Raw genomic sequence first — 144,179 nt, 5'->3', positions numbered from 1 at the left:
TGTGTTATTTTGTCATGGAAATTCAATGCAATTATTACATGAAAAAAAAAACTGAAAAATGGCTAAAGCCTGTTTTTGCTTTTATATCTATATCTAAAACCATTAATGAGCTCTTTAGCATGTTCTTGCGGCCAAGAGCACCAACAAAAGTCTTGCTCCTTGCAGAGTCTGTAGCAAGTTTTACTCTCCTCTAACAAGGTTTGTGGCCTTCACACACACACACACACACATTTCAAACTGTGTACCGTTGCTGTTGGTGAAGCAGAAATGTCTCCACTCATCACTGCATGTCAGACTGATCACTGAGCAGTGAATGAACGGCGCTGCTGCGACTCCACACTGCGTCTTGTTTGACATATGCCCATGGAAGGCAGAAGAATAAGTAGTTCTTACCTATTCTGAAAGTTTAGTTATATAAATTTTGGCATAGGAGGAGTAGATATTTCAGTATTGATCCGCACGTCACTACTATTTATTCTTCTCAGATACTTAAATCAAACCATTGGCCCGTTTTTACCCACTTATTCATTTGTTTATTTGTTTGTATCACCGGCCCAAGAGTAATGCGGACCACTGGGAATCCTCCCAAACCTTCCAATTAGCCGCCGTTGCTGTTGATGTGTATTACAGTGTGAGAAATCTGAGGTGTGGCAGCCCTGGCAAAGTATTAAAGGTGTCTGTGATTCCCTTGTCTTTTATGATGCATCTAAGAAGATGGAAAACTAGTGCTAAAATGTTACAAAATCCAATGGAAAATTAAATGCCCACTCTCCCTTAACGAAATGCATTTCTTCGACAGGCTGTGGTGCACGGAGAACTGACTGACTGCTTCCTAAATGTCTTTGAGTCTCTGATCTGTCCTTCAGCCTCTGCCATCTGAAAGATGGTCTGACATGATACTTTTACATGCTCAAAGTTACTGGGGCTTTTCACCAAACATAGTGGAAATTTGTAGGCTGTATACTATATACACTACCAGTCAAAAATTTTAGAACACCACAATTTTTCCAGTTATTCATTGAAAATGATGCAGTTAATGTCTCATTGCACTCTGAAATGAAAGCATAGTACAAATAGTTAAATAAATAGTTAGTTTGGACTCTTCAACATAGCCACCTTTGGGAGATATAACAGCTGAACACAATCGTGGCATTCTTTCTAAGATAGAAATCATATATTCTTCAGAAAGTTCTTCCCAAATCTGTTGCAGAAGTTCCCACAAATATGTGGCAATTGTAGGCTGCTTTGTTTTCAATCTTCTGTCCAGTTCTCCCAAACCAGCTTGATGGGTTTAAGTCTGAAGACTGTGCTGGCCACTTAATGTTTTCAAGCTTACCATCTTGTTCTTTTTTCCTGAGATAGTTCTGGCAGAGCTTAAAATTGTGTTTTCGGTCATTATCTTGCTGTAGGATCAACCCCTGACCAACTAGACACATACCAGAGGGAATTGCATGGCACTGCAGAATGCTGTGGTGGCCATTTTGGTTCAGGGTGCCTCTCACTCTGTACAAGTCACCGACCCTGAATCTTGCAAAACAGCCCCAGCCCATCATACTTCCTCCTCCATGTCTGATAGTTGATGCTGCACACTGGGGAACCATCCTTTCGCCTACTCGATGCCGTACAAAGATCCAGTGTGAACTGAAGATTTCAAATTTTGATTCATCAATCCATAATTCCTTCTTTCAGTCCGTAGTGGTCCAATGGCAGTGTTTCTGGCCCAGGCAAGCCTTTTTATCTTATTCTAACACTGCCTTTTGATAGTGAAGGAAACTGGGCTCACTGACACCTTGGTTCTCTTTGCAATTTCTTTGTAGGAAATACTTACATTTTAAGTGTTATGGTGGTCTGTCTCTCCTTCATTGTTAATTGCCTTTTTCTTGCCATGTCTGTAGCAACACACTACTTTCTACTTTTCAACTGATGCTCACGAGGGTATGGTACCACAGTGTGTTTAAACACTGCATTTATGCAGTCAGATTGTTGAGGGTTGTAAGTAATCAACAAAGTTGAAACACCTGTAGGAGTTAGTAGCACCAGCTTTCAAGGCTTGATCACCCTCCATTGATGCAGGACAACTTTAAATTGTTAACCCATTTGTGTTCCCTGAAAAAGGCCTTTTTGTATAATTCTGAAATGTACATTTGGGTAACCTTACCTTTTTTAAATCTGGCAGCTCACCACTAACCTTTGTTAACCTATGTTATTCATTGGACTTGAATGACTTGAATTGCAATAAATAACTGGAAAAATTGGGGTGTTCTAAAACTTTTGACCGGTAGTATAGATTCTTCATAGAAACTGCCTGAGATAGTCATGAAATGCTAACAGTTTGATCATATGAAACCACATGGTTACGTAGAGTACATGCTGCTATAAGTGTATGCGTTGTAAAGCATACTGTAAGTTAAGAGACAGTGGCTATGAAAGAACTGCACAAATATCTCAAATCCAATTTTAAGGATGACAGTGGCAATTGCTTTCTCTGCTTTTATCAAGTGGTTCAGGCTTACTTAGATACACAGAACTCAAAACTGTGCAAATTGTCAAGAGAAACCAAATCCCACCCCACAGCAAATAAAGCATCTACCATTTCCCTCCGAGTCAGGCTCATAAAGACAGTGAACAGCCTTAACAAATCTTTTTCTTCTTCTGCTTTTATTGCCTCAAAGCAACTGTCAACACATTCTGGAGAATTTCAATTTTATATAATTTGTGGTAAAGGGATCCAAAGCCCAGACGCCGTTTAGAAAATGCGCTGATATCCACAGAGATGCTGAGAACATTTCCACACAGCCAAAACCTTGCAATTGGATATTTCAGAAAAAAGGTAACGGTCTCAGACAAAGCTCAAAGGCATGGTTACTGGGCTGTTCAATACTAAACGAAGACCCTTTTCTCTGGAGACCACTGAAGCATTCGAGAAGCTGAGTGCTGCAGACTTCTCCTCTGTGGCAGACTTCAAGGTGCAGAAGATAAGAAAAATAAAAAGTGACACTGAGGATGCTGAAGATTCTGGGTTAAAAAAAAGTCAACATGTTCTCTCCTAAGCATTAGCTGCTTTTGTGGCCACAAATTGTGTTTTTTGTACTCTCAAGGACTTTCCAGCTTTAACATTTTTCATAAAAAAAAAAAGTGCAGGAAAATGTAATAGTGCTTTTCTTTGACTTGGGGGAAGTCTCATATTCTTTAGGCCACAAAAATGTTGGAATTTTAGTGATGAGTTAATCTAAACACTCGTTAGTTGCGTCATATAAGTCATTCGATCTTCATTCCTAATTTTAGACAATATTTACACTTTTGTGTATGTCAGCTAAGGTACGATATAGAATATATTCTGAATTTGGTTCATATGGTATCATTAAGAGTTGTTGATCTGATTTGTATGACAAACTGAGAATACTTATTTATTGCACGTATGTGACTGGATGTAAACTACAGTGACCTGCATAAAAATTAAATATGATTTTCATCCATCCATCAAGGACTCTTCTCTCTTAATCCATACATGTACACTACCGTTCAAAAGTTTGGGGTCACTTCCTTATTGAATCCCATGGCAAAGTGACCCCAAACTTTTGAACAGTAGTGTAAATGGATATCAAACATAACTAAAAAGGTTTTATAATTAGGTAAATGAGTTTCTGAAAATTCCCTCAGTGCATATATTCTGTTACAGTAGAACTATAGCATTGCTTTCTTAGCATCAACAAATTTGGCACTTAAAGCGAATCAAGCAGGTAGGCCAAGCCTGGCGTTGTTGAGCTTATGTTAAAACATGTGATCATGTCCACGAAAAATCACAGACATGATGCTGTAATTAAGGTCTGGGAGGTTTCAGGCTAGATTAACAACTTGATACAAGTTAGAAATGGTACATTTGTGATGAAAAGAAAATCAATGTTGGTGTGTAGGGGATGAAAAACAACTATATGCTATTTGTAACTATGAGCAAATTCACACTGGTGCTGTTTGGTCAACTTCCACAGATAATAGTCTGTTTGGGGTTATGTGAACATTCACTGACACTCTGGTCTGGACCAAAGAAGTGAACCATGGTCCATTTGAAAACCAGGGGTTTTCATTGAACCAAGTAGATGAAGTGACAAAGAGCCCATTTGTTTCATGTACAGAGCAACAAGCTGGATAACTTGCTGCCTTTCCTGCTGGTCATACTGGACAGATTCCTATGAAAACCATATTAGTTTAACACATCAAAGGGAAACAAGAAACCCCAAGACTATATAAATTGATGGTTGCTCCATGGTTTACTAGGGAGCCATAGGGAACTCTTCTGTCATGGTCGGAAAAACGTATATGTAACCGCATGGACCCCTTGGAGACAAAAGCAGGTTAATAGATCTTTATTTAGAAGAACACAGATAACGGATCTTACTGGAGCTGACCACAGTGGAGCAGACGTGGGACACCAGGGAGCCTGGAATGGAGAGGGAGAGCGTCCATATGGTGCGTAGGTTAATGTCCGACGGGGAATGACTGTGGTGCTGGGGTAGGTAAGGGCTGGTGAGACAATGGGAGACAGGTGTGACAAGTTGGGCTTGATTGGAGTGAGAGGATCAGGAGTGCTGACGGAGGATAGGCAGGACAGGCTGTGACAGTATGTATGTATGTATGTATGTATCTATTCATTCATTCATTTATTTATTTACTTATGACTGTGGATTGCGATGTGGAACATAATGTAGCCAACAAGGAAAGTGAGCTGACTGGGGAACAAGGAAGCAGGCAAAAATAAAGAAGCACGGCCGAGATGAAACAAAGTGTGGTGGACCATAAAGTCTGTGTTCACGCTGTCTCCAGGCTTTTCTTCCAGTATTTTCTTTCTTTTTTTATCTTGGGAATAGTCCAAAGACCACCATCATTCCCTGGTCTTGTATGTCCTCTTCCATGCTGGGTGTTGTGTTTTTCGGTTATTGCGATCTTTCTTCGTTTTTGTTACATCACGTTTGATCACGCCAGATTTCTGGCTCGAGGACTAGATTCTAGATCATCTGTGGGACAGAATCGTTATGTGTGTGGTGTGCTGTGCTGAGCTTATCAGAGCAGACCACACACACTACCATCAAAACTGTTCACTGATTTTTGTGTGGGGTCTCTTACAAATAAAAATTTCTTCAGATTTAGCCAGCTTTACCAAACAAACAAAACAAAGATTTCAAAAAAGGTTTTTTCAAACACAGAAACCAAGGTAGGCTACTAGTCAAATGTTGGGTACATTTTCCCATCAATTCTAACGGGAAAGTGTGTCCACTCCAATAGGAGACGTAATTTAGGAGGGTCGCTGGGAGGCCGTGCCTACAGGAGAGTGAGATCTGGAGGACGGCCCCAGAGCCGGGCTGTTAAGGGCCGGCAAGGGAAGGATCTCACTGGTGGACAGCCACAGACCAGGCGACAGAAGAGCAGGGACAACTTCGACAAGCCGCCGATCCGTGTGATTATTTACAATAAATACAATGTAAATACTTTTACATAATTATAAATAAATAATAGTTATAAAAATCAGGTTTCATTGCACATTTTAAATATTATTTTTTGTTTTCATTCATCCTTTTAAAGATTCAATCCAAGATTCAAGATCTTTATTGTCATAATGCAAGCACAACAAGTCTTTCGGCTTGTCATTATGTTTGTAATTTTTCCATGTCTGTCTCACCTGTCTGCATAGAGCGTGGAAATCTTGACCTTTAATGGTCATTTTTTTGGGCATTTACCAGTGCGATGTAGGACCAGCTGATCCATCCTTTCATCTTGCAAGAGGTTGGTGTTCACCAATCTAAGAGAAAGATACAAACAATCCCACACGCCACGAACACATTCATGAAACTGACAGAGTTTTGTAAAAAAAAACTCAACTACATCTTAAGAATAAATTTATAGGTGAATGAGGCCAACTGAATCTTGAATCTTTAGGAGCACCAGGAAGATGCTCTTAGTTTGGTATTTGGATGTTAAGTAGTAACTTAAAGGCTTAAATTCTGCTTAAAATAACTTGTGATTACTTAGAGTGTAATGTCAGTCTCCAAGAGCTACAAGTGGTTCAACCCATCATGTCATTACCTAACATGTTGTAGGTGTGTGTAAAATTCAGGTTGTCAGTCACCTAACAAGCACTTCTGATTAACAAAGGACTGGTGAATGGATTGTGTTAATAGATGACACTTATTAATCTTGTTGACTACTGAAAAGACTTTGCAGTATAAGCTGTTAATGTATTCATATAACACTTCTCAGTCTATACATGCAGCATTTTATCATATATACTCACAAAAAGATTAAATATAGGATTAAGTATATTCAATACGTGGGGGAAGGCAATGATTCAACCATGACTTTCGACATGGTGGCTGACTGGATCATTTCCTGAACTAAGCCACAATAACAGCTGCAACGTTAGCTATAGCATCATTAGCTTGTCTGTTTTATGGAGTGCAAGATTTATTTATGTTTAAAAAGAATTTATGAAAAATAAAGAATTCATCTTTAAACTTTAAACATTAAAAAATAAATGAAAATCTACTCACTGGCAATAAGGAAATGCTTTAATTAACCATTGGCTGCCTACACAGTTCAGCAATGCTGCACTCCTGATAAATCCATTCTAGCAAATAAAAAAGACTAAAAAATTTTATTATCACAAACTTGCAAGCCACCTCTGAAGTTCAGTTATTATATTGTTTCCATCCTCAAGTCGCCTTCTAATTAACCTCATTTTATTCAACCTGCAGGCAGTGGTTATGTGGTAAACACACCCACTGAACAGCATTCTATGTAAGTATTATTTTTCATTGCCTTGTGTTCAGACAGTGATGCAGTTATGCTCTTTATTACATGATATTGTTGCAGAGATATTTTGTACTGGTCACTTTGATTAATTTAGGTATGTTTGATACAATACAGCTGCTTCCTGCTTTAAAACATGGTGGGACTGAGAGAAAAGTTGGGAAACCTATAGGAAGTTTTGGTGTGCAAAGATCAGGTCATTTCCCTTCATCATGCAGGAACCTGAGCTGGAATCACAGCTCTTCATTGTGAAATTGGCTTCACAGAGGGTTTGGTGCTCTCTGTGTTGGCGACCGTGTTGAAGCGAACAGACAGCGTCTGTGCCACCAGCCGAGTTGACTTGAGGCTCCTGGCATGGGTTTGATTTGGAGAGTGACTTCTGGCAGGAACAAAGCACTTCCCCACATTTCTGGGTTTGTTTTTGAATTACACGGTTTGTTTCAGTCAGATTTGTGTCTGTCTGTTTCTTTTGTGCAAGGCAGACAATGGTGGCGTATTTGGAAACCTGTTGCTTAGCAACAATGACTGGTCTGCTTTATTTGTAGTTAGTCAGTTTGGCTTCTATAGGAAATACAACACAGAAAAAGCGATTACAGAATCCAATCAGAGGGCAAAAATGTTACCATGCACTTCTTTCTGAGCCATTTTGCTATTTGGCAGCTTTGTTAAATTAGTCAGCTGTCTCTGGCTTTGTTTAATGGCCTACATAGCTTGTTTTTCTCTCAAGTGGGTCAGCGATAATGGGAATAGCATCATTGCATGTGGCACTGCACACATGTATACACATTAAGTGACAAAATGGAAAAAAATGTGATCATTTAAAATGAAAGAAATTATGAGTGCCCACCTGCCTAAACAAAAATTATGTGCATCTTAAGTTCAGAGTTTATCTTTTAATGATATGAGCACATTGATTATTAAAGAGTCACGTTTAGTGACACCCCATGGGGACCCTGAATCAACGAGTGCCGAGTCCCATTAAGAATAGCAAAACCTGAACGGCAGATTGCCTCAGGGGACTGGCTTTACCCTCCATCCATCCAAGATTCACACAGAATTGTTCATTTGTGCAGTTAAACTAAAGGCTACAGCAAGTGACACATTTAAAGACTGAAATAGACCCTTGTTATGTTTGACAAGGACGATACTGCCTTGACAGGGATGTGAGCGGCATTTCAATATCACAAATGAATTTAATTCACTTCAATAGAAATGTGTTGAACTTCGCTAAATTACAAGTTACGCTCCCTGCTTCATATCTCATATTAAAATTCTCCAGCTTACTGAATATTCATTTTAAAGGTATATTTTAATAAATATGGAAATAAATAAATAAAACTAAGAAACAAATAGTATCCAAAGCAACATGCACAAAACCAGGAAAAGCAGATCAAATGACAAAAGGAAAAAAAAAAAAAAACACATATGAATGTACTGTTACTGTTAGATCCGCTGAATTTGCTAGATTCTGTGTTTGAGAGTGAAACTACGCTTAATGGACTGGAGCAAGGATGTGCTAAAGGAATTCTGACAGCTGGGGTCCGGAAAGGGAACATTTGTAGGTCTAAAGTGACCACCTCTGCCTCAATAGGAAAAGCAAAGGACAAACAAATCTGGCATTAATGATCAAAATTTGGCATGTAAATAAAACATTAAGTGGTTGGAAATTATCTGTAACTTACAGCTCACATGGTAAATTAATCATAATGTACAAAATTTTACACAATGAATTCCATCAGTAAAAATGGAAAAAATGTAAACTATATAACTATATAACAGTTTCTTATATAAGAAGTTTTCCGCAAAAAAGGCTGTCCAGAGCTACTGTATAATGCAACACAAGTAAAATGAACTTCAACATTATTTTTTTTAAATGCTTCCAAGAGCTTTCGTAGTTAAATGGAAGGTAATAAGTCACTAATATTTTCTTAAGTTACATATTTCAGGTCTTGTGTGGCTTCCAGTCCAGAGCTTAATAGCTTGTCAATCAGTGCCTTTCTCAATTGTTGGCAAAGCTCCGAGGATCATACCCCTCAGGTCTTCAGTCAAATGCTCATTGCACTACAATGAGGGAAAAGAATGGTGAAGAACTATTAGTGCCATGTCACAAACTACACACTCAGGTAGAGGGCAATAATCAAGTAGATCCTCCTGATTAACACAGTAATAAGTGCTCTTGATTGGTGTGATGCAATGAACACCTACAAAGCCTTGTACTTTTCAGTGATGAAATACACTGCTGAATTATTGTGGATACGTATCATAATAATCGTACCAACTTCGAGTCCAGCCTCATCCTTACTGATATCAACCCACATGTTTTTTCTGTATTTTCTACCTTTTACAGTTGCTTCATAAGCAATCCATGTATTTGCACATCAAAAGTCATAATTTGCATCTGAATCCCTGATGCCATCATTGTAGTCACTTAAAAAAAACTCATTTGCCTTTTCTACTACAATTTCTGGTGGGAAGAAATTGCCAGCACTAAGATATGCTTGCAGAAGCTGATGTCTCTCTGCAAGGCTTGAGCACACATTTTTTTAAGTTATGCAATTTTCTTGCACACTGTTTGAAGTATGTGTGCTTACTTTCAAATCTCAAAGTCCACAAACGAATGAGTGGCCTAAACTTAATGATTAGCTCCAGATAATGGCTCATGTAATGATGCTTAGGTTTAAGCCTATGATGGGGAAAGGCTTGTTTTCTGGAATGCAAGTATTCATCAATAAGGACTCTTAAATACCTTATCTGGCCAATGGAAATGGCAGGTGCACAAATCAATGTCACAATTTCTCTTAGTTGTAAAACCAGTTGCCATATCTCATTTTCAGCAGGAGATGTAATTTTCTCTCCAGTCAACACTGGTAACAGTCTCAGTAAACACCAGTTCTGAACAGCATGGCCACCCAATCTGTCACTTCCTGGGTTTACCTCACAAGATTTGTTATTTGCATTGTTATCAAGACATCAGAACTGATTGATTCTTCGATTAATTTCAGTACAAGTAAACTGTTTGTCAACAGTGACAAGATGGTTGATAAACAAAGAGATCAATGGCAACCACACCTTCAAACAAATCAAGACAAGGAGGCAACCCAGACTGGCACACATGACAGGGTGTTAAATAGAGAGTCTAATTTGATGCCTCCACTATGAACTGAATGTTCCTCACGGTTCTGAACATGCTCTTTGTATGACTCTGGTGTGCGAATGTTGGCTCTGGAAAGAGGATCCACCTGAAAGGCATCTCTGTCAATTTCACAGTACCAACAAAAGTACTTACTGCCACTGAAATTTTCAACAAAACCTCCAATGTTGTGTGAGCCAAGGTTGTCTCCAGCAATGGCTTGCACAATTCCTTTGCATACCTGTCCATCAGGTAACACTATGCCACTGGTCACAAGGTCTTTCAGGTCTTTCACCAAGCACCCCATGACCAAATCCTGACCAGAATACTTGAAATCTTGTTCTCTACAAAGAAGAACAAGTTGCATCTGGTCAATACTGGACTAGTTGTGTGGCAATAGGTCAGCAAGCGTGAGATAGCCAGTATTTTGTGTTCTTTCTTTTCTGACTCCAGTGGGTTTACACTGCAAACAAATCTTGATAAAGTATGAAGCCTAAAGAGGACCCATCTATTTGGGCCAAGTTTTCTGTGATGTTTCACCATCCCACACATCTACAAAAATATCCTTAAACTGGATACGCTGTGTACTTCACTGTTGTGAAATACCTTGATATTATTATGAAATATTAATATTAGACATTAATATTAAATTAATAAAACTTTATTAATTTAGTTTGCTTCGATTGGGGGCACCACCCTTCTGTTGTTAGACTAATTCCATGGCCCAGAAGGGAAACCGTGAGTGGATATTTTAATAAAGAAAATATTTAAATGATTATCTCATTTCTAAAGACGTAAGTTCCTCATCTGAAAAGACCATGACTCTTTCCAAAATTACCACAGAAACACGGTCGAATTACAATAATGCAAACAATTTATTAACCACCAATAATCAAATTAGCAGCAAACAGCAGGAAATAGGAATAATATGAAATTATCAATATTGATTTAGGACCTCTTGACGGCACTTCTGGAGGGGCTGGAACGGTACATCAGCTTAAAAGGCAGTAGAAATAGAGCAGAATAATGGTGAAATAAAGTAAAAAAAAATAAAAAAATAAACCAAAGTTAACATTATATGAGAGATGATTTAATTAGATCAGATGGGACTTTAAGAATCAGGAAAGGGGGATTTAATTCAGAGTTTTTAAAGACACCAGCTAAATTAGGTGGAGATTATGGTTTGGTTTTACTTTCAGCGCAGGATGATCAGAAGGCAGTTGCTGGTAATCGAGCAGAGGTATTCAGGTGGATCTTCCTGAAGTCTTCCTGTTAACCAGAAGAAGACAGCCCGTCTGGTGCCAGTCTTGGTTCGGCGTCCAAAGTGAACCGTGGCCTTCACTCTCCTCCTGGCACGGAGAGATGGTAGCTGGTGTAGGAAAACGGAGGATTCCAGCTGTCTTAGGAATCCAAATCACAGCCTTCTTATTGAGAGAGTTTGTTCATAACCAAGCGTTATTGGTCAAAACGCTCCTGGTTGTAAATGGCTCTGAAGACTTGAACTTTGGACTGCTTTCCAAAAGGTCACTCAACAATAAAAGTGATAAAAATCAGCAAAGTTAAATAAAGTCTCGCGCTGGAGGATAAAAAGCTTTTCTGGTTTCCTGGCAACGCTTCCAGGTTAAACGTGAGCAAAAACTATTAACTTACATACAGCCTCCTGAGCGGCTGTAGCCTAAGGAGGAAGAGCAGTCGTCTTTCGACCGGAAGGTAGGCGGATCGATTCCAGGCTTCCACTGACTACATGCCGAAGTGTCTTTGGGCAAGACACTTAACCCCACGCTGCCTCACAATGTGCCTATCGGGGTGTGAATGTGTGTGTGAATGGGTGAATGTGATAAGTAGTGTAAAGCACTTTGAGTGGTCAAACTGACTGGAAAAGCGCTGTAAGTACAAGTCCATTTACCATTTACAAAACGCAGATGAATAAACAAAGACAAAAAATATACATATATATGTTTGTTAATTCATGGATTTCTTTTCTTTCTCTTTCAGAACTGTTTCTTTTCTTCTTAATCTCTTGACTCTATTTTCTCTGACTGAAAAACTTCTAAGTTCAGATATGACGTAATGTTGGTGTTTCATAGTAAAACATGATCCAGTCTGCACAGGGTTGTATTTTTAAAATGGACAGAATCCTCTTTGCTTTTCATCGACTGACTTCCTGAATGATCAGCTCTGCTCTAGAAGAAGGTTTCCACGTGACAAAAATACAACAGCCACATATTGTTAGATTAGTGGAGCGCCGTGGCGCTTCAGAAACGCTGGTGGAACAACCATTGACTAGATTTGCAGTGATCTGCAAAACAGCCGATTCTGCATAAGCTGGAACATAGTGGTTAGCCCTTTAGAAACACTGTGCATGGGATGGCCTTCAAAGTGCAGTACTGCTTTTAGTTTTGACCATAATCTCCAACATGAACCCCAGTGATCCAGGAGTGAAAAACTTCAGTACATGCATATTATTCCCCATGCATCTGAAATATGTGTGTGTGTTAGTCTGTCTTTCAGAGCTTTGATTTTGTACAGTTTCTTTTGACAAATTAACAAACAGTTTAAAAGTTCTGTATTGGTCTGTCTATTACAATAGTTAGTTTTTATAAAGCTGTGGCATACAACAAAGCTATCTGCATCATATCTTGGAGATGATTAAAGGGATGTGGAGGAGGTGTAGCCACACACACAAACAGCTCAGAAATATCTCGTATGAAAGATAATATGACTGTATTGATGTGAGGCAGGAGGCTGCTGTTCATGAAGGCCATGTTTCAAAAAGGAGACCAAAATGAGAAGAGGTGTGTCTTCCAGTGGACAGTATGAACTATTATACATTCCTCACTGTGAGTTCTCTACAGTGTCACGTAACCATGAGGGAGATGAATGAGGGTGAGCTGGGATGTGGGAACTGGTGGTAGCTCTGGCTCTGTTTACTGTGTCTGTAGTCACCAGGCCCACAGTTATTTGTCACACTCTTGGTGCATTGGTTTACAGTAGAACACACAGCCCAAGCTGCTTTTCTCATTCATCAAATTGAACGCTGATGAAAGACTTTTGGCTCAAATTAGCCAAAACACAATAGAGCCGTTGTGTTATCTCAGCTTGAGCATCCTTTATCTTTTAAATGACTAACTTCAAATAGGAGTCATTACTGTCCCAACTGCCTGTCGACACATAAAGAAGATAATTATTGGCAGCCAATTATGATTTGAATTTGACAAAGTATTATTTGTAACACACATAAACAATAGGAATCCAATTTACTAAGTTGTTATGAAAAAGCCTAGGTATCTAGGTATTGCTTCAAAAGATTATCAGCCAACTGGTGGTGGGAATGAATGAATGAATGAATGAATGAATGAATGAATGAATGAATGAATGAATGAATGAATGAATGAATGAATGAACTGCATTGTCATTGCAACAGGTGCAATTACTTTTTTTTCCAGTACAACCCATCCAGCATCACATAAACATAAACAGGATCATCGCCATCCGGCTGCCTGATAGTTTGCAATGCTTTTGTAGTTAGCATCCTTAAAGGGGTCAGTAGGCAGAAATAAATCATTTATAGATTGAAAAAATAAAAAAAAATGCTATGTAAAGAACTAGAGGTGTAATTTTATCTAGAGTGTAGCATGACATCACTCGCCATCTCTCTGTGTTGATTTCCTGCCCTTCGTTTACCAGTCTGATTATGTGGTTTTGTACATTCATGTGAATAACCGCCTCCTCTCGCTTCTCCGAGCCCTCAACTCTCCCTTCCTATAAAAGGCTACAGACAGCGAGCAATGACAACTCATATTTTCTATACAAAATGGCAGATTGCAGAATAAAACGTTCACCTGCAGACTTCCTGGATCTGACATCTATTCTAAAAAAACAAGGGCGAGACATGAGGAACAGAGGCAAGACTGGAATGTGGCGGGAAAAAGACGATGATGGAAGAGCCCCGCTGACAATTTAAATTAAATCTAATTAAACAATCAGAATATAGACTTAATTATGTCTACTTTGTGGCTGAAACCCATGGACTTAAAAGTATTTACTGATCAATGCTACTATGGACAGGAGAAAATGGATAACACATCGGATACACCTTTAAATGTTTTTTTAAAAGAAATTTAAAAACAACATGTTACAACACTTTGAAGTTAAAAGTTCTGACATGTTGTTGCAAACTGATTAAAAGGCAAGCTACACTTAATAAAGCTAAACTAAAAAACAAAAACAAAAAAATTTGACCAAATTATTATTTATTATTATAAATTTATTATTTCATTATTATCATTCTTTTTTTCTGGTCTAAACATTTTTATATAGCTTTGTTTAGCCTTTGCCACTTCTACCTTCACCTTACACTGCATTTCCCTGTACTCCCATCTACTCTCTTCAGTCCTCCCAGTGTCCCACTTCTTCTTAGAGAACCTCTTCTCCTGTATGCACTCCTGCACTTCCTCATCCCACCACCAGGTCTCCTGATCAACGTTCCTTCCAGAATACACACCCAATACTCTCCTACCTGTCTCCCTGATCACATTAGCTGTAGTTGTCCAGTCATCTAGAAGCACCTCTTGACCACCCAGAGCCTATAGATACATACATATAGACACACACACACACACACATATATATATATATGTGTGTGTGTGTGTGTGTATAGGGCTGGGTTAGTTGGCATGGAGTCTGAGCACCACTCGGGCTGTGCCACCTTCAGACTTCCACCTAGAACCAACAATGTCTCACGTCACACCTATTTTTATTGCAACACATTAGACTAGGACAATTTACACATAAGCTTGGTGAGGGTGGGCATTCTGGTGATGCCATGCCTGGATGGATGGGATGAGTGACCGGGGCGCTTGGGGTGTTGGGCAGCAATTTTCCCATGCCGATGGACGGCCTGTTTTGGGGATGTCCACTAAGCTGTGGTGAGCAGGGCGGAGAACACAACAACAAATTCTTTATGTGTTAATTTATTATAATCATTGTGGAGATAACTATGATGTTTTTTTTTCAGATCATGGCTCTGCTCAACAAACCAGGCTTCCCTGACTAAAAAGAAGAAAAAGTGATGCTGTCGAAGTGCAAAATAGCAGGCTTAAAAAACCATAGAAATGTAATTTGAAAAAAAAAAACATCAAACACAACATAGTATGAAGAGAAGAATTTGAAAAAATGGTTTTCTGTTGAGCTTATTTCAAGATATCTGACCTATTGCTAATCCAAATTATTCATTAATGTAGATAAAAGTTGGCAGTATCGTTTACTCCTTCAGCTGTGTTGAAGTGCCTTGACCTGTTCTCCACCTTTGGCTCTTTGGAATAGTTTAAACAAAATAATAATCATTTCTTAGATTATAGGAAAGCGTTTTCCCTAATTAAACCTGACAGAACATGACAGCATTTCAAATGTGTATAATTTTGGCATTCAATACACAAAACAATGCTGCTCTTACCAGGAGACAGTAGCAGGTTCAAAGGAGTTGTACACAGTAAATTGTATTTACCGCAGTATCTACGGAGTTGTTTGAGGGGTCTTTTTTTTTTTTTTTTTTTGCAGTAATGAATCGTGTTGACATTGTTTATCGGAATCCCAGTTTTAACGAAAAGCAAGATTTGCTGACCTGCACTCTCAGGACCCTGAAGAAAGAAACATTTTGTCTGAATACCAGGAATTTTTAAAGATGAGGTTCCTCAATAATGCCAATATTTTCCCCTGTTGTAGGTATTGATAGTGTTCACTATGGTTACTGTATTATAAAATGCATCCAGTTAGTCAGATTACATGTATGTTAGCTTTTCAGAAGTATGTGGCATGTTCAAATCCACCTATTCAAAGCACTTATGTGCACATCAACATTTATATTAAAAATCCAATGGCAAGCTGGCATAATGTTAAAGCATTATTGCCTCTTAATTTCTGTCTGATCAAGGACCCTCAAAAGCGCCTTCAGAACCTGCCTTTCCTCCCCTGATCACTCCCCTGATTGCTCACACCTGTCCAGATCAGCCAAACCTGTCTCCCTTTCACTCGTCAGTCCTTATATACTCCAGATCCACAGTCATTCCTTGTCGGGCCTAACCTATGCACCTTTCTCTATTCCTGGCTCCATGGTTCCAGTCCCTCCAGCTGACTCCTGCAGTGTCTATTTCAGTAAGACTATTTCCTTGTGTTCATGGTGATAAATAAAGAGTGGTTAACCTGCTTCTGTCTTTAAAGGGGTCCCTGCATAACAGCTGCATCACTTGAGCGAGTTCAACATTGTGGATGGTGCACAAACCACCAAACAAAGGAATAAACCTGTTTAGAACTGGACAAAACCCAATATTAAGCAAAAAAGGTGGGCTTCATTTACAGCTGAGTCGGGCCTACATCAGTCAAAAAAGTTTCTTTCCTCATGCTTGAACACTGGACAAGGATCGTCTCCAGATAAATGGTCTTCTATGAAATGGCTGGAAGTGGCTTGCTTCTCAAATCGGGTACAAATATAACTCCAAAGAAACTGGAATTACATGGCTACTTACAAATTCAAACTAATTGACTTCAGTGATAAAACCTCAGTGATAAAAATGTTTATCATGAGACTAATTAAGTACTTGATTGGCTAATATCCAGGTTTGAATTTCATGACATTCATGTCGTTGGCGTAAGAGGGAAAGCTGAGAACATGACAGTGGATGTTCTGTTTCTCAAATGGGTGTACAGCATACCCCTTGGTGTAAGTAGAAACACTCCAGGGGTGTGTGAGAAAATAAAAAAATAAAATAGTGTTCATGTAAAATTTAATAGTGTAATAAGTGTTTAAATAAAATGTAATTGTAAGCTTATCAAACTAAAATTTTTATTCAATATTCAGTTTAATTCATTGTAATAAAATCCAGGTCACCTACATTTATTTATTTATTTATTTATTTTTAACATCTTCTGGCTCATACCAAAGACATCATCTTCAATCACTTGTCAGTACGAAAACTTGAAACTGGTTGAATCGTTCCAGCGATGTTGCTGGTGTAAGGGAAAATTACATATGGTCTAAATTCATATGTTTTATTTTTATTTTATAAGAATATATGTTTTGAGGAAAAGCTTGTGAATGCATTTATGAAATATTGGGTGTTGTATAGCTTTCCATCTTGTCCAGTTTCATTGTCACTGCAAGCTTAATATTGCAAAAGTATGCAACATCTTATAATAGACCTGTTTTTGCAACGTCTCGTATGTGGGTTTTTATGCACCATATGCAGATGTCTGAGTGAACTCAGTTTGAACCGGACTGAGATCTCTTCACTTCTGCGAATAGCATCCTCACTCACCTTTACTTGATCAGAAGTGATAAAGGTTCAACTTCTGTTATTCAGAAGAGTCGTTGATATCGAAACCAGACTTTCCTGTTTTGCTAACCACAGCCTCATTGCTTGTGCATGGTCAGAGGTACAACTGCCTTGTGCTTTTTAGAGTCTGACTCAGACTCATACAGCTGAGTTGTCGACTGGGACTCCCATTTATTCTGAGCTCATAAATATTTAATTTGATTCTCAACCGATTTGCGTGATCCATGATAAAAATTCCTCAACAGTGGGAACACAGTTGAGGCCAAAGAAAGTGAAAAGTAGAGCCAGTAAAATTCTATTGGTAAGTAGGTGACAATGATTTTATTAGGATTTATACGTCAATTAGCTGAAGCTCACCCAATGCATCGCCAACCACATCCCACTAGAAAGCACACGTTATGTCGGTAAGCCGCCTGGACTTGTTAGAAAGAAATTTTTAAATTCTAGTCAGTACAAGACACAATGTGAAGCCTCAACATCAAAAGCCCTGGCAGGTTTCTTTCTGTGGTGCCTGGCCCATAACTCAAGCTAAAGAAATCTTCACCATCGCTTCACCACCTTCCCCCTGCCCGTTGCTGAGTGAATCATAAATATGCTGGACAAAAAAAAAATGCAGCAGAAAATCTCAAATCAATGCCACAGTTGGTGCTAGAAGAGACAAAATGGAAACAATGTGAGAAAACTTGGAGACTTATTTTCATACCAACAGGATAAATCCACAGATGTGAGTGGAAAATGCACAACTTCTTCTTTTGTAATTTACAATAATATCGGGGCTGTAGAGCCGACGCTGTGCTAAAAAGCTAAGCTGCTAGCAAAGAAGTGGAGATTCAAGCCTCTATCTTTGATGATCATGGGAAACGTGAACTCACTAACTGGAATAAGAACGCCAAACTGGTTGTACTGACAAAGAACCTAAAGACCTTCAGGGAGTTCAGTTTTACTGTGCCATACTGAAATGTGTTCAGTGTTAGGGATGGAATAAGACCAAACTAGCCTGCACACGATGACCAAATGGTTGGAGTAACACAGAAGTTATATGTCCATCTTTACAATCAGCCATCTGCATAAATGGTTTAGAGTAATCTGGTAGTGCCAGGGTTACTGTGCTCAGACAAAAACGTCTTAGCCTGAACAAAAGCCTTATCAGCTTCCTCAATCCATGCAATGCTATCATAAACGGCCATTGGGTTTAAGTTTTGGATCAGGAAATGAGAGGGTGCCATCTTTTTTGTATGTAGCATTACCTCTGTCAAGTTTCAGCTCTGAATCATAAGAAAACTGGGGCACAGGAAAATTGACTGGCCACAATGTTCTTGAGCTTGAAGAATCCGAAGAGGACAGAATATCTGTGTAAATAGACCCAGAAGACACTGACACTGAACTGGGTGAAAGAGGAGCCTGAACTACAGAATGACTGAGAGAAGCCTCATCACACTGGGAACTCTCAATCTGGATTATTTTAATTGTCCCCTTATCCTTGAGTTCCTCCACTCTTGCTAGGTTTGTAAACACATTTCCAAAATGCTCATCCATAAACTGAAGTCTGAAGGTATAGTTGAGGTTGCACTGTTTCTTTACCTCCTGAACCACTTCATCAACTGATCTTGGGAAACCATCTTCAAACAGCAGTCTTTGAGAATTTTCAGCATCCAAGATAACCCTTAGCACTTTGAAAGCAGCATGATGATCTCTTAATCTGAGGGGGAAAAACAGAAGACATAAGATTTAGTGATTACTTTCACCATTATGGACAGTGTGCAAATCAAAACATGTGTAACAGGTTCAAACAACTCCAATTTTTGGTTATAATAACATCTGCGTTGATATGAAGTACTTAAAAGGTCCACCCGTTTCTAGAGCCTTTAGCACAGGGGTAGCTGAGCAAACTGCTGTGGCAATATCTGCTATAATGGATTCGTCAACTTGTTGCTCTGAAGTATGTCACTGACCAACCTTTTAGATACTGTGCTAGTTGGAGAGCTGATTAATGGTGTAGCTCTTGTAAAAACTCGTCAATGGCTGTTCCAGGGACATGGACCAAATATTCTATTTTAATAGAGCAGCTCCATTTGTTGTTCTATTAAACCAGAGAGACTCTGGGTTGGGTATTTATTCTGTTAAAGAGGATATAGAAAGAAACCATCTACGCCATCATCTTCCTCTTGATCAGAAGATTGTACATCTGGTTAAGTTTCTAGTCTTCTGACTATATACCCGGCTTTAAGTCAGCATAGGTATGGGGTGCATGTTTACGCTTTTGTGACTTTTAAATGTCTAAAATGTTTTAAATATTACTTTGAAATGACAATTGGAAAACGAAAAGTGAACATTCTCATTCCGCCTAAGATGTGTGGTAATATGACTAAAGAAATCTCTTTCTGTTGATACACCCTTAACAGCCGCATATGGTGACAGGAAAATACAATGTGCTCTGTCTGTCTTTGAGCTGTGAGAGTGGAATGAACCCTACTCTGGGCATTCCATGTTTTGAATGAGCATGGGCAGCTTAAATAAGTACAGGGGTAAACGGGTGGTGCGTCCAAAGTGTGGATGTTTAAGTTTAATAGTGAGAAAGAAGTTCATTCCTACTTGTAGTTGATTCAGAACAAGCTTTACAACTGCCACATACTGCAAAAAAGAAAAAAGAACAATTAGACTGAGTGTGATCAGCTTGTTTGTCAATGTTTGCATGAGTGTCAAGTCATAGGTACATGAGTGTGAAGTATGCACAATTTATGTTGAAGTTATGTAAGTTATGTGAAGTTTAAGTAAAACGTGTAGATTACACTACTCACCTGTACTACAGAGCCTTTGCACTGGCGGATACCGACAGGAAAGGCAGCAGTCTGGAATACAAAGAAGAGTCATCAATTATGAATTCACATAACAAAACAAACTTCATAACAAATACTTTATGATTCTTAACCATTTGTTAATTGGCTCACAGATAAATGTTTAAGGTTACTGGGTTTATGGAATCATAATGTTTTTAATGTTATGTTATGTTAACAGAGATAATGGGATAACTGTGTAACCTTTGTCCCACATGAGGACAAATGTGTCCTTCTTCAATTTTATTTTTTAGATTTCTTTGCACTGGTTGAGGTTAATGCCATAAAATCAATCTCTCTGCAGAAAAGTTGACAGCTCCTTGCTGGCAGGGCTCTACTTTTAACAAAAGTCAAAACCTACACCATACTAATCAAAATTATGTATAACCTTTATGTATACAAGTAAAAAATACTCACAAAAAAAACATTAAAATGGACAATATGTAGTTAAATTAAATTTTTAATACAAACACCTCTGAAATGTTCTGCAATTTCAGTGCAATATATTTTCAGACTTGAACACTATATACATGTACTGTATATACAGTTTATTTTGTAAATATTTTTATAGTTTAGATCTGTTATTTATCTTTTTTTATACTGCTTTTTTGCACTGTCACTGCTTTTCTTTGCATAGCTTTTTTCATATGTGTATAATGAGAATAAAATGCATTCTATTCTGTTCTATTCTGTTTCCCAGAGCCTGGTATGGGCAAATATCAAGAGAGAGACTGGTAAATGGATGATAATAAATGCTAATAATATTTTTTACTGTGTATTTTAACCCACAAAGTTATCAGCCCGTCAATATTAGATGGACTTATGTTGGCAGACAGTAGCTAACTAGCTAGCTAACTAACTAACAAGCAGGTGCACTAGAGTAGTGGGAAAAATTGTTACATTGTAAGTGGGATTGTCACGGACTGAGGCATCACGTTAGCAGGCTGTGTTGGGAGAAGTCACTCACACAAGTGCTCCTATCCCCCCCCCCCCCCCCCCCGTTCGCACAACAAATATTCACTCGCATATGCGACAAAAACTGTCGCACTGTAGTGCCCTGGCCGCCGAGGAGCAACGGGCAGATAGAAAACAGCATAGGTAGTGCTAACACCAGCATTAGCTTGACTCGCTCAATGATAACAGATTAAAAACCCATACTCCGTGAAAACAAGCATTTTGAAGCGATGTCTCCCACTTCCTAACAGTAATTTGTTAGAAGAAATTAACTTTACCTTTTGCAGGTGACTCCAAGGTGCAGGTGCTTGCAGCATTAGTGGTAAAAAATGGCAGACTCCAAAATATCCCCTGGAGGAATGCTTCTCAGCAGACGGGGTTTCACGCTGGCCAAATTCAGGGACAGAGGCAAAACATAACTATTTCATTTGGTATCAACATGACTTAAATATGCTGAAGTGACACCGCTAAAAATTAAGTGTGATCCTCAAGATTGGCCATATGTTTCGAAGGGAAACATAAATTGTTCATGTTATTTATACCAGCTTAATATTTGTAAATTGCACAACCCCACTTTTCCCCTTTTTTCAGTGTAGGCAGCAGCATTTAGTTTAAAATGAGAGTGGGGGGCTCTTGCTGGGGCTCTCAGCAAGAGCCCCCCACTGTCCCGGGGCACAGGCCCCAGTGGGCCAAGATCTGCAGCCGCAGGCCCCCCAGGAACCGGCCACCCAGGGCAGCCCAGGGCCCCAGGAGCCCAGAGGGCGGGCCGCCCCACCCCCCAAAGGCAGAGGGCCCGCAACATGCCTAGGAGGACCACGCCCCCCCAGACAGCCCGGCGTAGGCCAGCACACACCCCGATGTTCCAGCCGCACACCCCGGGAACCAGGGTGCTATCGGCCCCCTCCCCCCACTCCCCACCTACTTCAATCTGCACCCAATATAACCCCACAGTCACACCCTCCCCCACGCCGCACCCACAATCACTCACCACCACCCAGTCACGCCACACACAACCCACCCACCATGCCCCGTGGGGGACACCCCAGGCGGACCAGCGGACAGCGAGCCCCAAGCACCCCCCCCTTGACCCAACCCCCACAGAGCCAGCAGCCCACCAGTGCAGCCACCCCGGGACCCGGCCCCGGGGCAACCACCCCCCCAGCCCGCCCCAGCCACACACAGGGGGAGCAGGGGTGTGAGAGGTCCCCAATACCCTCTCCCTCCCCGCTCTTTGACTGTGTATGTAGTGTGTGTTGTGTGCAAGAGGGAAGCAAACTTCCCTCTGGATAATGAGCCTTTAGTGGCATTAGGCACCCCTGCTCCCCAGGAGGCCCCCCAGGGCAAGACAGGCCAGGAGAGGCCGCCCCCCACGACGGGCCATTCAGGGACCGCAGCCAGTGAGCCGTCACCCACCCCAGAAAATACCCACCCTCCCACACCCCTAACGGGGAATGAGAGGATGGGGACAGCGACAGACCCACGGCCCCCCCCCCCCCCGGCCCGCCCAACCCCCCCCCACAAGTGCACTTACCCCGCCCCAACCGCACACAGAAACACATGCCACACCTATTTCCTTGCACACTCCCAGCTCATCCTAACTCATATATGCCCTCTCAGCCCCACCCAAAAAAATATAAACACTCACATAGCATCCAACCCTCCCACTCTCACTCCAAGATACACCCCCACTAACACATGCATATGCATGCACACAAACATAGCCCCCCCATTCACACAAACATCATCCAAAGTATAGATAGACACACACCACAACATACAATCATCCCTGTCTCACACCCAGCACCTCCCCCTATAATCCCCCCCCCCCCCGCAACCACCAGTCACTCCCAGCCATTTCTGAAACCCCCATAGCAACGAGGTCACAGTCCCTCCACCTACACTAAGTGATGGAACTAAGAACAGGGGACCAGAAGGAATGAGATTCAGCCAAGTAGTTCTTTGAGGAGGCAGGAACATTGTCTCACTACTGATGTGGTCAACTAAGAGATTCCTAACACTGCTGAATACACAGATTATTTTTGTTTTTCCTGTTCACAAGGATAGTTTTCTTTGCGATGCATAATGCTGTGCGTATCATGTGTGCAGAGTTAATTGCCATATTAATGTCACCCAAGTCACCTAGTAGACATAGTGCGGGGATTGTAGGAATATTACATTTAAACCATGTTGACATGTCCACACATACCTGAAGCCAGAACCTGCGGACAGGTGTGCAGGACCACAAGGCATGGAGATAGTTGTCTGGTGTGTTTTCACTGCAGTGTGTGCAGATGTTTGATTGTGACAGACCCATCCCGAACATCCTTTGTCCTGTATAATGAGTTCTATGCAGAATTTGAATTGTATTAGTTGCATATTTGAATTCTTAGTCATTTTAAAGGTGTTTAAACAAGTTACTGGATAAGTCACCCTCCCATTTTGAAGTTGGAAGACAGATTGAGTCTTCTAGTTTAGATAATAGTCTATATGTTTTTGATAATAGCTTTGGGGCATTGAGATTCATGAATTCTGCCACCCTAATAGGTAGCTGTAAGTTTAATTGATTAATGGTATATTTTTCACATATAATAGATTTAAGCTGGTGATATTCTAAAAATGTTTTGCTACTGATTCCATATTGTGAAGTGAGAATATTAAATGATAAGAAGTTTCCACTTTCTATTATATGTTCTAACTGTTTTATTCCTTTATTTTTCCATTGAGTAAAATTGATAAGCTTTTTGTTTTGCAGGATGTCAGGGTTGTTCCAGAGGGGTGTAAACTTACATGGAAAAAGTGAGGATTTGGTTATTTTTAGAAAATCCCACCAAGCCACTAAGGAGGAACTGATATTGATGCTTTTAAAACACTTATGTGTTTTGATGGTTGAGCTGATGAATGGCAGGTCAGCGATAAACACATCCTCACACAATGCTTGCTCTACATCTAACCATGTTTCATCCAGACTGCTAGGATTAAGCCATTGGAGATATACTGCAGCTTGTTAGCTAAGAAAACATGATTAAAGTTGGGTAGCTCCAATCCGCCTCTATCTTTAGTCTGTTGTAAAGTTTTTAGACTGATACGTGATGGCTTATTTTCCAAAAAAATTTTGATATATGTGAGTCCAGTGATTTAAACCAGCTGGAGGATGGTTTAGTGGGTATCATTGAAAACAGGTTGTTTACTTCAGATAGAACCATCATTTTAACTGTGGCCAGATTATTATTAATTTAACAAGAAACTTCATCCATGGCAGGGTGGGGCTGTGCAACAGCCATGTTCTTTAATCTTTAATAATTTCTTTAAATCCCATATTGTTGTGTATGTTTGCGTACTTTCTCACCACCTCAATCAGCTGTTAAGCTATTTGTTCAGCCTCGCATCAGGGGAAATGTAGAAGCCTCAACTTTCACTTCATTCTTTTCTCTGCGTTAACAACGCCCACCTCAAATGTCCAACTAATCATGCAATACTTATTGGAGCCTCACAAGAAGAAAGTTCTGTTTGGCTGATGTGTCGAGAACTGTCCCCTTTTCTGCAAGAGCAAAATGATGTTATTTTGTTCTTGTGGGCTCGAGAACACGAAAAAAGTTCTCTCACAGATTAAATAACAACAGCCTATGGTGGCTTCGCGAGCCACCACACAGATCCTGGACATGGGCTTCAAATATCGCATTCCTCTTCTCAAGCGCTCTGGAACAAAAGAAATATCCAGAAGCGTCTTACCTGGACTACAAAAAAAAATTAACTGTTCTTTGAGCAGTTGGTCCAAAAATTGTCATTTTCTGAGGCAAATATTGCATCTCATTTGGAAATATAGTTACCGGAGTCTGGAGATAGAATGGCGAGGCATCAGCCAAGACACGTAAAGTTTCCATAGTTGGTGTTTATTTGGGGAGCCAGTGTCATCTACAGGTTTTGGTCCACTTTATTAAGTTCAGAGTCAACACAGCTGTCTACCAGGAGATTTTTAGAGCACTTCATGCTTCCTTCAAACAAAAAGCTTTTGGAGTTGTTGACTTTATTTTCCAGCAGCACTTGGCATGTGCCCACACTGCCACAAGAAACCAAAACCTGGGCCAGTTACCAAGAGATTGCTGTTGCTTGACTGGCCACCAAACTCTCCTGACCTGAACCCCATTAAAAAAATCTATGAGGCATTGCCAAGAGAAGCAATGCAGAAGAGTTGAAGGCTGCTATTAAAGCATCCGGTCTTCCATTACATTCCCAGCAGGGCCACAGGATGATAACATCCATGCCACACCACACTGAGGCAATAATTCATGCAGAAGGGGCTCTATTGTTTTTCATGTAATATCTATGTTTCTGAGATTTGAATTTTGGGTTTTCATAAGCTGTAAGTCATAATCATCAAAATTATAATGAATAAATGCTTAAATATCTCACTTTGCAAAAAATGAGTATATATAATACATTAGTTTACCTTTTAAGTTGAATTACTGAAATAAAATTAAGTTTTGTGCAATATTCCATTTTTTTAGTTTTACCTGTAAATCAGAAATTAAGCTTCACACAAACTTATTTTCAATTTCAGTTCACACGATGACATCAGATTTGTCCACATTTAACTTAGATCATCAGCACACCAAAGCACTGACAGTTATATTGCCAACAATTTCTCAAGAATGGTAGAGTGTAACTCTGAATCAAGATTGACAGCTTACTTTTCAGTTGATCTATGAAAGTTTCTCAGACATTTAGAACCTTTCTAGGCGGATTAACAAGTGACAAGAAAGTTTCTATCTCTGTTGAACAGAACAAAAATAATGGTTCTTTATAGCTGGAATAAAGCCAAGAAGACATTTTTGACAAACTAAGCTGGAGTTGTTTTTTGAGGATAGTAGATAAATAGGAGATTAACTACCATAAAAGCATAAAACACCTGGAGGACAAAGTGTAAATATGTAAATAGTTTCTGTTGTGTGTTTGTTTCAATGCCAACATTTTTTCTCCTGAAAGCCAAGACTTGACAGAATGATGTGCAGATGAGAAAAGGCTTGGTCACTGTTGATCTGTGGGTTATTTCTACACTTTACATTATTTGTATATAAATTTAGCCCCATAATCTGACAAGTGAGGCTGTTTTAAAAAAATGTCTGCATGTTGACTAAGCTTCTAAATGTGTTTTGAAAAAAAAAAAAGGACAGTTGGACCAAAGAGCAGAAAATGAAGTTCAATACAGCTTTAATTAGTGTTACACCAATTCACAATGATGTCATCTCAGGGCATTTTACAGACAATTCACACAACACAATAAAGTGAGATTGTTCTTACACCTACTTTATACAAGGAACTGACTCTGTGTCTTGTGTAGAAATTGCCTGTACAGTTGCTGTTAAACACAGATGCTAGATTATAAACTGAAAGTATTTCTCACTATTTCACAATACACAAGACAAGTGTATTGATTCAGGAGATGGTGCTCTACTGTATGAATCTGAGAACACATTTAAATTTGGACAGTTGCCATGTTTCTGATTTAAAACTGGTGTAATCTTTTTAGACCTTTTAGATGTTTAGATGCCTTTAATGATGATGATGATTTGGCATCACAATTATGAGTTTCTCTTTTTAGAATTACATTAAAATCATATTAAATTCTTCTGTAAACAGAGAACAAAAGCCCATCTTTCAGTCAGAAAGTCTTTATCTCTCAGTAAACAGTTGTTGTTTGAGACTTTTGCTCTTTTGTCAATTAAATGCCATCTGGCTAAAACACAGCTCAAGGACCATCTGTGTCCTCCTGTTTAGATATGTGTTTCATTTTAAAAGCAACCACAGTACACACACGGCTTATAATTTGACAGGTGGGAAAGGTGTGAAGCTGGCTGCATGCCACGTAATCCAAGCGAGTGGGCCAGTTGTTTCTTTGTGGGATATGCTGCAGGATGTTATTAGAGGCAGGAAGGAACGGGCGTAAGAAATGTCAAAAATGTTCAGAATCAAACTGTCAAATCTCTAAAAAAACAAAGACGGTTTTATAATAAAATGCTAATCTGTGATATGGACTCATTTTTTTTTTAAGTGCAGAGCTGCACCATCTGCTCCACTCAGGTGGATCCATGAAAAGATTTCTAGTTTGCATTTTGCGCTCCTCATCATAGAGACTTTCAGAGAAATCCTGTTGCTTCTTGGCATGACTCAGTCTATTTCTGCTGTAGAGCTATAGAAATATCCAACAGTTCCTCTGAGGCAGTAAGAGACATTTCACAAAAGCATGATGCAGGGTTGAAGTAGGAAAACACTTGAGAGTCAGAATAATTCAAAAGAACACACTGTAACACAAAGTTTACAACGAAACCACGGGTCAACACTTTACGGTCTAGAAGAACATCTGGTGTTCAAATACGTCAGCATTCCTTCCCATAAACAAGACTAGTTTCCCTTTTAGAAAAAATAACTTAAATGTTTTTCATTTGGCCAAAGATATATTATTTAATAATTTAATTCAAAATATTTGATAGCCTAAAAACTATATGGTTATTATTGTAACTGGAGCGTAAATCTTGCTGGTCATGTCCACATATACCAACGACTGTTACAAATCTGCCAATAACATTAACAGAACACAGTCCATTTGTGCTTCACAAGTTCCCAAAAAAAAATAAAAAATAAAAGTTTGCATGTGAACATGTTGAGGTCTTAAAAGAGGAATAGTGGGTAGAAATGGCGAATTTCGTATTCTTACAGAAGCAGTTCTGAGCTTTGGCAGATTTTCTCAATGAGGGGCCTCCTAACAACAAGTATCTAGCATCCTTGTGTGTGCTGACATCCAGTTTCCTGCATGTGACATGCACATAAAGCAAAACTTAGCTGTAAAAGTGATGCCACGTCCCAGAAGTGAAAGTTTTCAGTGTTCTCAGCCTGCTGGACAACGCGGGCATAATAAATGTCAGTGTGCCATCAAATCAAGCACACTTCTTAATCTTTCTTCATAAAGCCTGTTTTATCTGCTTCCTTTCTGTAATGCCATATACCCAAAGTAAGTTAAGTATATCTTCACAGCTACAAGGACTGGATTTAGAAATCTTGGTCTCAAAAGAAAGCTGGCACATGAGAATACTACAGAATGTTTTGAATCAAGATATGGTGTTACTTGTCAGAGTAGTGACAAAATAAAAAAATAAAACAAAAAAAAACTGTATTTTGAGTAACTAAAAACCTTTGAATGATAAGACAGCAGCCCAATTTATCTAGGAGTTTGTATAGTAATGTCTGACGAGTAACTGAAAAAGAAGAGGCTAACAAGAAGCCACCTGAGCAGTTTTAAAGATGTTTTAACACAGATATGTCCAGGCAGAACCATCCTAAATTTGCCTAAAATGTGTAATTCGGCACATTCAGGTCCCTCAAAACTGTCAGATACCAGAATAAAAGCTAATTATTTAGCTGTAAGAATATTTTAGGTAACCTGTTGGTTGACGTTCATGACTGACACCATCTGTCACCAATTTCAGTCCAGAGAATAAAGGAATAAACTCCCAAATTCACTTTAGAAACAAACAATAAAGTTCCAGAAAGAGTAAAACCCCAAAAATTGTATATTGAACAAAGAGTGCAGACTATCTCTGTAAAACCCCCCCACCCCTTTCCCTAAACAACTTTTATTAAAGTTAACTACTAGCTCAGTAGTTTTTGTCCCACAGTGTTGGGATGAAATCTTTGTGATCAGCAGTCTCTGCTTTCATATGACACCTTGTTTGTGTGGTTCTCTAAAAAAAAAAAAGCTCTAAAGTGAACGAGGACTGTTTCCATGTTTTTATTACATGCCCATGTTGCTTGGTATTTAAACTGCGTTATGTTTAGATGTCAGTGCCAGTGATATGCGATACCACTGAATTCTTTTCTTCGATTCGTTACCAGGTAAAATTCAAGACAGTATCGACAATACTGATCGGATACCAATACTTTTTTTTTGTTTTGTTTTTACTGCTCTGGCAAACTACAGTCATTGCAAACGCTCCCTATTATCTCTGCTCTGTACTGATTCAAAGTTGACTTCTGGGTCGATGGTATGCCTGTTTGTGAGCAGCACCTCTGCCAGCACCAGTATTTTGTGTGTATAAATAGCTTTATTGCAAAGGAAATTTGAAATGAAATGATTATAAAAAGGTACTGAACATAAACATAAATTATCTCATTTTTGTTTGATTGTAACAGCATAAAGCTCAAGAACCTGCTTTAAACAAGTAAAAACTCAACATTAAAACACAACATTATCCTCTCTAACATCATAATAATGATGACATCTGACAGGCTACCATAACCATGTTACACAGAAGACATGGAAGGAATACACCATGGCTGGTACTTGCCTCAAACTCTTAGAAGTGAAACTAAATAGCATGTTTCTTTATTTTTTTATTAGCACTATAGTGTTGCAGTATTGAATCCAACATATTGACTGGCAAATGTCAAAGTGCTGATTCTGTAGTATTGATGTGTCCACTCCTACCGACCAGCTACAATTGATTGTTTTACTACATTAAAAGACATCACTGATCAAAACATATAATTTTTCAACTTATCAATGAAAAGCTGGCAGCTTGTTTGAGGAGTCTGTGTGGTCAGATACAAGCTGCATTGTAGCTCTTCCCTTGTGTGCTAGAGGCAGCACTTGGTATAATTCACACTGACGTGCTGTGGCCAGACAGCAGACACCACTGCTGTGTTTTTAACCTGTGGAGCCGGCTGCTGTAAGGCAGAGACAGGAATAAAAGGTGAAACATGTCAAGGTCAGACTAAATTCTTGATACCCCCTAACTGAATGATGGAAAAGGGTGTAGCTATGTCCCCAAACTATTATTATTCAATGAGAAGTTTTCTTTTTCATTGCAATAAAGTTTTGAATATAGAATTAATTGGGAAAATTATGTGTTTTTTAAAAGGGATGAAATAACTGCTGAACCACTCGGGCTTTAGGACAGACCTTCTTATTAAAAGGAAGTGTTAGATGAAAGCTTTCTCTTTTCCATTCCATCACACTTCCAAATAACTTCATAAAAAGATGAGGCATGCGGGTTAGAACACAGCAGCACACCAGAGATATCTGTCCTGAAGACAGGCTTGGGTAGAAAAAGAGTTTCACTTTCTCTCGCTGAAATAAACTGGACTTGGCGTGCACAGCAAACATGAGGTGATAAAAGGAAGGCTGATGCACATTTGATTGTGAAATCTCTGTTAAAACAGAGAGGATAAAGTGGCTGTAAATCAGCCATAAAATTGCAGATGGTAATCCAGTAAATATGTTAAATGGCTACCATCATTATCGCCTCTCCCTGCCTGACCCCCAGCATACATCATTACCTTGCCAATGAGATGGAACCTAATCTTTCTTGGAGGAAAGTGTTTTATCTGATACCTAAAACAAAGCAATGATTTTAATATTATTTTCTCTACTAGTTCTACTTTTCTTCTTCGCTTTTCTTCATGGTCACAAAGTCATACTCATTCCTCAAAGCTCTTAGATAAAGAAGAAGCAATAGCACTACAATAATGTTATAATGATGCTTCAGCTGGCAAATACTCTGTCAAGAGTAAAGTTTGGACTGTACAGTTTTGTCAACATTCTCAAGACACAAGAATAAACACAAAGCCTCAAATTGATTTATAGACAGAGATCAGATATGTGAGCCTTGCATTGGCAAAACAGCTGCAGCAGGATTCCGGTCAGTTAGACAATGAAATTAGATCATCTGTTCTAACATCATATAAGCATCACCTGTTAGCTTCTTTCATCGCCTCTCATGTAGAGAAGATCAATGTCAATGAGGTCATCATTCCTGGAAATAATCTCTCTGCTGGTACATTACCACTTCTTCTGAAGTCGATTGAGTTTTGGCTGCTCAGTGCAGTGCAGCATCAGCCAAAATACTGTAACGTGGAACTCAAACACCTTCTGGGTGCTTATAGTCTGGATTTACATCTTTAAACTTTCAAACAGTCATTTAATTATAAAAAATAAATAAATAAAATGGATTAATTGGATAAAACTATCATCTCGCTAAGCAAGTGTCTGGTTTTAGCACCTGGCAGTAATGTTACTATCGTTGGTGGGAGTCGTACCCTAGTCATTAGAAAGGTGGACTTGGGGCTGGAGGACCCAGCTTCAAGTCCTTCGACTAAGAAATGGAGGTGACCCACTGTGGACCCTGAGAAAGGCCATTAACCCTCCATTTACCTTTGTTTCTCTGGAACAGCAATAATGTCCCAGGGTCAATTTGCCTAAAATGTCAGTACCCAAAAATTCAAATGAACGTCTTTATATCTCATTATTAACTCCATTACTAACTATTACAATCAAAATTTAGTGGAGTGGTGTCCTTTACCTCTCACAGATCATGGCTGAATGAGAATAATAAATGCGGTTTTTAAAAAAATGCATGTTAAAACTTTTAATGTACACCATAGAGACCTATGTGTAAAACACAATAGTTTCACATGACATAAATTATTTTACATTTTGAAGTGTTGATATATTAACACAAAACACCTTTTCTGCTCAGGGCCAGATTGACCTGCTGATTTAAAATCAATAAGGATTTGTTTTAATAGTAAACTCAATTTAAGCACTGGTTTTGAACCAGAAGGTTCAAGGTCAACGTCAACTTTATTATCATTTTCTGCTATATGGATCAGAGCATCCAGTTAAATTCAAAATTTTGTTCCTCTCCAGCCTGCAGTGAAAAAACAAACAAACAAACAAACAAACAAACAAAAAAAAAACAATATAAAAACAATCTGATAATACATAAAATATGAATACTGTATAAAACACAAATAGAAAAAAACAATGCAAAAATGAAGTGCAACAAATGTACAGCAGTACAAAGGGCTATTTAGCAGCAGATCTGGCCTGCAGACTCCAGTGCCTTCTCCAAGAGGTGGAAAAGCCTGTTTGAGGGGTCGCATGGGTATTCCACAATGTTGGAATACCCAACCTCTTGGTTAGGTGGGTGTCAAAAGTCTCCAGTAGGGGGGGCAGTGAGACACCAATGATCCTCCCAGCTGAATTCACTTTCCAGAGCAGGGCTGTCCTGTTTTAATCAATGCAGCTCCCATGCCACACAGTGATGCAGCTGGTTAGGAAGCGCTGGGTGGTGCCTCAAAGAAGGTGGTCATGATGGATGGGGGGGGGGGGGGCACTTAAGCTCTCCTCAGCTTACATAGAAAATAGAGACGCATCTGACCTTTTCGCCAGAGATGCAGTTTTTTGCTGCAGGGGAGATCCAGATGTGCACACCTGGATTTTGATGCTGTTTACCCTTTCAACAGCAGCACCGTTGATGGTCAGTTGGGGGTGTTGAGGGGGGGCTCTCTGGAAATCTATAACAGTCTCGTTGGTCTTCTCAATATATAAAAGGAGACTGTTGCCACTGCACCATGTGATTAAATGGTTGGAATCATTGTTATTAAAGATGAGATCCATCACAATCATATCGTCCACAAGCTTCACTGTGTAATTGGTGCTGGAGGCTGGTGTGCAGTTGTGGGTCAGCAGAGTGAAGGGCAGTGGACTGAGGACCTCCTGTGCTCAATTTAAGGCTACTTTTGGTGTTTTTGTCAACCCGCACTGCTTGTGGCCTCTCACTGATTCCAGCAGCCAATTGCACAGCGTGGTCTGGAGCCCCAGTTGGTCCTGGATGGAGATGAGCTGTCCACCATAAATTTGGAAATGAAAAAGCAAACAACAAACAAACCCAGTCAGCTGTAAAATTCATAAACATATAATCCCGTTTTAATGCAACAACTACTCTACTGCTCTCTTGCCATGACCAATATGGCAGACACGTTGATCGTATCCTAGCAACGGGCCAAAGTGGTGTCTGTTTTTGCTGAAGACTCTTTTCCGGTCTTGAGGTCACCTGACTTCCAGAAGAGTGGTCTGGTGGCCTCTTGTCAGTTGTGACTAATAGACTAATGCTGATTGGTCAAAATGTCATAAAGATTTTTTTTAAGTATAACCAACACAAACAAAGTGCACAGTAGTTCTAATTCTCCTTTTTGTGTAATGTATAATGACCCTGGTACTACTCTCTGTCAAAACCTCATCCTGATGTTGCTGTGTAATAAAAAGGGGTGGCATTGCTCAGTGGGTAAAGTGGTTGTCCTGCAGCCCAAGGGTTGCTGGTTCAATCCCCAGCCATTGAGCTCATGGCAAGGTGTCTCTGAGCAAGACACAGAACCCTTATTTTTTCCTGATGGGTCGTGGTTGAGCGGCTTGCATGGCAGCTTCCACCATCAGTGTGTGAATGAATAATGGATACAGAATGTAAAGCGCTTTGGGTGCCTTGATAAAGCTCTATATAAATCTAATTCATTATTATTATTATTATTATTATTATTATTGTTGTTGTTGTTGTTGTTGTTGTTGTTGTTGTTATTATTATGTGGTTTGTTGCAGTACTGTTATATCTCCCATCAGCCCAAACATAAAAGTTACTGGATATTCCAACCTTGGATATGCAGAGGGTCCTATGTGGAATTACCTGGTATCATATATAAAATTTTATTTAATATTACGTGCTGTGTTTAAGTGACAGTTGGGTGTTTTAGTGCTTAAGCTGCTCGGGTACACTAGTCTGTACACAGATACTTGTTCTCATCTGTCCTGGTCCAGCTCATAAACAGTTGTAAACACGGGACGTGTGGAGAGGGCTGAAGGAGATCTCTGGATTTGGACAGAGCGGTGCCAGAGGGACAGCTGATGGAGACCAGCGCTGGGCCAATGATTTAAATCTGTTTTTTAACAGATTTGATTCAAACCCCACTCTCCCTGCCCCCCCTCCCCCCTCTTCACACATCCCCAGTCCAGCGTCTACCATCACCTTCCCCCGACCACCTTCATCTTCACCTCCACTTTCACCTACCCCCCATCTCCACTCCACACCAATGGACTCGACCACCAGCCCCCCACTGCCCTCCACCTCCCCCCTCTCCTTTACATCGGCCCAGGTGAGGAGAGAACTGATGCGGCTGAAGAACAGAAAAGCTGCAGGACCCGACGGCATCAGCCCCAGGCTGCTCAGGACCTGTGCAGACCAGCTCTGTGAGGTGCTCAGGTACATCTTTAACCTGAGCCTCAGCCTGGAGAAGGTCCCTGTCCTGTGGAAGACCTCCTGTGTGGTTCCGGTTCCTAAGATATCACACGCGAAGGAACCGAACCATTACAGACCCGTCGCCTTGACCTCCCACCTGATGAAGACCATGGAGAGGCTCATCCTTGGCCACCTCCGCTCCGTGGTGTGCACCGCGATGGACCCGCTGCAGTTTGCCTACAGGCCAAACATCGGGGTGGATGATGCTGTCATCTACCTACTGCACAGGGCGCTGGCTCACCTGGAGACCGCTGGGAGCGTCATGAGAGTCATGTTTTTTGACTTCTCCAGTGCGTTTAACACCATCCAGCCGGTGCTGCTGCGGGGGAAGCTGGAAGGAGCTGGTGTGGATGGAAAGCTAGCCGCGTGGACCATCGACTACCTCACCAACCGGCCACAGTACGTGCGTCTGCAGAACTGTGTGTCTGAGGTGGTAGTCTGCAGCACGGGGGCCCCTCAGGGAACAGTGCTCTCACCGTTCCTCTTCACCCTTTACACCTCGGACTTCACCTACAACACCAGCAGCTGTCATCTCCAGAAGTTCTCTGACGACTCAGCCATTGTGGGCTGTGTGTCTGAGGGGAACGAGCTGGAGTACCGGTCAGTCATCAGGGACTTTGTGGACTGGTGTGAGCGCAACCACCTGTGCTTAAACACCAGTAAGACCATGGAGATGGTGATTGACTTCCGGAGAAGGACACTACCCCACACACCGGTGAACATCCAGGGGAAGGACATTGACCGGGTGGACAGTTTCAAGTACCTGGGTGTTCACCTCAACAGTAAACTGGACTGGTCACACCACACAGACGCCCTGTACAAGAAGGGCCAGAGTCGCCTCCACCTCCTGAGGAGACTGAGGTCCTTTGGAGTATGCAGGCCTCTGCTAAGGACATTTTATGACTCTGTGGTAGCCTCTGCTGTCCTCTACGCCGTTGTCTGCTGGGGAGCGAGCAGCACTGACCGGGACAGGAAGAGACTGAACAAGCTGGTCAGGAGGGCCAGCTCTGTCCTGGGCTGCCCGCTGGACTCTGTGGAGGAGGTGGGTGAGAGGAGGATGTTGGCCAAGCTCACATCCATCATGGACAACACCTCTCACCCGCTGCACCACACTGTGGAGGGGCTGAGCAGCTCCTTCAGCAGCAGACTGAGACACCCTCAGTGTAGGAAGGAGCGCTACCGCAGGTCCTTCATTCCCACTGCTGTCAGACTGTACAACTTATCTGTATAGTCATAATACTGTGTAGTATTTATTTATATTTTACTGTGCAATACCCCCCATTATCAATGTCATCATATTCTTCATATCCCACCATCACCATGTAAATATGTATATAGTCTGTGAAGTTGTTGTTATATTTTATATATATATATAGTATATATATATATATATCTTTTATATTTATAATGGTACATATTTTTGCTTTTCTTAGACTTTTTCTTGTAAATAATTTATATTGCACCTTCTTGCTGTGATGCATGTTCACCTTATTCTGTCTTTCTGCACTTTATTCTGTAACAAGAGCTGCTGTAACAAGTGAATTTCTCCACTGTGAGATAATAAAGTCTAATCTAATCTAATCTAATCTAGACTGATCCTTGACCAACATTTTATTAGCTCAGGTTAGGTGCTGATGAGTACTTTTTCACTTAATCGCTGTGCCACTTTGTTTATCTGGTTTTAAATTATGTGACTGCAGCTTTTTGTCTGTTTGTTGGTTACATGTTGATGTCCAAGGTTTTTTTTACATCTCCATGTGTGTTTGTCAATATGTTTCTTTTTACATGTTAATGACATGGCTTATTTTACTGCATGAAATATATGGTGGGTCCTTGTGGGCCATACATACCTCCACAGGTGGGCTGCTGCCTTATAAGTTTTGTGAGCCGCTCTTAAGGTTGGAATGTCTGTTATTGGTCTAGGCTGAGTTGACTTTTTCATTTTCTAATGTTACATAAATCACATCAGATGAAGTTGTTGATGACCACTTCTTGTTTTTTGCTGTTACAGTGAATACTGATCTTAACATATATTTATGGTAAACTGGGATCTAAACGATTTGCTGAAAAAATAATGCAGTCATGTTTATTTTAACATAATACCAGATCATTAATATAAGAGCCATGTTGTACCTGTTGTATTGAGCTTTTTGTTGAGGGGAGGGGTAGAAAGGTGCTGGACTGGTGGCTTATATTTTTAAGCTAATCTAGAATAAAGACCTTTTGTGATTACCTAGTCCACATGTTTGTGTGTGGACAAGTGTTAGCATATGTATGCAGCATGGGTAGTGGTGGCCAGGGTGAGTGTATCATTCCCGGCTTGACTTTCTGTCCCGGCTAGGCCCTGCTAGTATTTAATAGTTTCATTTGGTTCATCAGTTAGTTACATTTGGTAAACAGTTGCTGCCACTGGTTAAAACATTTAGTATAAACAATTGTAAATTTTGCTTTCAAAAAGTTTTCTGACAGTTAAAATGAATGTTGAAGGGTGACCACATTCATACAGTCACACCAGTTGTTATTAATCATAAAACATGGTTTTCCAGGATACACTACTTCTATGCATGGGATGACCTGGTCGATTGGGATGGTTCAGTCCAAGAGGAGTCAACCATCTCATCACCAGACAGGTGATGTCATGGTCCTGTATGTCCCTCGGTTACTTTACCCTGACCCGGAGTTCTTCCAACTTGTTTTCCAGTAGCTGGATTTTAGCTAGCATATGATGTGCACTACGCTTCAGCTTTCCTCTTATGCCAGCTCCCCTTGTTGTCTCCAGCATCCCCTTTGTTCATGTTGGCCCTTTGGCATACAATGTCCTTAAGGCCAGGCTGAGTCCACAGGAGGTTAAAATACAGTCTGAGTTCTGTAATCCAATGTTTACAAGTGTGTGTCTGTCATAAGTGATAAGACAAAGAGCAGGTCAGTTTAATATGTTAAAAACAAGGAAAAGAGCACTATCAACAAAAAAAAAAATGTCTCTTAAATCATAACTAGGTTTTTGTACTACTTTTAACAGAACAATTTGCTTGTTGACAACAAATAATTGACCAATGGTATGCTGTCCATTAGAAAAAACATCACAATCCACGTCTTCAGTTATTTCTATCACAGGACAGTCAGCAAAGTTTGTTACATATCAACCCAACTCAGCTTCTAGAGAGGTAAAGTCAAATAAAACATTTAATACGGAGGGCTTGAGTTGATTTTGTAGCTTTAGCTTTTGCTTGGTCTCAGTAAAAAATACAGTTATTTGAAAAAAAGGAAAGAATGAAGTACAATGAAAAAAGGTATTTTAATATAAAATTATTTTCAGCTAGGGTTGGAAAACGTTTCTCCTATGTTCAGCAAGGCTTTGTAATAATCCACATGCAGCCTGGTTAGGCAGGAGGGAAGAAGACTAATGGAAGCAAATGGAGCTGGATGCATGACTAATTTTGGGTGAGCAAGGTGAGAAAGTAGGACTTTAACATGTGTGCCAGAGATATGAACTATAAAGCCAGTGGCTGCATGCTAATGTCAGGTGAAGAGGGGCCACAACCTGAGGATGACCAAAAATCTCACTTAAAAGTCTTAAAAGTTATTGACCCCCCCCCCCCCCCCCTCCCAGTTCTCTGGAGATTTTGTGGTGTGTGTGTCAGCGAAAAAGTAAAATCTTGTTTATTAGGTTTTTTGCCCAGCATTTTATCCACTCTCTTTTTTTCTTCCTTCTGAAGGTCAAAAGGGCATAAGAGCCCAGAGTTGCAGCAACTCCTCTCAAAAGTGGGGGGGGTCTTTCAAACTGTAATGTTAGGAGTTTGGCTCAAAGCTTGTCCTTCAGTAACTGCTGTGAAAAATGTGGGGCCAAATGGCAAAAAAAAAAAAAAAAAAAAAAAAAAAAACAAAACAGATGCCTTTGCTATACCTCCTTCCTCCATGTCCATGCAGGTGGTCTGTAGTGCCAGGTGAACTTTGCAGCAGATAGCATAAGGTCCTCTTCTGATTGGTTCAGAGAAAAGGAGGCCTTCCCTCCTGATGATGATATAGTAGCTGGAAGCCTGAATAAGGGGCCACAGCAAGGCTTATTTTACTGGAGACCAGACAGTCATTAGTCTTGCCCTGAGCTATGTTGGAGACCCAGGGGAAAACACACCGAGCCTCATACCTAGCAGAGAGGTCAGATAGAGGCTTTCACTGATTGATTACACTGGCAGCAGTTCTTACAGGAATAACAAACATAGATTTAAAAAAAACAAAAAACAAACAAAACGTTTATCTGATGGGACAAAACCGGCTGCAGAGTTGCTTTGGCTGACCACATGCGCCACGAGGATGCTGGACTGATTATTTGTTTCCACAGCCAGAATGTTTGGTGCAATTAGCTCCATTCATAAAAGGTCAGTTTTCATCCTGTATCATCACAGTTTTTGTCCAGCTTTGAAAATCTAAATTATTACATTTTCCCCACCTTCCCTTGGAGCTCTGCCAAAAAAAAAAAACTTATTTGGAAGAAGAGTTGTGAGTGTATGCATCAACAACCTCACAAATTCTAATCTAGCTGTGTGCATTAACTCTTCCCCAGATGGCTAGTAGATTAAACTGTGAACACACACATCCACTGCTGTGATAACTGCGATTCCATTAGAGAGACATGAGAAATAAAACATCTTTAAATAATATCTGGATCACCAGATGGAGTTATTTTGCAACAAGATAAAAAAGATCCATAGAAGAGATAATTGGTTGTTTTGGGGGTGCAGTATGTGCCTTTCTGTACTGACTGGGTGGAACAAGATGTTGATGTATGTCACATAACTCTGGCCAAGTGTGACTTTGCCAAGCCCAGTAACAACCTTTACAATGGTGCCATAAACAAGTTGTTGGGGTTTAGTGTCTTTGCCTCAGCCTGACAAATTAGCAAGAGCTTATTTTACTCTAAAATGCCAAATTGACACTGCCAGAAGAAATTTCACGCCTTCTGCTCCAGTGGTGCTGCTGCACCCTGGGTCACAAGAAATGCTCCATCAGCACCTGGTCAGTGAGATGGAGCCTGCGTGTGAGATCAGTGATGATGTCCACATTACCACAATGATAGCTAATAAAGAACAGATGGCTTGCAGTTCTTTTCTTCTTAATTATTGTTAAATTTGGTCTTATAGGACTTAAATTTGGTGAAGTAAGAATGTCAATTAGATCTTCACAAAAGATTTAATGGCATTATTTTAGCAGGATATGACTGTACAGCAAGCAAGCAATCTGTTTTGTGGTTGTACCTGAAACCTAACTAATGACAAAAACAGCGATATCATTGTTGGCATAATTATGCAGACATACTTTTGACGCAAAATCCTAATTATGCATAATTATGAGCATTTTCTTTTATTTATAACTAAGTATTTTCATTCAAACTATTGCTGGCACATCAAAGTATCAGCTATCCTTTTGAAGAAATGTGGGTTTCTTCTCTTATTCTTCATCATAGCGGAGCAGAACAAGGAATGAGCATGTGGCTGCACAAAGGAGAGAGAAGTGAGGTCAAGCATGAGATCCACCTGAATCGAAAGAGGCCGACGCTTCACTGGTCTGTACCTGGCGTGCTGGGATGCACCCAGGGAGGAGTGGAGCTATCAGAAAATGTGTAATGTAGGCCCATCTGCTGGCATCCCCTGGGGTCTTCTTGCTACCTTTGCCTTGCCTTACACTCCCCTGTAGCCTACTTTCCAAAGTGGAGCCAGCTAAAACCCAAAATCATCATCTGTCTGTGCTAGATACGTCAGTCTGTGCTGGCCCCTGTCACAGCCAGCACCACAAACGGAATAGTCTTCTTCTTCAGGCTTCCCTACCTCTCCACCAAAATAATAATATAAAAAAAAAAACACATCGATTTTGCCAGAGAATTTAGATTACACAACTGTCAAGTGCTGAACCCAGACGGTTGACATTGCTGTGGTATGTAACATTGGCCTCACTTCTGTTTGTCAAGCAGGGTGACATGTTAGTCAGGTTTTCAGTCCATATAATAAATGCTTGTAAAATGCATCAAAATGCTGAGACCCTCCTCATATGAAGTGCATATTAAAATGGCTCTTTAGCTCTATAGGACGCTGAGAGACTGTGGCTGGTGACGAGGAGGTCATGGTAGGGCTACTTCTCTATTTTGTTTAATTTCTTTTTTAACTGTGGAAAAAAAAGCATTTGACAAAGATTTTACTTCAGCTTTGGTAAAAATTAATAATTCTGATTTTTGTTTTGCTTCACATTGTGGAGCGTGGTAGCAGTGTTTTGCCGCTTTCATAAAAAAGAAAAGAAAAATCAATGTTTTTTCAAAATTCGTAAAAAAAAAATTAAATACATATTAAATAATGAATAAAATGTACTTTAGTACTTTTCATATTATTAAATAATTAATCCGTAATCAGTGTCTTGTTGTTGATAGCTGCTGTCAGGAATGACATGTATATGTAATATATGTATATATGTAATGTATATTTCTGTTTTGCTGTGTACTTGAAGAAGCCTCTGACTGAACACACTCTGTTTCTTCACTGTGTTGTGTAGCGATGTTGAAGAATTGTCCATGTTCAGCTGCTTGTGAAGCATCCTTCTCTGGACAACCAGCTTCAGGAGATCCAGATCAGTACCCAGAACAGAACCAGCTCTCTTTGTTGTTGCCTTTAAGTTTCTGGCTCGAAGCTGCAGAACAAAGAAGATGATCAAAGAACATGAGCCTCATTGTGCTGCCTGTTGGTCCAGATCAAGTGGGGCTCTCTGAAGCCGGTAGAGTGTGTAGGATTTACCCAGAATACCCAATACTTCAGCCCCACACACCGAGTAAAGGTTTTAACAGAAACTGATTTATTTCACAGGCGAGGCAGAGCTTGGAAACATGAATAATCCAATGGCTGTGATGGAAGGGTCTGGTTGGTCAGTGGCACTCAGGAATCTGAAAAAAAACAGCAAACATCATGGCATAAATCCAATATCCAGAAAAACGTGGTCATGAAGGCAGGCCAAGATCATGAACAAAGAGGCAGGAATGAGATTACTTATCCATGGCAGGCAAAAAGTCCGTGGTTGTTCAGTAGCAGGGTTTGATATCCAGATAGACTAGAGGCAAGATAGACAGCATGTAGTTGACCATCTGGCGGGGAAGTGGAGGCTGGAGAGGGGTTTAAGTAGTAGAGCAGAGCGCAGGAGAGACCAAGGGAAGCAATCAGGGAACTCCAGGTGGAGCCAGTGGAGCCTGATCAATGGACTGAAGCCCAGCAGAGCAGCAACCATGAAAAGATGATTGCGTTTTCAACCGTAAGAACGTTACTGTAAGCAAACTGTAATGGGTCCTAAAGGTGTTGACATTGCTTGTTGAGGTGAGCCAATAAAAGTCTGTGGGATGTTGTGTATTGCGATCAATATTTAATGATAATCTGAGTAACTTTCTTATTTTCCTCTTTTTTTTAAGAAAGAAGATTTCATAGTACCAATTTCTGAAAAATATGTTTTTTTTTTTTAAAGAAGAATTTTATCTCCTGTTTCCACATACTTGTCCAATCTGTTTTATAGTTATTTTCTGCATTGTAAGTTTTAAGGTTATGATCATCAATGTAAGTTTCACCGGTGGAACCACAGGATTTGGTTTCACATAAAGAAGCTTAAAGTACTAAACCATTCCGATCAGCTGTGGTGAGTGGGCTGTTCAGATTTAACTCCACTCCTGACTGTGTGCACGTAGGTTGCAATTAAACTACTCAACATGTTGCAGTTTTCTAAAATCTAGACACAAAATCTAAACTAAAGCTAAAAGATAATAGAGAGAAATGGACTAAACAGCGAAGGGTGGCCTCATGTTAAGCTTATACTATAAGGGAGAAATTAGCAATGTGATCTAAACTATAGAGTGCCAGCTGGTAGTACTAGAAGGGTTTAAAAAAAAAGTTATCAGTTACTTACATTGTAAAAAAAAAAAAAAAGAAAACAAAAACAAAACTATTTCCCGGTGTGCCAGGATCAAAAAAAAAAAGTATTGTATTTTTTCCAGTAAAATTCCATAAAATATAGTTATGCCTTAATTTTACATGCGATATTTTGTTTTATTTTGGATTTTTAATGGTAAATTAAGGATGTCAGCATGTATAGAACAATTAAATTATCTATAAAAGAACAGATAAGGGAGCCTCACTCAAGGGCCCATGGTTCCCATGGGGACTTGAATCTGGGTCCTCCAGTCCCAAGTCCACCTCCTCCAGGCCAACAGTAGGTACCGTATATATACTGTATATGTATACTATGTTACAGCATAAATACAGTAAATACACAGTAAAGTATCAGCATGAATAGTATGAAATCCTATTTACTGAAATCATGATGAATTTAAAAATGTCTAAATAGATTTTTTATGTGAAAACAAATATATTTCCTTTTAAAAATGTAATTTACTTTAACTTTAATGAAATTTAATGTACTTTCACAGTTACAGGTTTTTTTCTGTTATTTACATCAGGCGTGTAAACCTGCACTCTGTTTCTGTAATCCTTCCGGTATTTCTACATATTTAAAAAATGCAGGAGAAACAGGTAAAAGTTAGAGAAAAAAAGCTTGCAAAAATGTGTGATCTTCAATTCAGTGTCAAGAGTTTTCCAGTTAAAGCTGATCTGATCAGGCACCAAATATTATCAGCCAGTATTAATAATTTGATCATTTAATTTATTTATTTTAATTTAGAACAGAGCTGCACCACTTTAGGCAAAGCCTTTTAGGGTGTAAACAGAAGGACCAAGACCTCAAGTTAGGTCAGCTACTGATTATTTGACTTGATAAAGTTAATAGTTAAAAATAAAATTGTAAAGTATTGTAACTGAGCTTACTACTGGGTTTGCCAAGCTCATGGGTGGGCAAGTTTGGTCCCGAGAGCCAACAGTCCTGGAAGTTTTAGAGGTATCCCCTGTCACTGATCAGAACTTGATAAGCTGCTGGATCCATTAATGTAATTCAGGTGTGTTAGAGCAGGGAAACATCTGAAACTTGCAGGACTCCAGCTCTTCAGTACCGAACTTGCCCATCCCTGGCCCTAGCTGAGTAGTTTAACTACAAAACAACAAACTCAGACAGGACGACGGGTACAACAATCAAACAGCAGCCCCCATCAATATTGTTCTCCAAAACTACAAAGTCAGTCAAGGCTGCAATCTAATTATGGGTGGTCATGGGATGCTATCTGGTGGCCATGCATTAGTGATTAGTGATGCATTACAAGTTAATTTTTTTCTGAATCTATAGCTGAAACATTGCACATTAATCACATGCAAAATCCCACTTGTGATGCTTAATGAGGCCTCGTGATGAAAGGCTTCTGTGATGTTCTGATCATGCTCATAAGCATTAGGAGGTTCAGGGTTACCATGGACTAGTCCTGTTCTAACAAATTTAGACTGGATTGGGAATACTATTTGCAGGCTGTGCTCCATCTGTAGCAATGCTTATTTTAGTGGGATGTGTAGAAGTAAACTCACATAATGTATGTATAAAGTGATTCATTTTGTTTTGGTCATTTGTTTTTCATGTCAGTGTGGAAACTTTCCTGGAAGCTTCTTAAGCCTGGAGTCATTTTATAACTCCAACTTTGATTATATGAGAAGGGGGGTTGTGCCCTGGCCGTTATACCTGATATGAGAAATAAGACATAACAGCTAGACAAACTCTGAATCCCTGATTTGGTTCTACAAATGCTCCACAACACTTCATCCAGGTTCAGCATGCCTTAAAAAAGACAGAGGTTTTGCTACATTTTCCTCCCCCATCCCATGCCTGCTTCCTCCCACAAAAGTCGCTGCTCACAGGGCAAAAATGTGTTGATGAATGAAGCACTCATACAAAGTGAGCCGCTGACAGCCTTCAGGACCGTGGGGAACCAATTCATTTGCACCGTAAGTGCGATCTGTTCAGATCAGTCTCTCAGAAGTCCCAGATGCCTGAACATTTTGAGGGAGTCACAAAACTGTGCTGCTGCTGGAAATTCAGCTGCACACCCAGTGAATCTGTGCTTCAGAGAGCAGAACGTCAGCTGCCACTAATGCAGAATGTCTCATTATCTGTCGTATGAGTCAGACATACAGCGGCTTAATTTCCTCCTGGAATTTCTGATAGAGACTGCAGGGGACCAGTAGGTGTGTTTTTAAAGGAATAACAATCAGGAATAGTGTGGCATAGTGTATCTTTCCCATGTACATTTTGATGTATAAACTGGATAAGGTGGGCATCAAAGCAGCAACCGTCAGATTGAGCTGAATAAAACAGAGTTTGTGCCATGTTTCCGCCAGAGAACATGAGTTTATTTGGTGTGAGGCAGCAGCATGCAGATCTTATATCACTCCCACACTGAGAAATAATGATTTCATTCACTCTTTTCTTTGTTTTCATGATGGTGCCTCACAGCTGTTTCTGTTTTACAGCAGCATGAGAGGGAATTTGTATGGCAGGAGGAGGGGCTGCATTTTCCTCTTTACTTAATGCATGTTTTTTTTCCACAATGCAAGATCTTCCATCATATTCTGATGTTCATTTGAGTTTTGTATTATTTATAAGAGCTCCAAAGTGCTTTGTCTGAGGGATGGGGGGATCTAACATCAGCAAGGCTCTTAAAAATCCACCTTGTGCTTTAAGTCACTGACCCTCCCCTCTCCTCTATTCATCTCTCAACAAATGGTGATGCCCATAGAGAGGTTCACCTCCAATCCCTGCTGTGAATTCCATTAGCACTACAGACACACAATGCAGCTTTCTTCTTTTTTAGCTTTTGACATTGCCATTGTTATGGATTAGGGTCATGGCATGCTATGTAAGCTATAAGACATAAGAGACTGGTTAGGTGTATGCTGCTGTACTTCATGGCTTTAACCTGAATATGTCCTGTTTTAATTAATAGTATAAGCCTATAATCCAGTAGGAGCAATACACTGGGATTCATTAGTTTGCTTATTCATACTCCATCATACATAAGTTTTCTTGATTCTACGAGCTATGTCCCAATATAGGTGCTGTGTGCAGAGAAAGCTGCATTTGAAGAGCAGCTATGTCACAAAGGCTGTCACATTTTGAAGGCTCCTTTAAATGCTGCCCACAAAAACGTCCTTCTTTTCCCAGAACTGAGAAGAATACACTGGGTGGATCCATTGTGGTCTAGCATATACAAGAGCCTGTTGGAACCAGTTGAAGTTGGTGGCGGGGATTTTGTAGGCAAAGATAAGAAAGATCCCATGCAGCCCCTCACATATTAAAAGAATCTTAAATCTATTTTCTTGACTCCACCCTTTACTTAGAGCAGCAGCATATAAAACACCTACCAACCTCTTTCTCCCTCTGCTTCCTGTGATTGCTGTTGCTGTTGGTGGCTGCCTTTTTGAAGCCCTGGCTTGTCTGTTTTGCCTCTAAGATTGGTCACCTGCTTCTGTTTTGTTGTATCTGTGCTGTCTTGCCCAACTGTATGTATATATGTATATATATATATATATATATATATATATATATATATATATATATATATATATATGGTAACATCTCTAAAGGAGTTTTATTTAGCTGGCTGAGGGAAAAATGGCTCTTTGGATTGGAAAGGCTGCAGACCCCTGCACTAAACACATAAACAGGTTTAGCAGCAGTTTTCTCTTTAAACAGCAACAGTTAAAATATTTCTTCACATAAAATCAAATATTTATGAGAAAGAAGGATGAAATGTTCAGGATTTACTAACTAAAAGGTAAAAAGTCAGCAGGATGAATTTAAAGCTGTGAAGCCGCTTCCTTCTAAACACAGAAGGAACAATATGTGATGAATATCAGCATCAGGCGAACAGACAGAAAGCAGGATGAGAATCTCACAGCTTCTAGATGGTGAGGAGAGAGAAATATTCACAATATGCACAATAACTTCCATCCATGCACCTTCACTGCTTCATTATCCAGATTTCTGGTCTATAATTTAGCTAACCTTTCATTCTTAGCGTGACTGCACCTGCAGCTTCCGCTACATGGGATTAACATCTCATTTCCGGGTGTAGCATCAGATGTGCAACTAAACATGTGTGGTATCCACAGAAAGTCCAGAATCTCAGCTACCAGCTCAGTAAAACCATTTCTATCACCAACAAACACAGTTAAGACAACAAACAATTCAAAGAACAGGTACACAAAGTCTGAAAAATATGTAAACACAGATGATGTTTCCCCATGAACACGAACAAACGGCTCCTCTACTGAAAGCTCACATCTCACAGATTCCACAGCTGGAAGTTTCTTCTCGATATGACCAAGATTCACCGAACCAGAGGCAGAAGAAGACCTGATTTATGCTTTATGTTTGTAAAAGTCAGAAAGCATGTCTTACCTTTGTTGTCTTGCATAAATGAAAGCATTTATCAAAAAAATTATAATAAATAAAAATATTCTCATTGTCTTTTAGGAGCAGTTTCCCATCCAAAAATCCAGATGTTCTACCATCTGCATGAGCTTAGACAAAGAGAAACGGCAGTTCTTCTTTCTTAAGTTCCAGACAGAAAACGTCTTTTCATTTTAATCAACCCGCTTTCTCCTGATTGCATCAGACGCACCGCTGCAGCAGGGAAGAGAGACGTGGACGCCATGTTTCTGTCATCAAAGCCAGCGGCAGCAAAAAAAATAAATAAAAAAAAATAAAAAAAATTAATGAGCGATTAAATGAATTAACGCCGTTAACTAAACGTTGCATTAACGTGCGATTAATGCGTCAACGTGCCCAGCACTAATATATGTATGTGTGTGTGTGTGTGTGTGTGTGTCTTTGGTTGTTGTTGTTATGCATCTTCTTGTTGTTGTCTTGTTTTTTTTTTTTTTGTTTCTTACAAACTCTAGTCTTCTTAGTTTACCTGTAAAAGCTGTAGGAAATTCTCTGTTGTGTTTCCGTACAGGTGTAGCAGCTGGTTGTCTGCTGTTAGGTTGGATTGAGGGGTTGTTGCCTCTATCTACTGTATCTTTTTCTCCTCTTCCTTTTTTCCACTTACCTTTTTACTTCTCTGCTTTTTTTATGTCCCCTCTGGTCAGGTCCAGCAAGATTACATACATTTCATAATACCAAATAAAAATTTAAATAAAGAAAGAAATTTTAAAAAGAGATTACCAAGAGGAGCTTTATACCCATAAAGCTCCTCTTGGCAAAGCAAATTTGTTCAGCACAGCACTGCAGCCAGACCATCATTCTGTTTGCTGCCATGCTGGATGATGTAAAATGACACTACAAAAGCTAAAAATTTGAACAAATACATGAAAAATGGTGTGCTATTTAAATCGCCATGGTTTGGGAAACAACTTTTACAGTAATAAATGAATTCTAAAGATATTTCAATAAGACACTATGACAGCACAATCTGTAAACAGATGACAAGATTTTTAATGCCAAAAGATTTTAGCTTCTTTTTATTGACAATGATCTGCTTTCAATTCATGACCAACCAATGAAACATCAAGTCTTAGTTGGGATGTCCTCTGGAAACGCAGAAAACTCGAAAAATTTTAGCCATTACCCTGAAAACTTTACTGTAGTCATTAAACCCAAAAGTAGTGTGCAGCTGATATCATGCCATGTTGAATGCTGGCTAATTAGGAGGGCTGCTGCTTTATTTACTTGTCATACTGTGAGAATCATTTGCATGAAGCTACCCTCTGTACAAAACGTATGTAGCTTTTAATTAGGCACACTTTAATCTTTCTAGTAATTTCTTGTCTACATAATCAAACACTTTAAATATCCTCATTTTTCATGTATTAAAAAAAGTTTTTCTTTTTTCTAATTTGGTGTAACTCTTTGAAAACATAAATTGTAACATGAGCAATAAATAAGCTTTAGAAGTGTAATCATCTTCTTTTACAGATAAAAACAAGCATGTTTTGGTAATATGCCATTAAAGTGACTTTTTAATTAATTCTACTGTTTCATTATAACTTTAGTTGTAACAAAACTTATACATTTTAATAAAAAAAATTTCCACATTTATATATTCTTTATTCATCTTTATTTATCTGTATTATTTTCTTATTTTGTTACATTTATTTTTTGTTACACATCAGTGTTTCCATACATTTACAGTTTTCTGTGGTAACTTCTCTTCTTTCCCCTCCTACTACTTACTTACTTACTGAAATTTGCTTGCCAGTAACTGATATGAATTTAATAAACTGATTTATGAATTTAAAGTAGCCTCAGCTTCGTGAACAAGACCCCAAGATACGTGAGCTCCTCTACTTGGGGCAGGACCTCATTCCCGACCCGGAGAAGGCTCTCCACCCTTTACCGGCTGAGGACTGTGGTATCGGATTTGGAGGTGCTGATTCTTATCCCAGCCGCTTCACACTCGGCTGCGAATCGCTCCAGTGAGAGCTGAAGACCGTGGCCTGATAAAGCCAACAGAACCACATCATCTGCAAAGAGCAGAGACCCAATCCCGATGCCACCAAAATCAGATCCCCTTAACACCTCGGCTGCATCTAGAAATTCTGTCCATAAAAGTTATGAACAGAATCGGTGACAAAGGGCAGCCTTGGTGGAGTCCAACCCTCACCGGAAACGATTCTGATTTACTTCTGGCAATGTGGACCAAGCTCTGACACCAGTCGTACAGGGACCGGACAGCTCGTACAAAGGGGTCCGGCAGTCCATACTCCTGGAGTACCCCCCACAGGAGTCCCGAGGGGACAAGGTTGAATGTCTTCTCCAAGTCCACAAAACAATGTAGACTGGTTGAGTAAACTCCCATGCCCCCTCCAAGACCCTGAAGAGGGTGTAGAGCTGGTCCACTGTTCCACGACCGGGACAAAAACCACACTGCTCCTCCTCAATCCAAGGTTCTACAATCCGACGGACCCTCCTCTTCAGCACCCCTAAATAGACCTTACCGGGGAGGCTGAAGAGTGTTATCCCCCTGTAGTTGGAGCACACCCTCCGGTCCCACTTTTGGAAGAGGGGACCACCACACCAGTCTACCAATCCAGAGGAGCTTTCCCTGATGTCCATGCGATGCTGCAGAGGCGTGTCAGCCAAGACAGCCCTACAGCATCCAGAGCCTTAAGGAACTCTGGGTGGACCTCATCCATCCCCGGGGCCTTGCCACCGTGGAGCTTTTTAACCACCTTAGCGACCTCAGCCCCAGAGATGGGAGAGCCAGCACCAGGGTCCCCAAACTCTGCTTCCTCTTTGGAAGACATGTTGGTGGGATTGAGGTGGTCTTCGAAGTATTCCTTCAACCACCTCACAACATCCCGAGTCAAGGTCAGCATCCCACAATCCCCACTGCACACAGTGTTCATGGAGCACTGCTTTCCCCTCCTGAGCCACCTGTTTGCCATTGGTGACCCTACATGGGGCATAAAGCCTCCGACAACATAGCTAGGATCATCAGGACGCACAAACTCCTCCACCACAGTAAGGTGGTGGCTTAGGGAGGAGCAGCAGAATAAAAGTATTTTTAAAAAATTGGAAATGAAAATTATATTTAAAAGCATATACAATTCCTCCTCCTGGCTGGAAGGGCCTGATTTGTGAATTAGTAGGGCTTGCCGACTGGGATCTGCCCATTTTGCTGTCTATAGAATTCATTATTTATTCTATATTTATTACACTGCATTTTAATATATTTTTAATAGGTTTTATTTGTCAAATTGACACTTCTTTGTACTTTTCATTATGCATGTTTTCACTCTTTTCTGTGTTTGTAAAGTAGCTTTAGTTGTACCATTTTGTTTTTATTTTACAGCTGCCTGTACAATGTATGGCTAGTTAGCGGTTTGTTCTTAGAAATTAAACTGATGTAACATAATAATGTAATGTAAAATGTAATGTAGGTAATGTGTAATGTAAACTAGCTGGTGAGTGTGCACTTTATTTCAGAACATACGGGCCATCGTTTCTAAATTTCCTCCATTTTGCCTGAAATTTTCATAGTTTTGCCTGTGCGGTACTTGATAAGCATCTGAAAGCATTTCGTCATTTTGTCCAACTGTTTTTTTCTCCTGCTGTTTCTTCCCAGATAGCAGAAAGCGTTATGTCACACAATTAAGTTCTGCAAATGGCTTTCCCAGCACTGATTGCAAGCATACAAACACGTCCAGCTGTTGACGCTGCTACCAAAGAGATAAAGTCCTTCAACACAGCTGCCAAAGGGACCATTATCAACACCTGAAGGTTGTATGTGTGAAAGCTGAGGACTCTGTGCTCCAGGCAAACCCGCCTGAGTGATGAGGGAGTATTTGAGGCAGGTGTGACCCACACAGTGAGAACCCTCACGCCGACACTCTCCACTTTCTATTATCAACCTTCAGACATGATTACAGCTCTCGTTCCTTGATCCGTCAGCTGCTTTCATTTAACAACATTCTCTCCTTCAGAGGTGTTTAAACAAGACGCTCGACTCGGGGGCGTGACGCTGTGGAGACAAGTTATTCGGTAAACGAGAATGACTCATCAAACACTGTCCATTTTATTCAGCGTGAAGGAGGATGTTTGCTTTAAAGTGCTTCATCATCAAATCTGTTGACTTGGGGTGAAGACAAAGATTGGAGTTTGATCTGTACATACTTTTAGTGCTGAAGGTCACAGGATCTTTGATGATCACAGGTCAGTTTTTGGCTGGAACCAGAGACAGAGCAGCACCGCAGCGTAGGAAAGTAAACTGATTTAATGACATCAAAAAAACACCAATTAACATAACATGCAATGGCTGAATAACAAAACATTGCAATTTCTCTCATGTTCCTAATGTTAATGCTGAGAATAAGACTGTTCTGGATGGCGGTAAGACTTGTTAAGATCGATTACAGGGTAGCAACCAGACAAAGTAATCTGATTACACAACTCTTGGATCCAGTGTGAAAATAACCCAGTTATCTTAGCTTGTGTTGTTTAAAAGAATGGCCTGTTTCTAATAAAAAATGCATTGTAGGAAATGTAGGACACTGTTTTTGAAGCTGCTTTGATAAAGATTATTCTTGTACACTTTGATTCAAACACTCTTTGCCCAGAGAACCTCTTTAAAGGTTAAACAGACAGACATTCCTGTGTGAAAGATAAAAACAGATGCGGATCACATGTCCATACTTAAACTGTGACGCTCCAGCAGGCAGTTTTGCTGACATGTAAACAGAGAAACAGATGGCTTCAGTGGTTCTTACAACAAAAATTCACTCATCTCTGAAGACACTGAAGAACACTAGTTAACACTTTATATCCCATTTGAAAAGTGGCTTCACCAAACAAATGTGCAGATGAGAACTGGAAAATTATAGATGTATTAAATCCAACATTTACATTTTACTTTCCATGACTACCTGATGCAGACTAGATGCTTCTTAATGAAGATGGATAGATTTGAACTGACTCTGAGCAATAAAACATGTGACATAGTGATTGATGAACATGAGGAACAAAAGAAGCAAAAGGCTTTACCATCTAATCTGATCGAGTATCCCAACAGTTTAAAAGTAAAAAAGAAAGTTTTTTTTCTTCCTCTCAAGACAGAATCAAGGTTATATATTTCTTTTTGGAAGGCTAAAGAAACTAGCTGCTTGCTTTAGACCATCAAAAACCCTTGGAACAGCAGAAATTCTGAATTATTAAGTTGGTTTGATTTACTGTAATCCTTACTGGATCAAATGTTTGAAACTGTGCCAAGTCTAGCAGCGCTGTGTTTTGGGCTATGTTATGGGTTATGCTCAATAAAACCTTAAGCTTGTGATTTAGTGGATGCTAAACGAAGTGAATAATAACTTTTCTCCATCATGAAGAGATTCAAGACTGAAGAATCAATATTTACGGTGCCATGATATGTAAATTGTATTGATTTTGTCGGGTATAAAACCATTGGAAAAAACAATAAGTTAATAAGCAAACCTTTATACACATCTTACATCATATTTAATGAATCCATTTCAAATATAAAAGGTCAGTAATATTGTCCCAACTGAAGTTTAAGGCCCGCTCGCCTTTGACCTGCTACATGCTGACATCGGAGACAGAGCTGCAAATAATGATGGATGATGGGATGTGACAGTCTAACATTTATACAATCAGCAGTGCAGCTGAAGCAATGGAAGTAGAAAGAAAATTATACAAATAACAAAAAATGAGGGAGTCCTCTAAATTTTGAGTAACAATTATAAAAAAAAAAAGGAGACAATCAGCACGTACAATATATATACAGCATATTTAGTAATGGTCATTGTGTTGCAACATGAGGAAACAGAGCTTTATAAAAATGAGCATATGGCAGTGTGCAGTTGGCAATGACGCATTACGTTTGACACAACGCGTGCTGGGAGTGGATCGCGTCCATTTTCCTGTATTTGTTCCTTCCAGCGGGTGTGATGAAATCAGTGTCCAGGTGCAGATGAGTGGCCACTCCGCTCCTCATGCCGGGGTCTGAGCAGGGGCTTTGATCTCAGCGGACACCCTCTTCTCCTTTCGCCCCGCGTACTCGCCGATGAAGGAGCCGTCTTCGTTAAACTGAGCGTCGTCATCGCCGTAGTCCACCAGGCTGTCGCCGCTGTCCCCCGCTTTGATTTCCCTGCTCAGAGAGCGTTGGCTGCCTTTCAGCGGCTTCTCATCGTTGTCGCTGTGAGAGAAGCACAGGGGATTTAGCGTCACCTCACTTCACCCTGGACGACTCTCTGTGGCTTATTGGAGAGGATGACGGTGCAGGCAGGAGCTCTCACTGCCGCTACAGTGACTGACGTTAGCTTTTACGTCTGGCTGACCAACGGCAAATAATCACACTGATGTGCTTGTTGAGACTAAATTAATAGCTGCAGTGCATGTGCGTCGATGTATTTGTCAAAGTGACAACTGGAAGACAAACGAGACTTGCAGTGCGGCTTTAATTTAGGGTTGATGTTGAGCATACACCTGCTGTGCTCCTCCACAGCAGAGCCAGCGTTACATGTGATGTGTGATTGCAGGAGAAGCACATGCCACACATTCAGGAGCCTGTTGCAAAAACGAAAGTTTTAAATAAGAGGTGAATTACACATTATTAAATTCACATAAACTCTTCAAGGCTACAATTACAGAGATAACTTGTTGAAGATTACTGATTCCATGAGCAAGTGGAGGACAACACGTTTCATTTTAAAAGGAAATCTTGACTTTGGTTCACATATGGTTCAACAGCCAATAAAAAGCTCTTAATATTGTTTTCTAATGTTTTGAAAGTCACAGATTTACATTTCTTTAAATAGCTTTAAATAGCTCAAATCTTCTAGCCTTCTAGTTTCCATGGCAACAGGTGACTGAACAGATGCTGCGAGGCCTGACTCACTTTAGACTACAAATTACTGATGTTTAAGCTTAAAAAAAAAGAAGCTAGTTTATGCTTCAACTAATGAGATTTGTATGAATGAGGTGAAATGAACTGAAAATTTCAGCTTTCTCTGCAATTTTAGCTCATTGACACATTTTGTAAAGTAACTTTAAAGTAATTCTTCCCAGACTCGGACACAAACATTAGAAACATTATGAATAAGAACGGCTTTAACTTAGTTTGAACATATTTTACTGAGCACTTACATGCGTATTGTGACCCAAAATCGCACAAATATTGGTGCACAAGCTGATGCTGCTCTCCAAAAGCATCAGTTATTAACACAGAAAGAAATATGTTTGTTTGAGTGCATGTGGACATGGCGACTAAATCAGCATTTCTCTGTAAATAAGATTACTGTCGGATTCTGTGAACAGATTTATGCTGGAAGACTATTAGAAAGTGGATATGTTGAAGGAGAAAGCAGCACTAAGTTTTATTAAGTACATTCACAGTGAGCTGAAGGTTTTTTGGTGAGTTATAGTAATTTACTGCATATATTTTTCTCAAACAAACAAAGTTTATGCAAGCTATTAGTAATAAACAAAAAAGCTTTGAGTGAGTTTTTGTGAATACTTTCAGAATGTAATGTGGGGCTGGACAACATCCAAACTTTACAAAAATTTTTATAACGATTTTTCCTTCAAAGTATGAAATTAATTATTTTAATCTCTCACTTTCAGACTAGGATTATCGTGACTGTTAGAGGTTTGTGAAAAATCATCTTAAAAAACTAACATGTGACTGATGAGCACATTTAGTGTCTCCTGTATACCAACTAATAAATCTTTATAGAATTAAAATAAAATACACTGGTATCCATATTGGTTCTAATTAATCCCATGCTGGTTGGGTTCGAGTTTAAATTATGACAAGATCCGTTTCCCCTGTAACAGTCTAGTCAATCTGTGGTTGTAGCTTTACTCAACCAGCTAACTGGACTCGTCTCCTTATTCTTTTTTCTTCTTCGAACTTTTATTATATTGTCTTCAGTGAACAGCAGAGCATTTATGTTTTTCCTTATTTTCCTTTTACATTAGATTTGTGTGTGGTTTAAAAAACAAAACAAATTGATTTCAACACCACGACTGTAAACTGTGGCCGTTTTAATGTTCTCTATGGAAAATCAGACATTTACAAATGTCGTCTTTGTACTGATTCATCTGACACCTTCATTATAAATGAATTATCAGAGTACAGCGACAGTCTCAAGGCTGTACATACTTACAGCGTTTTGTTTCCATCTTTGTGACTTGGTGTTAGAAGAAGAGCAATAATTCTTGCATGTAGCTGTATGTTGAACTGTAGCTACGTTTGTCCCCTGAACAGCCCTACATCCTCGTTTTTCCCTCCCTAACTGCTGCATGCTGTTTGTGTTCGAGTTTTGTTTATATACACTGATACCAAAACACAGACCTAATCTACATCTGCTTTTTTGGTCACATTTTTAAATTAGTGAATGTTAACCATAAAATATATTTCACTCTGCAGCTGTGTGTTTTTGATGCTGTTTCCATGTCTATTTGCACAGCGGTGATCTGCTGAGCAGGAAAGGAAAACCTGGAAGGTGTCTGATACGATTATAGTCTATATATGAAAATGCATTTGGTATAATTTACTTCCTGTTTTATGAGAAGTCTCTTTGAGTATTATGTAAAGCACTCTATAAAAATCTAATGTATTATTACTAGGGCAGTCAAAATTTTTTGTCAGATTAATCACAGATTTCAGATGAATTAATCATGATTAATCAGCTTTCAAATTAATCATGATTAATCACTATTTGCGACTACACCTAAAATTTGCCCATTTTCACTGCATTGTATGAACAGAATGAGCCAATACTTAAAAATATTTCGTATTAACTGACCTTCCTTTCAGTAATTCAGAATTCATATATTTCATCAACCAACCAAGTCCATGGTGAAAATTTCTGTCATTAAACCATCAGATGTGACGACTGAAGTTAAACAGCCAATACTGATAAAGAAACTGATAAAACTGATGATCTAGATAAAAACAAGTTTTTCCTTTTATCATTGAAGTGTACGTGTTTGTGTAGCAGTGATAATAAATTGTAATAATCAGTTCAATATTTCATAAAAGGTCTCATTTGTGCCGCCCTTTTCCTGGTCAGCTGATCACCGACAGCGGTCATGATTAACGGAACAACGTAAGAGGAGGAGGAAGCAGCTGCTGCACAAACAGGGACGACCAGAGATCCTGTAGAGCAAACACGTGTTCATGTTTATTCTCAAATCCATCCATAGGGCAGCCAGATCATCATTACAGAGGAATGACGGATGTATGGGGCTTGTCATGCCGCGCATGCGTCAACTGCATTAAAAATGCTAACGAAATTAATTACATGAATTAGTTACCGCCCTTAACTTATTTTTGACAGCCCTAATTATTATTAATATTATTATTGTGTGTGTTAGTTTAAACTGAATATTTTAATACCAATATTTATTTGTTTTTATCTAATTAATCTGTTTATTTGCTTTCATTCATCCTTTTTTATATATTTAATTTTATATATATATTTTTTTATTTATCCTTATTTATTAATTATTGTTAAGTTATTTAACATTTACTCTAATTGTATTTTATTTTATCACATTATTTTTCTTTTGTTTACAGATATTTTTCCCGTGTTTATTTTGTTTTATGTAATAAATAAACTTGTTTTTTCCTGATGGCTTCCTTAAATGTTGTTTATAGGAAATATTTTTCTTTTTAACAGCTTCATTTCTTTTCTGTGTGGGAAATTTGAAACTTCTGCCAGCTGCATTTTGTCAGGGTTGAGACTGTATTCAAGCAAACTATCTAAACAAACATCCAAAATGGTGCATTGTGGTCATGAAGTGTGAGCTGTGATTTTTTTCTTCTGGTCTGCAGACTGTGCTAAGCTAAGCTAACAGCTGGCTGCAGTTTCAAAATTTCCCACCAGGCAGAAGAGCAATATCAGTTTTCTCATCTAACCAGCTCAAAACATGGTAGCATAGCCTGCCTCCCAAAATGCATCGATTTGGCTTGCTTAAGATTTTCTTTTGGAAAATATAGGCTTAGCTGTGCTTTTTAAACTGATACCAGCCATGCTAAATTACTAGTTGTAAACCTGATGGTAAAAACTCAGAAAGCTGGGGCAACTGTCTCCTGTGCTTACGAAATATAAAGGTTGTCACACTGAGCCACTTTTAACTTCATCACATCAGTGTTTGTGTTGCACTGGGACTCTTCCAGATGTAGCCAGTTATGAAAGATGCCCTGATGTCACTGCCCTGGAGATGAGCACTGATTGCTTTTAGCTTCCTGGTGACATCTGAGCAGCTCCCTTTTAAAGACGCTATGCTTTCACAACACACCAACACAACAGCAACGCTAATAGCTACCACTCTGACAAGGCTGATGTGTAAACAGTTTGACAATGCTACAGCTGTTTATCACATACTTAGGAGTTACTCAATCCATCAAATGTCTTCAGCAGATGAGGTGTGAGATTCCGCATGAACCTCGTGGATTCTGGGAAGTCTTTTCAGTGAAAGGAGAAAGGCAGAGAGAGTTACTGCCAGGAGAAGATGGAAAAGAAGAGGGGAAGTTCATATGCTCGCCTACAGGGAGGAGATGACTTACCTGTATTCACAGAAGGTGTCATCATTCATGCCCTGGGACTCCACATCTGGGTGAAGGTCTTCTTTTTCTTTTACTGCTCAGAAATGAAAGATCAGTTATTTTCTCAGGAGACAACAGTCTGAGGACAAGGATGACTGCTAACATGCTGGATAATTTGGATTAATTAATGACAGCTCAAAAAGTTTAAGCTAAACATATGAATTTAAAAACAGAACTGAAACATGTTTACATGTAAACACAGCGAGGTCAGCTGCCTGGAAGACAACCTGATGAGCACTGGCTTTATGCCACTACGTTAGGATGTAGAATTGCTGTCTGTGAGGTTTTCTTGTTTTCATGCTCAGATATTGTGCTGTTCTCCCTCTAAACTCTGCCCGTGCACACACAGAAGCACCTGTTTGCAAGCAAATATGTTGAGCTTCAGTTCAAATTTCTGCTCCTAATGACTCCGTCAGTGTTTTCAGAAAAATTGCTCTTGGATTTATCTGGTCGTAGGTTTAAGTGGGAGGATCCTACTAAAATTTATCCAACCAATAAAATATCAGGAGTGACACTGACCAACTTCTTGTGGAGGCTCGTTTTACTTCACAGAGTACACTCCAGAAGATAGCTAGTCAGCTGGTTTCTGCAGCTACCAGCCAGGTTTACTTGTTAATGGAAGGAGAAAAGTGCCACAATGAAATACATAAAGACATGATGGAATAATTAATTAAATGTATCATTTATTTATTAAAATAGGAATATACACATTTAATAAATTAATCAATAACTACTTAAATGCATCATTAATCACCAGTGATCAAAGTCACAGTTTAAACTCTTCACATTAGCCCCGCCCACCAGGTTTGACAGTGAGGCGAGAGATTAAATTAATTCATGATGGACTGCAGCATGGGGACCATGAAATACTTAACTAAATCCTGACAAAATTATATAGATTTTTTACATAAAATTTAATTATGTTTAATTAAGTTATTTGTGTATCTCTTTTCTAGTTCAATTAATCACTGATTAATACCTGATCAATTACTAACACATTTATTTAATTATTCAGTGCTGTGTTTATGTATTCATTTCCCTCTATAGTCAGTATGCATCTTATGTGTTTCCTCTGTTGAACACTAAGGTGCAGTGAAAGGGCCTAAAATAAGCCGGCAGTCGCTACACACATCCATCCTGAAGCTGGATACTCATATAATTAATGGTAGGTCTGTGCTGGTAACTGAGAAGCTGCTGGTGGCAAATGAGAAGCCAACTACTTATTCTACCTGAGTGGTGATTTCTCTTAAAGCAGCCCAAATATTGAGTTTCTGCAGGACTGTAGGCTGTAGTTTCATGTGCACATGTGCAAGGTCCAATTAAAAATGAGCACCCTAAATTCCCCAATGAGAGGAATAAAACTAAGACACCGCAGAGCTTATGTCATGTGCAGCATGTGCATTTTGTCTTGCTGCTGGCTGCCTTTTCTTTAGAGTGTTTGCTGGAAGAAAAATTCCAAATTCAAATGCAAGACATACAGCAGAAATGGTCATTTCCCATTTATGCAGCTGCCTAGTGTATGTCTACATTTGCATAAAAATAATATTGTGGGCTGGATTGTAAACACAGCCTTACATATTCTTGTAATGTCCTCTGGGATGATTGATTGTTTCTTTCAAAAGAACAAACATCCAAATGAAAATAAAATGAAGCTCAAAGCAGCAATTAGTATTCAAGAAAGTTGATGTGAGCTTGTAAGTGAGCACCTACCAGAATATTTTCCTCCTTTATTTCTGTTGACAAAGCAGGCGATCAACACAATGAGTGTGAGAAGAGCGATGGCACACATAAGGCCGATAAACCAGCCCTGAGTGGATATCCCTCCGTGTATGCTGGCCAGACCTGAGGAGAACAAAACTCTGTGACTTTGACTCGCCTTGGCCTTTTCATCGGGACACTTGATTGAATGTTTACACTGACAAAGCCTATCTGACGCAGAGGCAGAGGGTGACGGGGTGAGCTGCTGATGGAAACGCTCCAATATTAATATTAAACAGCTAATCCTGCTTGTCTAATTAATCAAGCAAGGAACGCTGAACAAATGTAATTCCTCTTAGTGGGCTAAATGAAATCCTTGTGACACCGTGAAGGTGCACACCATGCTGCTCGAGTCACTGCTCAAGGACGCTCCAGGAACACCTTTTCAAAGGCAGGTCAGTTAGTTCTGCTTTTCTAAACCTTTTTTTGGTTCTTTCCCTCCTCACCTGCAGACTCGGTCATGATAATATCTTCAAATATACTAGAATGATCAACCCAGCTGCTAGGAAGCAGGCGCACAGTGTACTCAGTCTCAGGTTCAAGCCCGTCAATGATATGGAAAGGGTTAGAGGTGTTTACGGCCTCTGATATCGTCCAGTGACCGTCACCTGTGCAGAGGGGTAAATAGCGAAGTCTAATAACAGTAAGGAAAACACAAAGCTTTTTATCTAATGCAGAAATGATTGAGAAGACACGGCTCACAAGACTACCCCTGCTACGCTACAACAATCAGGATGTGGAAAGAAAAAAAGGTCAGAGGAGCTTACGTTTCTTCTTGTATGCTATGAAAAACTCTGTGGGCTCTCCTACAGACATCCAGCTGATGTTTGCAAAGCTGTCGCTAACAGCTAAGCTAATGTTCCACAGAGCTGGGACTGACGGAGCAAAAGAAGAGATGAGAAAAAGGGATGTTAAGGAAGGGTTAGTAATAGATGAAGGCGATAAAAGCTGTTGTGGTTTGTGTAGGAGTGATGTTGATATGAGATAAGATGCTGTTTGGTATAGAAGAAACAAGCTTTTTCTCAGAGTTTTGTGAGGATGCATCAGTTATGTTTGACAGGCGGGGATGTCAGATTATCCTTTGTGTTGCACACGGAAGTGGTGCTGATATGGAAATGAAGCCAGAGATGGAGCACGAAAACCTAAATGAACCTTTTCCAAGACTGTAAGAGGCATAATGTTCACGCACCTTAACCTGGTTACAAACAGGCACAATACATACAATAACATACAATAACATACAATAACATACCACTACAATACAGGGACGATGTCATCACCTGTAAAGGTACTTTTTTTCCTCAGAAAGTCTTTATCTCTACAAAATGATCCAAATGTTTTCTCCACATCTTCATGTCTAATAAAAAGATTGTGGACTTGAAAACAAAAACATTTACTCATCAGGAACTTTCTGCTGCACTTTTAAATCCTTGTGGGCATCAGTTTATTTTGTTTAAGAGCCTAAAGGACCTCCCAAAATTACACTTGTATTTAATTATAAGGTAAAATTACAACAAATTATTTCAAAAGTCATTTGGTAATAGCTAGTTATGAGAATAAAAGTAGCCCCTGGTGTTGGAGGGGCTGTGGAATCTTCTGGGATTGCCCTAAACTGCAGAAATTCTGGGATTGTGAATTTAAATAGACCAGTTGAACCACAGCAGCTAATTTTGGGTACTGGAACGTTAACAGATTTGGGAAAAAAACAAACAAAACAAAAAAAAAAAAACATGTTTATTCTCAGGGTTCTTCTGTTGATTGCACATAAATGATCACAGTGAACTGGCTCAAGCCTCATCCACCCACACTGGACCAGTGGACCCAAAGACTTAAGGATGTAAATTGTATGGAACACATTACTGCAAACCTTTGACTCCAGATGGACTTGTATCGACTCCAGATGGACTTGTATCTTTAAAAAATGGACACCTGTCATAAGATATTTAGAAAAGTGAGAATAATGTCTCTGTTCAGATGAATCATTTTATGTTTGATCATTGTGGAAATAATTAGACTAACAATAATATTCCTTCACCTCTTTGTCATTTGACTGTTCTTGTATTTATTCAGTTTGATATCAGTTTGTGTTTTTCTATTTGTCACACTAAGACTGCCAAGGAACTTGTTTTAATAAATTAAACTTACTCACATATCTTTTTAAAAGAACGCAAGTTTAATCCTACTAATACCTATACTATTTTTAGTTTATTAGTGGATTTAAAAAATAGTAAATTAGAAACTACCTCCTTCAGACTATAGATGAAATGATTTATCCATCTGATATACAGTAGAAAAAGAGAGGAAAAAGTGCCCCATCAGAACAGGAAATGTGTGTTTTGACAGCAGCTTTCTGATCTGGTCAACAAAGCACAATCCACTTTGTTCCACACGGCAAACATACAAATCTTCCTCTGTGTCTCCAGCTCAGGTGCATTATTTGCTCAGGTGATAATTCAGTCCACAAGGACACCTGTGTCTGGGCTGTCCATCCCAACCACTGGAATTGACACTTTCTCACTAATGTTGATGGATTAGTCTGCAGCCATGGTAATTCCAGGCATTGAAACTGTGTGATGACTTCAACTGGCTCGTGGACTAAAAATACCCCCGAGCTGGCTGCCGTGTATCGTCACCGCTTTCCTCGGCTTGCTATTAAATTCTGCACAAAGCAGCTGCTCAAACAGCAGGGAGCTGATGCCCTGGAAGACACAAAGTCAGAGGGCTTTCTGTACAAAGGGAAGGCCGGGAAATATTCTGACATCGGAGCTTTCAGCAGCTTCCACTTATCCACTTATCTCAGTGTCCTGTAAATATCACCCTCCCAGTATGAGCTCACACCTCTCTGGTACAGCCTGGAAGGACGTTTCTCCTCGCTGCTCTCTCTCAGTTAAGACACCCACCAGGCCACTTCTTCTCCCAGAGCCTTGCTGCTGTTTACCCAATTGAAGATTACATGGAAATCTCAGGTGACTGTTGGGTCAATATGCTGCCATGTACAGGCGGGACTGGGCCCCAACAAATCAATCACTTACAATTAGACATATTTGTCCTGTTCAAGTGACTGCACTCTGCAGCCACACGGCCAGAACGGGGTATAGATCTTGTATCCTAGATTTCCCCGTGGTACAGAAAGATATTAAATCCAGTTCACTGCTGTTACCTTTCATTCCACCTTTTTGCTTCCGAAGAGAATATCAAAACCACCAAAGAAAAAAAACCTAAAGGAGTTAATTCACTTTGACTACCATGGCTCTCACATGTATTTGAAATCAAACTATTCTACTTTGCTTTTTGTTTACTCAGTGTGGTTTAATGCTAGCTGTGTCGGAATGAGCTGCGACTCTACCTATGGTGGAACGAGTGGGTTTGGTCACTTTGGGCTTTGGAGTGCTTGGAGGTGTGGGGGAAGCTGAGTTGCCTAAAAAGAAAGACAGAGCCTGTGGTTATCGTTCAAGATGAGCGCTCAGGGGCTATGTGCTATTGTTAGCTTACATGCTATTCTCAGCTACAGTTAGTGGCTACACATCTACAGGATTTAAACTACGTTTTATTTGTGATACTGTAGGTTTTACCTGGATTCCAGTACAAATTAACTTTTTAAAAACATATTAGTAGGGGTGTCACAACACATCGATCCACATCAATATAATGATGAATGATCCAATAGCATCGAGGCAAAGTGAAAATATCGATCAAACATCGATACAGTAATCACTGTAATCCTGCATTGTGCCCACTGCAGTGGACAACTATTTAAATGCTGTTTTTTTTCTAGTATTAGCGTGGGTGTGGATGGCATGTTTGCAAAATTAGCCCTTTCAGTCAACATTAGTGGGTCATCCAATACACTGGCAATAAATATAGTATAAAATTTCATACACACACTGTAATGACCAAGTTAGCCTCAATGATAAATAGGACAAGAAAATTATACAACTGGGGGTTAATTCACTGAAAAAGTATATAAACATGACAGAATATAGCTTTATAAATATTTATATAGAATAGCTGAAAATAACTAAAAAGCCATGTAAGGTTTAAAAGTAAAGCGTTACAGTACATGTAAAATATTATATGTGAAAAAATGTGGAACTGTTTTTTAATAAATCATGCACTGAAATGTTTAGTAATGTGGAGTTATTTACATTCGATTTGTTTGAAATGGCCAATAATCCTTTTAAATTAATATGGAAAATGGTGATATTTACAGGTTTGTTATGTATCTATGATTATGATGAAGTCAGACTGTACTGACTTGTTTATTATAACCAATTCTCTAAATATGAGTAAAGTTAACACTATATCCTGCTTTAATGTGTACAAACAGTAATGTGTTATTTTTCATATCTTATGCATGATGTGAAAATTTGAACCCTTTAAGGCCTAACGGATCATATTTAATAGCTTTAAAGACCTACTGCAGCCACATACGGTAAAAACTTGAAACCGTATTGTACACAGTCTGATACTTGTCTTCGGCCCCCTGGTGGATACCTTGGGCACTGCAGTAATACAGATATTACATGATTATGTACCATCAGTATATGTAAATGATTTTTGTTATTGTGTTTTTGTTTGCTTGATTTTGTGAAAGACCCAAACAAAGACTTTAGATTAAAAAAAAATCTAAATTGTTCATTATTTCTTGGTCAGGCGTTAAACAGTTAATGCTCAAAATACAAAATGTGTTACTGCATTTTTGTTGAAAGAACAAGCTGTTTATCATTTCAATGTCTGACTGAATTGGAGAATAAAGTTATACTTTGATATTCTTGCTGCTTTTTGTGACTTGATCATCAGCTCCTGAAATGAGTTAAAAAATATGGTTGCAGTATTTTTACGCCTGCAAACACTGAATCGTCCATTGAATCAAAATAATTTTGTATTATTATAAAAGTTGTGATTTACACCCCTACTATTACTAAAGAGAGAAAGAATAGGTGTGTGGCATTTCTGATGGTCTTCCTCAGCTCTGAAGCTTTGAGAGTTAGACATGTAGCACTGAGTCTGCTGTTTAACAGGATATAAGTCAACATTCGTTTACAGCTGCTAATGAGCTAAGATTAATATGCATTTATAATGAGGTTACTCATTACTATCACAATTTAAGAGGAAGGAGCAAGCTTTCGCTATGAGGAAGCTGATCATTTTAATGAAAGGGTGCATCGAGTGCTCTCTGCTGATGGCAAGAGCAAACAGCAGACATGTTAATTTATCTACTGGGCTGCTATGCTAAGCGGAAAAGGATGGAAATAATGCATTTGGTCCATATCATGCACACCTGTCCATGTTTCTAAATAAAAAGCATGCAAACACTATCAAAGGTAACTTAACATAACATACCAACATGGAACACATTTAGACCAACTGAATTACAACAAGGAGTTTTATTGGTAATTCAGAGTAGCTTCTTAAGTGTGTGCTGGTATGACATGCTGGTTTAAACATGAATTTACATACTGAGATCAACAGCAGAAGCCACAGTGGAAGCTGCAGGACAAATGAAAGAAAAGGAAAAAAGGACAAAAGGGACAAGCGTTGCATGGCCGAGCAGACGTTCACAGACACATTTATAATCCGCACAGTGCAATCAAAGCTAAATCTAGAAAGCGTTGCACTACTTATGAGTGTATGAGAGCGCAAGCAGACATGTACAGAACACAGTGACGGTGGAGTTTTCATGACCATATTTTCCGTCTTTCTCCAGCACAAATGTAACAGCTTTGCAGAAATACAAGTCACTATATAAAAAAAACAAGTAATTTTCCCTGTAATCACTTTCACTGGCTTTTCAGCCAACAAATAAACAATCCCAAAAGCCAATTAAGTATCTTTCTGTGATTGTGAGGAGCCTTCCAGCAAACACTAAGTAATTGCTGCATCATCAACTCCTGCATACTAAATTTCTTGGGGGTGCATTCGTGTTAAAAACACCATGTGGTTATTTATGCTGCCTGTTTCAGTCACTGAACTCTGTTTACTGACACTTTGGTGAAACCAGCTTCCTGTTTCTTTTGAAAAAGAAAAAAAAAAAAATACTACTCAACTGTTCATAACAACCTTGCCAAAAAAGCTCAACTTGAGGTGAGCCAGCTGAAGGAGAAGCCGGGCGCTCATTTGAAAAGATTATATGCTACAAGCTGCTCATTATGATTACTTACACACTAAGTCTTTCATGATCTTTTTTAGTATAACAACCCTCGCTTTCCCTCCTGCTCAAAGCAATCTTCTCTCTGAGCTGATTGTTTCATGGCTCCCACTCGCTGTCTAATCAATACGCACTTGTTCTTTCCTGACAGTGATAAATGAAAACCTCTGATACAGCCACATGACATTGTTTATCCACAAATATTACTTACATAGAGACATGAAGAGCTTGGCTGCTCAGGAATGAAATCACACTGCGTAGCTTCGTGCTACTTTATGATGATGAAAATGTAGCTGCTGCTTTCTGTCGCCTCAACAGTTCTGAGAGCCCGACTACACACCCACAAACCTACCCGGAAGTAGACCACCCCGTTAGCCGCCTCTTTGTCACTCACGTGTTTCCAGGATGGTGGTGCACTCCTCGCTGATAACGGGTCCGCAGCCCACCGTGGTGCAGGAACGAAGGTAGAACTTGTATCTGCTCACAGGCTCCAAGTCACGGAGGACCCACTTGATGGTGTCTGGATTGCTGATGTCGACTGTCTGCACAGGCCCCGCTTCTTCTGTTTCATTGACTACACAAGCAGAGAAACAATAAACCAAAAAACCCATTTAAATAATGCTGATGTTAGCGTCATGGTCTGAGTGCTTTTTCATTGTTTGAAAATCTTGATTAACATCAACTTCTATTAGCTTATTTTAGTTTAAGGTGAGTCTTGGGCTATGTCCACATGAACACAGGTAATTGTTGTCTCCAATGTGTCCCACAAAACTTTTGTCGATGTGACAGCCCACACACACGAAACGTTGCTAGTGGTGAGCCAGTCCCGCCCCCTGAAGCCATGTTGGCAAATCAGAAGGCTGCCAAAAAACACAGCTGCTTCCTGTTACTCCAAACAGTAAGTGTTGTTTTAGGCCCCGTTAACACTAAGTTTCCACACAAAACAAAAGAAAATTGCTTTGACACAACAGCAGATTGAAAACAATCTGAGCAGACGGAAAACACAAACGTGTGGCCGATGAGACTGTGCAGAGGCGTCATTTGGCAACCCTCTGCTTGTATAAAGGCGTATTGATTATCTAGCGTATGTAACATACGAGTCTTTGTTGACGCCATATAACTTTCGGCAGCACAAAGAGAACACGAAGGTCCGCCACTGCAGTTGCTGTCCTGTAAACGGACCTGATAACGACGTGACGTATGTCATTGCCAAATATCTGACTTGAAGTCTCAGCATGAAAATTAATCTGTTGCTTTTTAAAGAAATATCATTTGCATTTAACTACAACACAGGTTACATCCTGCCTCTTTATTAGCATTCTTGCTTTTTACCTTTGCTGTGATGGGATCTAATTTTTCTCTACACAAATCAGCCCAGCAGGAAGGGAGGTGGCTTTCTGTTCCTTTGAAACAACAAACAAACACAGCAGGTGTTGAGGTGACCTTTGCTTGGAGAGAGGTAGGGCATCTCTCTGGCTGGAGGTGACAGAAATAATGACAAGAATGTACTGGCCTGCTTCTCCTTCAGCCTGGACGCCACCTCTTATGTCTTTAGTTCGATTTGGCTTGGAGATAAAAAAAAATACTGCTTTTTAAAGTAATTTATGCAAATCAGACCATAACTCTATTTCCACCATGCTGACACAATATTTTCTCCCTTTTCTCCAAAAACACTTTGGCCTGACAGCTTGTTCTCGTGATCTTATGAAGTGAACTGGCTGAAGGCTGCAGACTTTGGCTCCTCTGCTCACTACAAATAACAGCATTTCCAAGCGTTCCTCAACCTAGCGGGCCAAATATGGCTGGCATCACGAGGAGTGAAGCACACCAAAACTCTGCAACACTGAAATCTGAGCTGAAGCCGACAGTGGAAACAGACTGGAGCCACGGTCATTTTCAACTCCCACTTGGGCCAAATATTTCAATTTCATGCAGCACAAACTTCACTAGAATGCTCAAAAAGTGTTCAACATGTGCCAAGATCAATCTGTATGAGCATACGAGATGCAAACACAGTGACTGAAATATGAATTGCATCATTTTAAACGAGATGCAGCTACATCATACAACAAAGAGCCATGCAACACATATTTGTATAATGGATGTGTGCTTTTTGATTTTAATCTAGAATTTACTGAAATAAAAGGTTATTAATCACAATTCATTGATTTTAAGACCATATGATACAACATTCTCGTAAGCCACATTTAAAGTGCTTTAAAGAGTTTTAAGGTCTGAAACTTAAAGTGTTGTTTTAGGAACTAGTCACATATGGAAGCAGTACGTTCTGCCAAATCTTGCTTATAAAAAAAAATACTAACTCATGCTCTGCAGTAGGTCAGGTCTTGTGGTCCTCTTCGTCAGTTTCTGACCCTTGGAGGGGGAGCGGTTGCTTTTGAATCATCTCATTCTCATTTATTCTGCAGTCTCACTAATGTGCATGATTGTTTAGTCACTATGCTGCTGTGTAGGTTTATTACCAGTAGCTACAGTTGTGTTTTCACAGCCTCATTGCTGGTGCTGTTATTATTCACTTTTTTCTGTTTGTCCTCTTACAGGTGCTCCCAGTGATTGCCTGCTTTGATTTCTTACAGCAGCTGTTAAGTTTCTTTACAGGTGTAGCAGCTGTTTTTCTGTTTGGTTGTACAGTTGTTGAAGTTGTCTTTTTCTTCTCTTCACATTTGCTCTTCCCTTGTTTCTCCTTGTCAGGTAAATAAATTAAATAAATGTAATCTACCAACATCAGTACCAAGTACCAAGAGGAGCCTTATGTCCTCCATTGAGCTCTCTTTGGGAAAGCAAATTTGTTCAGAATGAAGATGCAGCCAGACCATCTTTCTGCTGTCATGATGCTGGACAAGCCAAGTTAAAAACAAAGACAGAGCACTGAATTTTAAATCTGTGTTAAAGTAATTGTGTGTTTTGTTATTTATCACCACGATAAAGTCCACAGCTGCTGCTTTGTATCCCTGACGTCGAGTGTACTTAGAAAGCTGTTCTTCTTCGGCACTCGCAGAGAACGTGTTCTTTCAAAGCAGTTTAGCTGAACAGCTTAAACCCTGTGGTAAATCTGCCGAGCTCTGTGTGTGTTAAACAACGTGTTACAACACAACTTCCACAGAAAGCTGTGAGATGAAAGGCCATTAAAAGCTGCTGTGAAGATGGGCGTAGCTCCCAAACAGCTGCTGTTAGCGTGTCACTGATCATACACTAACAGCTGGCCGTATTATCTCCAACACTTTGCACACGACTTCCGTCAAGGGGACTTGGGAGAGAGATATAAAAAAAAGAAAGAAAGTCACACTTCAAAGAGCTCATAAGCTTAATTGCCGAGATGCACCGGAAACGTCCTCTCCTGAAATACTGCGTGACGATCGGCCCTCTTGTGCAACGGCTGAGTCAAACTCAATTAGCCGGCAAATTCTGCACTAAGACTTTAGCTGAAGTTAGTCATTATCTTTGTTCTGACTTTTGTTTAAGGACAGGAAAGCATGTGCACATGTGAGAGTGGGGTGAGATGTGCTGATGGTATTCCCTTCAGGCAGGATGGGGGTCAGTAAAAGCAGACCTCAGCAGAGGGTAACGCAGTGGCCTTTGTCTGCACAGCACATGGCTGTGACACGCAGGCTGACATGTTCACTCTGACATGTTTTTGTTCCTCACACTCTGACCCCAGACTTATTAGAGCCGAATCATAAGTCTCTTTCTCATCACCAGCGGGCCAAAGATTCAGCTTCTTTCTATCCTGAGACGTCCCTGAGGCACTGCACATATTTCTTTTTCTTTGGAGGGAGAAAAAATAGGAAAAAAAGTCTTTTCCACAATAAGAATCAAAGCAAACCATCAGGATACGTACTCAGCTGGTACTCGAGGAGGTACCCGGTAAGAATCCCATTAGGCTCCAGAGGTGGAGCCCAGGCCAGAGAGACAGAGTCCTTCTGTACATCTGTGACACTGAAAACTGGATTCTTCTCTGGCACTGGGACAAAGACAGAAACACACACAGTTAGCAGCAACCCAGTTTCCTTTGCTATTATTAGATTTTCCCTTCAGTAGTTGTGAATCAATACACTCCAAGCTTTTTCTCCTACCTCCCTCGGGGGTTTTGAAGTTGACGGGATGGCTGCCTGGGCCGTTGCCCCGCCCGTTGAAGGTCATGACGATGAGGCTGTACTCGGAGAAGGGCGTCAGTCCCGCTACCGTGCCATGGTTGCGATCCCCGGGGAACGCCAGCATGTGTTTGTCTCCGTGACTTTTCTTAGAGTCCACCAGGCTGCGCAGACGCCACCAGTTTATCTGAAATAGCAAGGAGACAAACGGACACCAACTTTAACATCATACATATGTAAATAGGCGAAGAAATGCTGGATGAGTTGTTGTGGGGTGTTCGTCTCAGTGGTGTGAGTAGGAAAACAATGAGTTGGCTGGAGGAAAAGACAGAGTGGGGCGAGAGAAGCAAACGTTCAGAGCAAGGTCAGGGCCATTCCTTTTAAACTGTGTCTAAAAGCAAAGCTATGTTTTTGAGGTATTACCCTGTAGCCTCCCAGATGTCCGTGCAACTTGTCTTTGTGTACTCGTGTCCAGGTAACCTTCACCACTGAGCTGTTCATCACCTCCACGGCTACATCGTCAGGTGCAGCAGAGGGAACTGAAAGGCAAACACACATTAAGCTGCATGGAAAAAAAAACACAGCGCTGGAGGTGGCTACAGTGTTATTTACTCTGAAAACTACTTCACTCACTTCCATGTCAGGAATGATCAACCAAAACAGGACAAATAACAACTTTCTGGGTTTTCACCTATTTACGGGAACATCTGTGCAGAGAGGACTCTACGTAGGACCTACCAAATACAAGGAACACTAAAGATGAAAACATTTCATCACACTGAGTGAGAACACAACATTCAGGAGCTGTCATGACCTGAGGAAACTTCCTGGGGACAAGTCCAGAAGAAAGCTAAACAAAACAAAAAACAGTAAGCGTCTGTGCAGCCTGCTTGAGAAACAGTTGCTGTAGTCCAGTTCTAAAACACCTGACTTGTTTGGTCTGGGCTTTTGGACTTTTCAAAAAAGATCAAAACTTAAAATATGAGAGAGAATGTTTCCCTTTAGACAAAAAGTCTGGACCAAACAGCTGCAATCTGACTGGAACAAAGAAGCTTGGTTTTTAGCCAACTTTATAGCCAACAAAGAGTAAAAGTAAACTATGACGTCTCTGAACAAATGTGCACGTCTATGAGTTCAGCTCAAGGCTGTGTGTTAAGACATAGTTATAGATCCATATCAAACGTGCGGATGATTCAGCTATTGTCAGCTGATTAGAGGGACATGAGTCCAGCTGCAGCCCCGTTCTTAAGATTCTGCACATTAGGGGAGGAATTTTTAAAAACTTGATATTTTAAAAACAAACGATTGTTAATTTCAGAAGGAAAACTTGATCAAACCTAATTGAGGTTTTACCATCTTTAAACCAGAACGGGGACTTTCACTGATGAAAACTGAATTTTGTTTATTTAGTCCTGACACTTTTTCTTTTGTCCAGTTGGCTGCAATCTTTCAAGAGCACACTGCACACCAGATAATCTTTGGTCACCTTGAGACATCTTTGTGACAGGCTGCTAGCAACAAAAATCCTAAAGATTTAAGTGTAAGTGTAGACAACTCTGGCTCATCCTCTGAGGTAAGCACCTTTTACAATTACATGATTCCTCGGTCAGCGGCTCCTCTGAACATGGTCAGCCATGTAGACTGGACTGAAAACAAGTGAAAAACTAATGACTCAAGAAAAACCTCAGAAAACCTGCAGAAATGTTGCTCAAGACCCATTTAAAAGGCTCCTTTTTAGTTAGGGATAAAGAAATGTGAGGTGGATTAAAATGTTTTTACTGGACTGTAGTATTTTTCATTCACTGCTATACAATACATAGCTTTATGTGAAGCGTCATGAAAACACAGATGAAAACTCACAGTCTTCTCCTGAGTAGCCGGTCACTATCTTGGGCTCAGGGCCCAAGCCCTGGTGGTTCTTAGTCTGAATCCTGATTTCATATGGCACAAATGTGGGAGTGTTTTTGACCACAAACGAGTGTCTCTTCACAGTGTGTTCTTTCCAGTCCTCGTCCACATCCTGCCGTCTGTAGCTCACCTTATACTCCAGACCGGGACCGTTCTGCTCGATGGGCAGCAGAGGCTGAGTAACGGAGGGAGAAGACAGCAAAGGAAGAAAAGGGAAAAGTTTCATTGAGACTTTAACGACTGCATAAGACGCTCGTTGTATTTCACCACTTAGTGTCACCGCCATTGTGAGACGACAAGCAAAGCCCAGTGAGCTGTGCTGGGAACAGAGGCTGCGTTTCTTTCTGGTTTCTAATAAAACAATGGAACAATTGACCTGGTCTGGCAGCAACAAGACTTTGGTGTAAAATGAACCTCACTAAGACACTGTAGATGAAAAGATTAATCTTCTGACAGAAGTCAAGCCACGAGAAAAAGAATGATTATCCACAAAAGCAAATTATTAACAGCAGGAGAGCTCATAAATCCAAGACTCAGGAGCTACATTACCATGACAGGCAAACCAGATAATAAGTAAAGGAGAGATTCATCTTTCAACAATGAAGGCAAATGTATAACTGTGAATGTTAAAAGAAAGATTTTCTTTTCACAGTCGACTTTTCTCTTTCTAATCAAAGTGCTGCTTTCAGCGGAAACCCTGAAACCGGCTTTTTTTCTTCTAAAGATCCAAGCTGCTGAATGAAATATCAAAAGTGGGCCATTTCTATTGCTTCAATTATTGGTAATTGCAAATATAACATTGATAAAAACTTCATCTCTGATCTTTGAGAGAAATACCATAACTGCCAAAAACCGACGTGGAAGTGAGTAATTCTGTATGGATGAAAAAGGATAATAAAAGACCAAACTTTGGCTCTTACCTCCCAGTTGATATTCATTTCATGTGGCAAATGACCTTCGATTTTGATATTTTCAGGGTTCTTGTCCGGGGCTGCACAAAAGAGGGAATATAGATTTTGTCAGCATTGTTAGCGGGAGAAATCCTCGGTGAAAGAGGCGAGCAGGAGAGGATATTTTCAACAAGAAAGGATTCAATTATGTGGCAGGTATGAGTGGTTTAAAGTTCATAGAGCAGCAGTGTTGGCTGCTTAAGTAGAATAAACAGTGAAAAAAATAGAGGGAGGCTCGGACCTCTTGGGGGGGTTGTGTAACTCTCTGTGGATTGGCTGGGAAGACCCGCTCCAACGCCATTCACCGCGTACATGCGGAAGCGGTAGTTGATGTGTCCGTGAAGTTTGAGCTCGGCTGAGTTTTGGTTCCCGGAGAGTCGGAGCAGCTCCTTCCAGTTGCCTGGCTCCCACTTGCTTTCTTCGTACTCGATAATGAACTCTGTTGACAGGCGTAAACAACAATCACTGCAGCGGCCTTATCCAACCACCAGCTGTGCAGAACACTCCTCAAACCCTGCTCCTGGCCTCTGTGTGCCTTCATGCATTTATTAATCAATAATGAATTTATTTTGTACAAGACGATATCAAACAAATGTTTTATACGTGCAGCACGAAGCCAAATCACAGCAGAAGGGGGGCACTGATGCATTGAGTAATGTTTGTGTTCACACCTGCATACATGGATGCTCTTTTTTTTTTACCTGTGATTGAGCTGTTGTGATCATCACCAGGGATCCACGCCAGTTTCACACTTGTGCTCTTGTGCTCAGACAGGACCAAGCTGTGAGGTGGATCAGGGACGTCTGAAAATCACCAAAGAAGAATGACTTGGAAAAAAATAAATAAATAGGAAATAACAGATGTATCAATCTCTGCAGTGAGAAAAGGCCACAGGAACAAATGTTCAATCAGGTCATCCCCAGAGTCAGAGGATGCGGAACCAGCTGAATCGCTGTATTGGTCTGAGATGTCAGCACTATATTGGAAGGGTGGTTGTCACACACGCTGCTGCACAAATAAAGCCATGGTCTGACATTTTGATCCCTTCATGAATGTGTTGCGCATGGCTCTAGTATTAGGGGTCTCTGAGCTGCTGACTTGGAGAAGAAGTAGTGCTAAAATGTTAGCTCACCTAACACCACTAGCCAGGCCCAGGCCGTGTCTCGGTCCACTGGAGTCTTTGCCACGCATGTATACACACCCCTGTCTCTGTGGCTCACGTTGGTAATGTGAAGAATGCCGTCTTCTACTAAATATCTGTGAACAGAAACATGGAGGCAGAATATTGACCAATGAAATCATTTTTTCAGCTGGGACTAAATCTACAGTGACGTAAGAAAAACAGCAGCAACCTACCTCGAATTCTCTGTATTGTTGAGGGTTATCACCACATCATCTTTTTCCCACAGGAGCTCGAAGTTGCTACTGAAGGACTTGTCGTACTCTGCTATGCACGAGAGCTGGACTGCGGTACCTATTAGGATCTGCTGGTCCTCTGGGGCCACCACTATTCTAGTGGGATCTTCCACAGAAAGGATGAGTTAGTTTTACAGTGAGGAGTCTGAGCTGCTGCAGTATTTTTTTTGAAAGAAGTGTTTACCTTTTACATAAAGCATGGCATCAATGGCAGATGATCCCTCTATGTTTTTAGCTAAACATGTATACTGTCCCGTGTCGCCTTTCTGCACGCTGGAGATCTCTAGCGAACCATTTTCGTGGATATTAAACCTGATGTCTGTAATAGATTCAGAGGAGTCGTCTTTGCTCCTGGAAAATATTCAGAAAAACAGCCTTTAAAATCTAAAGTAAATCTGCCAGAGGTAAAATTAAACATGAACACAGCTGCTGTTTAAAACCTAAAAATGACACAAAGGAGGCAATGACGAGACCAGAAGCAGCTGAAAAGATCAAAGTTCAGTGATAGCGTTACTTTGTCTAGTTTTGGAGAAATGGCAGATGTCTGTGCAGAACGGGACAAAATGCATTAACCAGTTAAGATCTACTGCTCTCTGCTGGTGTATGGAGTTAGGAGGGAAGCGTGAACTTACCAAGTGATTAAGGAAGGAGGAGAGCTGAAGACCTTGCAGTGCATCATCACTCCCTGCCCCTCCACTGCAGAATAACCCTCCCCATCACTGGTCAAAATCATAGGCTGCAGGTCTGCAAAGAAGCAGCAGAATCCAATCATCAGTCTGAGGTGGTTTGAAAAACAGAATGTGGATATTTAACAGCTCTCTCAAGCCAAAAACAACCCTTTTAAGGCTGATAACACAGGAACAGAATTATGCAGTTTATAGCAGGTTAAATTAGGTGACAGCATTGTTGCCTCACCTGCGTGTTAATTGAAGGCTCCTTTGTGTAACAAGAAAAAAAAAAAAACAAAAAAAAAAAAAAACTGACTCAGCTGTCAGGTTGTCAGAAATGTGCAAATGAAATCAAAGCAGAAAACAATGGAGTAATGAGTCTGCCAAGCGCATGGCCCTTATCAGCTGCAGCCAAAGCCTTGCATTAAAATGGTCTGTCTCTAATTGTTTATTGAGGCAGCATCTGGGACTTGGTATTCAGAGACTGTCCAGCTTTATTAACTCCTGTGTCACCAAGTGCAAACGCCCCACATCTGCACAGAGCGGGAGAAAGAAACATTCTGTATTTGGTGTTTTATCTGAACTTGTGTAGCAGCAAATGTTTGTCTAATGCAGTGAAATCTGGATGGGATGCAGGCCGAACTTGTTAGCATATAAATAGCAGAGAGCAGAGCTTGTTGCTCTACATGGACAATTGCTAGCTTGAATGAAATCATGCAGCTCTCCTTCCCTGGGCTCCTCGTTTGGTTTATGGGCGTACGCCAGCATTGGCGCCAACTCACAAGCTTGACACATCAGTCAGCAGTCTCTAAATGACTTCCTGCGAAGTCTGACACGTTCTCACAAACACTGTGAAACAAAGGCTTTACATAGATCACGTTAATGGACTTTAGAAGAACATGCAGGTGAAACCAGAGTGATGGAAACAGTGGCTAACAGCCAAAAAAGCTGCCATACTTACTAATAATCATGATGTTTGCATTGGACAGAAGGGTTCCGTGTTTGTTGGAGGCCTCACACTGATAGACGGCACTGTCTAGAGGTCTGGCATTATGCAACATGATGGTATCACTGAACACCTTCCTGTTGGCCGCTGGGGACTCTGTAAAGAACCAAACATAAACAGTTAAAACAGGCAGCTTGTTTTCTGCAGATGATGACTACACCAAAGGCAGCTGTACACATCTGGATGTGTTCGTGATATTTTCATCCATGAAGGAGAAAAGATAAAAAAAATAAAATGATTTCTCTGCAGCAACCAAAACTGTAACAAACACATAACTAAACTTCCTGTGAACCCCTTTTATTATTAAGCAATGCTTCATCTGCTTAAATGGCTGAAAAAACCTGAGAGCGCCGACTCTTTCTCCAATTATAAACAGTTAGATTAAAAAGCCTCCCGATGATCAAAAACCCTGCAGCAGGATTTCTGCTTAGAATTAGCAGGGGACAACATATTTTTCTAATTCCAGCTTCTCTTCCATGGTTTCTTGTTCCATCCTGAAAATAATTTGAAATTCTTCTCCTCCCTTTATCAGGTCCACCTGCTCAACTGCTTGTTAACACAAGTAGCTAATCAGCCAATCAAAGGGCAGCAACTCAACATATTTAGTCGCGTAGACATGGTGAAGACGACCTGCTGAGCGACTTGCTGAGTATCAGAATGAAGAAGAAAGGGAAAAAAGTAACTTTAAACATGGCATGGTTGCTGTTCTGAGTATTTACTGGGAGTTTCACACACAACCATCTCTAGAGTTTCCAGAGAATGGTCTGAAGATGAGAAAATATCCAGCGAGCAGCAGTGGTCTGGACCATCATGTCTTGTTGATGTCAGAGGTCAGAGGAGAATGAAAAGACTGGTTGGAGATGATAGAAAGACACCAGGAAGTCCAATCAGCACTGGTTCCAACCAAGATCTGCAGAACAGCATCTCTGAACACACAACAAGTCCAACCTTGAAGCAGATGGGCTCCAGCAGCAGAAGACCACACCGGGTGCCTCGTGTCAGCTAAGAACAGGAAACTGAGGCTACAATTCACACACACTCACCAACACTGGACAATAGAAGATGGAGAAACGTTGCTGGTCTGATGAGTCTCCATTTCAGCTCCACATTCAGATGCTGAGCTCAGAATCTGCTGGACACATCATGAAAACATGGATCCATCCTGCCTTGGATCAACGCTTCAGCTGCTGGTGGTGTAATGGTGGGGGGAGATTTTCTTGGTCCACTTTGGGCCCCTTAGTACCAACGTGTCCTGGTTTAACCAGCACAGCCTACCTGAGTGTTGTTGCTGACCATGTCCATCCCTTTATGACCACAGTGGAGCATCTTCTGATGCTACTTCCAGCAGGATAATGCACCATGTCACAAAGCTCAGATCATCTCCACCTGCTTTCTAGAACATGACGATGAGTTCACTGGACTCCAACGGCCTCCACAGCCACCAGATCTCAGACCAGTTGAGCAGCTTTGGGATGTGGTGGAACAGGAGATTCTCATCATGGATGCAGCCGACAAACCTGCAGCAACAGTGTGATGCTGTCACGTTGATATGGAGAAAACCTCTGAGGAAGGTTTCACCACCTGCTTCAATCTTTGAAACCAAGAATTAAGGCAGTGCTGAAGGAAACAAGGGTCCAACTTGGTACTAGGAAGGTGGACCTGATAAATTGGCTGGATGATGTCTCTTGCCATGAACTTGGTCTGGATTTGAAATGAACTCTTTTCTTGTGAACTAGTCACATTTAAATTAACTGAAAATAATGGAAACGAGGCCAAGATGAATAAATTCGAAGTTCTGCAGATCCTCTTCTGCACATTGATTACATTATGAAACTAACTCGGTGTTTTGATTTCAATCACAATCATTAAAATTAGCCTCTATATTCTGATATTTTATTGTTTCTAGTGATGGTGAAAATGCTGTAAACACATTAAAAAGTCGACTTTGCAGCTGTAATGCAAATCATTGTTGACTAAATGTGAAAAGTACATTATATTCCTTCCACATCCTCCCAATATGAATCAGAGGGAACATTAAAATCATCCCTCTGGCCTGGAAAATAATTTTTAAAAAATCATGTTTTTTATTTCTCACAATGCAGTTTTACAAATAAACTAGTTATCTCAGGCATAACTAAAAAAAGAAGAAAGAAAGAAAAACCCTCAGACCTTTGTTTCTGGAAGTCTCGACATCCTTGCAGAGCCATGCAGAGCATTTCATGAATGATGAGGAAACACCTGAGAAACAGAAGCTTGAGGCTGCTTCAATAAAGTACGTGAGGAATAATTTCCTGTTATAGTTCTTCACTGAGGAAATATGTTCAAGAGACTTTACTGGCCCCTAGTGTGAGGATCCATGAGAACAGCTCCTGAGGAGGAGAGCATAATCCAACAAGCCAAGCGTCTGAAAGCGGACTCCCTGGATATTTACTAACTAAATAAACAGCATGAGCAAACGCTGCTTTCTCTACAATCGCTACCATGAACGGCACCATGACTGAGAATGATTGTCTTACTTCAGTTTATTTAGAGTGTTTGACCTTCATCTTTAATTCGCTGCTTTCATTTCCACTTTTTGATATTTTGTCCACTTGTTTTAGGGGATATTAAAAAATCCCCCCACTAGAAACTACACGTACAAAAATTCAAGGAAAACAGCTGTTTTCCAATTGAAGAAATAAGTAAAAAGAACAAAATAAAGTAAAAACACAAAAAAAGAAACACTTAGACAAAGCAAATAGTTTTGTTCTAAAATTAAAAAAGTCAAACAGCTTTGTTCTGAAAACAGAAACAAAAACAAAACGTACACAAAGACAAAGCAACAAGGTTCCACAGAAACAATAAAACATTTTCTTTGTGTGTAAAAATAAGCTGTCCAGATATCCGGACAGTCTTTTATCATTAATTAGCGAAGCCAGGGTTTGGGATGCGGTTGGACTGACCCTGCAGAGGAACGCCGTTCACCCTCCACGTTATGCTCGGCTCTGGGATCCCTCTGGCTGAACACTTGATGGCCACATCTGAGCCGATCATACTGAGCTGACTCTCCGGCTCCGACAGCCACTCCGGAGGCTCTGGGAACACACAGTCAGCAGGATGTTATCACACTGTGGAGCGTCAGAGTAAAGGAGCCTTAGCAGAGGGGAATACTATCACAGTAATTCAACATGTATTATTCAGTACAGATGAATGCTGCACTTACTATCCATTACGTGTCTCACCATCCGGCACAATGCCGGTATTATCTGTAATTTTCTATCACTGCTCCTTTTAAGTGATTCTGCTTATAAGAAAATCTTACATTCACCTCCACATGCTGAAATAAAATGTTCATCTCAGCACAGAGAATTACAAAACTATCCAAAGATGCGGACACTGAGTTTATCTACAAAATACCTGATGAAACTATGACACCTGCTACAAACTGAGGTGTTAATGGTTTCATTTTACTAAATCTGATCAACACTTCAGCCCTCAGGCCTTCCTCAGGTTCTGTACTCAGGAGACAGATGTGCTAATCTGTTAAACAGACCCACCCTCGTCCTACCACTAGTCAAAGAGAACAATCATAAAGCCTGCAGTAAATCTGAAAAAAGACAGGAGCTTAAGAGACAAAAGAAGGATCAAGAATACAAGTTTACTCATACCTCTCCTTACACAGACATCTTCCGACAAGTAAATAGTTTCTGACACATATATGCAGAAGAAGGTTCGACTTTGGATCAAAATGAGCATCAGTTGAAACTTTATCTGAAATCTGTAAAAACAAAATGCTGCCCCTGATGCCCAAAAGCTTTCCAGCGTAACACTGGTCAGGAAGAAGGGCCAAAGGCCGGACAGTAGATCCAGTTTAACATACGGATCTGCCTTCCTTCGCTTCTATTCATTATCTCTCAATGATCAGTCATCTGATTGTAATCGTGGGAATTTCTCGCATTCAGCTACACTTTTAATGTACTTACTCAGGTACTCATTGCATCCAGAGCCACTCTGCCCCTTCGACGTGGGACAAGCTTTCTATTCTTAAATCATTGAAGTAACTGGTTTCCCATTTAACAAGTTAAAACCATACGAATAAGGCTGGTTAATATTGCACTTTGAATTTCTGTAATTAATCTGACAGCAATTTGCAGTCATTTGTTTTTCAGGCGTCATGAAATTCCGGGTCTGCTGCTTCATTTGCTAGCTTAACTGTTTCATGCAGCAGCAGAGGTGCTAACTGGGGCTGGGCCAAAAATGCAATCCTGATGATGGTTTCTGTGGTGATCAATCTCCATCTTGACCACAATAAAGTATTTAATAATGCTGTGCGTTGGTGCTGCTTTAAGCTATAATTCTATGTATTTACATAAACAACATAACGTCTCTTTTCAGTCATGTTCTTGTCAGCTGTGAGGCTGCTCTGCTCACTTCAGAGAAAGCAGTCAACTCCATTACACAACAGGACAAGCTCCTTTCTCTCTGCAGCCTGCAGTTGCTGTTTCTGCTCGGTGTTTCCTTAATGAAAAAAAAACATAAAAAAGCTTAAGTCTAGCAACCAAAGCACTCAGGTTGCAGCAAGACTTGCTCCTTTCCTATTGATCATGTGTGTTTGCTCTAACAGTGGATCGACTGAAAGTGTGCAATGCTTATCACCCAGACTGACATAAAATTCATTTTAATCCATCTCTGCCATCGTTTGATGGCCCAGCCCGAGCACCAACCAATCGAATCACCCGGATAATTCCGTGTCTGATCTCACTACTGATTGCTGCAACAATTTTAAACATCAGGTCCGTCCACCGCTGAACTTTAAAGCATCACATACCTGTGAATCCTGCCACGTTATTACTATCTAATAACCTAATGCATCCAATACATGCAGTACAGAAGATGTTTGTACACACCGGGAAGCAGTGAAACTCAGCTAAAAGACTCTACCAAGACTCTACTACTAATACAATTCAAACCCTAAACAAAAAAACCGAGAACAGCTTCGGCTAATTTCTCCACACAAACAAGGTGTTAAATGAAAACTATGAGCTAGCAGCCAAATAGTGGCAACCTAAAAACATGTTTAAATCATGTTTATGTATATCATGACAGAATCACAAATCATGTCTTTTGCCGTTTGTGATGAAAAGTTTGATTCCAGCTCTAAAAACTCTGCTAACGTTTCTCCTATGACTCTGTCCTTGTTTGAAATGAACCACGAAGGTCCTGCTGGTTTCCATGGAGATGAAGGAGGTTTATAGTGAAGTATTGTCTCTTCCTATCATAGACTATCTTGGGCTTCTCTTCTTTCTGGACCCTCATGGTGTTTCTGGTTAAGGTGAATTGGAATGAATATGATGATAGAGACATCCATCACCAGCTTGTGGGTTCTAGATTTATTTACTGGACCTGCATTACACCTCTGTTAAACCATGTGTAAAACGTTCAGTTTTTTACCTTCTACATTCCTCATCAGACATGACTTTATTCATTCCTGAATGAATCGGGCTGCTATCATCTGGCTTTCACTGACAGCAATGTGGTTTTCTTCTACGCAGAAAAAGCTGTGTTTCTATTTACAGTCTTTCACTTAATTAATGTGATATTTCTAAAATTTCAGCTAAGTACAGTTGTGATTTGCACGTGTTTCATTGAATGGTGTTTGGCGCATTAGCAGTTATTCTCATGAAATGTCGAGACTCCACTTTGAGGAGGATGGAGATTTCTCATTCTTTCTCATTCTTTGTAAAACTCTGCATTTCACTGCTGTTTGCTATCAAAGACTGCAGTTATGTTTTTTCTATTATTTGTAAAAATATTTCCGTCTCCTCGTCTATCTACTCATACCACGCCGTCTTTACTTAAAATGAACTGGTCACATGACCCCCTACGTCATGTTTGGAGACGTGTAAATGCTAAAAAAGTGTTTTCAATACACTGAAAAACCACCTCATGAGCGTGTAAAAACTTTTTAGTTAGGTTTTTCAAAATTTAGGTGTTTTCTTTACCAGTTTTTTATTGAGATATTTAGGTTTTGTGCAGTTCTAGGGGTAATGAAAACACACCTATAGTAACACATATCTGAATTCGGACACTTCTGTGGTAAACACACACTTCCACTTTCTACTGAGACCAAGAATATACACACCCCGTTGATTTGGGGTTTGTCATTTTGGACATGAGGAAAGGGAAGAAAACAGGCCCCATCAAAAAGATGATGGTAGCTATTTAAAAAAAGAAAAAAACCATTTTAAAAAACTTTAATTAGGATTCAAACACACACACAAACAATGCACTGTTGTTACCTTCAACTATCACTGTGAAGTAATGCCTGGTTTCTCCCAGAGAGTTTTTTGCTTTGCACATGTACTCTCCACCATCGTCCTGTCCAGCTTCTGGTATGATCAGCTGTTTCCCATGATTCTCTTGCTTTGCCTTACTGGGAAGTTTAGGATCTATCTTCACCCACTCCACATCTGGAGTTGGACTGAAAAACAGGGAATAAATGCTGAGTCTAAAACGGAGTACAGTGCACGTTTATTACATCACACAAAACTGGATTAACAATGAAGTCAGTTCAGAAAACGTTTTTGATTATTTCTGATAAGAGTGCACGATCATGCTCACATTCCTTCTGCAATGCACTCCAGCTTCAAGTCCTCTCCTTTGACCAGCCGTATCTCTGATCTGACACCAGGGGGCATCATAAGAGCAGGTCTCCTCTGCAGAATTTCATTAGCTGACACAGAATCACAGAGAATGAGATACTGTTATAGAAATCTGAGTGCTGCTGGTAAAAGCTGCACAGAAATGCTCTTTCAAATCATCACACTTACCACTTTCAGGACTGTCACTTTTTCCTGGCATGAAGGTGGATGACACATGCACACACACACACACACACAAAAGACACATTGAACATGAGGACAATGTGGATGCATCATGAAAAACATCACTGAGAGCAATGTCAACACTTTAAAACCAGGAAGAAACATAAGAAAAAAAGATGAGTGTGATGGCTTTTGAAGTGCTGCTGTGAACGTCAGTGAACTTGTTAAAAGTGACCAGTCCTCTGAAAGCCAATCTTAAGTTGGCATCACGCAAGAAGCAAACACTGAAGAGAAGCTGAATCAACACCCACTTTTCTTAACGACGACAGACATGGCGCTCTTCTGAACGATGGTTCTTATGGTGGGGAAGGCGGCGAAGCAGCAGTAATCCCTCCCACTGTCTGTCTCCACCGCGTGGGAGAAGTAAAGATCTCCATCCAGGCCTGTAGACACCCGTTTGTTCTGTTCGATGTGCTGGAGATCTGAACGAAAACACAGTGGAGTTATTTTTACATCTGACAGCATCGCAGACCATATTTCTGTATCAGCTTGTCTTAGCTGGACATTATAATTACACACCTACTAATTAATAACTCTGATTTTGACATTTTGCCAGACTGCTGTACTTACTGCCTCAGGAAAAGCAAAGCTCTAAAATTGGATTTACAGTTAAGTGTTTGTCTGCACAGTAGGAATTTGTAATGGCTGACACATTCAGATCAGGGATGTTTCAGGGGATTAATTCAGGAGATAAGAAGCTTAAAGTCTCACAATATTGTGCTGTCAAAATATTAATGAATACTGCATAACATGAGTCAATAATAAATACGAATTATACTCACATTTACTCCAATACAGCATGTAAATAAGGCATTACTTACAGATAGTCATCCAATAGATCTGCATAGGAGGTATGCCTTCAGGTGGGCCACACTTCAGCACAAAAGGCTGCCCTTCCTCCACCACAACAGGATCAATCGTCTCTTTAGGAAATTTCGGAACATCTAGGGATACAATAAAAAAAAGAAGTCAAACATAAATGACGATAATATGTTTTGCAGTTCTCCTCTCTTCCAGATGATGGCAGTGTAGTCCTTCTTGAAGTAAAGGTTCAGCACACGTTTTCTGAGCTCTGTACTGTATCATTCAGCAGATTGAACCTTCTGGCATTTTCTTCTTCAGTGTTGGCGTGCAGAAGGAAAACAGACATCTTGGCCCTGACGGCGCGAGGCCCTGTCACCACTGCTGGGCAGCTGCAGCCTGGCCAAATTGAGTGCAGGTCCCCTGTGGTGTGTATTTTCTTTGAGAATTTCCTCTTTGAAGTGCACTTTGGGGAGAAAATGAAAAATGCTGCAGAGGAAATGACGGACGGGCTACATCACGTTAAATGCCTTTCTAGCCGAGCTGGAGATGAGATGCTGTGAGGTTTCGGAGCGAGCAGGAGCCTCGCTGACACTCTGCCACTTCTAATACAATCAGATGACTCACAATGGAGCGGTACAGTCGTTGCAGAGGGGCTGCCGGTTTTGAATCACTTTCAAAGTGCTGTAACAGAGCAGCCCTCTCTCTTTCACACACACACACACACACACACACACGCACACAGGTTACTCACTGGGCACAATGAACTCAATCTCCTTGGATATGGCGGTCCCCAGTTTGTTTGAGGCGTAACAGCGGTAGATTCCCTGGTACTCCGTGAGGTTCCCTTTATTAGGTATCACAAAGGTCCCAGAATTCTCCTCTTTCATCAGACGGGGGTCTAGAAAGGGGTCAAATTCCAGCCCATTCTTGGTCCATCTGAATCTGCATAAACAAAGCCAGTATTGAAATGTCAACTCTTTCACTGAAACTGCAGCACACCCCCTCCTCATTTACACCAAAACACCCAAATCCAACACACTGATGGTGAACTGTTGCTGTTTGTATTTGGTGTCGTGCTTGGCTGCTAATAAGCTCTCTGTTGTCTTTTTGTCTTATCTGGAGTGTTGGAAGATGCAGTACTCACTCTGGCTCGGGATTCCCTTTGGCTTCACACGTCACAGGGAAGCTCTCCTCAAAAGGGAAGGCGATGAGCGAGCTGGGGGGCTGAGCTGTGATGCTGGGCAGCTGCTCAACTGGGCAACAAACAGGCAAACATGAAAATGACACATGCAACACATGCCTCCATATGAAAACAGTCTTTCAGAAGTATCTCACACGAACTGCAGCAGTGGTTCCAAACCAACCCTCAGCATGTTGTTTGTGGACACTACATTAAATTTTAGACTGGTCCAAATGAAACATGCTGTTGGATAAATAAGAAAAAAAAAAACAAGAAACAAACCATCTGAAGGGTCCTGATCTTCAGGTTGGGTACCACTGTACTTACGTCTATTGTTTTATGAGTCTAGTGACAATTAAATCACACTTGTTAAACACACTTCTTCAGGGTGGGCGTCCTGGCAAATTCATTCACATCAATGAGCAAATCTCTAACTGCGGGAACTTCCCAGCAACACAAACCCGACTGACTGTGGCTCAGCCTGATCATCATGCCTGTGTGCATCATTTTGCAGGCGGCGCGGTGGACACAGGATGAGCATGATGGAAGAGGCGCTGTTGGGAGCTTCTCTCGTCACAGACTGCGTGGACTCCTAATGTTGACGGTTACCGCTGATGCGAGCTGTGTGAGTTCATTTTCACGAGAATCCTGTTTCAGCGTTCGCTTTAATCCTTTAATTGATTCTTTACATGGCAACGTACTGTGCAGAGGTCAGAGAAGATTTAAGTTTCCTCCACTGCATTCAAGCTGTTGTTCAGCTTCTCAGTGGTTTTTCTTTCATTTGCTGATTAGTTGAAGTAATTTAGCATTCAATGCAGTCCTTCTTGTTTCTTGTTGGTTTAATCTGAGCTTTTTTTTCTTTAGCATTACATGATCCAAGATATGCTCCTCTGTAAATGTTGCAGCGTAATAGAAAGCTAGTCTACTGTTCCCTTTCAGTGTGCTTTAATCTTATAAAGCCCCACGACTTTTCTCTGCAGGAAACGATTGTCTGGAATCCTTCTAATCCTTTTAATGATCTTTCTTTTTTTCTGAGTAAAGAAGAAACATCATCGGCTGACTGTGCGCTCTGATAGGCGCTCTGCAGATGTTCATCTCCCAAGCTGCCAAATCAACAAGTTCTAAACATTTTCAAAGGCACTTTTTGGCCAGATCGCCCACCCCGACATGAAAGTGAATCAGCTTGTTAGACTGGTTTTACTCTGACGTGAAACCGCTCCTCTACTCTTACATGCTTATGTGGAGTGAGGAATGGAAAACGAAAAACACAGCATGAACAGGATGATCACATGTCAAGGAAAAGTAAATGTTATGGATGCTAGAGGTGAGATGCTGGTATTATGGAGTCATGACTGATGCCACATGAACACGTGGCTGGAAGTAACGCTCTAAAACCAGCAACAGAACAGCAAAGTGAACTTACTGTTTACGTGACCTAGAACTATACAATCCACGGCAGCAGGGGGAGAATAAACAAAACAAAAACAGTCAGCAGTTTAGGAATGATGCCCTTCCTGTCTCAAGTATTCTCTACACACACATCACTTTAAACACACAAAACACAAGTTAACAGAATTTTCTGACAGTGAGCCCAAACATGTCTTCCCCTGTTTGAGAAAAAAACTGTTTTTTTTCTTTCATCAAACCCCTGAGACTTTTTTCTGAATAATTTAGAGGAAGAGGTTTGATATGTGTTTCCAAGGCAACTGGTACACACACAGATGTAAAAGAAAAAGAAAGAAAACCCAGATTCAAACAAGACAATGGCTGTAAATATATTCAGCTTACACAAAGCTTGACAATTGTAATTCTCTGTGGTGATTTATTTCCCTCTAAATTATTCAACACTGTTTTTACCCATCATAAAAGAAAAAAATTAGTTCTTTGAGGATGAAAACAGGCAATAAAGGACCATAACGCTTTTGTCCTTTCCTTGATTAGCTAATGTTGCATCTTCAGATTGGACAGACAGAATCCCTGTTCTGTTTTTACAAGCTAGTGAAACTCTGATAAGAACAATAACCTGCCCTTTAACTCCCCATCCCAGCGTTTCCTTTCAGCCCCTGGAACAAGCGGAGCTGGTAAGAACTCCAGTAACAGACACATGATGCTTTCCATCACTGCCTGGGTCCTCAGCTGGATGCAAAGCAGCGCCTCAGAAGCAGAGTAAAACATCAGCTTTTAGTTCGTTAGCCACATCTTCGTAAAACTGAAAGCAATCTGTTCATGTTTCTGTTGGAACACTAAGTAAAACAAACAGGTTTTTGTGATGTGTTTGCACTTGTTTAGCTGTGTTGACATCCTCTATCACTGGTTTCACAGACAGCGAGGTTCGAAGGAAAAGAGATAAAATCTGGTAACCGGATTTCTGACAGTAACGTTTTACTTTTAGAAGCTTTTACTTCTGCTGCAGCTCAACACTGATGAAAAGAAGAATATATCCTCTATGATAAAACTAAATTAATCAACCCCTTCACACCAAACCTGCTGTTGCAAAGTCACAAACAACCTTCTGTCTTTATTTAAAATGTTTTTTTTTATCAAATTAATTACTCCTCTTTAGGTATTAATTTTTACATTATATCTTTATCTATTTGTATTTGTTTAGTGTTATTAACTTATTTAATATCTAACTGTATTTTACTTTATTATAGTCTTTTTCTTCTATAGTCTTTATTTTGTTTTTATATATTCGTGAATAAATCCAGTCATTGAAAGTGTTAAACACAGCATCATCAGCTCATGTAAAAAACTTAAACGTTCCCGGTCTGAATGTAACTTCTGTCTCTTCTTTTCTGTCCTGCTGCCAGAAATAGTGTAAATATTCTCAGTAGTTGTATATGTAGTTATTAACTTGTGGTAACTCAGCTGCCATATGTTAGTAAGAAAAAGGAAAATTTGGGGAATTTTTTGCTCCTACTATTCCAGATATTTTGTACGCAGAAATAACTTTGCAGTTGGAAACTGAGCCGAACTCTGGAGCTGATAAACAGGTAACTCATGTGTCAAAATAAAAGAGCTGTCACAAAACACAGTTAAGAAGCGTCTCCCTTTTTTACTTTTTAAATTTAAATTCTTTCAATATTTGAGTGTGAAAATATGTAATTCTGTTCTCAGGCTGAGCGATGGTTATGATGAAAGATCCACCACGAGGGTGAGGTTGATTGTAAACACAACGGATGTAAACACTCCACACATTCTGCAGGGGACGTTTTTTCTGGAACGAACACTGTCAGTCAGACAGGAAACTTTTACTCATAAAAAACGTGGCTCAAGGGTAGAGAGATTTACTGCTACTACTCAGATCAATAAGGATGGCCTTTAAATTCCTATTAAAATAGCTAATTAGCTACTAAATATTCAGCCCTGACGTGGAAATTACTCAATGCTAGCAGGTCCTCTTTGTATGAGGCTACAAAACAATTCAAAAGGGCTTATAAAATGAAAATGCCACATTTATTTAGTAATTTTTTAATCACACAAATCACAACTCAAATTTCATTGTTTCATCAAACTTTCCACCACATTGGCATCAAATAACCATTAAAGAACCTGTGGCCAGTGTGTGTGCAGTGTGCATATTATTCATAAGCAGGTTGGGTTTCATATATTATTTGCTTATAAACTGCGGCCTGTGCATTTACGCTGCCCTCACACACAACACATGAAGACACACTGAATGAACTTGGTGTGAAATCTGAAATAAATCCAGAACATATCCTCACTGTGAGCCTCCCTTACAAAGCATTTACCAAAACCTCAGCAACCTAAACATAGATAAAGATAACACAGATACTGACTGGTACAGAACTGAAAAAAAGCTTTTTCTCAAAGTGAAAAACGTGAAACAGAAGTGAAAGGTCTGTCTCATGAGCTCCATGTCTGCAACACTGGCCTTTCTGAATATAAGCACGTTTACTTTTACACCCAGTGTTACAACATTACAGCTGTTTGATAGTCATGGTATTCTCTTCCTCTATCAGATTTATAGCAGTATACGTATAGCCGGGTTTCTGTGCCATAGGGCAGAAAGCGGACCTTTACCTGATTTATTTAGTAGAGCTGAGCTTCACAACAGAGATAACAGAGCAGTTTACTTAACAAGCCTCTAAAAAGATGGATGGGCACTGAAATCTAAGGCCGGATCAACGTCTTTAGCTAAAAGATTGTGGATCCAGTCCAGTAAAGGAGAGACTGAGGTCCAGTGGGTACCACAAGCAGCAAAGTCTCAAAATACAAAGACTTATTTCCTAAAACTACACAGAGAACATAAACATATGCTTCTTCAGACCCACATACGCGCAGATTTTCTTTGGTAAAATGATTCTCAGTGATGTGTATGAGATTTATTTATTTAGAACAGCTGAGTCTGGGAAAGTGTCTGGAGCTGATTTACTGATTACGCTGCTAGCTTGAAACTTGTCAGTTACATCAATAAATTCATCATCATGGACTATTTAAAGTTCTGCTGTACTTTACATTGTGAAAATAAAGAAATGCTGACTCAAACATGCTGAGAAATGATCAGATTCCCACTTTATTCCTGACAGTGAATGGTTTGAGGTGTCTTCTATAGCAGGTGTCCTTTCTGAATGTGGCAGAGTTTTAACATATTGAGGCTTGAAACTAACATTAGCACCATGCTGCTGGTACTGACAAATAACGACAGAAACTCATTAACTCATTCCGTCCGTATGGACACTGAACAAGAGACCTGCAAAGGGTGGGAATTCTCACGGGCCCCGTGGGACTTGCCACAAATCTCGCGGGATCAGGTGGGATTCACACAGCCTTGGACGGGAGAGGGCAGTCATGTCCTGCCTCCTGTACATGTACATGTGTGTCCTCACTGACTCACAGACAGCAGCATGTAGACGAGAGAAGAAGATGATGAGTGGTATCGAGGAGCTGTAGCTCAAGGTTACGTCGCTTCAAAGTAAAGTAAGAGATGGCACACACAAGTACAAGCTAACTTCCAAACTGTTTTTAAACCTCGGTGCAGTGTGCGCAGTGGCCCGTCGTTACTAGTGGTGCAGGTCACATGACTTGGGATTTAAAATCTAATCCTACGTAGGTCTCTGAAAATGTGTTTATTAAGGTTTATGGCAAACCAACTTGCTATACATGTGCATGTATGTGCAACCCTTCTTGTTGGAGAAAATGCATTTTGTTAGGAGTAAAAATAATCATTTTAAAAAAGAAAAACGGATTTTTATGGCGCTAAGCTTAGCTGGTTGAATAGCCGGCTCATGGGCTGTGACTACACAGCTCCTCCATTCATCTGGCGCAGATGCGATTCCCGGCCTGGAGCCTTTTCCTGCAGGTCACTTCCGCTGTTTCTGACTCGTTGTCTCTGACTCGTTGTCTCTGACTCGTTGTCTCTGACTCGTTGTCTCTGACTCGTTCATGTGCAGCAACTGTGTCAGAAGGCCTATCTGGTCATCTATCTAGCTAATAACATCTTGAAGAAAGTTACAATTAACACCTGATATGATTAACATGGGGGAACTGAGGGACATGGAATTTGGGAAAGAATAAAATGGATTTCATCTGATGCTTTCCTTACATTTACGTTTCTCATGTTTCCTAGTGTTAAGTGCATTATCGAGCATAATAACCATAGTTGTGTTTCCATTACATTTGTAAAATTTCTACAGTTGCGTTTTGCAGGTGTTTCTATTGAATATTGTTTAGCGCATCAGCTGTTATTCTCATAAAATCTCACTTTCAGGAGGATGGAGATAATTCTCTGTAAAACTCAGCTTTTCGCTGTATTTGCTATAAAGGATGGCAGTTATATTTTTTTTTAATTATTTGTAAAAATACTTCCGTCTCCTCCAGCGTCTACTCATACTCGGTCGTTTTTACTTGAAATGAACTGGTCACGTGAGCAGGACATGTACATGAGGAAAAAGTGTTTCCATTACATATAATTCTATATCCACACATCTGAAAACCACCTCATAAGAGGGTAAAAACCTTTTAGCGATATTTGATTTTTTTTTTTTTTAATGTAGGCGTTTCTGTTGCCAGTTTTTTATTGTGATATTTAGGTTTTGCGCAATTCTAAGTGTAAAGGAAATGTGATATGGGAAATCACTTAAAAAACTTCACAAAATTCACCTCATTTAGTTTTGCAGCTGTAAAGGAAACACCGAGCCTAGCTGCTGGTCACACGTGACTGTTTTCTTTACAGGGATCATTCTGAAAACATCAAGTGGAGATGAAGTGTGATACTGAAATTGTCTTGTGACAGTTTTGCATTTTTATTTCTGAACTAAACTGTGTATTTGTTGCAGTGAGCTTTGTTTTGTGCTCTAACCATCACAGAATGATCTGTAAAAGTTCCTCTGGTAAAACGTATGATGTAATGATGTTTCATAGTACAATAAAAACTCACCTTCTAGCGGGATGTCAAAGGCTGCAGATGCATGAAAGGCACAAATACAAGTGATGGCGATGAGCCTGGCAGCCAGTCCTGGACTTCTCTGTAACCTCATGGTTTTGCTGTAGGATGTTGGACGGTCAACAAATGAATCTTTTCCTCTGTGTCCTCAGTTCATCTTCCTGGTGGGCTAACAGTGCCGTACCTGTGAAAGCAACACAAATGGAGAAGGCCCCATGAATCCACCCACCTGCTGGCATACCCCGAACATAACAAATCCCCTGGGACTTGGAGTCTGGCTGCTCTCAACCAGCCAGGCAGAACCGTGCACACCTCATACTTTCATGTGTGTCAGCAGGGACTCGGCTCTGCTCTGGATCTGATTTTTGCTTTAACAAAGAAATATTCACGTTAAAGTCTCTGTTCAAGCGTTCTTTCCTGGGGCTCTGAATGTTTTGTTGTCTGTGGAGGTGACACACAAAGAACATTTTCAACGCAACAATAAAAATAAATAAATAAATACAGTGAGAAGCTTGTGGATCTATTCTATCCCAGCAGATATTCAACATTATGGCCAGTAACAGAATGGAGTCTAAAACCAAGCCAAGTCTGAAACCTCCATTAAAATGACCATCAAAGTTAAGCAGATTTTAAGCTTTGATCCGTGGCTGCAGTTCCTGATAACAATAACTGAAAAAATAAAGAATGCAGACAACCACTTTATCTATTACTGCAGCAAACACAGCTGCCTTAGAGGGCTGAGACTTAAAAAGCGTGCATACTTAGCAGTCAGACAGAGTAAGCTGTCTGCACTGGCTGTAGAATACAGAGCGCCGCATCATTTTCCACCTAACAAACCAAAGTCTGAGCCATAATGAAAAAAAGAGAGCGGAGCAACGTATGGGAATTGTAATGTCCGACACGATGCTCTGTGAACCCTCTGGGGTTTCAGTTCATTAGCCCCTTCTTATTATATCGCCTCCGACCCGGCTCAGCAGGTCACGCTGGAATAATTAGCTCAACAGCCAAACTGGCCAGTAATAAGAGAATCAAGCGATAATAAGTGAACATCGGTGTTTTAAAGAAATGTGAACTGGTGAGGCCGACGGTCTACAGGGAGTCTGCTGACGTTCGTGTAAAACAGAAATACTTTAACATGCAAGGAGCGCCACAAGGATGAAGTCCTGCAATTCCATTTACTCTGGTGTTGATACAGGATCCAATTAGTTTCAAAGAAGGAGTGTGAATGTGTGTGTGTTGTTAATCCTTAAAACCCAGACATTTTTTGCAGTTTTTGGCTGGCCTGGTTTTTTAATATTAAAAAAAGCACGTAGAAGCTCAATGCTTTTGATCCCAGGCAGCATTCAGACATGTTTTCAGGACGGCCTCAGTTGTCAGATTATAAGGCTAAAATAATGTAGACCAAGTCTTGGCTTTCAGGAGAAAAGATGCTGGCAATGAAACAAGCAAACATAGTTACTCATGTTCCTCCAGGCATGTTTTTTTGTTGTTGTTGCTATTTGCAGTTTTTTAATGCAGTTATTTACCAACTATTCTCCCAAAACCAAATATTTTTATTTTGGCAAATAAAAAATGTCTTCTTGGTTTTCTTCCACCCATAGAGGCGCTTTATGTTAGTTCTTTTTAGACAGACCTAGAACTGTCTTGTCCCCTTTTGATCTTTGGCTGCTTGTGATTGGACTTCACCGTCCCCACTTTAAGGTATCTGACTGGTCAACAGTTTGACAGGAAGTGACTCCATCATAATTTCTCTTAGCAGAGCTGGGTTTGGATTTTTAACACTTATAATAACTCTCCTCAACAGCTTGTTGTCAAATGCTGCTCAAACATGTTGCTGCTGCAGCAGGACACTCCCAACACTGCTGGACAGCGGCCCTCGAGGACTGACTTTGGGCAATCCTGATATAGTCTCTGAATAAAACTACATTTTGTGGATGGATTGTAAACCTCCTGGACAGAATACAAATGCCTGGAAAACTTCTGTAGATCAACTAAAGGGTAAGCAATCGATCACTATTTATCCCACAGAGATATACACACTACTGTTTCTGAGAAATTATTGACAATAAAAGCGTTAATGCTCAGGGGCACCAGAGTTTTAAGGGTTAAACAGCAGTAACTAAAATATGACTGGTACTGTTAAACATCTTCAATCAGCTATCCAGCTAGGAGAGCAGCCTGGATCCAGCTCAGCCTACTTTCTAATCAACTTGCTTCCTCAACAAATTCATCAGCCAACACTGAGGAGACGTACATGAATAACAGATCTGCTTCGGACGGACGGACAGACGGACGGACACCTCCTACAGCTCCTACACCTCCTACAGCTCCTACACCTCCTACAGCTCCACCAAGGTTGCAGACAATACGTGAGCTACACATAATAACTATCAACCCCACTCAATCACAATTCATGCCTATTGACTTTTGTCCTAGCAAAAGAATTATATGTCAAAGTTAGACGTCATGTAGAAGAATGCCTCGGGCTTTCCTTTGTTTCAGCCTTTCTCAGACACAATGATTTATGTTGCTGAAACAAATTCAGATCAAATGGTGGGGCTTTGCACTAATTGCTTTTTGCTTTGGTGGTGAGGTTGGCCTGGTTAAGTGGAGAGGTTGTTAGGGTGGGGGTTACAATCCCCACAAGAGAATGTTTCTCATTATCTTATGTTGCTGGCCAAAATCTTTTACCTTCCTAACACCAGCTTAGATGGATTACACTTTGTTCAAACTGTGCTTGATCACTTGCCTTCTGATTTAATTTGTTCACCCCTACTTACTGAGGAACAACGCGGCCATCTGGCTGAGGGAGGTCTGCTCAGAGCTTAACTGCTGCGAGTAATGTCTGTATTTGACTCAAAAGAGTATGTGTCTGTTGAACCTATATTATTGAGGGCCTCCCCTCAAAGCATGGCTGATTTACAGACCGCAGCGTATTCTTGATCCCCGCCCATTTTGAGGGCTATCACACGACCTTGAGATTGATGAAGCTGGCAAGAGGTTTAAAAACTGCTCACTGTGGGAAGGCCTGTAGGAACCCCAACCTTACTTAGACAAAGCTCAGAGGGAAAGGATGCTCAAAGTTGGAGGGAAATAAAGCAAAGTAGACCAAATAAGAGCTGCCTCAGTACCTGAATGACATATGCGGAACATTTGAACTTATTTCTTATCAACAAGACAAGGACATAGTTTAAAAATGTATTATTTCTTAAAACTACACAATAACCTCATTTCCAATCATCATTACTGCCTTTACATCAATAAAAAGCAGATGTTTATAAAACACTAACTTTCTCAAATGGTATGATGTAACAATATTTTCCAGGACTGTGGAAAAGACAACAATAATCAGCTTATAATTTTCTCCCACTAATCTCAACGTACAGATTGTGGCAGAAATGTGTTAGGTCAACAACGTACTTGCCTTTAATCAGGCATACAAGTGTCCATCATGGCCGTCTCTGTCATGTCTCTTCTGATAGGGGTCAGTTTTCCCAGCCGCTTCCGAACGCATCCCCAGTTTTTCCGTATGATTGCTGATGGGCTCCAGCTGGGCTGCGCCCTTTATATACCTGTGTGTGACAACTTATCCCTGCCAGATCGTCTCGGTTTATCCCTGCACGTATCCAGCCTCTGTTTGCAGCCTGTTTTCCCGTTTGTCTGCCTGCCTGCCTGTCGTCGACCCTGTATTCCGGTACCTGGATATTCGCCTCTGCCCGCTCCCTGACTGGTAACTCTGCCTTGATTAGTGATTGGATCTCCTGTATAACCGACCTCTGGATTGCTCTCTGCAATTTGTCTCTAGATCACAGACTTGGCTTTTCTGCTCCGTCGGAAGACACGGAAGCACCTGCTTTCGTGATAGTCATGGTCCAGTTACCTGAGTTCTCTTCGCATTCTAATCATCCTGTTCGATAAAACTCCTTCACCTATCCCTGGGTTTCTGAGCTTTCTTGAGGCCAACCTCCGGGTGCGTGACAGTCTCACATATTTAGCATTTGCTTGAAACATCATTTGTGCACTTCCTCAGAAATTAAAGTTACATGTTATCAAGCTGCAATATTCAAGTAACCAGTAGGAGAAATGTAGGGACCAATTTGAATGGATCCAAGGCCACAACAACAAAATAAAAAATAAAAACAGATAGTGTCAAAGACTAGACTTTATGTGTTTGGTTTACATACCATCTCCAGTAACACTGCTGCAGTTTTTCTGCTGTGATCTCAAAACGATCCAAATGCTAACATCATCTATTGACACCATGTTAATCATCTGAATTGAAGTTAATCTATGCAAACAAAAAGTTAAAAAGTGTCTCAGCCTAAGCTTAATCAAGGCAGATGCTGATCTTTATTAGAGAAAATTTAACTGCAAAATTTTTCAGCTGATTTCCATTTTCTTATAAAAGGTCTGACCAGTCAAGTTAAACATTTAAATCAATGCTACACAAGGCAAGTTTATTTCTTTAGCAAAGTCAACCACAGGGTGATTTAAAATGCTTTACACAATACAAGAAGCATAATTTAACATTATGAATAAAATAAAGGAGAAAAAGAAAGGACACTGGATAAAAGTATTAAAACATGATCAAGTCTAAATATTTAAGCTAAAAAGGAACAGATGCAGATTTGGACTTCAAAATAAAAGATATTGAAATACAGCAGAGAACTAGTGACTCTTTAATTTGGATTTAAAACACAGAGTGTTTCCACTGATCTACACAACTTCTGACTCTGTTTGATGGCACTTCAGTTTCTTTTGTTTTTCCCCAGCCTGGAGGATCCCGTTACAGCTGTGTTTTGCTTTACAGCACCGTATCACAGAGCTGGATAACAACACATCGGCAGTTTTAGACAAGCACTGAAATGCAAGAGGACATTTTCAGAAGAAGCAAGGAAAGTATAGAAAGTAAGACACAAAGCAAGATATTAGTCAACATCAAAATGACTCGTACTGGCTGGAGAGATCTCAGAGAAGAGACAGGATACATCGTTAGATAACAACTGTGTGATAATCTGCCCAAGTTTAGTAGCGTGGTTTTAAGAACTTCAGTCAATAGAAGGCAAAATCATTTTTGTTATTTTTGTTGTAATTAAAGATAATTAAATTTTGTCTTTGTGAAAAAAGAATCAACTTTATGTAACTTCTACCTTTTCGCTAAAACAGTACCACGATAAAAGGGCTCCTTAAAACCTAAACACAAAGCTTCAGGTGTCAGGACGAAGCTAAAGTAGCTACCAAAGTAGCATCATCCACTTTATGATCCAGATTATAGGTCTGTAATGTGTTTCTCTTTATTATATGTTTCAAAATATGACAAATGTGAATAAACAAAACAAGATTTTTTATGCAAACCTTTAGTTTAAAATAAAAAGTTTTTTTTTTAAATAGTTATGAATTTCTTGTAATACTAAGTAGTATGTGGAGTTTTTACCTCTTTTTTTCTATTTTTCAAAGCAGGTATATCCACTAAATACATCCACTAAAACAACATGAACAGGGATACGATCAGGCTTTGGTTCAAGGCGCCTGTTGATTTGACAGCATGTGGATCACTGAGTTCACTAAACTCAGTTGTTGTGAATACAGAACAAACTACAGCTGCCTTTAGGACCGGTACCAATGATCAATGGTTCCCTCCTTGATCATGATGCCATTTCATACAGCTAACCCATCATCCCGTACAATTATGCTAATGCTGCAGATTAGAGCTAAATTACCATCTTCAACGGCATTTTCATAGCAAAAATAAATCTGTAAAAGCTCATTTCTAGTATGCGAAACTGCAAGTTGTCCCTGCTAAAGATGATAAATATTGTGTTTACTCTGTTCTTGAACAGGATTTTGGCTTGTGTTGCAGCACACATGACACAAATTTTTCATGTCAACTCTTTATAAGGAGCTCAGCCAGTAGCTCTGACGCTGGAGAGACCGGTCCTCGTCCATCTGCCCCTGCTGGTGAGCCCCTCATGGACCCGCTGCAGTTCGCCTACCTGCCTGACAATGGGGTGGATGATGCCATCATATACGCCCTTCACACCTCCCTCACCCATGTGTAGCTGGGGTGGACCATCACCTTACTACATGGATTTCAAACTACCTCTGAGTCGGAGCACCACTTCTCTGCAGGGAACGGTTCTGGCTCCTTTCCTGTTCACCCTCCACACTGCAGACTTTTCATACACCATCACGCCATCTCCAGAAGTTTGTTTTTTTACTAATTGCAATATTATATTTTCTTATATGTATATGATAAATATCTTCTTTTCTTTGTTTTTTATGGATGTAGTATGAACTGGGCCACAAGTAGAAGCGAGAGCTGCAACTAATGACTATTCTGATAGTCGATTAGTCATCGACTGGTCGACTAATCGGATTAAGTATCTCATGATTATTATAAATGGCTCAAATTTCACTTTCAGCTTTGAAATCTTGTATGAGGTTGTTATGTAAGTTCGGCGTTCCTCCTCTTTAAATATTCGAGCACTGCAGACGTACTTCCGTGGTCCGCTTTACAAACCTCACATGTATTTAATTTAATTTGTAAGTTTAGTGTGAAGTTATCCCAGACTTTTGATGTCCTCTGCTGCCGTTTTGTTCCCTCATTGGTTGCCATATTTTTCTCCTAGCATATGTTATTGAGCGTGTGCAACTCTCAGCAGTTGTTTTGTTGTTTTGTTTTGTTTTTTGCAGACAATAGTCGACTATTTTTATTGTCGACAATGTCAACTAATACTCTTCATACAACCATGACAGCATTTTACTTGAACGAAACCAGTTAAGCTACTTTAGCTCAGCTCTCGTTAGTGAGTTCATTTTAAGTCTTGCAGCTTTTCTTCACACTACTGTAACCATTGCACACTTTATTACAGTGCAGCTTCGACCACCTCTTAGATGAAGAACCATTTCTGGCACCGGTCCATGGTACAACTGGCAACCTCACGCTGAGTATTTTTCTCTGTAGCTGTACTTTAGCCATCTAGTCTGATTTTGCTCCTGAATTCTGACCCATAAAAAGCTGTAAGGACGGTATAAGGTTTACTAGGAAAATGAAAGACACCAGCAGGTTGCTTTCTAGAGATTTCCCCACACTCCTGAATGTGTTGTTTAATGGGTTGGGGTCCAAGCTCAGCTATTCAAAGTTGACTACAGTAAACTCTTTAATTTGTCGCCATCTGCTCCTTTTTTCCACAAAGACAAACGGGACGGAGAAGTGTGGGGCTACTGTAGTTTAATGCAATAGGATTAAGCAGATCCCCGTCTTGTCAGGCTGGATTAAAATATTCTCCTCACTAAAGAGCTGTGACAGGAAGACAGTGGCCCCACACTCCCCCTCTCATGATCCTGGTTTAATGCCTCCACGCTGATTCCCATTTGATCATTTAAGGACGATTAAAGCAACGGCCGAGCTGATTAGAGCGAAGCAGTTATCGACTCGTGTATAAAAAGTGTCCAAACAGAATCTCATTTAAATAGCAGATCTCACACTCTGAATCTCAGAGAAAAAGAGAACATAAAAATAGTAGAACTTCTTTTCCCCCCTTTCCCCCCTCTTTGCCTTGAGTTGTTGTTTTTCTCCTCACTCTGCTGGATTTGAATCAGATTGTGCTCTGACTGATGGTGATAAACATCACTATTATTCTAAAAGCTTTGCAATGCAGTTAATCTCTTATTCAACTATGAGCAGCAGGGACAACACAGAAATAAGACGCTAGATGAGTTTAGGAAGGAGGACCAATATAAGATCATTTGCTTGCCAAACTGAGATTTGACTCAATATTACAGCTACTGGAAAAAAAAGTAAGCATACATTTCCTACTTTCATTTAAAAGGAACAGAGCAAAATTACATATTTGTTAATAAGGCAATAAGAAAAAGAATGAGGAGACTGACTGTTGTCTGTTATTGGCCAGCATGGCATGAAGCTGATGACAGACAGCTATGCAGCCTTTGTTATGTTTCCCTCAGACTTCGCTGTCATGATCATGGGCTGTGTGTGGGTCATGTTCGTCATTTTCTAGTTATGGTTTTGGGTTATAGTTCTGGTTTTTGTCATTAGTTTCTGCTTTAAGAACATGGTTTGGGTTTTTGGTTTTGTCATGTTAAGTTAGTTTTTCCCTTCTGTGCTCTGTGGTTTCTGTTTCTGCCTCGTTAGAACACCTGGTTTAATTATTCATCCACGTCACCTGTTTCTCATTACTCCATCCCTGTATATATGCCCTTGGTTTTCAGTTACTCCTGGTCAGATCCTTATATGTGGTATGTTATCTGGTTTATCCCTGCTGCGTGTGGTTCCCTGTCCTGTGGTTTGGAATTAAAACCTTGTCACCTGCAATGTTCTGCCTCCTGCCTTGACTGCCTGCAATTGGGTCTTCACCTCCGCCGCAATTCATGACACTTCGCTGTCATTGTTCACATCTGAACAGGTTATTTACAGGAAGTAAACAGAAATCAGGAACAGCAGGAACCAAATCAGCCTTTCACCACCTGAAGAAAATATCTAGAATACAGGGACTGATGGCTCAACATGATTTAGAAAATCCTGTTTATGTTTTCAGTCATTTGGTTTTTACAGATGCTGCTGTTTGTGTCCTCACAAAGGCTGAAAAAAGAGAAGAATATCACTCCGTATTCACATCTCTACACTGGCTTTCTGTAAAAATTGATTTTAAAAGGTTTGCTACTGGTGTCCAAGGCACTGGGTGGTACCGGTCTAAAATATATATATCTGATCTGATGATTTCATGTGAGCCACCAGGACTTCTATCAGGGTCATCTGGGTCAAGTTTAGGTCTAGTTTGCTTTTCATCCCGAGAGTTCAAATTAAACATGTAGATTTTCTGCTTTTAATTAAGGTAGAGTGAAAATTATAAGTAAATAAATCTGGACACAAAACAAAGTGTTTTTCTTTTAAATATGCTGTATTTTCTGGCATGTGATGGTGATGATGATGATGATGGTGATGATGATCTTTTTGTATTTTGTTTTCTGTTTCTCTCCGTTTGATATAGTTGTCAAGTATAAACACTGAACGTCTCTGCAGCCACGGTGGATACTGGAACCACCAGCACCTCTCCGTGTTTTCTACAATTTCCCTGAAATTTTGCGGTTTTCTGAGAGCGCCATTGCTCCCCTAAGCGATCCGTTAAACACACCCAGACTGCAAGACTGCCACCTGCTTACGGAGGTCGGCAGTAATCCCTACATGCAGGACCACTTCTAAAATGCCTTCAAATTAAAGGCTGAATTTTAAAATAATTTTTTTTTTGTTTTAATGGTCTTTTTTTTTTTTTTACCAAGAATTGCACCGTATGCACGAACACAGCTAGAATTATGACCAGACTGAGATAAAAGTTTGCCTACATGGACAAAAATGTATTTAATGATCCACAAGGTTTAATGTTCTCATAATGTCCTCTAATAAAGTTCTAGATACAGACTAATATCAGCAGCAGTTTCACCAAATCACTGTAAAATGAGAAAATTAAATCTAAATAAAGCTACTTTTGGACTAAAATAGTTACCAAACATTAAATAAACAAATAAAATAAATAAACAAAATCTACAAGCACGAATAAAGTATTGTGACATTTACAGGGGGTCACTGAATGTCACCGAGAACAGCGTCACATTTAAGAGTGGTGATTGGTTGGTGAAGTTAAGGAGGTGGGTCCCTTCGTGTGGAAAGAGGACCGACTGAGTCGGTACAGAGCCGATCTTACAGCTACAAGTGGCTGCTAGTGTCACATCCCAGGAAACAGGCCTGAGGTTGTGGTTTATGCAAAGACTGCTGTGTGGTTGCATATTGCCCCTAGTTTTAAAGAGGGGTCCTAACAGCTAGCAAAATTGTTTGCCTCCACAAAAGCTGAGGCTATGTTTTCAGCAGCGTTTGGTTGTCTTATTTGTCTGTTGGCAACATAACTTAAAAAGTTAAATCTTAGAAATGGAATAAGGAACAAGTGGTTATATTTTGGGGTGGTCTTGATCAAACAGGAATCGTTAAAAGGTTTCTTTCCAGTGTAGAGAGGGATTTTATGATGATTTTGCCATTGAAGCTTCTTCTCCTTTTGTCAGGACAACTGTTAAATTCCCCACACTGCAACTTTATTTCTGGCATTTTATGTATTTTGTTTTAGCTTTTTTCTTTCTGTTTATATTTATTTTTCTTTTCAATGCACTTGTTATTGCTTCCTGCATCTATAATGCTTTTAATGTTTTATATAAGGTACTTCATCTTGTACATAAAATGTCCTGTACAAACAAACCTTGCCTTTCAGAGTAAAATCAGAGTGCTGAAATTCGGTGGATAAAGAGGTCCAGCTTTATATTTAGCAAAAGCTGTATACATTGGCAGAAACACAGCACATTATTTTTAACAACTTTTTGTTACTAAGATTTGTTAATAAAGAATAAAAGAAAAAGAGCGATCTTGACATTAATCAAAATGTTATTGTGGCAGTAGGTGGAGGACCGAGGACAGGCTGTCAGGAGTAGGAGGCAGACAGATATAAAGTGGCTGCACTGATGAACTGTTGGGGTTTGTGACCCTTCACTCTCTATGAACTCATGATGAAGGGCCTGCATGAACCAGCGACAGAGGGGATACGCTGGAAACCACCTGCAGCTCTACAGCTGGAAGCTCGTGTTTCTAGCTGGGATGGGACGTATTGGAATATGAGCATTTATAGTCTCGTTCATTTGGGAAACGAGAGAACAAACAGCTTGAGAGGCTTGCAACCACGTCCCATCAGTAATTTTTATGAAAGCGCTCTGCTTTTATTTCACAAACAAAAGAGCATGAAGGCCTTTTCAAGCCTCTAATTAGCTGCTCTTTTGTGTGTCTGAGTGGTTTGTCTCTAAATTGTGAAGCTCCGCTTATAATATTCAAGCTGAATCGTAAACTGTACAAGACCTTCAGTAACATCTTTGTGAAACGGCTCTTTCTTTCTGGATTATGAATTTTAATTATAGTCCGCTGGTTCATTTATAAGTTGAAGTGATCACCAGAGCATTTCATATGACCGCGTAATAAATCCTGTATGTGCTGTCTGCTTAAACAACGTACAGATGGAGTCACAGCCACACTGTAAATGTGTTCAAGCAAAAGTAAAATAAAAATCAAATAGGACCCTGCACCTGTCCACATCACAGCTTACAGTTTTTTTTTTCATCCTCCCTCTGATCTGTTCACTTTGAAGTCCCACAGGAGTGCCAGTTGCTCCGGACAATAATCACATTAGTGTGTGAGCTCCACTGAGTAGCCGGCAGAGAGATGAATTCATAAGTTGGACTGTGGGGACGGGTATTATTTTGTGGGAACTAACACAGCGTTCTCCTCTCCACATTCATTCACTTTCCTCTGACGGATGCTGGCAATTTCCCCGGACGAAACTGTGCCACAGCTAGACATGATCGATGGTTCTTATATCCTCAATCCTTACCTCCATCAGACCACAAAGCAATTTATTTCTGCCAACTACCAAGAATTTCTGAGGTCCCCACAGAGGCACAAAACCCACATCGTTACAGGGACATCTCTGCCACTCCGTCTACATTGTAATCCCCTCAGATGTCTCATAAACATACAGTCGACATGATCATTTCAGCCTGTGCAATGAGAGGTTGAAATTTGACATTTGACTATATTGTATGCAGCAGCGAAACCTCTGGACAGTGTTAATCTGGTTAAGCTGTTTGACACAGCCGTCAGATATGTGGCCCAGTTCTTTCACCTTAACAGGGTCCAGCAGTCAAATCGAAAGGAACAAGCCCAAAAGCCCTCAGACGGGACTTTTATACATGGCACGGCAGAATCCCGGCCACGACGCAACTTAAAACTCCCACCATACAAGTAATTAAAAGTCTTCCTGAGTCAGTCTGTCAGCCATCTGGAGCAAATTCTTGACTACTATTTGGTGAAAAATCCCAAGTCCAACTTGTCACAGCAGATGACATGCTGCTAGGGTCAAATTTTCTTTCTTGCTCACTGCACACTAAATAATCTTGGACATGACAGGAAAGTCAGAAATTGTGCTTCATATTTCCTCCTTTCATCTTTTCTGCAAAGTAACACTCAAACCTAGATTTCTGTCGGGTCTCATAACAACCTGCCTCTAACATAACTGCCAGTACAAGATGCTCCAAAGAACAACAGAGTTTCTCAATGGCTCAGAAAACAAGACTAATTAGGAAATCCACAGCGATGCTCCTGGAGTTCACTTTACTGTGAATGGAACTGTTTCTGGACAGTTTTATGTAAATTTGCTTTGGCAGGAAGCTGAGCACATAAGGTCATTTAGTGGATTTGGATACAGTCTGTATTTGGTGAATGATGTCATGATGCTGTTTAAGTTTCAGGCTTCCTGAGGTCACCACCCGACTGACCCTGATCAGTCAGCGATTAACTATCCACTCTCACAAAACAAGTCTTTGGTTAAAGGAATATTCCTTTGAACTTTTACATCTTTGTTTTTAATATGTATATACTAATAAAGAAATAAAGATATTTAAGTTACATCCCAGAATTAAAAAGTTACATTTATGAATTAAAAAGAAAGAATTAACCCAAAATAAGCTGCAACAGCAGACCTGAGATCTGCACACTGTGTCAGGTACTTACAAGATCTTTGTTCTCAGCCCTGGTCCCCATGAGAGGAGCAACAGTTCCTTTCCCGGGAATAAAATCCAGAAAAAAATGAAATCGTTCTTTAAGAGAAATCTTATTTCCGTAAAGATGGAGATTCCTCAGCCTGCTCTGTGTTGTGCCTCACAGACCGGAGACCAAGACAAACAGAACTGTAGTCATATGTTACCAAAGCTTCCAGCTTGGCAAAGAAGCTCATTAAGCTACCGACAATCATTCCCACAAAGCCCGATCTAAAGGCTATTCACCAAGCGTGCACAAAGCTCAGTGGAGGAATGAAGGTTCCACCTTGTCCCACTGCCTCCAGCATCATAACCATGTTCGATGCACCTGTAGGCTCTTTAAAAAGTGTTGATTTGCAGCGATCAGCCGGGGTAAAAAATGAGCAGTGTGCTGGGTGGGAGCAGAACCCCTGCCGGGGGAAAATCTGTTGAGTTTTACTCCTGCTGGAAGCTTGTTCTGTCAGCCAGTTACAATCTGCTTAATTGCTAATGCTGCTGAAGACTGTATTACAACAAACTGCTTAAGACTGCTGTCCGGCATTAGTCTGGCATTGTTGGGGGGGTTGTTTCATCTCCTGACTGTAAGCAGATATCAGACGGAAAAACCTTTAAAATTTTTTAAAGTTTCAGTCTGGACTTAAGTTAATCTGCATGTTCCACGCCAGGAACAGGAACCCCAATCCACGCCCGTACAGACGGACATGAGAGGAGGCTGTGTCAAGGGTCAGGTTAAAGCCCAACATGCAGGGTGTTGAGACGGTTGATAAGAGCTTTCAACCAAACCAACGAAAGAGGGGAAAAAAAGGCCAATTCTCTCCCACGACACACATGAGGGGGTGGGAGGAAGCAACCCCCAGTCTGGATGATGTATGATGTGGACCCTAGACAGAGGCTTGGGTTTTAAAGGGGAGAAAGGCAGAAAATGAAAGGAGGGAGGAGGGTCATGCTTGAATTATGCTGATGTGGGTCGTAACATTGGTGAAAAAAACCAACCAAATGCACGGCTGCTTGGACTCCACTTCCAGCCAGAAATGACAAGGTTGTTATCACGCAGGGCCCACAAATGCTGACACCCATAATGAGGTTGTATACCTTTATAGGGCTGAACAGCGTGCATTTTGTAATTCAGCAGCTTTGTAAAGGACATTTAAATATCACCTTTTGTGGGATTTCAGCAGTTCTAAAGCAAACTAATTGCCCTGTCTGTTACTGAATCAAGTACTTTGGCAAAACATAAAGCTTCATCTGTATGATGGACTGAAACTGACTTCATTTTTATCTATCCCACTCATCTCGATGATTTCATTTAGCAAATTGGGTTTAAAAAGCAGACAACAAGTAGAATAAAGGAAATAATGACACTGGCTCAGATTCTTGTAGAGGGTCAATGAGCGGTGGGTAGTTCTGGTGGTGGGGAGGGGGGGTCTTTTTCATAATGAATGCAGTCAGCCGAAGTCAGTAACTGAGAACACTCACACGCCTCTGCAGCGCCAGCGCCAGATCCTCTGAGCCCGTAAGCACTCTTTGAGCTACAACAGGATGGAGCCTGCATTATAGCCACACAAACAGAAGGAAGCCTTATGAACTTTGCACAAATGCTTAGTGCTCCGGGGCTGGACAGCTCTGGAAGCTGGGTGAGATGGGTAGGTACCGAGGCGAGCTGCCAGTTCCGAAAAGCTCAGTGTTCATGAGCTCAGGCCAGACAAACCGGACATTGTCCTGGGCACTGCCCCGGGGGAAAGCCTCTTCCTCCTTCTGTCTACCACGGCGGCTCATTCACACTTTCAGCCCGGCTGATTCACTGATTTGGACATGACTTCTACAGGCAAGAACACAAACATTTATCCACACTTTGAACCATCTGTTAAAACACTGTAAAAGCAATAAACTCTCATAATTTAACTGGTATATTATCTGCCACCACTGTGTTTCATTGCACTAGATGAGCTCCCAGAAATGGATTCCATTTAAAATGAGATAAGCTGCTGTTGTTGCAGAAAATATTTACAGCCACCTTAAATCAAGACAAACCTCTAATCTCCTTTTAAGCAGCAATCACTTAACATTATGAGCCGCATGTGAGTGTGGAATTGTTATTATGCTCTCTTGACCAGTTGGGTAACAGAAGTCTGCAAAAAACACCATACATGTTGGAAATTAAAGCCAGGTTGTTCGCTCACAGCTCTGCCAACAGAGAAAGGAAACTGCAGGTGATTATACTGGAGTTCATGGCCCCACTAAAACTTCCAAGTTACCATGTGTTTCCAAAGCTCTCATGTGATAACTAAAACCTCTCCTTCAACCTGCCAGGATAAGATAAATGTTGTAGCTTTGATGGGAGTTTTAAAAATGAGTTGAGGCAGACCATCAATATTCCTGAAGGGCATCCGGGGTGCTGAGAAAGCACCAAGACTGATTTACACTTTCCTCCTATTTGGCAAATATGCTGGATTCACACAGAGCGAGGCTTTTAATTGAACTTTGGGCTCACAGCCCATTTCACCAAAAAGTCGTCTGTTAGTCAGTCTGTCAAAAACGGTCAATAAGCCTCTAACCTGGCACTCGCAGATAGAAGCAGACCAACCTGCCTTGAGCTGATACCAACAGCTTTATTCTACACACATCAATATGACAACCAATGTTACTTTCTTTGTATGGTTTTCTTATGAGTTGCCATGGTAACAGGTACAGTATCTTTACACTTATCGCTTAGGCATTGAAAGTTTCTCTGGGCTGATGCATTGAGGATCTGCTTACTGCAGCAGGCTACATGTTTCCGTGTTTCTCTCAGGTCACGGTTTGCCATCACAAACAAAGCGTCAGGAGATGACGGAGGCTGTTTATGTCCGGTGACGGCAAATGACAAACAGACACGAAATTCCAGCAATTAAATTACCCACATTTAATTCTCAACTATCTCTGACAATTTAATAGTCTCCTCAATTACTTCCAGATCCACGTAGACATCTGTGTATTCAACACAACAGAAAAACACAGATCAAAAACATTTCTAAGGGCCGCTACACGTACCAGACGTCTACCTCGGCTATTCTAAATGTTTAGTGGAGTGATGTAGCTTATGAAGTGCTTGCAGGCAAGTGTTAAGTGGTTTAAGGATTTTCAAGTTAAGTAAAACAGTGTGCTGATAGAGGAGTGGGGGGGGGGCAGAGCTGACAGTAGCCGTGTGAGGACAGAGAGAAGCCGGGCAGACTGTTATTCAGCTCTCTCAGCCACACCGCCGGCCATCACAGCATCACAGATGGTGCACTCAGCAATCATGGCAGCAAAGAGGGGATCTCTACTCCTGATTAGCACACCTACTGAACACAATGTGCACAACACCGTCTGCTCCATCTCTAGCTGCATAACACCTACAGCCAGTAAGAAAACAAATTCTACTCTCTCTGTAACAAACTGTGTATCATGTTAAATGTTTCATTAGAACCACTAATATTTACAGAAGAATGAGAAATGCCATTGAGGATGCAGCGAACAGGGTTCCTCCATTTTGAAACTTTAAACTCGAATGTAAAAGGAGGAATTATTTTAGCCTATTTAAAGAGGAAATAGCAAGACCAAGGTTTAAACTTTATCTTCTCTGTAGACAACTTCAGATGATGTGTCAACCAAGAGCTCAATTTAATCATGCCCCCCCGCCCAAAGAATCAATAAGCTTGTTCCCTCAGGTCACTTTTACCAATGCGAAAGGGCTCTACTGCACAACTATTAAGAGTGTGTACACAGCTGACAGAGAATACAGAAGCAAACATCAGCTTGAAAATGAATTCATTAAGATAAACGCGGTGTCTCTCAGTGAGATGTGTCGGCATGGTAACCAGGCTTGGCTCTGTTGTGGGATACACTCTGGACACACAGCCACAATGATGGAGGAATCAGCATGCACACTGGCACAGACACACACAATGGTCTCAAACATACACACACATGCAATCACATAGGCTGAGACCTGCTCACACAATTGTGCAAGCAAGTCTGAATCAAACCCTTTTTCTGCAGAGAAAGCAGCTCAGCTGTAATTTAATGGAAAGGTCCTGAAGCCAGGAAGCTAAATGAGAAGAATCATCTTCATCAACAGCTCCGCACCTCACAGAGGAAAAACGTTCATTAGGAAACACGAGGCCCAGGCGATGTCTTCTCTTCGTATTATTATGCCAACAAGTAGGATTAATTATTTCCAGAAAACAGGCTCTTTTCCACCGTCAGAGCTGTGACAAGGAGAGGCAGTTTAGTCACACACCCACTCATAATAACAAGCAAAGATCTAATAACCATTTAAGGAGTGTCCCGCTGGCCACCTCACCTCAGGGTCAGACCTTGAGGACCACTGAGGCAGATCAGTCGTCGCGCTTCATGGCTAATCCTGCGGTGGAAAAATAACGGTGGGCTCCGTCTCACATGGACACACAGCAAGAGATGAGGAGGCAGGACCAATATTTGAGACGTATTGAAGATGTCTGAGTGTGTGTGTAGGGTTGGAGCTTTTGAGGACGAGGTCTTGCCTCTGTGTTTGTGTGTGTGTGTGTTTTAGCTCAGACAGGCTTGTCAAAAGGCTGGCTGCACAACTTTTCAAGCCCCATCCTCATGGCCATTCACTAAGCACATGAAAAGAACACTTCAGTGTGTGTGTGGGCTGACCATATTGTATTGATGTTACTTTTCCCTCAGCAACAGCTAGAAAATCCTCCATTTTTACCTTAAAATGTATCTGTTTAGGACACTCTAGCCTGCAGCAGGGCCGGACTGGGACAAAAATCAGGTCAGGAGTCAAACACACACCCAGGCCGCTCAAATACATATACTGCACAACACATATGCTCACACACACACATACACACGCATAGGCTTAGTAATCACCAAAGCTCAATATTCTATAGAGACCGACATCCACACACAACTATCAGCCACCAGTCCAGAGCTTTTTTCTCTCCTAATATCATCAAAAAGCTCAATACAACAGTTCCAGCAGGACTCAGAGATTCACATCATGTTAATCTGAAACAACATGACTGAGTCATTTTACCAGCAGATAATTTAGATGCCAGTTTACCATAAATACAATATGTTAACATCAATATTCTCTGCAGTAAAAACAAGAAGTGGTCAACAGCAGCTTCACCTGATGTGATTCAACTAACATTAGAAAATAGAAAATAACTCAACAGATAAGAGACTGTCCAACCTTAAGGGGGGTTCCCAAACTTCTGCATGCAGCAGCCCACCTGTGGAGGTATGTTTGTTCCAGCAGGACCCACCAAATATTTCATGCAGTAAATTAAGCCAAGAAACACTCAAACGCTGCATCACATCATTTACAACCAGATAAACACACCGATGAAGTCACAAAGTTTCCTCATCAGTTTTTAACCTGGACTAAAAAATGTTCTTCATTGGCCCGGTTTACAGATGTTTCTGAGCTGGACAAGGACAGATGTGGTCAGATGTTGACAGATGTGGACAGATGTGGACAGATGTGGACAGATGTGGACAGATGTAGACAGATGTGGACAGATGTGGACAGTAGCCTATGTGTACAGACTGGCTGAGCTGAGCAGCCTCAGTATTGAACCACCTGTCACTTTAACAGCATATAAAATTAACTGATATTTTATCTATGATACCATGAAGTCACATAAAGGACCCCCTGCATGTCCAAGGTTGGAATAACCAGTAGCTTTAATGTTTGGTCTGATGGGAGACATGACAGTGCATCAACAAACCACAGAACATTAACAACAGAACAAAGTTTTGACAGAAATAGTACCAAGACAATTATTACAGCAAGTAGTACTAGGGTCATACAGCTAGATAAAAAGGGCCGTGGAGAATCTCAACGAGTGCTCATCATGTTCAGATAAAAGTCTGCAGCTTGTAACACGCCAGCCGTCTCTGCTCCATCGCTCATTTATTAAACAGTGAACTCACGTGATGTCGCTGCTGCTGCTGATTCCGACACATTTCCCCCCTTTCATCCATGTTTCTCTGCATCTCAGCTCCACCTCCGCAAACGTTGCTTGTGTTGATCATTAAAAGAAATATTACCGTAATTTTATTTTTTTTACAAGCAGGCCAGTCGGGCCACTTCTGGGATCACTGGGATCTGTCCCACGTCTCCTCTGGGCCAGTCTGGGCCTGTGCAGCAGTGTACCACACTTCTCAGCTCTCTTTACTTTAGTCCATGAATAGCAGTGGTGGGAAAGCAGAACCCCAGTTATTCTCAGAGCTGCTTTTGAGAGCCAATTAGCCAGCATCAGGTGTAGCAGCCCACAGGCACAATTCTACCAAGTACACCAGGTACTACCGTGCACATGCAAAAATCCCCGTTGGCTTTTCTTGATGGACTGGATTTCTCACTTTCTTTTTATATGATTTATACTACATATGTTCCATAATATAGACTCCAGCATACTTGACTCAGGGCAGTAATGACTTCTAAAACTTAAAATCAATATAAATTATTCACTGTGCCTGGAGGGACTTGTTGAGGAAGTACAAGAACCTGATTTTTTCCTCAAACAAATGCAGCACAGGCAGCTTAATAAATTACACACACCAGAGAAATATATGGCTTTTCATAAAGCAGCACCTGGTGAGCTGAAGAAAAACAGTTTCTTTATTAGTCAGAATATAGAAAAAGCCATAAAAATGGTGGGTTTGCAACCTTATGCCATCATTAATATGCACCTATGTTTAAATACGATGATGCCACAGTGGAACTAACTATAAGCTGTATATGTGACCACAGGACAATGAGTGTACATGACGTCTCCTGAACATCAAATGACAGATGTGGAGGATCTTACCAGATCAAGAGCTTAAAGCTCTCAGTGTCTCTAATAGCTGCTGCCACTTGAAAGGTAGCATGAACAATTGAAACAAAGCTCCATTTCAAACTGTAACACGAGGCACACCCTGAAAGTTATCTTTTCACAACTTGAAAGCACATGATGCCCCCCCATCGTTTTAAAAACAGTGAAAGGGACTTTCAGAGTCGGTGCCTTTTGTCAGGCTAACATCAAAAGTTGTGCCTGCAGACAGAGCATCGCTTTGACTTTTCTGAGTGGGTGGAGGTCTGCTGTCTTTGCCACTTAAGACGCACAGAGAACATGATGTTGTGTTTTTCCCCCCACAGAAGCATTTACCATCACTTGGCTGCTGTGTTGAAAATCTGACTCATGCTAAGTACAAAAGATTATTTCTAACTAAATTTAATCTTGATTTCAAAACACTAAAACCGGTTCCAGTTAGGGCTAGGCGAGGAATCAAATTTTACTCTCAATTACGATCATAAAAATGAAAGGATCTGATTTCTTTGCTCCTTCTCAGTTTACTCTTGTACTGTTTTCAGTTGCAAATCGAGCACCGCTGGCATTGCGGCGCTCTGCTGCAGACTCCTCCCACTCCTGCAGACTCCTCCCACTGCTGCAGACTCCTCCCACTGCTGCAGACTCCTCCCACAGCCCGACCGCTTTGGTTTTATTCAACCCGAGCTGCCACCACCTCAGGTTAGACCGAAGAGTCACGACTAAATAATCCAGCAGCTCCCAGAGACACAAAGACAACAAACGTTATAAACAGGCAGAACTTTTTTCTCATTTAAAGACCAGTACTCAGTCAACACAGAGAACCCAGGATTTAAGAAACTCACCAACACTTTACATCAGTGGTTTTCAAACTTTCTGAGCCACGACCCCAAAATAAAATGCATTGATGTTCGCGACCCCCACACCCACGTGACAACATAGTTGTGATTAATTGTGTGATGTATAAAATATGTCATCTTGCAGCATCTTCTAAATGAAAGGGTGGAAAACTGTCAGAATCGTTATTAATGAGGAGAATAAAGTGCTTTTTCGCAGTTTACCGCTGTGTCCAAAATCAGCTTCTGTGGCACAGATGATGTCAGATTTAGAGTTTTAATGTGGCATGTGTACTAATTTAGTTGTTTATGAGTTAATGTGTTAAAAAATGAAGATTTACCTCTTCATTGATGGTTTATTTTGACAGCCCTGGTAAAATGTATTAGATAAAGGTACGCTATGTATTTTTTCAAAATTATCTGGCCCCCAGTTTGAAAACCACTGCTTTAGACAGAAGGTATCACTGCGATATCACTGAGTATCGTGACCACCCTAGCTTCTGTAGGATTGGAGCGGTAGGGGGGCTGAGCATGTCAAAACTACGGAAGCCCAAAGAGAGCATTTGCGGTGCATATTAAAAGAGAGAAAACCCCATATTCATTAAAACAAATCATCATAAACTGCAAATGAATAAACTGGTACTTTTTACCTGATTGTATCAGCTTACTCCAGCACCATGTGACCCTGAAAAAAATCAGCACAAAAAGGAAAAAACAAACAAAAAAAAACATAACAATGTCATAGTTTTAAAACCAAATTACTGTTATGCCACGCTCACTGGGGACCAGCTTACTGTAGGCCAATCAATACTATGTGTGTCATGCGTGCTGACCTTGCCTGCACTCACAACATAAATGTTCACGTTCCATTTATCAAACACCCCGTTTGGTCCCCACCCTTTTTTTTTTTAATTCACAGGTCTTTTAGAGAATTCAGAGCATGCAGAACATCTGGTCTACATGGTTCTATAAAAGCCAGAACATGTGTTCAGTTTTCACTGCTGCATGCTGTGTGAAAGTTCAAGCTGTAGGAGGCAGGAAAGGTAACAGCAGTAAAAGGGCTTCGCTGCACATTAGCAAAGGAGGAGTTCATTCAGGTGTCAAGAGGCATCAAGTGGTCATAGCAAGGGGAGATTGGCTTCCTCTGGTTATGAGTGTGAGCTAAAGTGCTGATGGAGTGGCATCATTTTGCTGCTACGCTGCGGTCTGTGCTGAGTGGAATCAAATCCAATTTGCTTAATGATAAAATCGAACCTACAGGACAGGGTGAGAGGAGGAAATGAAGACAGAAATCATTATTGCTGGCATGCCGTCTATCTATATTCCTTAGCCATAACATTGCAAGTTGCAAAAAAAAAATGATACAATAAAGGCTTATTTTGTGGTTAGGCGTACATCTTGGTAACAAGTAGGCATCCAGCCAATCTCCTACTAGATAAATAATCAGGTTAACTGGTGACTGAACATGCAGGGTTCGACAGGCAAGCAGAACAAAAGTGAAGAGCTCTTACTGACGGAAAAGTACCAGAGACCTCTGTCTCAATTCTTTTAATAAAATTAAAAGCTTACAAGCGGTGTCAGTGACTAATTGGTGAAGAATTGGTGTATGCTCAAACAGCGAGAGAAAAGAAGTGTGGAACAATGTCAACAAAGGACATTCAGCAATTCTTTTATTTTTTTTATTCATGGCACAATAGCAGTCCTTTTTATTCCTGACAGGACGCACAAATATTTGACTGAACAAAGAAGCTTTTCAGCATGTTGGGAAACATACTGACTCATATCCTCAAATTCAAAGTCATTTTATGTCTTAGAAAACAACCAGAAGAGCTCATTTCTTTCCAAATAAAAAGACAGGCCAGATTTCACAAACACCAAAACAAAAGCTCTCTCCATACTGATGTGTAAATAAGGTCTGACATCCTCTTGAAATGACACAGCTGAACAGTTAGGTGTCACTCTGTTAACCACGTATTCACGTTCATCATGACGGTCCAAACACTAAAATTACCACTGGGAGTGTAGTCTTCCATGTCTCTACCTTCCTATCTCTGCAGCTCAATAATGTTGATCCAATGTTTGTCAATGAGTGTGTGTGTGTGTGTGTGTAAACAGCGCATGCTTTGATCGTGGAGTATATTTCTATATACTGAAGACAGAATCAAGAGATGAGGAAGTTGGATGAGCTCTTTAATCACTGTAAGTGTCTGGTGCAGTGTTGGACCGGGTCCACAGCTGGACTTGAACGTCACCGGAGAAATATCTTTTAAACCGCTGACGTAATATCAATTCATAAATGGCCTGGAGGTTGGAGCCGGGCTCTGCAGTCTGCCTTCAAACCCACATATAGATAAGGAGTAATTACTTTACCAAGCAGTCACTAAATCCAGCTTGCCCTTCATTTATTACCCTGCAGAAACTTTCTACAATCTACAAACTTATGTTGACATAATTTATAGATGGAGGTACACAGAAACTATAATTCCATATACCTCAACCTAATGGCCAACAATCCAAAGGCAACACGAGTGTGTTATCAGTCATTTCACTGCCTCTTTTCTCTTTCACTTTTAACCAGTAAACAAACTCCCCGATGACAAAATGATGTGCTGTAACAGTACCAAACCACCAGCTTCATTTCAAATGTCAGGGCCCATGCACTGCCCCAGACTGACGCTTCCCTCACTTCAATGAAAAAAAATCACTGATCGTGTAACATGCTTGCATGCACTTTTCATGTGGAAAATGGGAGCTGAGAAGTCCTGTTCCCCAGGAAACCAGTTGTCTTGTTGTCATATTTCTCCTGCTCTGCAACGCATCCGTTTTTTTCCTGCAGTCCCAGCCACAGCTACCATTAAGGCTGGTCTATGCCATGTCGTGACATGGGAACCCTTATAAACGTGTTAAGAGCTGGAGGCATTAGCATTTTGGACGCCTCTGAATGGAGGCATTTGTTCCTCTTCCTGTGCCTCCCTGAAAGACTCTATTAAAGGGAGGTTTAGGAATTGCCCTGTTTTGGACATGGGGAAGTTGGAAGAGTCCGGAGAAAAACATTTGATGAGAGATTTTCAAGAAAAATTTGCTTTTGATTTTTTGATTTTCCATTGACTAAATATAAAATAATCAAAAGTAGAAACATATTTAGACCTTTATTAGTGGGAAATTATTAACATTTTTTGGGTCAAATTTTGAGTTCAAATTTGAGTCTAAAATGATCTTTCCAGCATTTCCTGCCCACCTTCTTCCCCCATATTTCCTTCCTATTTCTATTCCTTATATCAAATAAAACCAACATCCAACAGACTACAAAACCCTCATATTTGCACTTCAAATGGCCGTCTTTATTCCCGTATCTACAAATGTAAGATGTCTCAAAAAACAAGTATCTCATGCATGAACAGGGTTGTATGTCTGAAGCAGACTCGTCTCTGCTGCCGGCTCCATTAACGAAGGCTCCTGATTGATCTCCGATTCCACCTCATGTTGTGGTCGCAGCAGGATCTGTGGTCAGTGTGAGGCAGACTCGTCGCTGTTTGCCATGCCAGCTTTCATCTTCAAGCTTTCAACAGTTTATGTGTTACATGACTACCTCATCCATAATGCATACTCCTCAGCTGTGCTGGAGGATGAACAATAGTTGCATCTTAGCTTGCACACCTCTCATCAGACAGCCCTGATTCTCTATCCCCTCTTCTCTGTGGTAACTGGGTGCACAGCTGCTAATACAGAACGAGTGTATTAAAAATAAGATGGATATAAGAACCATTTACCAAGACACAGTAAACTAGCTACCTTGCAACTGAAAGTCACATTGATTAAATAAAGTTTTAAATAAAGAATATGTTCATAGAAGGCATAAGTTTATTTTGACACCATAAGAACAAATTTAAACATATTTTAAAATATTTTAAAAGAGCTGTAAAATGAATTAATTTTACCACTGTGGTAAACGTGTAGCCTTTTGCCATCAAACCTAATTTATTTGCATTTGATTTGCCATTTTCAAGCCCCATCTGGACAAGAGATTAAATTCTTTTTAATGAGATTAAAAGGAAACTGGTTAGTGGACAGGAAATTTGTCCTAACAGACAGATTTTTATCAGTAACGGTAAAGTAGAGCATCAGAGATACGATTACAGCTTATTGTGCTTTTATCCAAAAACATCGGCTAATATATATTAGCAGAGTTTAACAATTCGGCTAAAATCATTACCAGAATTGGCTTCAGATAGCTACTTCTGGGCAGATTCCAGCACATAAACGACACTGGGAACGACACTCTGTAAGGGAAATTGATTTCATGCAATAAGTACTGACGGTCATCATGTAGGAGCAGAGCGCAGCTCCTGAGCTAATAAGAATCAGTAATGTCCCGCTTGCCAAACCCACGGAGGATTCACAAGTCAAAACAAATCCTGAACTATCTGAAATATTCTGTAAAATCTATTTGGCTTTGACAAACAAACAAATGTTGCTATAAGAAAACACACTCTGTGTGTTTTTATCCACTTCAATTAAAACAGTTTTACAGTAAAGAGGACAACAGGGAACCAGAGCATTTTAATTCCATACAGTGAATTTACCACAAGCTCTCAGGGGTGCATGAACTTATTTGACTGTGAAAGCTTATTGATTTGGAAAGTGTATATTTGCAGGAGAGGGGGGGGGGGTTGCCTAAAACCGGAGAGAGCTGAGAACAATGACTGCAGGCTCTAAAGAGTTCATTTGGATGGCTGAAAATCTATAAAGCCCCCACTAAAACAAGAGAGTGGATTCAACTATATCCGCCTTTGCATGTAATTGGAAAAGTACAGCCATGAAAAGCTCTTTGTCATGACTGAAAAAACAAATAAACATGATAAATGGGCCTACTCGTGACCTTCCATTCATTTTCAAATGTTATGCTTAACACTTTCTTGAGAAATATATGGAATAAAACTTTCTTCCACTGAAACAAACATGCAGATTTGTCACACGACCCGTTGAAATCTGGTTGCTTTTCATTTAAAGATACTCATTTGGCTTTTTGAAATCTTAGAACAAGATTAGGCGTCCAGGGACAGCACATCGCTAGCACATCAATTCCACAAGGCCCATCCCCCCGTAAACACTGCCACCACTGTTAGTCTCTCCTCCTCTCTATCCCCTTCTCAATATTGAAACATGTAAACAACACCATCTTTTCCAGCCTTCAAAGTAAAGATAAACGAGGGCAAACTCTCCAATTAGCTTCCTTTAATGCCTCAAGAGGCTGCAGGCAGAGGACAGCGCCGCTAATACACTCATAGTGGCTCGTCACTGCAGAGGTTTCTACATCCTGCACCCTGCTTAAAAGAAGGAGCAAGAACTGTGAATTCATCCATCTGAATTAATTCATGTGTTCACACCCCCAAAGCCTCACATGAGACCTCTGAATGTGCCGAGGCAGCAGAGCAGGGACAGCCATTAACGTCCACAGCAGCGCGGCTCTAATGATGATGGCTGCGGACTTGCTGCCGTCTGCATTCTGCTCGGACCAGAGAGGATTCCCCAACAATATCCTGTAGATATAAGCAGCGCTGCGTTTATGGAGTTGAGACGGGAGCCAAATAGCTCAAAACAATACCTCTTTGATGCGCTTAAGCTCATGGAGCTTTGATCAAACCTGCTGCTTCTTCTTTTTGCTCTTTTTCATGTAAATGCTTTACACTGCTATTTAGTCTAAAAGCTCTTCTTATGAAAGAAAGCAATGTGCACAAAGAAAAGGCATTAAGCAACTCAAAGCAGCAGGCCCTAGTGGCCGACCCAGGCCTCCAACTCGGGGGCTCCTCACAGTGACAGTGACAGAGAGGCAACGCTACACCATCCGTTTAATAACTCCACCTCCTGCTTTAACACAGCGGCAGGAAACTGGAGACATGCAGTCTTATAAATCAGCCACAGTGTGTGTGTGCGTGTGAGTTTGTGCATGTACATGCTGGGGGTGGGGTGGGAGGGGGGGTGCATTTTCTACCATTTTCACCACTTATTGAGTAAAACAAATCCCCACTCTGACTCCCTTTGTGGCTGGTGTGGATATCTGAGCACAGTAATGGAATCCTTCCATGTAAATCTGTGGTCACAGTTAGCTCGATTAGTACTGAACCCCATTTCTAAATGCACAAAAGATAAAAAAAAAAAGTAAAAAAGGGGGGTGGGCAGACAGAAAGACAGACGTGACTTCACTAGGACACAACACAGACAACCTCCACACAGGAGGTGAATATCAATTCTTTCTCTCTGGAACAAAACAATGAAGTGGGGATGAAGTTCTGGTATTTTTCTTTAATTTCTTTTTCCCCTGACTTACAACCACAGCTGTTCTGCCATCTGTGTTACAGTACCACATGGAGAAATTAGATGCAGCTATAATGCTACAATAAGTGTGTACAATTAACTGACAAATATCGTAAACAAGTAATTAACTGAGCTGAAATTAAGAGAAAATGTTGAAGAAATCAGATGTGGAACATTTTTGAGAAACACAAGCAAATTAGTGGAATAATTTATCTGAGCTGCACAAATTCTCTGTTGCTACCCCTGGTAGTGCATCATTAATGCTACGTTCTCACACAGTCAAGTATAACGGTGTTTCATGTCCTCCTGATGCAGCAGATCCAGCAAAGTCTGCTGTGATTGTTAGAAAATCCTCCTCCCTTCACTCTGATGCGACTCTGTCACATTACAAGCGGAGTGTCAGGCTCTTTTTGTGCAGCGAAGACACACTCCTACGCACACTGAAGACAAACCATTGTTTTGCACTCTGTCTGAATAGTTCTTTACACTCTGCTTGTAGAGCGGATGAGAGGAAGGATGCTGTTTGCTTCATGGCTAAGATAGCTGAACCAATCCCAGGGAGGAGCAGTTTGGTGTAAACACTATTGAAAAATGAGAGTAGCGTAAATGGAAAAAAAAACATGTCCACTCCTGTGAAATCTGCATGAGGGGCTCTTTGAAAGCCAGCAAACTATGTCCTTGCACCCTGGAAGGGATGAAGTTTGCTCTATTATGAGCAGAGGAAGAGTCTGCCAGTGAACTGCCCTTCATACAACGACACAATACAGGGTTAATCGCAGTGCCTCTGGCACACGTTCAACCCCAGTTACAAACCGCTTCACACTGCAGGTGTGAAGATAGAGAGTGTCTCAAGTATTAAAGGAGGTCTCAGTGTGTTAATAATAGCACTGGATACTGAAGATGAGAGGAAGACCTGCAGGTAACCTTCAGCCTCTCCACACCTCTTCCACTGGGGAACCACAGGAAGAAGCAAAGCCATCTGTAACTTTGGTTTGGCTTTAACTAGGGGACTGGGGGGGCTGCTCACCACTCGAGGATATGATCCAAATGTTTAAACAGCAGGTGAGTTACAGCACATAGTGGAGCCGCAGGGCCCATTATACACAAGTTAAAGAAGATGACTAGGAGAAGAGTACACCCTGCGGGATAAGACCGGTGGATGATCTTTCATGAAGGTGTACTGGTCTTTGAATCCCATCCTGAAAAGAATCATCACAAAGCCACAATACATGACACAAACTGTGGCTCAGCTGGGGTGGGTGGCTGTTAAAGGGATCACTGATGTGTACGATAAAACAGGAAGCATGAATGTGCTGTGCAGTGAAGGGAGGACACACGTGAGCCCATCAGCTGTCAGAAAACTGTCACACCTCAAGCCTAATAGTGTCAATTATACAGGCTTTTAACGGTGATCTCTGTGTCAAACTGTCAACCCAACCGCACCACGGGCCACGAAATTATCATGACCCCTGTAGAGCTGGCAGTCTCTTCTGCAACTATTTCTGTAAGGTGGATTAATCACAGAGGTCACACCAGCATGACTTAAGAGCTGCAGACTAATGCACGCAATTTCCTAGCTGTAAACATAAGCTAAAGATGGGTTATTCACGCTTAGTGCTGTCAGCCTAAAGGGATAGTAAAACCTGTTTTTAAGTTTCTAAAAAAATTCTAAAATATGAGTCAAGTCCTGCATTTTTTCATGAATGAATAAGGAAGAAAGTGTTTTACTTCCATTTTATTAATCTAATAAGACCAACTTTTCTCTCTGATATGAGAGAAAAAAAGCAACCACGCATGACTTTCTAGAACATAATCTTCAGTTTTATGAGAACTTGTGAGACACGAGTGGTTTGTGAATGGGCTGGTGCTACAGCAGAGCATGAAATAAACTTCTGACTGATTTCACAGAGTAATAATCCAGCTTTGGTTATCACACTTGTAGCAGATCCAAGAGAATTAGAAGCAAAGCCGTCGACAGAACTCTCTCTCTCTCATAAAAATAAATCACACCGGCATGAAGTCAATTTAAATGCAAATTTCAGTGTTTAAGACAACAACCTGCTTGTCTCAAGGAGTTGTGGTGATGAAGGCAAATCACACACGAGACGGCCACCCAGAGGTTTTTAACGGGACACACTGCCTCTGGCTTGTGACACTCAACAGCATCATCAGACAGCCGGAGAAAAAAAAGCTTCCATCCAGGAAAATAAAAGTAAAAACGGATGGGAGCATGTCTAGGTCGAAGTCCCGGATATCAAAGCCGGATTTCTTTAGGATCCCGTCTATTGATCTGCTGTTGCTGTTTCAAGCCTTCAAGCCATTTTGGCTTGGTGAAGCCTTCACAGTGAAACGGGTTGCTCTTACAAAGAATCTTGATTTTTTAAAACAAAGTAAATTAACAAGGGGCAGTTAATCATGGTTCGCCACCATGAAAGAAAAAAATGTCATCACTGTTTTCCTGCTCAGGCTGTGGATTTTTTTCACTTTACTGTACCAGTTCATTATAGATATGTTTTATTTTTCCTGCTGCTGGAAAAATTCACTGTTGGCTCTGCACTCGACAAAAACACAATGTTTTCCCCCTCATGGGATCGTGGGTGATAGCGAAACCCTGCAGCTGCATTTCTGTAACAGAACAAAGCTCCTGTTTAAAGAAGAATCCCGAAAAGAGCATGGTGAAAATACAGTTAAGAAGATATATTCTTATTATCAGCCATACAATAAAAGAGAATTAAATTATTTACAAGTAAATATACACTCACTGGCCAATTTATTAGGTATACCTGAGTAGTTGTTCGTTAACATAAATATCGATTCAGCCAATCACATGACAGCAGCAGAAGACACACCGGGTGCCTCCGGTCAGCTAAGAACAGGAAACTGAGGCTACAATTCACACACACTCACCAACACTGGACAATAGAAGATGGAGAAACGTTGCTGGTCTGATGAGTCTCCATTCCAGCTCCACATTCAGATACTAGGCTCAGAATCTGCTGGAAACATCATGAAAACATGGATCCATCCTGCCTTGGATCAACGCTTCAGGCTGCTGGTGTAATGGTGGGGGGGAGATTTTCTTGGTCCACTTTGGGCCCCTTAGTACCAACGTGGCCTGGTTTAACTAGCACAGCCTACCTGAGTATTGCTGCTGACCATGTCCATCCCTTTATGACCACAGTGGAGCATCTTCTGATGCTACTTCCAGCAGGATAATGCACCATGTCACAAAGCTCAGATCATCTCCACCTGCTTTCTAGAACATGACGATGAGTTCACTGGACTCCAACAGCCTCCACAGCCACCAGATCTCAGTCCAGTAGAGCAGCTTTGGGATGTGGTGGAACGGGAGATTCTCATCATGGATGCAGCCGACAAACCTGCAGCAGCTGTGTGATGCTGTCATGTTAATATGGAGAAAACCTCTGAGGAAGGTTTCACCACTTGTTCTATCTATACCATGAAAGTAAAGCAGTTTTGAAGATAAAAGGGGGTCCGACCAAGGTGGACCTGACAAAGTGACCAACGAGTGTATGCTGTACCTTACCCACACCGTTACAATTTAAAAAGAAAAAGAAGAAGAAGAAAATTCCTCTTATAGGAGATAAAAAAAAAATCACGTTCCAATTGATAGTGAGCACGAATACTTTGGCTGCTTTGGGTAATTTGTTCATGAAGCTGATAAGCTAATGCATTTAAAGAACACCGTGTCCTACCACTAACCTTTTGGTCCTCTAAATGAGTCGATAAGTGTCTAAAGTAATTCACTACATTAGAACTGAGGTCTTTTCTTTAAGTTGTTGTGTCTCTTACTGGAATGTCACCTCACAACTGGTCTCATTTTGCTGGCAAAAGGAGCCCCAAATACCTGTCACAAATCCAGTGTAAACCACAAAAATGTTACACTGTGAGACTCTACGCAATTCAAAATACAGCCATAAAAAATGTGCACGCAAGGAGTCTTCATTTTCACCCCCAAGAACCTGGAGCTATAAAAATAATGAGGTCAAAGAGGTCTGTGGTTCATAGCTGGTGGTCTGCGGGTCACACTTGTAAAAGTGGAGAACGCCCCCCCCAAGCTGATGAATTAATCTGGATTCGTACCAGCTTGGCAAGATTCTTTCACTCAACATTTGCTGTGTCTGGGGGTGAGAACATTAAGAAATAGACATGCTGAGATTTGGCTCTTTGAGAAAGACCCTAAAGGACAACTGCAAAGACTTTTAGAAGCAGACAACTTCAAAAAAACTAAGTTATGAAAAAGATAGTTAGGTTTTAACAAAAATTACACGAAGTAACAACACACCAGTTTTATCCCTTCTTGCGTGATAATCTATGATCAAACCTAAAAGAAAATGCGGGACAGAGAACCAGTGCTGCAACAGAAACCATCCCGAGATTAAACTCTCTCCTCGTGTGCTGGACCATTTAGTAAATTGACCACTCAGCGCTCCCTCCTTTGTCCCACAGTTCAAATCATGCTTCATCTGTTCTCTAATCTTCCCTTTGAGTGATACTGCTCTGCTTGACTCCGGGCCTCAGCGGGCCAGTAAACAGGCTCTTAATATGCAGAGCAGACACTGGCCTCACATGTTCAATAAACATACACAGAGGTGCTCTGGCTTGGGGCTCCAAACAGTCCACTTCCAGGACCCAACTGGACCCAAGCCAGTGTAATGATGTCCCACGGGGCAAGCTCAGGACGCAGAGCACTGCTGTCCTCACAGCAGACCTGGTCACAGACACATTTCCCTCACCTACATCCAGACAAGTTCTCACAGCACTTAAGGGAGCATTACCCGACACTAAGTACAGGTTTGTGTCCCACCACATAACATTTTAACAAGGTTTTCTTTTTCTAATGACGCAAAAAGAATCTGCAGATGGTTGGAAACCAGGATTAGCCCTTCATACACACAGTACAGACTGAGAAGCCTGAGCTTAGCTTCAAATGGAATGTAAATGCCAGTTTAATATAAAATATAAGACTCAATCTAATTATCAAAAAGCTGGAATAAACATACGATGATGGTCTGACAGAGGAGACAGAAGACAGTCCTGAGCTGAATTTCATGGTCTCTGCTGGATTTTTATGTAAATCCCACACTCTGGTCCAGTCTGAGTCTTTGGACCATTTGGTACCACTTTTATTTGAACTGTTCACTCCCAAAATCAGGTTTATTATTAAATACCTGCAAATACACGATTTCCCTCAGAAATGTTTTTAAAATACTAGTGAACATCACCTAACGTGGTAGTTAAACGCAGTAAGCCAGGCAGGTTCCTGATGTCCTTGTTCAGTACAAAACCACGTTAACAAACAGTAACAGCTGTGGTAAATGACGAAAGAGGAAAAGGACTTTCTTTTGGGCTGAAAACCACCAGGCAAACTTTATCGACCCTCACAGGTCTCGATTACATCACTTTCACTTTTCAAAGCAACCAAAACAAAAAAGGTGTTGCCTGGAGTGATGATACTTCACTCTGATGTGCAGATGGGTTTACTGTGATAGTACAAAAGTATTTTCTGTATCCAAGCATTAAATGGAGTGGCCGGGGCTCCATTTCTTCAGATATATTTCTAATTTCATCATGAAAAAACAGTGGTAACATCAGCTGATGCTGTCTCTATCTAATATTTTTCTATTTGAATTTGAGATTTATGCATTTTGGGGCTCGGCGTGTTACTAAATGTAATGAAAAATAATTAGAATAGAACTTTATTTGTCATTACAAACAAGTGAAATGAAATTACAAAAGCCTCCCAGTAAGAGCAAAACAAAATAAATTATAACAGACATTTAATGTTGGGTTTTTACCCACAACCTGGGACCAAACATCAAGGTGCTGGAAGCTGAGAGAAGCAGTTCTGGACACATCACACATTATAGTTCTTGGTTTGGTTCATTTCTTTCTTGCTACGTCCTCTGTGTCTCCTGCTGTCAAATGTGTCCTCCTTTCGTCCTTGGAGCCCTTCACTTTCATCTCCCAAGGGTCCCCTTGGTAACCTTATCCATGCACCCAAACACAATACCCTTCATGGGACACAAAGCCGAGGATACCCAGGTTCTCTGTTCCATTCTCTACATTTGTCACTTTTTATTCCAGCGCTCTTTGTTCATCTCACCTCTGTATGCATGAGTTTATTCCAAACTGAGCTCACATTGAAATGGAAATCATCCGCTCTTCCCTGCGACTTACAGGCTATAACTTCCCACTCTTTGAGGCTATATCTGTCATGTTTGTTGTTCCTCGGAGAATCTAATGGCTGTGTTGGCCTTTCACCAGCTTTTAACATAAACACATGAGGTAAGAGGGATATTTACCTGATTCAGCAGCAGCATCATAAACCTGAGCAGACAAGCAAAAGCCAGGACAATGTGACTGGAAAATGAGTCCTGAAGCTGCACAGTGGGATTAAAATTCCTCCCATAAAACTTGCTATGTTGGGTTCTCGTTATTATTTATGGTTTTTATGTAAAGTCAAATATTGATTAATTAAACATAATATTACGCATGGAAATCCAGACGAGACAGAATAACACCACAGTTTTTGCATTATTGCCACAAACGAGGGGAAGAAAATGCTCACAAACAGCTTGGGAAGGCGGGTGTTCGCCTGGACGTAATAATAACAAAACCTTCTATTGTTCTTAATTATAACATGTCAACACAAGAAATATAAAAGACATCACAGCTTTGCAGGCTGTGCTATCAGATAAAACATGTTGAGATTAAATGTTCCATCTCTGTTGCCACAGAGGAACGACAACCGCCATCCAAACTACAGCCTGAGGCAGAAAGGTCTGCGACAGGCAGCCAGCGACGGCTCCTGACCCCTAACCCCCCCCCACCCTCGCTGGGAAAAGAAGCCCTGAACATACGAGATAACACTGACCTCACCGCAGGTTTGTCCTTCTGTATTAACTTCACAGATTAATTGTCCGTGCACTGCGAGCAGCCATTGATCATGTCAACCCCGCTGCCCTGATGATGCAGTGGTCTGTTAAATGATGAGTAAACCCTGATGCTGATGATCAGCACTTCTTATCTTTGCATCTTCACTCCCCCACCTCCATTCTTCATCAGAGGCAGGGCATCTTTTCTCAGAGCCACTCATAGGTAAATAAGAAAGTCTGGTGAATAAATATGCTTATTGCCAGAGAGCAGGCAAGAAAAATGAATATTTCATGTAGCCAAACACATTTCCAGAACCCACTGTCTGGGAAAGTGCCTTTCTGGCTGTCACTGGTGACAGACATGAAAGAGGAGGGCTCTGGTAGAGCTACGCTGCAGCACTCTCAACTCCGCCTGCAGCACAGGGAGCATACAGTAGGTCCTCCCTGTAATTGCATGTAGAGCTGGTGCCTGAGCTGAACCTCAATTAGGGCTTTAGCACTTGGTAGGCGCCACACCTTCACGACATGTCTGCAGCCACCGTGTAGAGCACACCTGAACATGTCAGCACCACCAGGTATCACTGCAGCATGGACATGGTGATAATGCAGCAGCTAAAAGTCTGACGCAGCAGTTCAATCCTGCTCACTGTTGTCTAATTTTTTTCTCGTAAACACCATCTGATACTCAACAATCCTTCTCACAAGCTACATTTGAACCTGAACAAGAAAACATTTCAGTGCTTTAAATGCTTCATTTTAACCCAGCTGTTTCTGAGGTTTGTTGCTCTCTACAAGTCAGGGCTGTGCTGCCTGGCTGCAAAGAAAAAGCCCTCTGTTTCTTTCTTCAATTCACTCTCAAGCCCAGTCTCTTCCTCTACACCCAGGACAATACACTGAGCACACACACTTCAACTGCAAGGCAAACACACACCTGTATGGGCAGGTACGGATTGAATAACAGTTTGCTCAACACATTGTTGCACATTTTCAATTCTCTCCCTGCCTCTGAGAGAGCTGCCAGCATGCGGTGCTTGAACAAAAGACAAAGGCCTTTTTTTTTTTGTGTGTGTCATTCGTTCAATTTGTGCGCAGCAAAGAGAGACAGATACCACGCTGCAAGTCTCACTGATGGTTGGGAGGAAGTTTGATCCAAACAGAGCCCAAGCAGAAAATCCGTGTCCCTCACCATATGAGTCGACATGAGCTGCAAACTCATAACAAGTGGAGTATGCGAGCCGTGATTAGGAATGATCCGGCCTGCAGCCACAAAGGATGTTCTGTTTTGAAATCTAAAAGATTAAAGGGATGAAAAAGGTCCATGAAATGCACCAGGTTGGAGCTGCATATTAAGTGGCAGGAGGACTGGCTTGACATGGACCAGCTGGGAGGATGGTCGACACTGCACTTGTCCAATTACTGGCTCTTGCTCAAATTGTTTGGTGAGAAGCATTCGACCTACTTCTGGACACAAAGCACCACTGCCCTGAATACAGAGAGGCTGGGGACCACGTGTGATGACAAGTGCCATTATGGGCTCTTGTCTTTGGCCTGGAAATTTAATTTAGGCTTCTTACCTGATGTGTGGTGATTCTGAAACTTGAACCTGTGTGCTTTTGGCATGCTCTGCTGGGATGAATGGAGCTAAATGTAAATAGGATTTCCTGATGGATATGATTAAAATCACTAATGGCAGACTCACCTTCACAAGGTCTTTTTGTTTCACATTAGGCAGCCACAGAGTGGTACTGGCTGTGTGTTTACTACAAGAGAATCCTATTTTTTCCTTTTTTTGTTTTCAGGGACTGTGCCACAAACTGCAGTACAGACAATATAGGCCAAGCTGACTGTTTTGGAAACAATACAAACATGTTTAATGGGGAAACTACAGAACATTTTACTTTCCAGGGATTCCCTCAAAGGCATTGTTGGTGCAGAGACAGGAAAACAAGAGTGAGGAAACTAACATTAGAGTTCACAACGGTTCCACAGACTGTGATAAATTTGCATACCTTGTAAATATTCATAACGAGGGAATCTCCATGTCAGCCACGTGAGATATGACTGGTTCATGAATGTAATACACACATCAAGCCTACAAACGACAATGTTCCATCCACACCCCATCAATTACCAAAACCACAGATAAAATCCACCAATATTCTGATTTGAACATCACTGTAATGTGATTTTAATCACACAAATCTAAGCCTCATCAATCATTGCAATCTTGTGGCATGCACGCTTAAAGCCTTATCACCAATGCATGTAATAAGGAGCCATTTCCTTAAGTGTGTAAAGGGATTTAAGAAAGCTAAGGTAATGTGTGTGTAAAAAACTCTCTCTCTAAACATACCATTACAGTCTTTCCAAGACTTTCAAGGCTTCTTCCAGGCTTCTTCCTGCTTATCTTTCCAAAACAAAGCTGCCAACAACCAACCGGGTTTTTCAAAGTCATTTTGACTCTGCTTGTCACCCCCACGCTGCACTAAACATGCCAACAGAGAGAGAGATGGTATTCAGCAGGTTGCAAGACGCAGGCTGACCTCATAACTGTTGATGCCAGTGATTAAACTTCCAGTCTTAGTAATGGAAAAGCACCAATCTGTTCTAGCACATAAGACAAAACAAGGACGTGAAAAATTCCCCAGAATATTTTCTGCTTTAAAAAATTTAAAGAAAAGGGTAGCTTATATTATAATTAGGCTAGCTTAGCTCTCCATACTCTAGGATTAACTGTAACTCTACTTATTAAAATATCTCATATGCGGCTATGACATTATTTTCCTGCAACAAAATTCCCTCTCTCCCTCCACAGCTTTAGTAAAAATGCACATTTCCAACCACCTGCCACAGAAGCAGGTGATTTCTCCAAAAACGTTTATAACTAGCCAACATGTCACACAAGTGCAACAATTAGGAACTCCCCACGAAGATAAAACATGTTTCTATTTTTCTGTGAAAGGGTGTAGAGGCAGAAACTGCTGGGAACTCACCCTCAGGTGTGACTCGTGTCGCAGGAGCTGTTCGCAAAGTTGAGTTTTTCTCCACGAGCGGCGGAAGAGGGCGCGAGGAGGTTTAACTGCTAACGTAACGCTGTTCGTCTCAACCGAGAGCACCTCCGCTCCCACTCCTCCTTCTTCTCCACCTCCCCTCGGATGCTGCTGGTGTCGCTACCCCTCCTCCTCCTGCTGCTCCTCACGCGCCCCTGTTAGGGTAAAAAGTAATAGCGGTTTCTTCCTCCTCCTCCTCCTCCTCCTTCACAGAAAAGACAGACTCAAAGAAAGGACCTAATGCTGTCAGTAGGTTTCACAAAACCCATGGCAACGCAGAAAAACCGTGCGCAACTTCCCCAGTTGTGACCGGGTTAAAGCTCTCCCCTCCTCCCCACCCCCCCAAAACAGGAGGTACGTTATTCCCAGGCTTCAGGTTATAGTGGGAGGAGGCGGAGGGGAGGGAGCAAAACTCTGCCGTGAGGATGCTGTTCAGATGCTGGAGAGATGAGATATACATTCGGATTACATATGTGGCACACACACACACACACACACACACACACACACACACACACTGGTCACTTTATTAGGTACATTGGTTGCTTCCTAATACAAATCACCCAATCACATGGCAGCAACTCGGTGCATTTAGTCGTCCAGACATTGTTAACTGGATTTGCTGAAGTTTAAAACTGAACATCAGAATAAATGAAAAAGGGGATCTAAGTGACTTTGAAGGTGGTTGTTGGTGCCACACAGATGCTTTGAGTATGTTAGAAACTGCTGATCTATTTGGATTTTGGAAAAACTTTGCTGAAGTGCCTTACATATGACATTATACGCAGTTACCTTGTTACCATGGCAGTGCTCACTAGGCAAACTACTCTCTCAGCAAATGCCTTTAAAACAGAAATAAGTACATGTACAGTTGACACAAACTTCTTCGTAGAGGACGGGATGTCGAGCAGAAGAAAAAAATGTGTTTTTTAACACACATAAGGTGTGTCCCAATTCAGGGTCTACGTAGTCTCCACAGTTCAAAATACGCTTAACATTCGTGAAATGGGACATTACCTAGTCAACAAGAATTTCCCATAGCAACAAAACAGGACGTTGAATCACTTAAACTTCTGAAATTACTCAAAGGACACTTCAGTGACCGGTAACACCAACAGCAAGAAAAAAAAAAAAAAATGGTCTGAAGCTCTGTTGTTTTCCAGCCAGTACACACTTCATTAACCCCTTAAAAATCCACGAATGTCAAATATTACAGAATTTTAATGTCACCATTTAACAAATGTGCTTTTAATGTACTTGGTTTTGCAACGTTTCTACTAAAGTGTAGTTTGAAAAAAAAAAAAAAAAAACTTAATTGAAACCTAAATGTACTCCTCTGAGCTCAGTTGCTGATTCGCCACCGTCTTGCGTGCAATGAATTCTGGGACCAAAGAGGCTGCGAAGGATGCATCACCAGCCGCCTTCGTTTGGGACCAAACAAAGTGCAGGTTTGAAGGGTGGATTCAGAGGGTTTTTTAAATTCTGTGAATTGGGACAGTACTTCATGCACCAGGATGACGTATGTGGCCAACAAATACACACTTCGAAGTGTGCAGACCCTAAATTGGGACACACCTATAATGTCACACCCACACCAGTCCCTGTTACATTCTGCCCCACCAAACTCGCCAGTGCTCACACTCCTGATCATCTACACCTGTTTCAGTCAGTCACTCCCCGGACTTCTATTACCCACACCCGTGTCCTGTTAACTCTCCCTGCTTTATATACCTCAGTACCAAGCTCATTCTTGGTCAGACCTTGATGTTTGCACCTATAAGGACTTGTCCTCTCTCCCATCCCGGCTTCATGGTTCCAGGATATTCTGTCTACTCTAAAGTCCAGTCTCTTCCTCCTGAAATCTTAATGTTAAATAAAGTGTGTTAATTTGTCGTGTGTCTCTGAGGGGTCCTTACACAACACATAACATCCCAGCGGACATGGCGAGAGCCCCCGGGTCTTTGTGGATCACCATGCCCACGGAGAAGAGGCGAAGGAGGCTTTGAGAGAGAAAGCTGAAGTGGGGCTGCAGAGCCGAAGTGTTAACCCGACTCCAGAGAAAACCACACAAACCACTGCTTCCTAGCATTTTTCTCGCAGATGCACGATCTCTCGCCAGCAAGATGGATGATCTGAGGCTCCAGATAGCAACTAACAACATTGTTAAGGACATTTGCATCATTCTAATCACAGAATCATGGCTTTACTCATCCATTCCAGATTCTGCTATGGAGCTAGCCGGTTATACTGCCCGTCGACTCCGGTAAAAGCAGATGAGGGGGTGTGTGCATGTACATAAACAACAGCTGGTGTAGTGACACAGTGATAATAGACAATCACTGCTCTGCAGACCGGGAGTTTGTAACGGTTTGTAACGGTTTGTAACAGTTAAATACAGGCCTGTGTATCTTCCGAGGGAGCTAACGGTGGTATCTGTGACCGTCACATTCCACCTGATGCAAATGCTAACGTGGCTAATGGACTACTATACAGAAGCATTAGCAAACACACCCCAACGCAGCACACATCATAGCAGGGGATTTTAATCATGTGGACTTAAAACAAGTGCTCCCAAAGCTCCACTAGCACGTAAAATGTGCCACCAGAGGAGCGAATGCTCTGGACAAGGTATATTCCAACATCAAGCTGGGCTATAAGGCTAAACAGCTAGCACACCTTGGCCAGTCAGACCACTTGTCCCTGCTTATGATCCCTGCATATATCCCCCTCTGGAAAACTGCTTCCAAAACCAAAAAGACTGTAACAACTTGGCCTGATGATGCTCTGAGCAGCTGCAGGACTACTTTCACAGAAGTAACTGGGATATTTTTGAACAACCAAACCTGGAGGTGTTCAGACTGTGTCTTATGCTACATCAAGAACTGCATAGATAATGTCACAGTGGACAAGACCATCCAGGTGTACCCCAACATGAAGCCCTGTATGACCCAGAAGGTCCAGCAGCTGCTTAAAGACAGGAACACTGCCTTCAAGTCTGGTGACAGTGTCTGTACATTGCAGCCAGAGCCGACTTAAAGAGAAGCATCAGAGAGGCCAAGACAGACTACAGGAGGAAGATAGAGGAAATACCTGGAAAGTAACAACAGCAGGCAGGTGTGGCGGGGAGTCCAGCACCTCACAAACTACAAGGCCAACATCAGAGCTGCTGAAGGAGGTTCATCACTGGCAGAGGAGCTGAACAGCTTCTTTGCCCGATTTGAGGCAGACTTTCCGGAGGCAACTACACCACACCCTGCTGTCCAGAGCAGCTTCAACCTCACAATCAAAGAGCACAACGTGAGGCTCACACTGCAGGCGGTCAAACCATTGAAAGTCCACCGGACCTGATGGTGTCCCTGGATAGGTGCTGAAAGACTGTGTTGACCAGCTGGCTGGAGTTTTTACTAAGATCTTCAACCAGTCCCTGTCTCAGTCTATCATCTCACCCTGCCTAAGAACCAACACATCTCCAGCCACAATGACTACCGGCCACTAGTGATGAATTGCTTTGAGAAGCTGGTACGGGGTCACATCACCTCACTACTCCCCAAAAGTCTCGACCCTCACCAGTTTGCCTACAGGGCAAACAGAACAATGGTAAACTGGAGGACCTGGGACTTCCACATTCCACCTGCATGTGGATCAACAGCTTCCTGTTAGACTGCAGTCTGAGGGTTAGAGTGGGAGACCATGCATCTGCGACCATCAGCATCACCCTCTACACATCTGACTGTACCTCTGCACACCACAGTAACACCATCGTCAAGATCATCCACAACACCACAGTTGTGGGGCTCATCTCTGGGGGGGATTAGTCTGCATACAGGGCTGAGGTGGAGCAGCTGACTGGGTGGTGCAGAGAAAACAGCCTGCTCATAAATATATCAAAGACCAAGGTGCTTATCTTAGACTTTAGAAGGAAAAAAAACAGACATTCCACCACTGTTAATCTGCAGGGGACTGTGTGGAGAGGGCAGAGGACTTCCACTTTTTGGGAGTCCATATCGGGGAGGACCTGACCTGGACTGTAAACACCTTTGAGCTACTGAAAAAGGCCCAGCAGAGACTGCACTTCCTGAGGATGCTTAGGAAGAATAACATCACCCAGAGGCTGCTGGTATCCTTCTACAGGTGCACTATGGATAGCATCTTGGTGTACTGCTACTAAACACAGCCCAAAAGATCATGGGCTGCCCTCTCCCCACACTGGAAGAACTACACCATTCCCGCTTCCTCTGTAAGGCTGGCAAATTAATCTAGGACTTCTCTCACCCGGTCACCACACGTTTGACCATCAGGCAGGCGGTGCAGATCAATCAATGTAAGGACAAACCGGTTCAGGGACAGTTTTTACCCGACAGCAGTAAGAGCACTCAACAAATGGTTGCGTAGTTGATAATTCCACCTCATGTGCCTTAATAAGCTACCTTGTGTCTTTTTTTTGCACCTTTTCATTCGGATTACACAGGTGCAACACCTGTGCATAATTTAAAATGAGAAGACGTTACAATAACTATATTATATATTATACATTATACTCTCTAGTTTTACTTTATTTTATTTTATCTTATTTTTACTCTATTTCATCTTATTTACTATATATTGTATTTTGTCTTGTGGAATGTCCCCTCGCTGGTGGGGAAGGAGCCTGAGCTGGTGCACAAGGTTGAGCGTTTCCGACTAGATATAGTTGGACTCACCTCGATGCACGGCTTGGGCTCTGGAACCACTGTCCTTAAGAGGGGCTTACATTGGGGTTTACCCCGGTGGACGAAAGGGTAGCCTCCCTCCGCCTTCAGGTGGGGGGACGGGTCCTGACTTTTGCTTGTGCCTATGCACCGAACAGCAGTTCAGAGTGCCCACCCTTTTTGGAGTCCTTGGAGGGGGTGTTGGAAAGCACTCCTTCCGGGGACTCCCTCGCTCTGCTGGGCAATGACGTGGGCAATGACAGCGAGACCTGGAGGGGCGTGACTTGGAGGAATGGCCCCCCTGATCTGAATCTGAGTGGTGTTTTGTTGTTGGACTTCTGTGCTCGTCATGGATTGTCCATAACGAACTCCTTGTTCAGGCATGAGAAAGTCCACATGTGCACTTGGCACCAGGACACTCTAGGCCGCAGTTTGATGATCAACTTTGTAGTCGTATCATCGGACTTACGGCCGCATGTCTTCAACACTCTGGTGAAGAGGGGGCGGAGCTGTCAACTGATCACCACCTGGTGGTGAGTTGGCTCCGATGGTGGGGGAGGATGCTGGTCAGGCCTGGCAGACCCAAGCGTGTTATGAGGGTCTGCTGGGAAAGTCTGGCAGAGTCCCTTGTCAGAAAGAGTTTCAACTTGTCCCAGGTGAGGCGGGGGACATTGAGTCTGAATGAGCTGTGTTCCGGGCCTCTATTGTTGCGGCGGCCAGCCGCAGATGTGGCCGCAACGTTGTCGGAGCATGTCGTGGCGGTAACCCCCGAACTCGTTGGTGGACACCAGCAGTGAGGGATGCCGTCAAGCTGAAGAAGGAGTCCTATCGGGCCTTTTTGGCCTGTGGGACTACAGAGGCAGCTGATGGGTATTGGTAAGTGGAATGCAGCTTCGGCGGTTGCTAAGGCAAAAACTCGGGCATGGGAGGAGTTTGGAGAGGCCATGGAGAAAGACTTCCGGATGGCTTCAAGGAGATTCTGGTCCACCATCCGGCGGCTCAGGAGGGGAAAGCAGTGCTCCATCAACACTGTGTACAGTGGGGATGGGGGGCTGCTGACCTCGACTCGGGACGTTGTGAGGCGGTGGAGAGAATACTTCGAAGACCTTCTCAATCCCACCAACATGTCTTCCGATGAGGAAGCAGAGTCTGGGGACCCTGGTGTTGGCTCCCCCATTTCTGGCGCTAAGGTCACTGAGGTGGTTAAAAAGCTTCTCAGTGGCAGGGCCGCAAGGGTGGATGAGGTCTGCCCAGAGTTCCTTAAGGCTCTGAATGCTGTAGGGCTGTCTTGGCTGACACGCCTCTGCAGCATCGCATGGACATCGGGGACAGTTCCCCTGGACCGGCAGACTGGGGTGGTGGTCCCCCTCTTCAAAAAGGGGGACCGGAGGCTGTGCTCCAACTACAGGGTGATCACACTCCTCAGCCTCCCTGGTAAGGTATCCGTCGGACATTTTCTTTGGGTACCAACGTGGCCTGGTTTAACTAGCACAGCCTACCTGAGTATTGTTGCTGACCATGTCCATCCCTTTATGACCACAGTGGAGCATCTTTGATGGCTACTCCCAGCAGGATAATGCACCATGACACAAAGCTCAGATGATCTCCACCTGCTTTCTAGAAGATGACGATGAGTTCACTGGACTCCAACAACCTCCACAGCCACTAGATCTCAGTCCAGTAGAGCAGTTATGGGATGTGGTGGAACGGGAGATTCTGATCATGGATGCAGCCGACAAACCTGCAGCAACTGTGTGATGCTGTCATGTCAATATGGAGAAAACCTCTGAGGAAGGTTTCCACCACCTTGTTCAATCTTTGAAACCAAGAATTAAGGCAGGTCCAGCAAGGTATATGGCTGATCAGTGTATATCTATTATATTCAGTGCAACAGCACACATCCTTGTTTTTTCTGTTTTTGTGACTCTACCTTTGCAATCATACATTCCTGTATCATAACAACTGAGTAAACTGCAGCAAACAACTGTCAGAGAGTTTTGAATTTGGGCAATCAGAAACAATTCCCTACAGGCGAATAAAGTTAACAGCCTCTCAGTTACCACCAGAGAGCAAATTTTTCAACATCTTAAACACTGCATCACTTTAGCATCACACAGTTATTTACTTCGTTCATTTACTTACACCAGTTACTGTGGTATATAGTTTTTTGTATTTAATATTTGTATTTTATACTTTCTTAATCTGCTCATTTTACTCTGTTTTTCTGTAGTTGGGCAGTAGTAACACACAAATTTCCCCATTGGGGGAATAAAGTCTTATCTTCAGTACTACTTGTTCTAGCTGCATAATGTTCTATTTTAAAACACCTTTTGTGTTATTCAGGGTCAGTCATCCACCATACTGCCCCCTCATACTTTATAACCTTGCTCCCTGACATGCACCCCTAACTTTTGTCCTTAAATTAAACAAGTAAAAACTAAGGCTGTCAATTTTTTAAAAGTTTTAATCCACAGCCAACATTGATTGAGAAATTATGATAAAGCTGATGATCTGGCTAAAAACACGTTTTTCTTTTAATCATTGAAGTGTGTTTGTGTGATAAAAGTTCTACAGCAGCATCGCTCAAATTAAACACCTGTTAATAAAATAGATTTTACTTTTACTAGTTTTTCTTCACAGTTTTATATTAGATGATCGCTTTAGTTGTAATAATCAGTTCAATATTTCATAAAAGCTAGACCTAAGAGAAGGTCTCATTTGTACCCCCCTTTTTCCTGGTTAGTGCTCCTGGCCCCCCATCAGAACTTTTCTAGACCTGCCCCTGCATAGCTGACGCATAAACCCTGTCTACCTGGAAGAATTTTGGAAAAGTTTTGATCAATTTGATGTTTTTAAAACATTTAAAATTCTTTTTATGTACTTATTTTAGTCCTGTGTGATTCCTGGGTGAGAAAACCATGGGCATACTTATATTTCCCTGTTGATCGATTCATTGGATTAAAAGTGCTCCATCTAAATAGGATTAATATCACCCTGTCTACACCGCTTGTCCCTCCTTTGCCATGTTAAATTTTCTGGATCTACTTCCACAGATTTGGTCTGTCAATCTAAGTAATGGCAATAAACACTTATACACCTTACAGTACTGAATGTATCCACATATTAGCCTTAGTTTGGAGAAATGCCCTGCATAACTCGATTTTATTAGCTGTTGTTTTTATGTTTTGCCACTGAAAGGAAAAAAATATATATTACACATGTCCACCCATGGCCACTGGAATATACACTTTAGTACTACTTTCTGTTCACAGTTTGGTGTAAATGATTAATGCAGTAATATTAATCATGTACACTATTTGGTGATAAATTCAACATTTTACTAGGGACTAAAAATGTATTATTATTATTATTATTATATCATGTATGCCATGTGTTGAAAGTGATAAATTTATTTATTTAAAAAAGATATTTCATATAAAACAATTTTAAAATCTTGAATTTAATAGGAGCAACACATTCGTGGAACAGAAGGCTGTAAAGGAAACTTTATGTCACGATCATGGGCTGTGTGTGGGTCATGTTCGTTTTCTAGTTATGGTTTTGGGTTATAGTTCTGGTTTTTGTCATTAGTTTCTGCTTTAAGATCATGGTTTGGGGTTTTGGTTTTGACATGTTAAGTTAGTTTTTCCCTTGTGTGCTCTGTGGTTTCTGTTTCTGCCTCGTTAGAACACCTGGTTTAATTACTCATCCACGTCACCTGTTCCCCATTACTCCCTCCGTGTATATATGTCCTTGGTTTTCAGTCACTCCTTGTCAGATCCTCGTATGTCCTCTTATTAGGTCATGTGTGGTTTATGTTGGCTGGATTTTCCCTGTCTTGTGTGGTTCCTTGTCTCGAGTCTTGGACAATAAACCTTTCATCTGCACTGATTCTGCCTCCTGCTCTGACTGCCTGCAAAAAGGCATCACCACCATTGACCCCCTCAGGAACAGGGACCAGAAGAGAGGCGTCACAACCGGGGACCCCTGAGGGACAGGAACCAGAAGAGAGGCATCGCCACCGTTGACCCCCTCAGGAACAGGGACCAGAAGAGAGGCGTCACAACCGGGGACCCCCTCAGGGACAGGAATCAGAAGAGACAGGCAGGACCTGGGGACACCGAAGTTTTTGAGACATGCTAACCATGGTGTGATGGGAAAGGCTTCCACACTTTTCCTCTTCCTCCGATTTGCACTCATCAGGTGTGACCCATCAGTGGTAATTGCAGGGCAGAGCAGACAGCGTTATAGTTTGCTTGGTGTCTGCTTCTTAGCATGCGGCTTCTTCCCTTCTGTGGCCTGTTGGCAGATGGCGCCGCTGGTCTTGCCAGATGACTGATCGCCAGTGTACCATAAGTGTCATTTCTCACCTGTGGACAGCAGAGGTTTCTTGTTCCTTGGATATTGCAGCTGCTTCATTTTGTCTGCAGTGCAGCAGTTTGCTGGCTGTGGTTGGGGCAGCCTGCATTGGTTCTGTATTTGTCAGGTGACGTGGCTCTCTCTCTCAATTGCTGCAGCTTTAGGCTGAATTGCCTTCTCCATCATCCAGGAGTTAGATGTTTGGTTCCATTAGTCCTTCGGTTAGGGGAGGCTTCACTCACCGCTAGGACATCAAGCCCTTGATGCAGCTTTGTGTTTGTTGACATGGAAGTTGGCTGTGCTCCATCAGGAATTCTGCTCTGGCGTCCCTGGATGCTCTGCTTTTAATGGTCTAGTGCAGGCATGTCAAACTGGTCCAGCAAAGGGCCGTGTGGCTGCAGGTTTTTGTTCCAGCCAGCCAAGAGCACACAGTTTGACCAATCAGCTGTCTGAAGACTGAGATCAGTTGATTGAATCAGTCAAATCTGGTGTGCTGCTGCTTGGTTGGAACAAAAACCTGCAGCCACACGGCCCTTTGCTGGACCAGTTTGACATGCCTGGTCTAGTGTTTGTTGCATTTTGATTTCTTGTTTAGGACTTCATTTGTTTCGTTAGCATGTGCTGATTTTCCTTTGGTTTTCCCCTGGCCTCTGGTAGCTGGAGGGGACCACTAATGGCTCTTTTTATTTGTGTGGGTTTTATTATGATTTTAAACTTTGTTAATCTGAGTTTTAGACAAAATCCACCTGTTGTCTGGGTGCATTGTTTGATTGTCAGGCCTTTCTTATATTTACTGGGTGCGAAATTCTCTCGGTTGGCTTTATCAGTCTTATCCTTTCACTTGTCCCTCACGTCGCAATGGCATTCAGTTATATTGAGATTTTACAGCACACTTGGGTTTTACATTACCAGGTGCTCTTGTTGTGTCAACTGCCTGTATATTATCGGTGTTCACTCCTTTTTATCTTGATGCCAGCCCATGTATTGTAGCCTAATGGTGTCTGTGGGGATGTGTGATTTCAGCACCTCTGACAGCAGAAGATCATTAAGAACTCTTTGCATCAGCGGAGCGAGCAGGAAAGGTCAGCTCGATATCAATTTCTTCAATGAGCTCAGACCCAGAGACAGAAATGGAGTGGATTTCTAACCTGGAAATGATAAAGTGGGAAGAGACCTCTACCACTGCCAGGAATGTTTGGAGATTCATTTTCTGTAACCACTGGCTCATTGGGTCAGTCAGCGATGTACATCTATACAGCATGAATCTCCAATAGATATGAATTCAGGATCATGAACTACAAGGATTTTATTTCATGATCAAATGCAGTAAAAGAGGTAAACATACTTTTTTCTTTATTTATTTTTTTATCGATCTCTAGGGGTGAGCACCACCCTCCTTTCATCCATCCACTCCTCCCATATTTATGACTGGCTGTCTGTGTGAGAATACACCTGCCATTTGTGCTGTGGTGTGTGATGAATTGCAGCATGGATCAACCCCCCACCACACACACACGCACACACAGAGAGAGAAAGAGAGACAGAGTTTTTTTCCTGCACAGCCTAAATAAATACATGATTGCAGTCCACTCAGCTGTACTGATAATATCAGTCTGAGGTCCATATCAGGATTTAAGGAATAGTTATAGACTGGGTCATGCTTTAAAATAACTTATTTTGTGAAAACATTTAATTCAAAGAGTTTACAGATGCAAACACTTTTGCAAAGTACAACATGAAGGTGGAATGTGTCTCAAAAAGAGGGAGAAGACTCAACTTGTTAAAAAAAAAATTCTGGGAAAATGTTCATAGTTCTGATGGATAGCCTGTTGCTGCGGAATTCCCACCACATCACATGACATGGCAGATGGACTTTCCTGCAGTCACCCGCTTCACTTCACAGAATACTTCACAGAATACCTAAGAAAGAAGGGGTCACATTAGGGATAAAGGTAAAAGAAAAGTCACTGCCTGCAGGGCTTTAAGCCAGGTCTTCTTCTTGAATTAGTTTAATCTTCATCCAAATGGCACCAAAGACAAAAGTCTAAGAACTCTGAGAAGTCTGTAGCACAAAGAAGGGAAATGAACAGATTGACTTGAATCCAAATAACCTGATTTAGGCAATCATGATTGTGCAGAGTGGATTGCACAATGGTTTGACTGAGTAGTAAATGTAATGCAATACCTTTGTGAGGTGCTCCATGTTACAGTGAGTGCTCTTATCAAATCTAATTAGATTTGGTAGAACATCTGCCTCCCTTTTCCCCCAGCAGGAACTGGCTCATCTGTGAGCGTTAAATGTGATAGAGTATGCTAAGGCCTGGTATTAAGCTGACCTTTAGGAGGCCCAGGTTAAGAGCTGTGATCATATATAAGTTAATTAACTGTGTTTCTTTTTGCTGGCAGAGCTGAGAAAACCCCAGCTAACTTCCAAGTGAGTTTCTTCTTTTGAGGACAAGGTTTTGGTTAAATGTTCCTGAGTGTTTTTGTCTGCATTCAATGATGGAGTGGAAAATGTCCAGTCAGAAAATACTGAAGAAAAGTTTTATTCAGTTGTAATATGGTTTAAGCTGTGTTTGCTCTTGTCAAATCAAACGAAACCACAACATGCAACACGAAATTAGACTGTACTATTAATTGTTGACTTTCCCACCTACTGTCATTCAGTGTATGTTCATTCTGTTTTCTTTTCCTGCTGTTGCATTATTAAAATTAATTCACCGGAAGAACAGGGCGTGACTGTTCTGCTGAGACACTCAGAAGAAACGCAGCAGTATTTATCAGAGAAGCTGGATTTCATTCCTGCAGTAGACGTGCACTTTCACAGTGTTGTTTCTTTTTCGGTTCCCAGCGAATCAATAATACAACACAGAACAACACCCTCATTTACGGGTTGGAGGAAGAATTGTAAGACTCAGACTGCACATCCTTAATTCCAATTTAAACAAAGGAACAATCCCAATTTTTTTCTTTACTCTACAGTTTGCAAAGATGAGGTGTGTGTTTTCTTTAGTGGATCAAGGGGAGCGTGTTTATAATTAAGTGGTCAGCCAAGGAGCATTTTCCTAAGTTTTCTCCCTTACAGGGTTTGAACATTGATGCTAAAAAGCTAACCAGTAAAGAGAGCGTTGTCTCTTAGTTACGATTTGAAATAACACATGTTCCAGTGATTCTTAGGTGGTGTTAGTATTTTTAACATAACTCCTGCACAGAAGGGAAACCAAGACATAAAATCATGACACTGCCCAGCTAGACTGGGCAGGGCCTCATTAGAGACCACAAATGTGAAATTTCCAACGGAGACTGAGCGAGGGGGGAAAGAATGAGCTGGTGCTGTCAACACAGGGGTCTGAAAACAGAGGGTACCTCTGTCAAAGGTGTCAGAGTTCACGAGCAGATCATGACTGAATGCACCCCCCATAGCTTCATTTCCGTTTTGTTTTTCCTGATGTGTTTTCCCCATTTCTCTCTCTCTCTCTCTCTCTCTCTCTCTCTCTCTCTCTCTCTCTCTCTCTCTCTCTCTCTCTCTCTCACACACACACACTCTTTCTATATCAAGGAATATCACTGAATATCACTGTGGTGCAGAAATCCCCCCATTGACGTCTGCAGGACTGCATAATGAGAATAAATGAGCTGGAAGTAAATATGCAGGCTGTGTGCTGCCTTGCTACTCTATACCAGACAGCCTATGGGCTTTCATCAAAAATGAAGATGGATTGTGTTGCCAAGAGCTCATAACAATAGTGTGCAGTGCTTTATTTATTTAAAGTGGGATTCAAAGGCCTTTTCAAAGGATTTAGTTTTCATTCACTCCAACATTTCGTCAATATGCTTTATCACTGTTGCTAATATGTAAATTCAGTGAATAAGATGACAATGATCCAATATCCAGAACTGCATTTGGACAGTTGTTTCACGCTCACACGAAGAAAACAGCTAACATGTGCGTTCCATCACACTGAGGAGTGGAAAGGTATTGTACCTCATGTCGCAGTGGTGGGCCACCACCCTTTAACTGCTCCTCCCCCAGCCTCTTGTAACACAGTTGGTGGCTTTATATTTGTAATACAGGCCACTTAAGTCAGCAGTTTTTCTCAAGATGGCAATGCAAAGAGAAAAAATGCACCCATATATATAATAAATAAAAATAAAAACATATAAAGTTAGAGTTAATACTTCCTATATATCTAAATATATATTGTGATTGTGAACACAAATATATTTTTGTAAAAATAAAAACACAACATCTTTGTAGACTGACTGTTAGATCTGATGGCTCTGGAGAGAAAATCTTAATGAACAATGTGTTACTAAATGCTAATGTTCAGTGTGGCAAGATCTTCACCCCAAGCTGCGGGTCCACTGTCGAGAACATACATCTAATTTAATTGTGCAATCACACAATAATCAGGCTTTTCAAAAGGTTCATTTGATGGCGTGATTGGCCATCCTCTGTTGAGTTTGCACTTTCATGGCTTTTTTTCTCCTCAGTAGAAGCTCATTAATGCTGCTCTAATGAAAAACGAAGGAACAATCCAACAAAATGAGCCTCCATATCTCTGGATGAGAATAAAAAATGGTTAAAGAATAAGTTTTTTTGTCAGTCTTTTTCAAAAATGGACTTATTGACCATTACAAGGCACAGCACTAAATTAATAAAGTAATGGCTGATTGTCATTTAACTGCTACAGATTTGGGGATCTGATAGATGCTAACGCATTGTACCACAAAGGGAAGGATTTAGGGAATGAAACCAACTAAGGAGGATTTTTTATAATGAAAGTTTAGTTGTTTGCCTATTAGTTTAAAAAAATTACTTCAGCAAGAACAGGGTGACCAACAAGTTTCATGACAAGGAGATCAAAGACACCTGAAAATATCAAAGAAGAACAAGCTAAGGCACATATGCTAGTCGCTCTGGACTATCCAACACAAACATGATAAAGCTTCTATGACTTCTGTTTTTGTTGTTTTTTTTTCCATCGTAGAATAAAGCTAAAGGACCGACTCAAGTTAAACATCTTGAACACACTTTAAGTTGTCAACAACATTTTTCACAAGAAGCTTTTTGCCCAGTTGGTACACTTAGTGATGACTGTGAGGTTTGTACAATTTAGACCTACTGCTGCCAGAAAAGCTGCACAGAACTACTGATTGGTTGGCTGGTTTACCTTCAGGTAGAAAGCTAAGCTCACTTACTAAGTAAGGAATCTTTATTATCCCATACAGCCAGCAAAAAAAAAAAAAAAAAAAAAAAAAAACAGTCACAAACCCACAAATAATAAATATTTAAAAAGAACTATGATAAAAAAAAGAAAAAAATAAATAAAGGCGCCTTGTTCAACAGGGTGATGGCTGCAGGGACAAAAGAGTATTTGTGTCTGTTCGTCCTGCATTTTGGTAGAATGCACCTGCGCCTCGACTGAAGCAGCAAAAATTCAGGAGCCGATGGGTGGCTTTGATCCGCAAGGATTAAACGAGCCTTGTTCAGCACTACTGTACTCATGTTCATTCTAAGCTTGAATGACTACATCAGCTTGACATCCACTTTGGCATGTGTCAAAGTTTTGACTTCTGTCTTTAAATTTATCATTTGTTTAAAAAACTTTTATTTATGAAAGCAGATATTTTGACTGGAATGAAATACTACTGCAACAAAATCCTGCAAGAACTAACTGTAAGACCAGTAAAGGCTCTGAGTGTGATTTGTTGCTACTGTTTGCTGTAGGCAACATTGCAGGGATAGATTACAGGAGTCGAACTAGAGTTATAGCCAGCTGAGTACATTGCATTATTATGATGTGCAATAGTAATTTATTGTATGAAGGTTTCTCCCACCTCTAACTAATGCACCTGCTGCAAAGAGATGAAAACAAAGCAAGAGATCATCCTGTATTCTACCGTAAGAACATGCAAACAACATCTGCAGCATCCCCTCCCAGCCTTGCAAAGGAAGCACTGGAGGCACAGCTTTCGGTTAGTAATTAATATCAGCAGCAGGTTGGGAGAGGGCGTTCTCCCGTGGCAGGTTGCTCTTTGCGTAGGCGATATCCCCAGAGACCATGCTTTGCTCTCCTATCTGAGTTTCATCATATCTCTTCGTGGAATCATTTCCTCTTTATGAGAGTGACTAGGAGCATCCTCTAACCCAATAAAAGCTGGGAGATACCACGGTGTCTGGGTGAAGGCAGGAGGCGGTGGGTAGGGGGTGAGGTCTCACGGTAAAAAAGGCTGTTTCCATAGCAATCCAAATATTGCTGCTATGAAATCTGAGTGAAGATGGGAGACTGGTGCCCAACGGCCGTCAATCATTTAACAAAGGAGGAAAAGGGAAATAAGCTTCCAGTCTCTCTTCCTGCAGTAAGAGCCACTTGATAAAGATGAAGACTTATCATCAGATGTAAACATATGTGGTTTTAACAAGCATGCATGGGCGTGGTTGTTGTTGCAGCTCAGTGTTTAAGCAAGCGATGAGGTGAGGTAATTGATTCCACTGTGAGCAGGAGCCTTACTCAAAAATGAAAATTTCACTGCTGGAAATCAGCAGAAGATTGCCACTTAAAATGAATTCATATATAATCTATAATCAGCCTTTTCTAGTCTTGCTTTCACTTGTGGGTTTTAAACACACATAAAATCTCCAACTGAATATGCACGGTGAAAGACGTGAACCCCGAGATGCTTCTCTTCTCTCGTGAGAGAATTTACCATTAGATAATTACATTTCTCTGTGGTTGGATGCAACACAATGACTGTGTGATCATGCAAATAATTGCCTGTCCGCTTGTACTTGGGCTGATGGGTCGACATGTCTTCCCTGGGAACTCACGTTTACCAGCACCAGTGTTTGTATATTAATTCATTATTGTGCGAATGCTTTGGATAAACATCATCTGTGCTCTGATAGGGAGGATGTCTTACAGCAGCTTTGGTACAATGGGGAAAACATCTTGGCCTGCTCCTGACCGTGCCTGCAGGCAGTGTAATCATTCCCAGATGAGATTTGAAGGTGTGAATGATGCGCTGGTGTTACACTTGGTTCACGGCAGCACACCTCTCTCAGGGGAAGTGCATAAGAAGCTAATAGAATCAGGCTCACGGGATAACAGGGGCGTTATTTTGTCCATTTCAATTAAATGTCTTGGGAAGCCATGAGAAGGGGGTGACTCCATGTTTGGTAGTAGAATAAAAGGCAACCCCAGGGGAGGAGAAGAATAGCTAACAAGCAGCAAAGTGGCACTAAAGGCGTCTACCGATGAATCGATACGTTTAGATCCAGAACCCCATCTAATCAAGTCTCAAGCCTGGGGCTAATTAAAAAGAAACACTGGAAATCAATAGAAATAATCCATCACATTTGCTTCGACATGCTCTTGCTCTCTCATTAATAACAGAAGCATTATCCAAAATGAAAATTCACACGCTCTTTTCTTATGTGCTATCAGAATAATAGATAAATAAATAAATGTGAGGAAGTGGTGCACATACAGATTGATGGACATCATATTTTGTGGCATCTATTATAATAATATTTTTTGTGGCAGTGAGGCAACATGACACACTGACAATATGTTGTCATGACATTTTAAACTGTGACAAGTGGCATTTTCAACTAATGGTGAATTTAATTTAGCTGTTAGATGACAATTCATCAAACTTTTATTCCCTTTTATGATCTGACATCCTCTAAGAATTCAAAGAATGTTTATGCTGTTTTGAGACATGATTTCGTCTTTGCTTTATTTTGGTACGCTCGCTTCTTTACATGGTGATACTTGATAAACCTGTTCGCTGGTTCATGAAGGTAGAGTCATTTGGTCTAAGTATTTAAGAGTAAATTGCAATCCCTATTTCCGGCGAAGTCCAGTTTAGTCAGTGTCTTACCTGCAACAAGGTGAAGACTCAGTTTGGAGAAACAAGAAGGAATTCTGAAATTTACATGTTGATACATGTGAGATTTTAAAAGCACAATATTGTGTTTAAACTGTGTACATGCCCTCAATTGCTAGGTTTGTGAGTATTTATATGTATTTAGTATATTTGGTATGCAAAGTTGGATGGGACTCAGGCCTTTAAATAGTTATGTTTTTAAACTGTCTACTTTGTTATTATACTATCTTTATATATTTTGTATATTGTTGTTGTTGTTTTTT

General features: G+C 40.9%; 1 protein-coding gene and 1 long non-coding RNA gene across 10 annotated transcripts; both read right to left on the bottom strand.

Moving 5' to 3' along the window:
• Window positions 1–15,902: 15,902 nt before the first annotated feature.
• Window positions 15,903–21,399, bottom strand: LOC121637481. The gene is made up of 3 exons (XR_006009858.1): window positions 21,329–21,399; window positions 20,061–20,111; window positions 15,903–15,913 (listed from the first exon to the last, which is right to left on the bottom strand). It is a non-coding gene; the product is annotated as an uncharacterized LOC121637481 (long non-coding RNA).
• Window positions 21,400–50,825: 29,426 nt separating this feature from the next.
• Window positions 50,826–127,312, bottom strand: chl1b (cell adhesion molecule L1-like b). 9 transcript variants are annotated; one of them, XM_041981632.1, is made up of 28 exons: window positions 126,920–127,307; window positions 90,723–90,851; window positions 90,405–90,594; window positions 85,428–85,445; window positions 83,969–84,077; window positions 83,576–83,766; window positions 82,842–82,964; window positions 82,272–82,442; window positions 81,967–81,990; window positions 81,758–81,869; window positions 81,436–81,617; window positions 78,100–78,231; window positions 75,113–75,253; window positions 74,116–74,227; window positions 73,668–73,834; window positions 73,424–73,589; window positions 73,200–73,324; window positions 72,769–72,870; window positions 72,309–72,506; window positions 72,038–72,108; window positions 71,070–71,292; window positions 69,633–69,748; window positions 69,192–69,396; window positions 68,957–69,079; window positions 65,495–65,674; window positions 58,905–59,036; window positions 57,156–57,228; window positions 50,826–52,775 (listed from the first exon to the last, which is right to left on the bottom strand). In XM_041981632.1, the coding sequence occupies exons 3-28, from the start codon at window positions 90,502–90,504 to the stop codon at window positions 52,571–52,573; spliced, it is 3,501 nt and encodes a 1,166-aa protein (XP_041837566.1). In that variant the 5' UTR covers window positions 90,505–90,594; window positions 90,723–90,851; window positions 126,920–127,307; the 3' UTR covers window positions 50,826–52,570. The 9 variants fall into 9 exon arrangements, with proteins under 9 accessions (XP_041837566.1, XP_041837565.1, XP_041837568.1 ...); XM_041981639.1 differs by lacking the exon at window positions 90,723–90,851 and adding an exon at window positions 56,974–57,053 and having other exon boundaries at window positions 52,689–52,775; window positions 126,920–127,309; XM_041981631.1 differs by lacking the exon at window positions 90,723–90,851.
• Window positions 127,313–144,179: the final 16,867 nt, after the last annotated feature.

The sequence above is a fragment of the Melanotaenia boesemani genome, chromosome 3 (genome assembly GCF_017639745.1).
Source record: "Melanotaenia boesemani isolate fMelBoe1 chromosome 3, fMelBoe1.pri, whole genome shotgun sequence".
Lineage (NCBI taxonomy): Eukaryota > Metazoa > Chordata > Actinopteri > Atheriniformes > Melanotaeniidae > Melanotaenia > Melanotaenia boesemani.
Note: the sequence above shows the minus strand (reverse complement) of the source record. Positions and strands in the feature narration are given on the sequence as shown.

What these genes read in the sequence shown, in the direction of transcription:
- chl1b (XM_041981632.1), bottom strand. Translation starts at nt 90,504, where the DNA reads ATGAGGTTACAGAGAAGTCCAGGACTGGCTGCCAGGCTCATCGCCATC. An exon ending in GAACGGCGTTCCTCTGCAGG is followed by an intron (nt 75,254 to 78,099) that starts GTCAGTCCAACC and finishes GGTTCTTTACAG; the next exon opens with AGTCCCCAGCGGCCAACAGG. An exon ending in TGCAAACATCATGATTATTA is followed by an intron (nt 74,228 to 75,112) that starts GTAAGTATGGCA and finishes GCTTCTTTGCAG; the next exon opens with ACCTGCAGCCTATGATTTTG.